Consider the following 103,768-nt stretch of genomic DNA (forward strand, 5'->3'; position numbering starts at 1 on the left):
GAAGGATAGAATAGGATTATCTCCTGTTATGTAGTCAAAATTGTCAAATCAATAGTTATCAAAAGCTTAAACTAATCATTTGAGGATCACGCCGTTTTTGTTCTGTCTTCTTCTTCTCCATTCAAAGTTTCTTCCATTATTCATGTGGGAAAGGCAATTATGTGTAAATGGAGAGGAAAGATTTCCAGAGATTCTTATCTCAGTCCATTCCAGTGGCTCGACCAGTAACTGATGGCGAAAACTAAAAAATCCATGGCTGCGAAATCGAAAAAAAAAAAAAAAAACCAGTTTTTTCGGATAGCTTGCTCATAGTGCCCCTGCCCATTATAAATTTTGGTCTTATTAATAAATTTGATTTCTCAAGGCATGAGATGTGGCTCTGTTATGCTCTGTTTATCGAGCCTAAAACAGAGGAGGATAACCATAGTCATGCCACGAACTTAAGATTGAGCTTTCCTGTAGAACATGGCCTATCAGTGACTGTAAAGTATAAGAACTCCCTAATTGAAGCTATATCTACTAAAATTATGGTCTTCTCCCACATTCAGTGAGTTGATGATTATGTGTGCAAAAACAACCCAACATGCATGCATGTTGCCACCAAAATGTTGCAGGACCACAACAAAAACGAGGACAATGAACAAACTTTGCTTTGTCACCACTTTACGTCTTTATCATCGTCCTTTTCTTTCTTTTGTCTGCTGAGCCACCTTTATTTTTTCCATTGAAAATCAGCCAAGGAGCGCCCAAGAAGAAAAAAGAAAAGATTAACACATTAATTTTTAGTTGGGCTCCCGATGACGATGGGGACGCCGACAAAATGCAGATGACAAGGTCGGAGAAAGCGCGAATGATATACTTGTGGGTGTGTTTGGGATTTAAGGTTAGATAACAAGAGAAGCTCATTCAGATACTCCCATTCACTTGTCACGTCCATTGGATTTCTTGCTTCAACCATTTCTTGCATTGAGCGCCGGAAATCAATGTAAGGATCCTGTGAGTACTTGGGCACTTTGACGCTTCCGGTGATGACTAATGTGTTGTCAGGATCTTCTTGCTTAGTGTCCGGGGATTCGAAAATGGAGTTGGAGCGGCCGGGGGAGGAGAAGAATAAGCGTTGGGAGACGAAGATGGTTGCAAAGTCCAGCGGCGAGTCTGTGTCGTCAGAGTCATCGGAGGAGGAGAAGAAGTCGACGGTGGAGAGAGTGAGGGATCTGGAGGCCCTGGGCATGGAGTCTGATGGGTGATGGACGGTTGTGATCATCTTGGTTTGGGGGTGGAGGAGGGGATTGGATGAGGGGTAGGCATTTGAGTTTGGAGAAGCAGAGGTGAAAGTTCTTCCAAAAGAGGTTTATTTTTTCAAACGTGGTTTGGTTGTTTTTCGATCTATGAGCTCTCTCTCTCTCTCACACACACACAGAGACAGCGCGTTACGCCATGAACAGAGACATGAGAGATTGACAGGCACTAGGGTTTAAAGGAGAGTACAGACAAGCGATTCTGGGCATCATACGCTAGCTGCCTACCTCCAAAGGAGGAGATTCAGTATGATCTTCTGCTTTCCGTCCACGTTCGTATTGAGGACACGCAGTATGTGCTGGAACTCCTCATTCGCCACCAGAGACATTTTGGACTTGCAGAGACGGAGCCTACGAAAGAGAGGATTCGGAGGCAGAAAGCGCAGCAGTGCGGGAGGTCTGAGGTTGAAGACAAAGCTTCTGATCCTTGGCAGTTGATGCTGTTAATACAGTGTCGTCTGGGAGTTTTGTCCTTTATGTGTATTTGAGCATTTTCTTAAGGGGCATAACAGGAAAAACGCCATTAAAAATCACGTGGAAGTCACGTGACTCCACTTCCGTCATCGATTTAGAACGGAGGGTGACGGAATACCCTACATTAAACGGTTTTGATAAATTCATATACTCGATTGAGCATTTTGCTACATTAGTACCCTTAAGTGAAAAAGCGCTATAGTCGAGTACCTTTTGTGAAGTTTCTCCTAATTTAAAAAAAATAAAAAATAGAAGATTCCTACTTAGAAATAGACTCACCCGAACCCATTTTAGTCCTGCTGTTTCTGTCATGTCTCTAAAACAAACTGTGTGTCCATATATATTCGTGTAATCATAGGTTGGTTTTTTATTTATTTTGTTTTGTGTGCATGTTTTGTCATTAATCTGATCGACTCAGATTGTGAAATTAATAAACAAGGAAACAATCAATCACGGACATAAGTAAGCACTTCTAATATGTAAAGAAGAAGTTGGTGTTGATGCTACTATAGCTGGCTGGTTGTTTTGTTTTTGCTGCTGAAATCCTAGTTGAGTATTCCTCTTAAAAAGTGCCATGGCAGAGAACAAATGCTGTATTAATGAAACTCTGAACAAAGGCCCTATTTTGACAAGGAAACTTAATACTACCTCAACTAGGAGACTTGAATCTATTTAAAGGGAGATTGTGTAGGCATTGAGCTGTTTTAAAGCCTTAAAACGGCTTAACATATCGCGTATTAAAGTCTTGGTTTTAGCAACTTTAGACTAAAATTAGAGCTGTTTTTTACTAAAACAGCTATAATTTGAGCCCTTTTAACAAAAACAGCTCAAACCGATTTGAGCCGCTTTAGTAAAAAGGGCTCAAATCGGTTGGAGTCGTTTTAGCAAAAACGGCTCAAACCGGCTTGAGCCGTTTCGGTAAAAACGGTTCAAACCGGTTTGAGCCATTTTGGACCAAAACGACTCTAACTAATTGGATCCGTTTTAAGGACCCTAAAATGACTCTATTTAAAAAAAAAAAAAAAAAAAAAAAAAAAAAAAAAAAAACCATTATTTTTTCTTTATAGCCGTTTTAAGGTCCTTAAAATGACTCTAAATAAAAAATTTTACAAAAAAATAAATAAATATTTTTTTTATGACTCTAAATAAAAAGAAATTAAATATATATAGATATAAGTCTATATGCCCAAACATAACTTTCGGACCAAATTAACGTTGCATGCGTCTCATAATCTAGAAGACCAAATGACCGTTTAACAAACCATTTCAATTTTATTTTATTTTTTTTAAAAAAAAAAAAAAAAAAAAGTGAAATTAAAAATATTTTTACTTTTTACATCACACTAATCACATTTTATTATTATTTAAACAAATAAATATATATTTTTTACTTTTCTTTTCAAAAAAATTTCAAATTTTTTCTACTTTATATCATATCAATCACCTTTTAATACTATTCAAACAAAAATTTAACTATAAAATCATTTATGGAACCAAACCAATATTATTATTCGTCCTTATGAACTATTCTATAATTTTATGATTTTCTTTTTCCTATTAAATACTGTGAAAGACATAACTTCAAATGTAAGAGTACTACAAGTCCTTGCTATCCTTTTCTATTAAATGTTGGACTACTAAGCTCTTACGGACCAGAAAATAGTATTTGCCTTCCTTTCCTCTGGTCAAAGATGCTCTACAGATGATTTGAAATTCGGATCTCTCCCTAGCCTATGGAAGGATATGATATCTCTTTTACGACATTTTTGGGTGTTGAAATTTTTGAAATTTAAATTTAATTATAATTTAGTGTGTAAATTTTAAGACAAATGAAGTTGAAAAAGATGTTTGAATAGTTTGATTTTCTGAGATAAAATTTTTTTAAAAAAAAAAAAAAAAAGAAAGATAAAATCTAATTTGTTTTTTAAAAACTCGAACATTGTAGCAAATAGCATCGAGATTCTTCTTATTACCAAACATACCTTTCACAATAGCCTCTTCATAATTTCTCTAAATTTAATTCTAACAATCTACTCTAAGAATTTTAGCTACTCATTTTTTTAAATCATATATTAAACGACGAACTCTCTAAACTCTCTAAATATTTCTATACTTTAAATAAATACTATTTTTTAATCATTCACAATAACTATTATGAATACCTAAATAAACAACCAACTGTCAATGCATTTCATTGACCAACCACATGACAAGACTAGCATTTTCAACTATTTCATTCAATGCATTGTTAGAGTATATTAGAAATTCAATAATCCAAATTACAATTGTAGATTGTGACCTAAATACAGTTGAAGACTATTACCTAATTGTAATTAAAGTCTATTTTTATTATCTGATTCCCTATAAATAAGAGCTTGGTATATTATAAACATTACTCAAAAAAAATAAGAACAAAATAGCATTATCCTGTTGACGTAGGTTATAGATTGAACACATAATTCTTTGTCTCTATTTTATTATTTCGCTTTATATTTCGCATTATATTATCTTTCATGATATCAGAGATATAGGCTAATACTAGTTTTAGATCCAGTGGATTTCAATTTATTTTTTTGCCGACTTTTGTAATTTATGGTGAAATCCGACCATCCCTTAGTGTTTTGCGGCGAGATTCTACCGTCCCTTGGTATTTGCGGTCAGATTAAACTGTCCCTTGGTGTTTTGTAGCAAGATCCGACTACCCCATGGTATTTTGCAACGAGATTCGACCGTCCCTTGGTGTTTTGCAGCAAGATCCAACTACCCCAGATGGTTTACAGCGAGATTTAACCGTTTGTTGCAATCTTACAACAAGTTTTCAAAAAAATAAAATAAAAATCATACTCAAGATCCACAAATTTCCACCTTGAGTTTTAGGGGATATTAAAGTATATCAAAAGTTCAAGAATCCAAGCTACAGTTGAAAACTATCACAGTTTAAAATTGTACAGTTGAAGACTGTGAACTAGCTACATTTGAAGTCTATTACGTAGTCACAGTTGAAGACTATTACTTAATTATAGTTGAAGTCTATTTGTAGTATCTAATTCTCTTATAAATAGAAGTCTATTATATTTTAAATATCACTCAACAAGATAAAAGCAAAATGTAACCATTTGGGCTTATTTTGTAGACATAAATCATGAACCAAACCACATAATTTTTGTGTCTCTATTTTATTATTTCGCTTTATATTCTGCATTATAATATCTATTGTGTGTTTCATTCAATAGATTTCATTTCATTGATCAACCACACGGCAATACCAGCCAAACGTAATGCAAAAATTTTTTAAAACATGTCAATCAATGCATTGAATGCAATGCATTTCAACCAGATTTCACTGCATTCAAATTTTCGAGCATTGAATGCATTTTAGCCGTTGCACAACATTTCAACCATTCCATACCTAATTAGAGGAGTGATTAGTGCATAACTGTTGTGCAACTTTCTAGATATATAGAGTGAGACTCAATTAAGAGCCCAAATTCTACTAAGCTTTCCACAATCGGTATATTTTAGCAGTTTTAAAACGTACGATTTTAAAAGCATAGTTAAGCATTTTGAAAAAATCTAGCTTGAAAAAATAATGAGTTAAACTACTTTTAAAAATCATGTTTTTTTAAAAAAAAAATGCACTCTCTTGTCTGTTGTGTGAAAATGTGAAAAAATTCACATTATCAAACCGGCATTTTTTTTTGCGATTTTACATGCGAAATCATGGTCAAACACACTCTTAATCAATTCTCATCCCTACATGATCACCTGAATTATGTAACAAAGCATGCATGATATTATGGGCTTAAATGGCATATATCAGACTACTTTTGTGCTTTGAACAGCTCTTGGTTGCTCTTGTGAGTGCCTATAGGTATGAAGGATCAAAGTTTAGGAATGATGCAGCAAAATCTGAGGCCGGGACACTTCCTAATGCCATCAAAAATGGCAAGCACATTGAAGACGATGAGGCAATAAGAATACTAACAACAAGAAGCAAGCCCCATCTCCAAGCAATATATAAGCACTACATGGAGATTTATGGCCAGAATTTAGATGAGGTACTAAATTCTTTTTGTTTTTGGTAACTAAATATCTCATTCAATGCTTGTCAACCATTTCTCTGTTTGAAATACACAACACAAAAGCAAACGTTTTTAATTCTAGAACTAATATCTCCTCCATGCATTTCAACCATTTTCTCATTGTCCGGTGGAGGCAAATAATTTTTTTAAGAAAAGTGATATTGTAACGCACGCATTTCGTTTTTCTACTTTCTATACTTTTATCTAACATTGATGTTGCCATGAACAGGTCGATGAGCATAGTTGTACAACACCCAAGAAACGAGCTATAGTAGTGCCAAGTTTGGCATCCATTGAGGAGATGAGAGAACCTGCCTCTGGAATTGACAAAGAAGACAAAACTTCAGAGAATAGATTGAAATGGACTCTCACAGAAAGCAAGATCCCGCATCTGAGAGTCTCACCTATGCTTGAGAGAACTCCTTTTGCAGATGTCAATTGATTTTTACTAGAAATGTACGTTAGTAATCAAAGTAATAGAAGCTATGCTTATTTGTATGTTAATCAAGCCTTTTCGTTTCAATCCAGAACCTGCTCATCAACTGATGAGTATGAGTCTGCATATCATGTCTAGAGCTATATATGGTTTGGATGATACAATTAGTTTCGTAATGGCATTAAATAATTCTTGAAAGAGCCCATATATCCTGTGATTTGAAGTCTTTTCTTTTTAGGATGAGCAACGTTTGTGCCACAATTTTGACAAATGGCGTCCTGTAAGTTTAACTAAGGGTAGGATTATGTGGTAATTTATATTTTATGTAAATATATATTTTTATCGTGAGAGGTGGGAATAGACAAACTAAGATCAAAAAAGTTTTTACTAAATTAGTTTTTGAAAACCGTCCGTAAAATAATAAATTACGACTGTTTCAACTAAACCGTCTGTAAATTTACAGACGGTCTTCTTTAAATAGTCTGAATTTTTTTTTTCCTGTTTTATTTCCAGACTGTTTAAGGAAAACCGTCTGGGAAAAATTGAAACCGCCTGAATTTTTTTTTTCCTCTGTTTTCTTATTTTATTTTTTTCCTGTTTTCTTATTTTTAAAAGAAAGAACTAGATCTATCTCCCTTCAAAAAAAAGATCTCTCTCGACCATATCTCTCTCCCTCTCTCTCGTTCTTCTTCTTCTCTCTCTGTCTGGCAACTAAGACGAGCTACGGGAACAGGACGACGGGATCTGGACACGAAGTCGGTGACGTCACTGAGGTCAGATCTAAAGCGGAAGGTTGGATCTCTGGTCGGATACAGAGAGAAATTCGGACGAAATATGTGGATTTCTGGCTGGTTCTCTCTTCCTCTTTCTTTCTCTCACCCCCTCCGGCCTCCTCGTCACCACTCTCTTCCAACCACCAGACAGATCTTTTTTTTTTTTGGTAAGTGAAATTCTTAGGTTTGAGATACATTTTGTGTTTGTTTTGGGTTTGGATTGTGATGAATCACGGCTAAAAGACGGGGATTTGAAAAATTTTGGGTTTGATTTGTGAAGGATTTTTTGACACCCGGGATATGTACCCAGTGACCGGATCTTCCGTTGATTTCCGGTGGAACCTGAGACCGAACCGATGTAACGTAACGAAGCTGCAACACCTTGGGGATGTATACAAAGATGATTTAGAATGAAAGCCACTTTGGGGATGTATACAATGACCTGTCAAACCCAAGAAGAACTGAAGAAGCCCGATTCTCCAATGGATTTCCAGTAGAACCAGAGCTGATTTTCGGTGGATATTTATGGTAGAAAGTAGAATCTATGACCCCTGGACAAAAAATAATAATAATAATAATAATTATTAAAAAAATAATTATTATTTTAAAAAAAAAAATAACAAATTCTGGATAGTTTAGCCCAAACCATCCAGAATTTGTTATGGACGGCTTGAGCCAAACTGTCTGGAATTCTAGACGGTTTGGCCCAAACCGTTTAGAATCCGAATTCTCGACCTATTCCAGAATAAACCGTTTGGACTTTGTTCCAGACGGTTTGAAAGCGTCCAAAATTCTTGAAATTTTTGTAGTGAAACCCCAACACCCAATACCCATACAGCCATATAAAACTGTCCTCTAACAGGAAGTTGGGGGGCGACAGAGATGTGAGTTTCTCATATGAAAGACCATTTGTATTCGATATATTCTGAAACTTCAGAGGCATCCTCCATTTTCCTAAATTTTGTGCCTAGTTTTGATACACTTCAATAGCAACAAGATATGTAACCCTGCTTTAACGTTTCATACATTTAGAGCAACGTGGTACTCAATTAAGGATAGCAGTTTGCCACTGACCTGGAAAGAGAGGGAGGGGGGGATGGAAGACATCTTTATGAAGTTTGAAACTTTAATCATCAATTTCTTTAACAAGTCTTGCCTATCCAGCCACACAGCCTACAAGTTTACAACCAAAACAATAAACTAAAAACATAACCAACGACAACACCAGGCACAGAACTGAAACGAACAGCGACAATAGCACCAACAACCAAGCTGGAAATCATAAAGAAAACACATAGAAATTACATAAGAATCATAAAGCATATCCAAGGTATTCTTAAGCTTAGCATATCCAACAGATTTGGCTAAAAAAGAAAGCAAATATTTGCTTTCCTGCATCTCCAAATCATTCTTAAAATGAATCTCCATAAAAATGCAATTCTAATACAATCACAGATACCAAACAGCATAATGCAATGTCTACAAAATACGACTAGGCCTTTAAGTGGCTACAAAATATGATAGGCCTTCAAGTGGCTTCAAACTATGATCCTATCTAGGGCACGTTAGAAAAGTGATATTTTGGCCCGTAAAAATATTCTTTTTGACTTTCAAGTATATTTTTTTTACGTCGGCGAATATATTCTTGCCCATCTTCATCCAAAATACTTGTGTCCATAAACATGAATTATTTTTCCTCTTTCTCTTCTTTCAACCGAATCGCTCTTTCTTGAAGGTGCAATTCCTCTTTCTTAAGAAGAAACATCTCTTTGTTCTGCTCACATACTTCTTCAAATATTTTAAATTTCTACTTCTTGTCTTCATTCTCCATAAACATGAATTATTTTTCCTCTTTCTTAAGAATTGTTCCACCCGGCATACCCAACTAGCTGGGTCTTCTGAGCCATCGTATCATGGAAAATCTAATTTGGCAACCTTTGGGAAGGTGGTGCTAGATTCAATCCGGTTGAGTCCTTTGCCCAGTCTGTTCTTAGATGAACTTGCATGGTGGGATGGGTCGTCTGCACGAGATTGTTGGAACTGGATTGACAAAACAACAGCTCATTGATGTGTTTGGTTAGTCAATCCTCCATAAAACCCAACGCACTCAACTCCTTCTCATGCGGTCTATACTTGGGTTCGACATGTCGAGACTTGGCTCTGATACCAAGTTGTTACGAGCTTGTGTTTGAAAGTAGGTAACGGGTTTAGTGAGAGGTAAAGCCACAGGATCAGTTTTAGCACGTAATATACTTTAGCACATAACATTGCATAACATAGTATAACATCTCAATAAGTGAATTTATCCTCCCACTTATCCCCAGGAGTTTGCTAAGTGCTACCCCACTTAACTGCAATGTTGCTAATAATTTATCCCTCTCATAAATTCGAACTGTCAAGTGATACCCCACTTAACCGCAAGATGCTAATAATTTATCCCTCTCATAGCTTCGAGGTGTTAGGCGCATAATTCTCATCTAACCGCTGGGCCTTGGCATGCATTCATACATAATTTTCATAGAATATTATCATTTTCGCAAATCACATTTTCCTTCCAAAACTCAATCCTATTCTTTTGAAAACACATTTTCATTTAATACATATGTAAAACATCTCAAAATATATTTATTCGTGTAATTAAAATAACAGGGTTCAAGAAAATATACATAACATGCTTTTGTAAAATAATGCTGGATCAGTAAGTTTGAACTTACTATTTAGGCTTATTCTCTTAGGATGACTTTTTGCGCCTTCATAAATTTTCTGCATTAACATTGTACCTCCATATTAGCCTATATTCTTTATTTCTCATTCCTAAGCCTTATTCTAAATCCTAAAAAATTTGGAAGCATAATGCCATGTTTACAATGTCATAAATCCAATTTGTGCATCATAACGACATATCTAAAATGTCTTAAAATTAATCGGGCATCACAACGACGCTATTGTAAAATACCTAAAAATATTTAGAAAGCATAACGCCCCATTTGTAATTTTAAAAGAATGATTAAATATAATATCCTTTCCAGATTTATTCAATCACACTTTCCCCAACAATTTAGGCATTATATCAACATAATTTTAAATTATAATAACTAGAATGGATATAAATTACGGATAAAAGAATTTATACCTAGCAATTCCACTGCTCCAAAATTTTCTCACTATTTTAAATATTTCTCTATTTTCTTTTTCCTTTTTTTTTTTCACTGTTGTCTGCTCGTAAGAGAGAGTGTGAGGAGTGAGTGTGAATTTTTATTTTTTTTTCATGCCGGACCGGGTATTTATAGGTAGAGTTTTGGGGATCCAGCTGATATTTTTTATAAAGATTTAAACATAATCCTCAGCACCAGACATAACTCTCATTTCCTCTCTTTGAAAAGTCCTCCAAACTTTGTTTAGATTTTGTTGGTACAATTTTCGGTATGGTGTGAATCTGCACGTTCCTTTGATATTCTTCACGCTTCTAAATAACTCTGCAAAACAACAAAACCTAGGGACCCTTCCGAGGGTCTCGCTCTGATGCCTAAATTAGCTTCTGTGAGAAAATAATGTTCTATGCATAAAATTGAATCTTTGTTTATACCTGGGGTATGGGCCTATTTATAAGCAAAGAAGTGGAGTCAAACCTGGATTAGGACTCCTGCTCCTTGTTGATCTAGAACTGCTGTCAGAATTCTAATTGGACTTTAATCCTTCTTAGACTTCTAATTTGATATCTTCTTAGACTTCTGATCTGATATCTTCTTAGACTTCTGATATGATCATTATTCTTATCTGTTTGGACCTTATTTGACTTTTGAATCTCCTCTTTGGATCGGGTTGAGTGGGATTTATCCCCAACAGTTACCCCCCAATTCCCTTATCTAAAGCTTGCTTGAATAATGGGAATTCCATGTCTAAGGAAACCCGATCTTTGTCTCCTTCTGAAAACCTGCTAACCTGCAAAACCTGGGGGTTAAATCTTACCCCCCATTACCTTCTTGTTTTTCCTTAGGGTTTTCTCCCTGTCTCTTGAAAAACCTGCAAAACCCGAGGGTTAAATCCGACCCCCCTGGCTCTCTTTATTTCTCTCTCTCGGCAAGGATTGATCCGAGAATGCTTTCTTCTTGCTCTCGGCTAGGACTGATCCGAGAGTTTTCTTCTCGTACTCGGCTAGGACTGATCCGAGAGTTTTCTTCCTGTATTCAGCTAGGACTGATCCAAGACTCTAGGCTAGGACTGATCCGAGAGTTTTCTTCTTGGACTCGGCTAGGACTGATCCGAGAGTTTTCTTCTTGGACTCAGCTAGGACTGATCCGAGACTCTCGGCTAGGACTGATCCGAGAGTTTTCTTCTTGCTCTCGGCTAGGACTGATCCGAGAGGCTCCTTCTCGGCTAGGACTGATCCGAGAAGTTTTTTTCTTGCTCTCGGCTAGGACTGATCCGAGAGGCTCCTTCTCGGCTAGGACTGATCTGAGAAGTTTCTTCTTGCTCTCGGCTAGGACTGATCCGAGAATTTTTTTCTTGCTCTCGGTTAGGACTGATTCGAGAGGCTCCTTCTCGGCTAGGACTGATCCGAGAAGTTTTTTCTTGCTCTCGGCTAGGACTGATCCGAGAGGCTTCTTCTCGGCTAGGACTGATCCGAGAAGTTTCTTCTTACTCTCGGCTAGGACTGATCCGAGAGGCTCCTTCTCGGCTAGGACTGATCCGAGAGGCTCCTTCTCGGCTAGGACTGATCCGAGAAGTTTTACCTACAAAATAAGCGACATCAACGGGTTCCCGGTCCCTAGACCGGGAACACTCCGATGCTTAAGTCAGCTTTATTCATTTATTCTGAAAATACTTATTCCCAAAATCTGGGGAATTTTCTGTCTAGTCTGAATTAAAAATAAAAGTCTAGTTCTTTGCAAATATAAATGCTAAAAAATAAAAGCAAGCCTGAAATTCCCGAGAGTCCTTTTTATGGGATCACGGGCAGATACTGTTGTTTCCTCGGCTCTCTATGCTGTGGGCTTCTGCTTCTTCGGTCCTCTCTTCTTTCTATGTCATCTCGGGGAGCATTCTCTTGATGCCTCTCGTCTAGCTGAGGACGGTCTCGGGGATAGTAATCCCGTGGCTGTTGATCTCGGGGCTGATAGTCCTGATGATTCCGAGGCCTGTTATTTCCTGGATGGTTCCGTCGCTCTCCCAAGAACCGAACTAGCTTGCCATTCTTTATGAATTCTTCTATTAACAACCTTAGGGTTACGCACCCCTCGGTGTAATGACCTGCTTGTTTATGGAAATCACAATACTTCCCTGCATTCCTATAAGGAGGATTACATGGTATCTTTTACAGTTCCCGAAACGCTGGATCTCTCTTGATCTCCATGAGGACTTCTGATATCTCGGCATTAAGAGGTGTAAAGTTGTAATCTTTGAACTTCTTTACCTGCCTCTGCTCTTCCCCATCAACTTTCCTGAATTCTTTCCTTTTCTTTTCTGGGGCTGTCTCTCGGGGTAGTCTAGAACTGGCCATAGACTTCAGCGTCTCTTCCTGATTAATGAATTCTTCTACCTTATCCATGAGGCCCTGCAAGGTACTCGGTTGCTTCCGGATCAACTTCTTCATCAAAGGCTCCTCGAGTGAAATTCCCTGATAAATGGCAGCAAAGATCATATCCTCGGTCGGATCTTCGACCGTAGCCTTCTCTTGGTTGAACCGAGCCATAAACTCCTTAAGACTCTCATTGCCCTGCTGGTGCAATGATAGCAAATATCCCGAAGGCTTCTTCCTTGTCCGGAAAGCCAAGAACTCCGTTAGAAATATCTTGGACAATTCCTTGAACTGATCAACAGAATTCGGGGGCAACTTCCTGAACCAGTCTCGGGCATTCCCCGAAAGAGTAAGAGGGAAGGCCCGACATGCTATTTCATCGGGTGTCCCGTGAAGGTCTAGATGAGCTTTGAAATTCTCTAGGTGATCCAAGGGATCTCTGTCTCCTGCATAACTTAGAATTTGGGGTGCCTTAAACTTATCGGGAAGCTGATAGTCTGCCACCCGTCTGGTGAAGGGTGAGTCTAAACCCATTAGGAGCTTGTCCACCATTACGGATCTGCTTTTGTCCTTTCTTTCCATTTCCATGTACGTGCACCTTCTCTCCAGCTCGACAATAACTCTACTCAGATCTCCTTGGCGGTCATCCTCCCTTCGAGGATTAATGTTGCTATTGTGATCTTCTTCCTCACGCTCATCCCTGTTCATCTCGGGATTGGGCTGTTCCGGCCTCCTTCGCAGCAACTCGGCATTCCGCTGTGTTAAGGATTCAATCTGGGCTTCCAACGCTGCTATGCGATCTTGATCTCCACCCCCCGGGGGAGGGTTCGGTGGAGGCTGCAAATTATTCTGAATAACTGGCTCCTGTGGGGCCACGGGCTGTCGATTGGTCTGGCTTCCGGAACTTGTGTTCATCACCATGCTGGATCTTTTTCTTTTATGAGGAACGAAAAATCGTTTCCCACAGACGGCGCCAAACTGTTGGTACAGTTTCCGATATGGTGCGAATCTGCACGTTCCTTTGATGTTCTTCACGCTTCTAAATAACTCTGCAAAACAACAAAACCTAGGGACCCTTCCGAGGGTCCCGCTCCGATGCCTAAATTAGCTTCTGTGAGAAAATAATGCTCTATGCATAAAATTGAGTCTTTGTTTATACCTGGGGTATGGGCCTATTTATAGGCAAAGAGGTGGAGTCAAACCTGGATTAGGACTCCTGCTCCTTGTTGATCTAGAACTTTTGTCAGAATTCTAATTGGACTTTAATCCTTCTTAGACTTCTAATTTGATATCTTCTTAGACTTCTGATCTGATATCTTCTTAGACTTCTGATATGATTATTATTCTTATCTGATCATTATTCTTATCTGTTTGGACCTTATTTGACTTTTGAATCTCCTCTTTGGATCGGGTTGAGTGAGATTTATCCCCAACAGATTTTGTCTTATTCTTGGACTTTTCTTCTTCTTCTTCTTTTCTTTTTGTCTTTTGAAACAAACTCCCCACTTCGTCAGATTCTTTTCTCTTCTCTTCTTTTGATTTTCTTTTCTTCTTTCTTTGAGTCACGTACAGGTCTTACCTTTCTCTTATGCTATTTTTTTTATTATTTTTTTAAAAAAGCTACTTACTTTCAACATATCTTAAAATTTTCTTCTTGTTTTATTTTTAAATTAATTTTACATACAAATTTCTCACAATTTTAATTAATATATTTTAAATCAAAGCATTTAAATCTTAAATGTTAAACTATCCATAATGTGTATCAATGCCTAGTTCAAAGTGTCCACTTTTAGTTCAAACTGATGAAATAAAATTAGATATCAAATATATTTTCAAAATATATTTAATTCTACTTAAAACTATTATTCATAATAAAGTATTATTAGTTCACCTAATAACTTCTTTGGGTGTTACAGAAGGTCTCTATAGCTATGATGAAGAACCTGCGAGAAGGGAAGAGAAGAATACTAAGAGACTACACGGATGTTAATCCGAGGAAAGAATCCATGAATTATATTCAATTTAATTCACATTCCCAAACATGTTTCTTCAATATGTTTTTTTTTGTTTTAACTTTTTTTTTTCACAGTATTAACAATCTTAAAAACATTAAAGAAGAATACGAAAAATTGCATATCCAAACGAGCTAAATAAATGCCTTCCATATATTACATTTTTATAGGATTTGATGCTACTGTTAATGAAGGGATACAACCTTGTGCCAAGTTGTTTCCCTTATGAAGAGTTGCATCTCCTCAAACTTGATAACCTTTACGGAAGTTTTTACCATTAAAGAGTGTACGAATATCCATCATATTCTTATTTAAGAAGTCAAAATACATTGTTTTCTAATACTTGCTAACCAAATTACACTATTCTCTAATATTGAGCTGCATCTCCTCAACATTTTTTGCTAATATTATTACACTTTCATCAATGCACTCTTCTACAGACTCTCCCCATGTAATGGTGTAGCAGAGGGATTTATCATGACCGTTGCTGTTTGCTTGGGAGGCACCGACAAGAAAGCTCTTAAAGCAGGCCTAATCTTCTCACTACTCTTAACGATAACCAGAAACAAAATTCGATACAAAACTACCATTCCCAACAAGATAGCAAGATCCACCCACTTAGAGTAACCCATTTCCATTCCCCACGTATCCCTCAAAATTTCTTCACCGGTAACTCTGCGTGGCCCTCCGGCGGGATTGCCCGGAAAGGTTAGCCCTTCAAACTCGTTCTTAAACATCCCTTGGTAGGCATACTTGTGGAAAGCAATGTGGTAGAATGGATATTTCCAAACTGGCTTGGGCATGTCCTGTGGCAATCGGAAGAATCCGCCGGCTAAAAGCATGAGCCCTTGAATCCCGGCACCCGTTATTATACCCATTAGAAAATTAGGCACGAGGCTTGCAACAATCATCATCAGGCTCTCCACCAGCATCATGCAAACAAACAGCACAGCAGCAAAGTATATGAAGTGTTCGGCTCCTTTGTGAAGTCCAGGAAGGTAATAAGCAATTGCTCCGGGAATCAATGAAATCAGTAACAAGTATGGAACAGCAGAAAATGTGTTGCCGATTACATATGTACTTGTCCCATAATGCCCATTTAATCTTTCTCGTCCAAATACCTGGATATTTGAGAGAATAGAAAACATTGGTAATAATTGATAATGATATGCGCTCAGAAAAATATGTACAAAATATAATGATATGATTAAATCAACTGCTCATAAGTGTGCATATATTGAGAATAAGATACTATCATAAAATTTTGGGAAACTTTACTTCTTTCCGAACTGTCGAGGGTCGTACAATCATAATCTCGTATATCAAAATTTACAATGTTAATTTTCCGTAATTCAGACTATTTTAATTTCACTTCTACCGTTAGAGGTTTACATTAAGTCAAACAGCTAACAAGTAAAATGTAAATTTGCCAAAAAAAGAAAACGACTTGGCCATGGGTTATCAAATGAGGTTTTTTTTTAAAAGAAAAAAAAAGAAAAAAAAAAGAAAAGATATTAAAAAAGGGGAGTGTTTTGGCATTCTGGCATCCTCGGTTAGAATTTAACAGAAAATTAACAAATGTGTAAATTTAAAAAGAACTGAAACTTAATAATTCAAGAATATAATCGCGAAACTCTTGACAGTTTGAAAGTAAGTGAAATTTCCCATAAATTTTTGGATAAAATCTATGTGCTTAAAATTGATTAATAGTTCAACGATGAGTAAAACACATCAAACCTTCATGTCCTCCACGAAAGAAGGGAATCCACCGATGGTCATGAAAGTTAGGAATGAAGCTACAAACATTAGCAGTGAACCTCTTGCCTGAAAAAAATCAAAATGTATAATGATTAATTTAGCTTTTTAAGTATTGATCCTAATCTGTATATACTGAATCCAGCCTCTATGCCACATGTGTACAAGTAGGGTCACAGTCTTTTACCCGACCCGTAAACATGGTACGAAGTCAACGGGTTAAGGTTGAGGAATCTAACCCATTTAATTAAATGAGTTGGGTTAGATTAGGGTTGATCCATATAATTTTATATCCATACCTCAATACGATGTAAACTCAACATGTGACATAAGGGTTAACAATTATTGATACTATACCCGTGAACCCAACACAAACCCGACATGAAATTAGTAGGTTACGGTTAACGAGTTTAATCCATTTAATTAAATGGGTAAAATTAGGGTTAATTTGTATAGTCTTATATCTATCTTTCGACACGATTCGAACCGACACTTAAACACGACTTGCTATCCAAATATATATTTTTGTCCTGGATAAGAAATATCTCACCTGAATTGATCCATAAGTAGAACCAAGATCGTAAAAGATGGTGGCGAGGCCAAAACCCAATCCGACATAGATAGCTAGGCGCAGCCAGTAGTAGCCTAGATCACGATACATGTTCACGAAAGACCTTCTTGTAAGAACCAGACACTGAGTTATAAAGCCTGCGTGCCTTCTCTTCTTCTTCTCCACTGCTCCACAATCCTGAAACAGAGATGTCAATTTCAGTCTTTAATTTCTTTTTATCTTTATCTGTGGAAAGAAATTAAGCTATAAAATGAATTCCCCTGCAGCTTAATTACATGTTCACATATTTCAGCTACTTGTCTTCCAACTTGTTGGTACGCCTCAGATGATTTATATGACTTTGTAAGAGTGACAATTGCTTCCTCTGTGGGTGTTCTTCCATCTACACCTTGCTCAAGATCCTGCAAGTAATTCAAATAAAAAAAGAAGAATTTCTTAGATTTCTAAGGAGATTGTTTTCTAGATATATCATATCAACATGCTACTTAACATATTTCCATACGAGATCAGAACTTCAATAAGACTGAAAATATTCTGAAATTTCCCTTACCTTATCAAAATCCTTGTTTATGGTCTTCAGGAAGTGATCAGATGGATTTTGGAGAGTCGGGCAGGGAAAGCCATTGGAAGCGAAAAACTACATTAAATTGAAACGGGGGAAAGTTTAGTTACATATTCCAACACCAAATGTTTATATACTTTGTACACATAAACATATATTGTTAGGAATTGAGCCGACAGGCTGACTGAACTGATCTGATAGGCCACAAATCAGTCCGAGGCCCGGTTCCATTGTGCCATGTGTAGCAGGAAATCAGGCCCAATAACAGTGAATTGTGCTCCAAGCCAGATAATCATCAACCCCACTATGCCGAATACAATCCTACTTTTGGGGCATTTGGATCCTCTTCAGTTCAAGTGAACTGGAGAGGATCCTTGTCTACTTGGGGATGTAGGATGCTTAAACTAATGCCATCGTGGGAAATAACCCCAGGAGTAGGGCGGAACACAACATGAAGGTCAATCAAGGTTAAGGGGACTTTTGGTTCAAAACTCAAAACTCATACTTAGTGCATTCATCTCTCTTTCAAGCAATACTGACTTAAACATCGGAATTATTCTCCGCGGGCATCTACCGGCAGGCTCTACTGCTTACGTTCTTTCTTTTCTACGGATGTAAATTGGTCAAGCATTTGGCACTAGAAAACTGTTGTTAACATATATATATATATAGCAGAGACACTTGCCTCATTGGCTAGAGAAGCAGGACCAAAATATACTGTTCTCCCAGACGACAAAAGGCAAAGATTGTGGAAAAGCTGGAAGACTTCACTGCTGGGCTGATGGATGGAAGCAATTATGGTCCTTCCAACTCCATCCATTTGATCCAGCCTTGCTATTCTGCTCATCACATAATATGATGCTGCGCTGTCGAGTCCGCTCGTTGGCTCGTCAAGGAAGAGAAGCTTGGGGCGTGTGAGGATCTCTATGCAGATGCTGACTCTTCTCTTTTGCCCACCACTGATGCCTTTGGCTCCCCACCCACCAATTCTTGTGTTCATGGCATCCTGCAACCCCATTTCTATTATTGTCGAATCGGCTCTCTCCTTCTTCTCCGACTTGGACATGGAGTCCGGCAGTTGGAGCTGAGCTGAGTAATGCACGGCTTCTCTCACCGTTAATGTTGTCATCAGAGTATCATCTTGTGTTACGTATGCCTATGACCACCATGGTGAAATTAAACTAATTAGCAAGGTTTTATTGTCAAGAAGAATTGATTTAGTGATATTTGCTACAATTCTTGAAGAAATATATTTGTTTCTTTATTTATTTAAAATATTAGAATATTAATCAAATAATTAAATCAACCATTTTATATAAGCTTAAGCTTTTGAGATAATTAATAATTTAACACATATGATATTAAAACTTAGGTTCTAAGAGTTTACCTCTATTTTAATTAAATATTTCACATGTTGGATCTCACTTATTAATGGATAATTTAATTAAATGATTAAATCCACTATTTTTTTATAAGAGTAAAGTTACTCTTCACACCCATTTTACACCGACTAACCTGATCTGATCATGTGTTTTAAGTAGTTTTCCTTTCTTTTTTTGACATGTTAAAGTTAATTAAAATAAACCACATCAACTGGTATGAGATGGTGTGAAAAATAACCTTACCTTTTCTATAAACTTAAGCTTTTTGAATAATTGATAATATAAATAAAAATAAAATAAAGATTTTCTTTTTCTTTTTCTCTTCTTTTTCCTTACCGATGTCCCAAAAGCCAGCGCCTGTTTATGGCCATTGATGAGAATTTCCCCTGACTGCCTTATGTTTGAGCCTAATCTCCCTGCAACATAAAATACAAGTTATATATATACATTTGTCCATAGATTTTTGTTGAATAATCTTTTTTTTTTTCTCAGAGCAATAAACATTCTAGAACAAAAACGACAATTTTACCTGCGAGAGCATCAAGGAGAGTAGACTTGCCACAACCAGAAGGACCCATTATGGCCAAGACCTCCCCTGGTCGTGCATAACCAGTCACACCCTCAAGTATTGATCTGCTGCCATTCTTTCCGTTTGAAACCGTCACCCACAAATCTTGCCATGTCAGGAAAACACCACCCTCCTCCGACATACTTCTAACGGCGCTTACTCCCCCGTCACCTGCAGGCACCGGATGAATATCAATGGTTTCCAGTTCTAAAGATGCTGAACGTGGAGTTTTTGGGTTCTGGTTTTGCCCATAACAACTGGTATTTGGTTGAAGAAGGGAAGCCATGGCCAATTTCTTTCAAGTCTGTTTGGAAAGAGCTGAGAAGAGCTCAGTACTTAAAGGCAATGGGCTTGTTTGGCAAGCCCTGGACCGTAACAGAGCAGTGTCAGTCGCTATTCACAATTTTTTCTTTTTTTCCCATTTTCTAATAACAATTAACATCAAAACATTCCTACATTTTTTATTTTTTATATCACATTATTAATTTTTTATTATTATTCAAATAAAAAAATTTATTATAATACAAATTTTTTTTTTTTTTTTATACAAACTTTTTTACTTTATTTCACATCATCACTCTTTATTAATTTTAAAATTAATAACTCCTACCTTATCATTTACATATATTTGCCAAACAAATCCAATACTCTTTATGCATGCTGCATGCAGCATGAATGCATGATGGTATAGCAAGCAGCATGATGGTACGTACAGAGAGCATTTATGAGCTTGTTTGTGTTTCAATTCAAATTAGACACGGCAATCAAGCGTAGTGTTTGATGCATTTCTACGGTCGGGATTCATTTTACGACGAACGTGTTTCTCGTGGAATAATACAACCCAAAACTAGCGAGGAATAGCCAGCAAAACTTCATCGTCCAATATTTGTCCCCACTGTAATTTCGGTTGACGAATCACCGAGCGTTAATTGATGTGCTCAGCTTTCAATCATATTCTGACACTTGGAGACACACAAATCCTTGTTTGTGATGTACGACAAATATTGATTTTCCATCACCCGGTATAATAAGAACCGAAAAATGTAAAATTAGTCCTAATGATTTATTTGATTTGTATTTAACTTTCCATGGTATCAAATGAGCTCAAAAAATCTTAAGGTATACTAAAAGAATCATTTACTTTTTACAGTTAAATTTCGTCTACTGACCTAACAGATTCTGTTAGTGTAATATGTTAGGGCCAATAAAATTGTGACATGTGTCTTATTTAAGTCATTAAATGAAATTTGACTGTAATGAGTAAATTATTTTTTTGGCATACCTAGAAGATCTTTGCGTTTATTTTGATACCACGTAGAGCTAATTGTAAATCAGTTAAACCATAAGAATAAATTTGGCATTTTTCCCTAATAAGATCCTCGACAAATTAACTTATAATAAAAGATTTACAACATATCTACGCTAAGCTCTTCATCCATGCATGCTAAACTTCTTTTACGGAAAATAAATTGGAATAAAAGCTAAATTAACGAACTTCATCTATTAGTCAGAAGATGATAGTTTATGTCCCTTGTGTAATTCAGTCGAAGAATCACACTAGCATTTGCTGTAAAATTAACAAAAATTAAACATCATAATATATACTATGTAGTAAAAAAATAATTTACACATATTTTCAGCCATGTCTATTATACCTTGCTTTTGATTTGAAGCAGAAACTCAACAACAGAAATTCTGAAGTAAATTTTAAAAAGAGAGAATATTTCTTTTAACTTATACCCAATAATGATTTAGTGCACATCTTGCAGGAAGCTCCGTCTTGCAGCCTCCTGCCCAATAATATAGGACATGAGCACGTAATAACAGGAATCCAAACAACAAGGAAGTCAAGGGACCCAAATCTTGAATCTTATATATATGTGTTGGTTTACTAGCTAGCATAAGTGGTTATCGGTTAACCTTTAACAATTGCAGACTTGCAGTGATAATAGGTATATAGTTAAGTTGATCTAACCCTAAGGGTTGGTTTAAGAGGTAAGAGCTTTTGTCTTGGTAACATTTTTATTAGGTCAAATGTTTGAATACTTTTGAGTGTAAATAATTTTTTAGGACACACGCTCAACAAGAAAGTTGAAGTCTTAACCGTTCCATGTGAAAAGAGTGTTTTACACGGATCTAGAATTTACCCGACAAGTAGGGTGACAAAGTAAGCCCTGCCTAAGAGGGACCCAAAAAAAAAATAATAAATAAATGTAGACATCCCAAAAATAATGACAGGAGGCTGAAATGCTTTTAAGATGGAATAAAAAAAAATCATGTTAGGAGTAAGATTTTGGCTCGATCAGGACCATAAAAAACTTTGCTATCATCGTACCTCGGACGTCCACGTGATTTTTGTCCTTGCTAGCTTTATTGGATTTTTTCCAAGCTTCCATGGCGAGGCGGCACCATAATATATATGTCAAAAGTGGTTTGAGTCCCAACTAATTATTTGTCAAGATCCATAATTTGTCCTGTGATTGACAAAACTTTGATTTTGTTTTTTTGTTTTTTTGTTTGTTTTTTATTGAGAGAAGGATCGGAAGTTTAGGGAGATGATGGGTACGTTTGTACGTATTTTGTGTTTGCGTTTGAGAGAGGATATTTTTTTAGAAATTTTAAAATAATCTTTTACATGCTATTTTAAGTTATTATCTAAACTTTAAAACTCAATTTTAAACTCGATCCTTAGATTTTGTGTTTTTTTTTTTTTTTTAATTCAAAACTGATTACGTGGTGATAATGAGATTAATGCCCTGGCCTGTATATAGTTTGCCACGTCACTTGCTCCATGTCTGTATGATGTATTAATTTTTTTTTTTTTATATTAAAAAAATTTATAAGAAGTTCATAAAAAAGTTGTTCAAAATCCTTGTAACCTAGGGGTTGTGAGATCACCTCCTCCGAGGTGACTAGAGATTTTGAAGATGGTTCTATCATCCTCTTATTTGGAGTGGTCCGAGCCACTCTTAGGACAATTTTAGACAATTTTTACTTTTCTTGTTGATAATTTCATATAATTTTCTTTATATATAATTAAAAATTACTTTTTAACTCGTGGCAAACTAATATCATTTACGTAATTTTTTTATACAATTAGATACAAATCTATGAATAGGAGATGTTGTGCGAGTATCTACAGGACCTAAATTGTTAATAGGCTCTCCAAGCATGTTGAAAATTCGTCCTAAAGTCACTCTAACGACTGGAACGCTTAGAGAAACTCCCGTGTCAATTACTTCAATTCCTCACAAGTCACATTAATTTGCCACATGTTAAAAAGTAATTTTTTACAAAAAGAGTGAATTAAAAAGCACAATAATTAAAAAAAAAAAAAAAAAAAGGAAGTTTTTTTTTTTTTTTTTTAATTTTATTTTTATAGATACTTGAAAACAGAATTACAAAACTAAAGCCTTGACATACCAAAGCTTAACAGAATGTAAAAACAAAATTAAAAAGACATATAATAAATAAGGTATCCAAACTAATGGAAAGGTAGATCCTTTCCACTAATTATTCAGATTGAAGGGATAGAGGGTGGATAGGTGTAAATACTGCCAACTGTGATCCTGGCTGTAACCCAATGTACTACATAATGAGTACATTCTCGCTGACCAAAAGTTATCAGCTGACATAGAGCCAATGGTATTATTGATCAAAGTTAATTTTAGATATGAAATGAATAATCTAAAATCTTGTGAAAATCTAGAGAGTTTGACCAATTTTTTTTTTTTTTTTTGGGGGGGGCGTAATGCATAATTAATGTTTTCATTATTAAAATAAAAAATTTAAAAAAAAAAAAAAAAAAAAATCCATAATGTTTGATAAATTTAAGGGTGGTTCACGGGTGAAACAAGACAATCTTAAAAGACTGGATAATGGGCCGGCTCTAGCTTTGTGAAGCACGTGTCGATGTTGCAATTCGCAGCCATGGATGAGTCGCAAATTACATCGTCTACATGCCCCTTAATTTCTCCGACACCATACATCACCTTGTCAAATTATGTGTTGGGAATACATTGATGATCAGATACATCCATGCATGTTGAATCTTAAAAGACTGGATAATGGGCCGGCTCTAGCTTTGTGAATCACGTGTCGATGTTGCAATTCATGGCCATGGATGAGTCGCAAGTTACATCGTCTACATGCCCCTTAATTTCTCCGACACCATACATCACCTCGTCAAATTATGTGAGGGAATACATTGATGATCAGATACATCCATGTTGCCATCAACCGCCCTAAACAATGCAAGAACACATCAAATCAACTAAGACTATTGTGTGTACGTGTTGATCCTGCAATGAGATAACCATTAGCCACCATCAAAATAATTTTCTCTTTTTTTATCAAAATCTAAGTTTAGCACAAATGACGTCATTGCTTTAGTCATCTTGCGACAACAACTTATTTCGTTATAAATGTTCTTGACAAATGTTGCACGCACTCTCACTTTTGTCATAAATTTTTAATTTTCTCCCCATCTTTTTATTTGGTTTTTGTATCATATATATTGATCTATCATTGGAGTTTGTAATGTATCGATTCCTTTCGCCCTTGAATAATAAAAATTATTGTTCATAAAAAAGTTCTTAAAAAAGACAATTAAATTAAACAAAAAGTAGGATTTTTTTTTTTTCTTCTGAATTTTAATTTTGTTTGCCTTCTTTTTTTCTTCAAAATTTTATGTGTATTTTAATCATTTTAGGGTAAAAGTGAGAAATTACAACTCCAATAATAAATCAATAAGATATATTAACCAAATTAAAAAGAACATTGCAATCTAGGTGGTAGATTGAGGGGACAAATGTTATTTTCTTTGGGGAAAAACATTTTCAAAATACGGCTCCTTTCAAGTCCAGTATATTAAAGGCAATTCCAACAACTTTGCAGAACTTCCCAACAAGAAATTAAATTTTAGACTTCTGACATTATTATTGACAGAGACTTTTCATCAAGTCATGACCACATAAATTGCGGTACCTTTTTGTTTTATTATTATTATCATTTTTAAAGAAGTAAGTTAATTGTAGCTAGTACTAGTTGAAAACAAAATGATACTACAATAGTGGGAAATATAAAAATATTTTAAGGGCGAATCAAATAACTTTTGTAATGCCCACTATAAAAGAATTGTGAATATAAATATTAATGAGAAATGCTTGGTTGTACACTCTCATCCCACTCCTATCCCACTCTTGTCTACATGGACCAATAATATTGTTAAAAAAATCAAGGTCCCACTACACTCTCTATACTATCTCTCATATTATTGGTCCACGTAAAAAAGAGTGGGATAGTGGTAAGATGAGAGTGTACACCCAAGTATTTCTCATAAAATTGAGAAATGCTTGGTTGTACACTCTCATCCCACTCCTATCCCACTCTTGTCTACATGGACCAATAATATTGTTAAAAAAATCAAGGTCCCACTACACTCTCTATACTATCTCTCATATTATTGGTCCACGTAAAAAAGAGTGGGATAGTGGTAAGATGAGAGTGTACACCCAAGTATTTCTCATAAAATTGAGAAATGCTTGGTTGTACACTCTCATCCCACTCCTATCCCACTCTTGTCTACATGGACCAATAATATTGTTAAAAAAATCAAGGTCCCACTACACTCTCTATACTATCTCTCATATTATTGGTCCACGTAAAAAAGAGTGGGATAGTGGTAAGATGAGAGTGTACACCCAAGTATTTCTCTATAAAATTATAGAATGTTTTATAGAAAAATGAAAAATGTTTTGTTTTGTAGTGTGTTTTTTTATTTGAATAGTAATAAAATATGATTGATGTGATATAAAAAGTGTAAAAAAGTTAGAATGTTTTTTATTTGATATTTTTGAGAGAAGTGAAAAAAAAAAATGGAGAGTTGGGAATGGTATGCCAAACAAGCCCTATCTCTCTCCATTACTTTGTAGCTTTCAAAGCTACATAAATTTTTACTTTATGTATAATAAATATATAAATAACAAAGCTTCTATCAAAGAAAAGGGAAACTCTGTTAGCAGAAAAATGAAAAATAAAGCACGCATCTCTCTTCATTTAATTAATCTCCACGTTTTGTCTGTAAAATGCATCTCATTTGTCTATGTTTTGATAAATTCAAATTATGCATGCCACCTACAGGCAATATGAGAAATAAAAGGGTAGGCTGCATTAAATGTTTGGCAACTAAAGAAGCCAAAGAAGATCAAACATAGGAAGAACAAATCTCAGCAAAAACATTCAAGAATTCTAAGCCCTCACACGACTAGAAGAGTAACCGTTACCTCTTCCTATATTGGGTACCATTTGTTTGGTTTTTTAGTGTTCTTTTTCAAAACACAACAAAAGTATTTCTTTTCTTTTTCTTTTTTTTCTTTTTTCTTTTTTCTTTCGTCCATTGCACAAACAAATAAAGAAAGTAAGAGAAAGGAATAGGAAGGAGTAGTGATTCTTTTAGCAAGGGAGAATACGTAGTAAATATACAAGGGATCATTTCAGGAGATTAAGTTAAAGCAGTAAGTATAAAACTTACTGACCCTGCACTTGATGTTTTATTGCATAAATTGTACAATATTTTTAATGCGATTATGAGCATGTATATTATATTTGGGAATATTATGATAAAGAGTAATGCTACCCATCATCCCCTTGTCCTCCTTTTGTCACCCCAAAATTGATGTGGCTCTTAAAATTACCATTGGATTTATGATAGATTACCATTGGATTTTGATCCAATGGCGATTTTAAAAGCCACATCAATTTTGGGGTGACAAAAGGAGGACAATGGGATAATGTGTAGCATTACTCTATGATAAATTATGTTGATATGATGTATTTCATGTGTTTAAAGAAAATTAATTTTTAAAGGAAAATGAGTTTTAAAGGAAAATGAGATATGATTATATGTGATGTATGAAAAGTTTGTAAATGATAGGTATCCAGCGATTAAGTATGATTATACACTTAGTACCCTAATGCTAGTAAGGGGAAATAAAAATGACTAGCCAACCCAGTTGCTAAGTGGGGTTATACACTTAGCACTTCGAATCTATAAGAGGGATAAATTGATAGTAACCCAACGGTTAAGTAGGGGGTGTACACTTAGGAAACTCCAGCGACCAAGTGGGAGTATACACTTAACTTACAGAAAGATGAAATGAAAAATGAATATTTAAATGTGTGAAATGTGATAAATAAACTTGTTTTAGTTGTTAATGCATTTATTATGTGAATCAAGCATGTGATATATATATATATATATATATATATATATATATATATATATATATATATATATATTGTTTTATGTTTTTTAATTATCGTTTTTCTTTAACTTGTTATAAATTGTTTTAATACTCCATGATATGAGATATAGGTCTGATAGGTATTAAATGCAAAGAAAAACATTTGGGATGTTTATTAAGTATGTATTAACAAAACTCTAGGCTTAATTTACAAAATGGTTATGAAATTTTAGAAAGTAAACATTTTTGTGAAAACCATACAAAGATAACTGTTTGGTAAATTTAATATAAAGATTTTCAAAGGAAAATGAGGGACTCATGATCACATCACACATCTATGGTCATGATATTTTAAACTTACTGAGTGATGGACTCACACATTTTCCATGTAAAATTGTGATAATTTTTCAGATACTGTTAAGGAAGAGATAAATGATGACCCTTATGCTTGTCTAGGATTTTGTTCATGAGGCTTGCAAGAGGCCTCTCACCTTTTGAAGGATTTACTCATGTTGAGTCAATATTTAAAATTATGACTGAGTGATGGACTCACACATTTTACATGTAAAATTGTGATAATTTTTCAGATACTGCTGAAAAAGAGATAAATGATGACTCTTATGCTTGTCTAGGATTTTGTTCATGAGGCTTGCAGGAGGCCTCTCACCTTTTGAATGACTAACTCATGTTGAGTCAATATTTAAAATTATGAGTAGAAATGTTGCGGCATTTTTTATTTTATGTAAAGATAATAGCAGTTTCATGTTATTGTAATAATATTATGTTCTACTTATAATATGTTACTTCAAATAGAAGCCCTAGTATCACTACAAAAAACTTGGTATTTAGCCACGTGGATGAGGGTCATCCGTTGCTAACTGCTAGCCACGTGCAGTTAGCCACGTGGGTCCCGCGTGATTTATCCGATTGTTGCTAAATGTCACTTAGCAACGTGGTATTTTTATACATGTAGTTACTTAGCCACATAAAGCCACGTGCCACTCACATGTGGCTAAATACATTTTATTTTTGAAGAAAAATTAGGCACTTTTAGCCACGTGGAACTAACCCACGTTGCTAACCACCACATTGTTTAAAAAAAAAAAAAAAAAAAAAATAGAAGAACAGAAATTAATTTATGTTCTTCTTCTTTCTTTCTTTTTTTCTTGCCAATATTTTCTTTCTAACCCTCGTCGGAAACTTCTTTTTTTCTTTTTTCCCTCACTGGAAACTTCTTCAAGGCTGGCGAAATCTTCCCCTTCCTTCCCCCATGAAATCCAATCCAAAAAAATCCCCCAAAAATCCTCCGTCGACCACATTACCAAAAAATCACCAACAAAACACCAAAAAATCACCAACAAAAACCAAAAATCACCACTTCGCCATTCCTGTTTTACCGGTGAAGATGCATGTTTACTGGAGACGTAGCGAAATGAAACTACTAAAAAAAAAAAAAAAACCAAAAAACCCAAAAAAAAAAAAAACACCGAAAAAACACCCCCTTGGCTTCACCGGTGTCGGGCCATGACCCTCCGGACTCCAGCACCGTCGTCGACCACGGCTCTCTCTCAGAATCGCTCTAACTCTATCAGTCTCCCTCTTCCATCTCCCTCTCTGTGTGAAAAAAAAAATGGAGAAAAAGGAAAGGCCTCCGTGAGAAAAAAAAAAAAAAAAAAAAAAAAAAAAAAAAAAAAAAAAAAAAATGAAGAAGGAAGAAAAATAGAATAGGAAAATGAAAAGAAAAGTTAAGGGGGGCAGGGGAAATGAAAAAAAAAAAATCTTGTGCTTGCAAGTTATTCTGATGCTGATTAGGCTGGTAATGCGGATGATAGAAAAAAGCACGTCGGGTGGCTGCTTTTATGTTGGCACCAATCTGGTAGAATGTCTGAGTAGGAAATAGTCCTCTATTTCTCTCTCCACTGCTGAAGCAGAATGCATAGCTGCTGCACTCAGTTGCTTTGGATGAAGCAACTTTTATCTGACTATGGTTTTGTGCAGGATACCATGACTGTTCATTGCGACAATACAAGTACTATCAATATTTCCATGAATCCAGTTCAGCACTCTCACATAGGGGTGATCAAATACCCGCAAACCTGCCCCAACCCGTATGCCCCGCCCCGCCCCTAAAATCTCGGGTTTTAGTTTTTTTTTTTGTAGGTACGAGTCCAAAAATGATATACCCGTGTGGGGTAGGGCGGGTTGCGGGTTGGAGTTTTTAAAACCTCAGGGACCCGCCTCGCCCCGCCCCGTCCCGTTTAAAACCTAAAAGGCTAAAAACCCTACCTAGCCCTTCATCATTTCTATTTTCTTCTTCTTCTTCTTCTTGCGTCGCCTACCCTTCTTCTTCTTCTTCCTTTTCTCCTTCACCCCCTCACCCCCTTCCCCCCTTCGTCTTCTTCCTTCCATTTCTAATGAAGACTGGAAGACACATTTTCTTCATCTTCCCAGAAAAAACCCTAAGTTCTTCATCTTCCATTTTCTTCACCTATGCCGCACAGCGCCACAGCCTCGATCAATCGTTCCCATCTTCACTGGCTCCGCCGGTCCTGTAGCCTGTGGGGAAGTCATGAACATGCAGTTTCAAGACCGGGAAGATTGCTTCAAGACCTTCGATTGTGGCTCCGTGATTGCATCCTCGTCCATAGGTTGGTGTTTCCCTCATTCTCTGGCCTCTGTTGCTATCATTTCTTTATGAATATGGCTTGAATCTAGGTATTGAATATGGGTATTGGATCTTTGCTAGCATTCTAGGTATTGATTTTGGCTTTGGTTTGATTTTTCTCATGTTTTGGCTTGCCTCGGGGATACCTGCACAACCGACAAACCCCGCATCCCCCGCCTTGCGACACCCACCCCCACCTCGCACGGATGTCACTGGTTTTATGCAGTTTACAAGGGTGAATTTGTGAACCCGCACTCCTGCGAGGCGGGGTCAAAAAAGGGGGATCCCCCCCCCCCCCCCCCCGCCCCGCCCCATGCTCAGCCCTACTCTCACACCAAGCACATAGACATCCAACATCACTTTATTCATGATCTAGTTGAGTCCCGAGTAGTATCTCTCTCCTTTGTAACCACTGATAGCCAATTGGTTGATATTCTTACCAAACCTCTTAATAGCGGCAGGTTTGAATCTCTTAGAAAAGCTATTGATGTTTGTGACATGTCTTCTCACATGCTAGGATTAAACTTTAGTGTGTTCTTCAGTCTTTTCCTCTAAAGCATGTCTTTTTGTTATTTTTATTTGTTTCTTGTTATTTTGATTTGGTACTTTTTAAAATATATATATATATAAAATAATAAATTAAAAAAAAAAAACAAAAACAAAAAAAAAAAGGGGGGGGGGGGGGGGGGGGGGGGGGGGGGGAGATGCAGTTTAGTCTTTGACAATTAATCAGATATCTCATGTCTTTTTAATTGATATCTCAGTCTTTGTGCTTCGATGAAATATTCTTACACATACTTGAGATGATCTAATTTGATATCTGCTTAGTTTTTTTGCTGTATCTGAAGCTTGATAGTTTATTCCTCTCATGCAATTGCTTTTTGTGCACTATCAAAAACTCCCTTAAGATAACTTTTTCTTTTTTTTTTAATTTCTCTGGTTTTTACTCTGAATATTCCTTTGAGAGATTTTTTTGTAAGATAGTCAAACTGACCAATTTGTTAGTTGAACCTAGATTCTAAAAATTCTAACATCCTCTCTAGGTTACAACACCAAGAATGAAAGCAATAAATCTCAGAAATATGGATAAAAAAAAAAAAAAAAAAAAAAAAAAAAAAAAAAAAAATCTACTGCTGAACATGCTCTAAAATTGTTCTTACACTTGTCCCTATAGAAAGAGTCAGTGATCAAATTACTGCGGAAATAGATGATCACTAACGGATTAAGTAAAAGAAAAGGTATTGTTACTTAGGGGAGTGTATTAGATGAGAGTGATTAGGCCCTAGTAAGATAAGGTTTGACTTTTGACTTATGAAACTCGATATTCTCTTATCAGAAAATTCAGTGGATTTAAACCTTATCAGTGTCCTTTTTGTCTTGTTGGAAAAGCACACGCATGGCATGAGTTGAGTAAATTTTCCAGTTTCATATTTCTACAGAAAACTTTCCTCATAAATTACTCAATTCTTATTTATATTTGTGGATATTTTTGAGTTGTTATTTGACTGTTTTTTCAATTTTAAATACATGCGTGTTTTGATTTTCTGCGTGATAGAATAACTCTGTTTATCTTTCTTGTTTTCTTTTCGGACAGATGTTGTAGAAAATTCTTTGGATGTTTATCATGTTTTCTGCGATTAATTTTTTTTTTTTTTTTTGGATTTTTGTGACTTTTATTTCTCTAGTTTAATTACTCTGTTTACCCTTTGTCCTTTCGTGACAAAAATGTGGAGTATTTCTATTTTTGGGCTATAATCGTTTTTGTCCCAAAATGACCAAATGTGGAGTTTGTTGATTTTTAATTATTGGCTAAATTTTGTTGACAAAAACATTAATATAATAGGGACTCCGTATTTAGAGAAGACATTCAGAACAATATTGCAAGAATATTGATCAAGAAAGGAAATGGCTAAACAATGGAACATTTGCAATATATTTCTCAAGAAATGAAGATTTTAAAGTCTTAGAAAAGTCGGTTTCCCTACAGCGTGTCCAGACGGCCAGGATCAGTGTTTAGACACAAGCCATAGAGAGTTCATGTTCCCAACATGTCCAGAGGGCCCAACGGATTCAAGCCACAGAGAGTTCATGTTCCTAACATGTTCGGACGGTCCAGCGGACGCAAGTCATAGAAAGTCTCTATCTGTAAAGATGTCCGAACGCAGAAGTCAAGACTGCGGACAGAGAAGATTTTCCGTGCAAATGTCCGGACGCTCTTCAGCAAATATTCACTTACGATGACCTGTCCGAACACACGATGACCTGTCTGGACTCCACCGCCTAAAAATCTGTTCCTGACTAGAATTAGGGTTTTCAAAACCTATTTAAAGGGACTTCTAGGCATTGTTTTGGCCAGTAAGAATTCTTGTAGAAAATTTCAATATGCTAAGAGAACATTATTTAGGAGTCTAAATTTATTTTCAACTGTCATGGTTGTGATAACTTTGATTGTCACTATAATTTTTGCTGCAGGCATCACTATATAGCCAGGTGGCAATGATCGAGTAATCGGAACTCATATCCTTTACATCATTTGGGAAACAAGTAATTCTTTGTCATTTGGCCCACTTTCTTTTTTGACTTCCTTCATTATTTTATTTTTTTAGTTTTTTTTATTTATTTATAATATTTCGTAAAATGGCCAAATCATAGTTGGTTCTCGAATTCAACTGAAGGGTGACAAGTAGGGATCTTATAAATGATGAGCCACACAAATGTGTCGTGTGTGTTTCGTTTGTGATTGATTTATCAATGATGTAAAACTTCTTTCCTATTTATGGAAGCACATTTTATGAACGAAATTTTTTTAATTCAGGTTATTAAATTGACATAGGTTGTTAGAACATGTACAAAATGTATTTAAGAATCACAAAATCCATTAAAAATGTATGTGAGAATCACGTGCTTTAAAAAAAAGTTATATATTAGTTTAATAGACTTGATTAATTGGATGTATTTTCTCTAATCCAATTTGTTTTTCATTTATTATTATTTTTTTACAAAAACCATTTTTTGACAAAGTACACCAAAAGTGCCATTTGTTATTGAGACAGATTAGAAAGTAAATTGATTTATCATTATAGTAATGTTTAAAATACTAAATATTCATATAATTCTCATGTTACTGTGCTGATATGATAGTACTTATCAGCCTTAATTTGTAAAAAAAAAAAAAAATCCAAATACCGATGTGTACGAGTACACAATAAAAGCTATAACCTCTTATAAGAAAAAATAAATACAATAACCACGAACTTAATTCTTGAAACATAAGTAAAATTAACAACTTATTTTATATCTTCTTGTTTCTGTCATCCTTATTGGACAGCCATGTTGCCTACGTGTCCAGTGTCATGTGTGTCCAATGCACATCTTATACCCCACACACATGTCATATAGATCGAAGTCATGCATGGTCATTTACCAGCCTATGGTTGTCCGTCACATCTATACGTGTATCCCCTCCATCATCTAAAGTACAGCTTGTATCCTACCCACAATGTTTGCTTCTTTTAACATGCTCATGTCACATCTATGCTAATTTTTTTATTTTTCTCAAAATCAAAGAAAGAGCAAATCCAAGGGTTCATCATCCACGATCATTTCTCGGAAAAGGAAGAAAATCCAAACTAAGATTTGCACTTAATCTATCAAGCTCTCTCACAGACGCATAGACACGTCCACTCAAACACATACATAGCGTCTAGCAACAACATACAAAATCCAATAGTATACCTGTGCTTAGTTAGAAATAGCATACGCCGCTATAAAATTATTTTTCATTAAATGGAAGTCAGTTTCATGAAGAAATGTTGAGCAGATCATCCCAAACACTCACTTCGCTTCGGATCTAAATCCTCTCCGGATGATGAAAACTGGATACAAGCCGGTTAACGGTTATAATGTTTTAAATGAAATCCAAGGCCTCAAAGTTGTCACGTATTAGGGTCTTGATTGCTGTTTTATAAGAGTGCACAACATTGGCACTTCCTCATTCACGTAAGGATAGAGTTTACACACTGAGTCTTACTCTCATGTGAGAAAAAAGAGTACTCATGTTGTTCACTTATTGTAAAAGTAACATTTTCCGAAACATTAATTTTAACGAAGTCTTATTGTCTTCCATCCCAGAGGAGAGAGACAAGTGAGACAGAAAAGAAAATGGCGAGTTAACAATGGCGGCGAACACAAAGGAGGAGACCACCGATAGACTTGATTTACATATTTGAAAATACAACAATCGAAATACCTACACATATAAAGTCAAAACTTCATATTATCAGCTCACTAGGTGATTTTGATTCCCGTCCTTATCTCCTTGGTTTTCGGCTTCTTGTACAGCATTATCCTCTCTTTCAAATGTGCTCTGTTGTGTTGTTTATGGGCTATTATCTGAATTGTAGCTTGAGTTGTGTTTTATCCAAAGTGTTGCCTGAACAAGTGACTTCAAAGTGTTGTCCCCCTCCCCCTCTTCCATCCCCATGTCTGCAAGAAGAGAAACTTGACTCTGATCCGACAATGACGGCGAAGGCGATGGAAGTGAAAAAAGAGTTGCAGGGATTAGGGAGGGAGTTCTTATCTTTTTATTTTGTAAGCCGACCAAAAAAAAAAAAAAAATTATGGGTTCTTCAATTTTTTTTTTTTATACTTTCGTAGTTTTTGGGTCGTTCTAATTCTCTACATTTCGGAGTCATTGTCTTGATTTTGTTTATTTTCTCCTTTACTTGATGGAGGATTTTTTTTTTTTTTTTTTTTTTAAGCCGACAATAATTTTTTTTCTAGGTTTTTCATTTTTTTTATTTTTTTTTTGAACTTTCGTAGTTCATGGGTCGTTCTAATTTTCTTCATTTCAAAATTTTTTGAACTTTCGCCAACTGAAAGGAACATGGTGAGGGAGGAAGGAGCAAGGTAAGGTAGAGAGGATCGAAGATTTTGAGGGAAGACATTTTTGAATGAGCAAGGTAGGAATGCCCGCACTAGGAGACGTTTTGGAAGTTTTGAGGAAAAAGATAACACTGTCAACGAGGGACAAGGAGACATTTTGGAAGTTATTTTTTTCTTTTTCTTTTTCTTTTTCTTTTTTAATATAATCAGTGGGCTAACGGCGTCAATCAATGGCCTCTTACCCATTAACTTTCTTTCAAATGACGTGGCTAATTATTAGCCTTCGATTGTTTCAAAAAGTATCCTAGCCGTGAACCGGCTTGTATCCGGTTGAAGCCAAATGGAGAGAATCCTTTTCCCTTCGGTTCACTGTTTGACACGTAACCCTTCATTTTTACGTTTTTTTTTTTTTATTGATTTCCAGTATTGACTGTTGGCTCTTCATTTAAAATTTCAACCGGTTGCAGAGACGGACGGAGGGGGGGGGGGGGGGGCGGTACGAGCCATGGCCCCCCCTCAATTTCTTGAAAGTAAAAAAAAATATAAGGTTAAAAAACCAAAAAAAATTCTAAAAAAGAGTATATTTTTAGCCTATTACTCTTCTCAGCAATATAAAAGAAATGAAAATGGTAAACAATGTTTGATTCCTGAGAAAATGAAGGAAAAAAAAAAACCTATCAGTCAGACACATGTATTAAGATACACGTGTCTGATCTGCCACGTGTATTAGTATACACGCGGCAATTTGCTCAGTTGGTCACTTTCAGATCCAACACGAGTCTCACACGTGGCCATGCACACGTGGCGAACAGTTTGCCACGTGTACAGTGTTCGCACACATGGCAAACTGTAAGTGGCCAAATGCGACTATTTTTGTAGTGACGCTTAATAGTGATTTTAAAAGTCACCTCATTTTTTTTATGGAAACTTGTATGACATTTATAATTACTTCGTCTTATCTATATAAAAATAATAATAATAATAATTACTCCTTCTTTAGAAAGTACATTTTATCAATAATTTATTGGTTACACACGTCTATTTGCAATAATGTGTTTTTCCTGATATTCGTGTATAATTTTATATTGATTTACTTAGAACATATAAAAAGTAAAATATTAAAATATTAAATGTACTATAATATATGGCCTTTAAAAATGTTACACACTCCCACTCTTATATTTTTAAGTGTACATTTTTACAATGTAGTAGTAAAAATTATCATTAGTGTACTCTTAAAAATGTGGGAATAAGAACGCGTGTAACATTTTTTCTTATTCAAAAATTCCAAATAAATATATCCCAAATAATATATATATATATATAGGGTGAGCCTCGTATTTAAGCAAGAAGTCCTTACTAAGGAGGGCTCTCTCTTACGGATTGGTGCCCAATAACTTTGGAAAGGAATAATGACTGGAATCCAATTATGTTGGTTTACTAGCATAAGTGGTTAGCGTTAAACAATTGTTGTGATAATTTGTAGCTGATCTGATCCTAGTCTAACCACCATTTTGTACGTAAGAAAAAGATGCAAAAATCACAAAAATATTGGCAGCAGGGTGAAGAGTGTTGTTTTGCCTTTCATAATTCTGTCAAGTCAAAAAATGACAATTAACATAAATGAGACTATCAACTAATTGTCTATAAAGAGTGGCATCTGGAAATAACTTATCATCGGTGGCTCGAAGCATGACATTCGTCTTTTGAGGACTATCAACAAATTTTACAATTTGTGCGGTAGTGAAGCTAAGTTTAAAAAACCAAATACGTACGCGAAGCCTGTTTCAACCCATCCAATGCACGATGGAGTTGGCAAAATTTGTATGGAGTATGAGTGTATCTAGGGGAGGCTTCATATAAACTTCTTCAATAAAATCACCATTGAAAAAGGATCTCAATTTTCACATTTATTTGAAAAAGATTCCAACAACGTACAAGCCACCGACGCAAACGTCTCCTCATAATCAATGTCATACTTCGTATATATTGAACTCATTAACCACAAAACGTGCCTTGAATCTCAAAACTAATGTAACGAGATTTCAAACCAAGCATCTCCTACTCCCCCTCTAGTAAAATTATGGCTTAGCCGGTCGTTTTTGAGATGAAAGTCGATTTTAGATTAATTATCAAATGAATAATTTTAAGGGTTAAATACATTTTCACCCTTTTGGTTTTCACAATTATATTTATTCTTTTTTTTATTTCACTTTTAATCACAGGTGGTACCTCGCTTATGCGCATGCATATACCCAAATAGTACTTCCATCAATTTGCTGACAAGAAAACTAACGGAATTCTACGTTAAACCAATCAAAACTTGACACGTGTCATATACTTTATTATAAAAATTAAAAATAAGAAATTAAATTTAAACATCAAGAAAAAAAAAATCTAAAAAAACAAAATACAAAAATTAAATGGGTGGCTGGAGCCATCTTTTTGGGCCAATGGGTGTGGCTGAAACCACCCCCAAAAGGCCAAAAAAAAAAAAAGGGGGTAGGGTTTGGTTTTTATTTTTTTTTCCTTTTTAAGTTTTTTAGTGATTTTTTATTTTATTTTTTTCTTGATTTTTACATTTAAGTTTTTTTTTTTTAATGAGATTAATGACAAGTGTCAACTTGGTTTGGTGTGGATATTCGTTATTTTTTTTTAACTATTTAGGTATATGTTCATTGTTCATAAACAAAGTACCATTTGTGACCGAAAGTTAAACTCAAAAAAAAAAAAAAAAAAAAAAAATTTGTTAAAATCTAAGAAGAAAAACATATTTAACCCTAATTTTAAAACCTTGTGAAAATCTAGAAAGTTGGACCAAAATATCACCTTTTTTTTTCTTTTTTATTATTTTTTGGCATGATGCATAATGTTTCATAAATCTAGGGACATGCGCTTCACCGGTTAGAATGAGACATATTACAAGATTCATTAAATATGGGGTCTTTGTGAATCACGTACTGATGTTGAAATTCATGGCGAAACGATGAGTATTGAGTAGTTTGGCTGACATCATACGTCAATTCGTACTATGCTTTGTTTGTTTTGGTGTAAAATGATTTTAACATTTTACGGTGTTTGGTAGGGATAAAAATAATGGTCAATAGAAATTATTTTTAGTTTGACCATAAAAGTTTCTTTAATTTTTGGTAAACGTTTTACGGTTCAAAACTGTAAATCGTTTTTCAAAATTAAACTTTTCGTCCTTACACGCATATTTGATATCCGATTGTCAGAATTAATCAATTATCGATCGTCGGAATCCAGCCGGCGCCAGAGTCCGGTAACATCCGATCGCCGGGATCCTGTCGGCGCCGAAATCCTGCGACATCCGGCCACCGTCGCCAGATGCTGGCGGATCAAATCCGGCCAAACTTGCTCGCTAGAATCCGGCAATGGCAACCGGATATTGCCGGATTCCAACGGCATTTGCCAAATTCTAATTTTCATATTTTATAATTTTTTTTGTGCGAAAGTCAAACGTCGAAAAATATTTTACAACGAAAATCATTTTACATCGATACAAACAAAACATTAATCATGCGTCAATTTTCATAAATGTAATGAAATAATGGTAACTGTATTCATTGAGAATCAATCAATAGCTGAGACAGCTAGCTGTCATAAATTCAATATGGGCTATAAATTTACTGAGTCATCCAATTTCTTACAACCACAAATACCTACATGTAGACAACCTCACTTACATATCTAACAGCAATTGATATCCACTAAAAAATAATGACAATAATATTTCCTCATCGTAAAACTTAACATGCCATGTGCATATACATCTAACAAAACAACAAAGATAAAAGGAATTTGATTCATACACAACACCATCACAACAACTTCTTACATGAGGGTGGACCCTAGTGTGTGGGGTCCACCCTCATGTGAAGGGTTGTTATGTCGGTGTTGTAAATTTAACATTTTTCAAGATAAAATCTCTCTCTCTCTCTCTATATATATATATATAGGGAAATGATCAAAACACTCACAATACACAACAATGACACAACACGAAGACACATTGGGGTGGGGTCTACACATTGGATCACACTCCAATGTACCTTGGTGTTGTATCATTGTTGTGCACAAAAAGTGCAAAGATCACTCCCCATATATATATATATATATATAAAGTAATTTTAAATACACAACTCCAATCTTACTCTCATACAATTATGTTGATGTGACGGTACCTTTAAGTCTTAAATTCTTTTTCTTTTCTAATAAAGGTTGATCCAATGGCTAATAGTTTTGATTTTCTTGTGTCAAATTTTGTTTATTCAAATAAATGTTAGTTTTCAAGCGTTGATGAAGTGTCTTTAAAAATTTAGGCACGGAGTGAGGTGTTGTTATAATTTTCGGAGGATGATTTCGTTTAATAACGAATGAGGTAAGTAGCTTAGTTGATGGAATTTTGAAAAATTGTTTTCAATTTTGTTAAATATCATTTTGAGAACCTTGTGCATGAATTTAAGTTCCTTTTGAATTAATTGTAGGGTATTTCTTTTACTCATTACTGAAATTTACATGCACTTGGTTAATAGATTTTTCTGTATTAAAGCTGTGAACATTTTGAAAATATATCCTTGGTCTTTGATAACTGATGTCTCCATGGCATAATTGATGTCTTCGTGGTATATTGATACCAATACGACCGGATAACTTTACTTATGACTCATGAAGTTTACTCTTTTTTAAAAAATTGTACTAAAACTTTATAACGTCACAATTTAAGGTATTTATTTTTTAGAATTTTCTGTTAAATCCTATCAAAATTTTCAAAATGGATCTTTTTTTGTTTTTTTAAAGGGAAAAAAAAAAATTGTTAAGATTTAGGTTAGAATTTAACAAAATTTGCAAAATACCCATACCTGAATCTTTGAAAAATTTTATAATTTTTTTTGAAAAAAAATAAGCACATGGGTATTTTAGAAAATTTGATAGGATTTAACGAAAAATTCTAACAGATAACTAAAATTGAAACTTTTTAAAAAATAGACACCTTAAATTAAGACGTTTTAAAATTTAGTTACCTTCTTTCAAAATGAAAGGAAGTTAAAAATTATGAAGGAAGTTATCCCCTTCATAACTGATGCCTTCATGTCATATGGAAGTCTTTGTGGCATGTTTGATGTGTTCGTGACATAACGGCTGTTTGTGGCATGTATAACTGGTGTCTTCGTGGCATGTATAACTGGTGTCTTCGTGGCATAAAGATGATTACCTTATCATGCATGTGACATTGGATAAATTCTTACAAAAAAAAACAAAATCAAGAAAAAGAAAGATGCAAAAGATTTCTTCTCTAAACAGGAAGAAAAGGAAATCAGTAAATAGTATGGAATAGAAATGTAGGTAGAATTAAATTTAGTTGGGGCTAAATTTATCACATGATTGACAGAAAAATTAGTACTTTGATTGATGTAATTAACTGACCAGCTAATTCTGGATGGAATAATGAAAGAGAAGTCGAAGATAACGGAAGAATTTCTCCGATCCTGCGTAATAGATCGCGTGTTGATGTTGAAATTCATGGCCAAAGGATGAGTTAGTTTGTCCATCATACGTCAATTTTCATAAATGTAATGAAATAATGGTAACTGTATTATTTTAGCTGTCATAAATTCAATATGGGCTATAAAATTTGCTGAGTCATCCAATTTCTTACAACCACAAATACATACTTGTAGTCAACTCACTTACATATCTAACAGCAATTGCAGATATCCACTAAAAAATAATCAACAGCAATAACTTGTAGAATAGTCGGGTGATGAAGCTCCTTAAAAAAAATAAAAATAAAAGGTCATTGGAGTCGGTTAGTTTCTCTTGGGAAGAGACATGCCGATGGTTAAGTTAGAATAATGTTATAAGAACTTATGACTTCTTTGATTTCTCTCAAAATTAATGTGTGATAGATCATTATTAGTTTTCATCCAATAGTAATTAATGTTGTTTATCTTTGATCTCTGCGGCTTAACAATTCTCAGGTATTAGGTGTACAACTGGTTACAGTTGTGGTTCTTTGGTCATAACCGCAACCTCAACTGGTATACCTGGTTATTTCTATTTTAATAATCGCAACCGGTAAACCAGTTGCAATTTTTACCAACCGTCAGTTATTCAATTACCAAATAACTTATTTTCATATATTTTTTAATCTAATATGCAACAACATGAGTGGATAATTAATTAAAGTAGACTAGTAAAAGTTTAACAAGATATTCACATGGGTACGCATGTATTGTTGCTTTATCAAGCTCTCAATACTCCTAGTACTAAAAGTTGCAAGCTTTCAAAGAGAAGATAATGCCTTACGGTTCCAATGATTTTTCTTTCTCTTTTTTTATTTATTTAATTTTTCCCCTTCGATCTGGAGTCCTAACGCATCCTTTCTCGAGTCTTTCTTTCTTCGTTCTTTGTTTCTAAAACGAAGCTTTGGTTGAGGATTTGATACGAGACGTTCTTTATTTCTAAAACGAAGCTTTGCTTGAGGAATTGATACGAGACGTTGAAACAGATGAAAGTCTCACAAGCATTTTCCTCTCACGGGCTCTCATTGTTTGAATTAGAATTAGGTTTAATATTATTTTTATTTAATTTTGTAATATATATATATATATATATATAATTATAAATAATAATAAAAACGGTTACCGCCGGTTACCCAGTTATTAACCCGTTTTTTAAAAAGCTATAATGGTAATCGCAACCGGGTACCCGGTTATTTGGTTATTCGGTTGTGGTTATTTTCGATTTTCCGATTTTTCCAGTTTGCGGTTATTTCCGATTAATAACGGCCACAGTTATACACCTCTATGACATGTATGGCTACTCTCTCTCTCTCTCACACATTCTTTGAAAACCTATTGGAACTAATCTGTTTCTCATTTTTGTAGTTTACTTTACATTTGATCCGCCCTTTAAATGTTTTCATTTCCTACTATTGTAATATCAACTTGTTTTCATATGGTACTGCAATTAAGTTACATCTTAAAAAAAAAAATTAAAAATCAAAAAATTAAATAATAAAAAAAAAACTAAACAAAACAAAACAAAAAGGCACAGCAATTAACTAATATTGTCAACAAAACTAATGATACTACAATAGTAGGGAATGAAAACATTTTTGTACTTCATAACATATGATAATGAAAAACAAAAGTTAAATCATAGCATGCTACATATGATATCAGTGGGAGCGTAAAACAATTACTTAACAAATTTTCTTATCAAATAATTTTTTTAAAACCAATTGAAGGGTCGACAAACCATGCTGGCCTTAACGTGCCTCCCCGCCACAGAATTGTTCCAAATGGTACAATTGCTTCAACTTCTATATCAATTTCCTGTTTTGCTTTGCGGTATTATATGCTTCTTTTTTTCGATGTAATCTGCTCAACATTATAGTCTAGATTTATTTGTCAATCATGTAATCATAGGCATTTCTAGCTAGTGGAAGATTCTGACTCAACATTTTGATGAATACTTCGAGTTGAAAATTCTAACTCAACATTCCTTCGCTTCACTGTTTGACACATAGTCCTCTTCTTCTTTTTTACTAATTCTTTTTTATTGAGCACTGGCTTTTCGTTTAAAATTTCAACCCGTTGGCTTTTCTCTTAAAACAAATTATCCGAACTCAAATGTTTCTCATCATTGTTGTTTTTTACCTTTGATATCTCTAGCTCAACAATTCTCAGATATGGCTACTCTCTCTCTCCCTTTTTCTTGCACATTCTTTGAAAACCTGATATGATCTATTACTCATTTTTGTAGTTTACTTTACATTTGATACGCCCTTAAAATGTTTTCATTTCCTACTATTGTAGTATAATTTTGTTTTCATCTAGTACTGCAATTAACTTCGTTTAAAAAAACAAAAAGGTACTGCAATTAACTAATGTTGTTAGCAAAACTACTACAATAGTAAGGAATGAAAACAATTTGTAGTTCATAACTTATGATAATGCAAAACAACAATTGAATGATAGCTGGCTACATATGATATCAAGTGTAGGATATATATTTATATCATTTCGCGTTTTGTTCAGATCTCAATTTTGATGAGCACTTGTTCTAATTTCAATGGGTGTGTAAATTAATTACTTAACAAATTTTTTTATCGAATAATTTGTTTTAAAACCAATTGTAGAGTGCACGAGCCCTACTAACAGAATGATTCCAAATGGTACAATTGCTTCATCTTCTATACCAATTTGCTGTTTTGTTCTACTGCATTATATACTTTTCTTTGATGTAATCCGCTCAACATTATGGTCTAAATTTGTCTGTCGGTCATGTAATTATAGGCATTTCTAGCTAGTGGAAGATTCTAACTCAACACTTTGATGAAGACTTCGAATTGAAGATTCTAACTCAACACTCACTTCGCTTCGCAGTTTGACACATGGCCCTTCTATTTTACTTTTTTTGGATTTCCAGCCAATTCTTTTTTATTGATTGTTGACTTTTCGTTTAAAATTTAACCCGTTGGCTATTCTCTTAAAACAAATTATCTGCTCTCAAATGTTTCTCATCGCTATTGTTTACCCCATGGTGGCCAAGTGGTGGCTCAGCCACCCCTTCTTTTTCTTTTTTTCAATCTTTTTTTTTTAAGTTTTTAATATTTTTTTTTAATTGATTTTTAAAGATTTTTTTTTATATACTATAACACGTGTCAATCTTCAGGGGTTGACATATGGTGGACCGTTTAGTTTTTTGACGAAAAAGTTAACTGAGGTACTAATTTAGTCTTTTTTCAAAATTGAAGAACCATCTATGATGCGAATTGAAACTCAGAGATTAAAAATAAAGTTTCTAAAACTCAAGGATCAGAAGTGTATTTAACCCTAAATTTTATTAATAAAACAAACATAACCCTATAAATTTTTTTTTAAAAAAAATGAAATAAAAAAAGTAAACGTATAAACCAAAAGTGGTCGAGCCACCCCTTGTCTAAATGAGGGTGGCTAATGGTTGAACCACCCCCGTAGCCTTGGAGTGGTTTTTTCTTCTTCTTTTTTTTAAATTTATTTTTAAGAAGCTTTAATTACTTAACCCTCTGAACTTCCATCACTTTTGCAATGTTCCCCCAAAATTTAAAAACTCTCAATTTAATTAGTATATCGAACTTTAAAAAAATTTCAATCTCACCCCTTCGTTAGGATTTTCTGCTAAATCCTAACGAAGGCTATGGAAATTCCTAAAATACTCTTATTTAAAAAATAAAAATTTAATTGTAATTTAAGGGTAATTTTGTAATTTTCTAAAGTTTACAAAAGTATAAGTCATTTATCCTTTGACCATCTGGTTTAACCACAAATCCTAATGGGAGTGGGTGAGATTACAAAACTTGAAAGTTTGATACACTAAATTGAGAGATTTTTAACTTTGGGAGAGGACATTTCAAAAGTAATAAAAGTTCATAGGGGTTAAGTGAAGTTTTCCCAAAAAAATTAAATCTTAGTTTTTTTTTTCTATAGAATTTTTATTTTTATTTTATTAATGGCATTTTCATCATTGGGGTGACAGTGTCCCAATTGAAAGTTTTGGAAAATATTATCAATGGAGAATAATTCCAAATGTCATATAAGTGTTCATCAAATGTTCATAAAAAAATGTGGTAGCTTTTAAAATCTCAATTTGATCAATCACACGCCTAATAGTGATTTTAAAAGTCACCTCATTTTTTTATGGAAACTTGTATGACATTTATAATTACTTTGTCTTATCAATATAAAAATAATAATAATAATTACTCCTTCTTTAGAAAGTACATTTTATCAATAATTCATTGGTTACACACGTCTATTTGCAATAATGTGTTTTTCCTGATATTCGTGTATAATTTTATATTGATTTACTTAGAACATATAAAAAGTAAAATATTAAAATATTAAATGTACTATAATATATGGCCTTTAAAAATGTTACACACTCTCACTCTTACATTTTTAAGTGTACATTTTTACAATGTAGTAGTAAAAATTATCATTAGTGTACTCTTAAAAATGTGGGAATAAGAACGCGTGTAACATTTTTTCTTATTCAAAAATCCCAAATAAATATATCCCAAATAATATATATATATATATATATATATATATATATATATATATATATATATATAGGGTGAGCCTCCTATTTAAGCAAGAAGTCCTTACTAAGGAGGGCTCTCTCTTACGGATTGGTACCCAATAACTTTGGAAAGGAATAATGACTGGAATCCAATTATGTTGGTTTACTAGCATAAGTGGTTAGCGTTAAACAATTGTTGTGATAATTTGTAGCTGATCTGATCCTAGTCTAACCACCATTTTGTACGTAAGAAAAAGATGCAAAAATCACAAAAATATTGGCAGCAGGGTGAAGAGTGTTGTTTTGCCTTTCATAATTCTGTCAAGTCAAAAAATGACAATTAACATAAATGAGACTATCAACTAATTGTCTATAAAGAGTGGCATCTGGAAATAACTTATCATCAGTGGCTCGAAGCATGACATTCGTCTTTTGAAGACTATCAACAAATTTTACAATTTGTGTGGTAGTGAAGCTAAGTTTAAAAAACCAAATACGCGAAGCCTGTTTCAACCCATCCAATGCACGATGGAGTTGGCAAAATTTGTATGGAGTATGAGTGTATCTAGGGGAGGCTTCATATAAACTTCTTCAATAAAATCACCATTGAAAAAGGATCTCAATTTTCACATTTATTTGAAAAAGATCCCAACAACGTACAAGCCGCCGACGCAAACGTCTCCTCATAATCAATGTCATACTTCGTATATATTGAACTCATTAACCACAAAACGTGCCTTGAATCTCAAAACTAATGTAACGAGATTTCAAACCAAGCATCTCCTACTCCCCCTCTAGTAAAATTATGGCTTAGCCGGTCGTTTTTGAGATGAAAGTCGATTTTAGATTAATTATCAAATGAATAATTTTAAGGGTTAAATACATTTTCACCCTTTTGGTTTTCACAATTATATTTATTCTTTTTTTTATTTCACTTTTAATCACAGGTGGTACCTCGCTTATGCGCATGCATATACCCAAATAGTACCTCCATCAATTTGCTGACAAGAAAACTAACGGAATTCTACGTTAAACCAATCAAAACTTGACACGTGTCATATACTTTATTATAAAAATTAAAAATAAGAAATTAAATTTAAACATCAAGAAAAAAAAAATCTAAAAAAACAAAATACAAAAATTAAATGGGTGGCTGGAGCCATCTTTTTGGGCCAATGGGTGTGGCTGAAACCACCCCCAAAAGGCCAAAAAAAAAAAAGGGGGGGGTAGGGTTTATTTTTATTTTTTTTTCCTTTTTAAGTTTTTTAGTGATTTTTTATTTTATTTTTTTCTTGATTTTTACATTTAAGTTTTTTTTTTTAATGAGATTAATGACAAGTGTCAACTTGGTTTGGTGTGGATATTCGTTATTTTTTTTTAACTATTTAGGTATATGTTCATTGTTCATAAACAAAGTACCATTTGTGACCGAAAGTAAACCTCTAAAAAAAAAAAAAAAAAAAAAAAAAAAAAAAAAAAAAATTGTTAAAATCTAAGAAGAAAAACATATTTAACCCTAATTTTAAAACCTTGTGAAAATCTAGAAAGTTGGACCAAAATATCACCTTTTTTTTCTTTTTTATTATTTTTTGGCATGATGCATAATGTTTCATAAATCTAGGGACATGCGCTTCACCGGTTAGAATGAGACATATTACAAGATTCATTAAATATGGGGTCTTTGTGAATCACGTACTGATGTTGAAATTCATGGCGAAACGATGAGTATTGAGTAGTTTGGCTGACATCGTACGTCAATTCGTACTATGTTTTGTTTGTTTTGGTGTAAAATAATTTTAACACTTTACGGTGTTTGGTAGGGATAAAAATAATGGTCAACAGAAATTATTTTTAGTTTGACCATAAAAGTTTATTTAATTTTTGGTAAACGATTTACGGTTCAAAACTGTAAATCGTTTTTCGAAATTAAACTTTTCGTCTTTACACGCATGTTTGATATCCGATTGTCAGAATTTATCAATTGTCGATCGTCGGAATCCAGCCGGCGCCAGAGTCCGGTAACATCCGATCGTCGGGATCCTGTCGGCGCCGAAATCCTGCGACATCCGGCCACCGTCGCCAGATGCTGGCGGATCAAATCCGGCCAAACTTGCTCGCTGGAATCAGGCAACGGCGACCGGATATTGCCGGATTCCAGTGGCATTTGCCAAATTCTAATTTTCGCATTTTATAATTTTTTTTGTGCGAAAGTCAAATGCCGAAAAATATTTTACAACGAAAATCATTTCACATCGATTCAAACAAAACATTAATCATACGTCAATTTTCATAAATGTAATGAAATAATGGTAACTGTATTCATTGAGAATCAATCAATAGCTGAGACAGCTAGCTGTCATAAATTCAATATGGGCTATAAATTTACTGAGTCATCCAATTTCTTACAACCACAAATACCTACATGTAGACAACCTCACTTACATATCTAACAGCAATTGATATCCACTAAAAAATAATTACAATAATAACTTGTAGAATAGTAGGTGATGAAGCTCCTTTAAGAAAAAAAAAAAAAAAAAAAAAAAAAAAAAAAAAAAAAAAAGAAGAAGAAAGAAAAGAAAAAAAGGAGGCCAATGGAGTCGGTTAGTTTCTCTGGGACAGAGACAAGACAAGCCGATGATTAAGTTAGAGTAATGTCATAAAGAAAAAATGTCTTTTTTTTATTTCTCTTAAAATTAATGTGAGACAGATTACTATTAATTTTAATCTAACAATAATTTTAAAGTCACATCAATTTTGAGATAACGTACTCAAAGAAAATATGAATCCTCCTTATATCATTATTCGATAAGTTATTCTTGTGTCTATTAGAGGGAAATCAAATGAAGAGTTTTTGAGAGCGAAAAATACCTGTGTTTACTGTTTGGGCAGAGTATCCCTTGCTTTTATTGTGAGTGGAATTGAACATAACCCATGAATTGAGTATTCGAGTTGGTAGGCCCAACGGGTCAACCAAGCCCAACAATATTGTCAAAATATTTCCTCATTGTAAAATGCAGGGACGGAGGGAGAACGGGGGCTGGCAGGGGCCATGGCCACCCTCCCCACAATTTCCTAAAAAAAAAAAAAAAAAATTATTAGGTAGAATTTTTTTTTTCTAAAAAATTAAAAAAAAAATAAGGTAAAAATAAAAATTTAGCTTATTTGGCCCCTACCAAAAAAAAAAATTAGACAATTGGCCCCTACCCATAAGAACTTCTGGCTCCGTCCCTGGTAAAACGTAACATGCCACATGCATGCACATCTAACAAAACTACAAAGACAAAATGCCTCTCTCTCTCTCTCTCTATATATATATATATATATAGGGAAATGATCAAAACACTTACAATGCACAACAATGACACAACACTAAGGCATATTGGGATGGGGTCTACACATTGGGTCCCACCCCAATGTGCCTTGGTGTTGTACCATTGTTGTGCACAAAGAGTGTAAAGATCATTCCCCATATATATATATATATATATATATATATATATATATATATATAAAAGTAATTTTAAATACACAACTCCAATCTTACTCTCATACAATTAGGTTAATGTGACGGTACCTATAAGTCTTAAATTTTTTTTCCTTTTCTAATAAAGGTTGATCCAATGGCTAATAGTTTTGATTTTCTTGTGTCAAATTTTGTTTATTCAAATAAATATTAGTTTTCAAGCGTTGATGAAGTGTCTTTAAAAATTTGGGCACGGAGTGAGGTGTTGTTATAATTTTCGGAGGATGATTTCGTTTAATAACGAATGAGGTAAGTAGCTTAGTTGATGGAATTTTGAAAAATTGTTTATAATTTTGTTAAATATCATTTTGAGAACCTTGTGCATGAATTTAAGTTCCTTTTGAATTAATTGTAGGGTATTTCTTTTACTCATTACTGAAATTTACATCCACTTGTTTAATTGATTGTTCTGTATTAAAGCTGTGAACATTTTGAAAATATATCCTTGGTCTTTGATAACTGATGTCTCCATGGCATAATTGATGTCTTCGTGGTATATTGATACCTTCATAACGAGAGAACTTCACTTATAACTCATGAATGTTTACTCCTTTTTAAAAAATGTACCTAAATTTTATAACGTCACAATTTAGAGTATCTATTTTTTAGAATTTTTGCAAAATACCCATGCCTGAATCTTTAAAAAATTTTATAAATTTTTTTTAAAAAAAATAAGCACAGGGGTATTTTGAAAAATTTGATAGGATTTAACAGAAAATTCTAACGGATGATTGAAATTTAAACTTTTTAAAAAATAAATACCCTAAATTAAAACGTTTTAAAATTTAACTACCTTCTTTCAAAATGAATAACAGTTCAAAAATTATAAGGGAAGTTATCCCTTTCATAACTGATGTCTTCATGTCATATCGAAGTCTTTGTGACATATTTGATGTCTTCGTGGCATGTATAACTGGTGTCTCCGTGGCATAAAGATGATCACATTATCATGTGACATTGGATAAATTCTTGCAAAAATATTTTTTTATGGGAATTCTGTCTGCTCACAATATTTTGGAATATAAAACATTATTTTGTTTTGAACTTTTAATTCCCATAACCAAATTATATATGCTACTTACTGGGCGTTAGCTCATCCTTACAGTTTTTAGATATTGGACATTTGGACCCACACTAAGCTCATGGAGTTGGGGGAATGTATTTAAGAGACGTAATTGGATTTATTGTATTTGACAATTACGGACTACTTTAATGAGAAATTGTATTTTATTATTAAGTTTTGTTGGGTTGTTTATTTAGCTCTAATTGAGGTTTACAAATGATTTGGTGGCATGAATAATTGATTCTTGGTTGAAATAGAGAGGAAGAATAAATTATTTCAAATAAGTGTAAAATCAAGTCTAAGTGTGGTGTGCTACTTCGGACATGCTATTACGAGTCATTCGCTTGTCGTCTTCATCCTAACGAATTTTCCATCCTTAAATACTGATAACTTACTAAATCGCAAACACCAAGGTGTTTAGCAAGGAAATGAAAATAACTGCGTAAGTCTAAGACTTGGTAAATAAATCATTACGAAACTAGTTATGTAATAAGCCTTAACTGACATAAATAATTATGGAATCATAAACATGAGTTTTCACAACTTGAGGTATATTGTCTCCGTTATTATGCCAAATAAAAATGGTTAGTTGAAGAGTTGTTGCGCATAATTTCAGTGACAAAATCCTAATTCTTGAGAATTGACTCAAGAATATTAGTTCTTAGTAAAAACTAAAGAACTCTTGTGTTTTGTTATTTTACAAGAGCTAAAGGAATATCTATTTATACGCTCTGAATACTAAAAGAGTGAAAGATATAAGCAATATGAAACAAGTTATAATAAAAGTTCTAGTTGACCTAGAACTCTCACTTTTTTCTTTTTTTCTTTTTTTTTTTTGACATGTTCACACAAGAAGGGGGAAGGGGGATTCGAACTAGTGACCTCCGCTTTATGAGGCGTGGTCCCCAGGCGATTGAGCTACTCCTTAGGGATTAGAGCTCTCACTTGATACATGATGCATAGGCCAGGGACTAATCCATGACCCATGCATCATTTGCTATCCCCTTGGGCTTAGGTTTTATCCCAAGCCCAATCTCCCCTCTTGTACCTCATGCACAATTTTCTCTCTACCCCATGTTTTAATAAATTAAAACAAGTAACCCAATAAATAAAAAGCATAATCTCGTTAAATTAAATTAACTTGATGAGGGACCTAAAAGAAAAAATAAAAACTAGCCAACACAACTCATCAAGTCACTATTTAATTGCAATTGCACTCTAGTTTATATTTTTTATTAAAATAATTAATCAATTTGACTCACTTAATGACTATTGATTCCTTCATGAAATATTTTGTAGCAAAATTAAGGCAAAGAATATTGCCACTTAATTCTCTACCTCTTCATCTTTGAGTCACTAATTTTATTGTTATTCTCGTACTTGTGAAAACCCTGTCACATATACATAGTATTTCAGTATCTCATACCAAAATGCCCAGGCAGTCTTTTAGGCAAAGATTTATTTATTTATTTTTTATCTTTTAGAGAACGTCAGTATCAAATTTTCACTCTTTTAAAAAGAAAGTATCTGAACTTCAAAATGTCTCAATTTGAGGTATTCATTTTTTGAAAAGCCTCAATTAGAAGTCTTCCATTAAGATTTATTCTATCAAAATTTCTAAAATACTTCTCATTTTTGTAAGGAAAAAAAATTATTAAGATTTATGTGTTGATTAGAATTTAATGAAATTTACAAAAATATTCATGCCTGAATTTTTGAAAATTTTTATAATTTTTTTTTTAAAAAAAAAAAAACGTATGAGTATTTTAAGAATTTTGATAAGATTTAACAAAAAATGTTAGTGAAAGACCCTTAATTGAGACTTTTCGAAAAATAAATATTTTAAATTGAGACGTTTTATAGTTCAAATACTTTCTTTAAAAAAAAAAAAAAAAGGGTAAAAATTAAATACCTTTAAATGAAGTTATACATCCAAATTTTTTTAACAAAATGTGTGGAATTATTTGATAACAATTCAAGAGGGACACTTAATTTACTCTTCTTCTTTTTGTCCTTCTAACGTGGTGAGTTTGTCTTGATGGGTTCCATCTGTAATCCTAGGTGGCGATACTTTACTGGGCAGGGATTCATTTGATAGATTACAGGGAGTAGTGGATGGGATTTTGTTGAGTGGGATTGGAGCTGCACCCTTTCGACTGTCCGCTCTTTTACCGTTAACTTCTCTTGTATTCCCAAAGACATCAGTCACGACCCCTTATCTTATCGCTGTTACACAGCAAAAGGAAGAGTACGAGACTCAGAAAGATGACCCTTTTCCAGGTGCTAGAGTGACCCTTCAAGGTACTTCTCTTTCTTGAAGCACAGCTTTCTTTTTAGTTCCATGTTTTGTATTTATATTTTTGTTTGAAATTGTCTATCTATGGAATGTTAAAGAGTACGTTATGATTGTCTGCTAAATGTAATCTTCCCAATCTATGTTCTTATGAAATGTTATTTCTGGGGAGAGCTATGTCTCTATCTATTGGAGTGTTGGAATCGTTCAGAAAAAAAAATGAAAGAAAGAAATGAGAGTGACCATGTAGCTATCACAAAAAAGGCTAATCACCTCAGCGCTATCACTCCAGAATGATAGCGCTCCAGTATGATTAGTCAAGTTGCAGTTTCTGTGCAATCACTTAGAAAGCTCAATCTCACCTGGTAAGAGCTTGATTGGAATTGCATTAATGAGCTTGCAAAGTGCTTTTAGTACGTAAAAAAGCTATGCCGGGAAAAAATTGGTCAATTTGGTAATGAGGCTCTTTTAAGCATTTTCTATAGACAAAACTTTATTTTCCAATGCAATTCCGAACAGGCTCTAAAAGGAACCTATTTAAGAATACTCATGAGTTTCTTTATAAATCATTCACTATATGTAAGGTACTCTTCTTCTCAATATGAGACTGCGGTGTCACGGAATCGACTTATTCAAATTTAAGTTGATCCACAACTAGGCTAGAGGCAGAATGCTTTGGGGAACCAAGAAGGATGGGGAGCCTGCAAGAAAATCGTGGTACTGTAGTTGAATTATTATTTTCATTTTTACACTTTTAGGCCAATTTATAGGCTGCATTATACTTAATAACTAAATAAATCATTCACTTTTTACACTTTTAGGCCAATTTATAGGCTGCATTATACTTAATAACTAAATAAATCATTCACAAACTGTTCTCAGCTCAATGAGCTCATTCAGTAAGATATAAGGACCTTTTAGGATAGAAAAGCTAAAAGGTTCAAACGTAAGAAAGTTTTTGACTGCTCATGATTGACCCTTAGAATGCATCCTACATCAATTACAAAAGCAGTTGGACTTTCTTTGTTATCTACATATCGATTAGATGGAATCTCGATCTGTGTCTGTTTACATTGATGACTGATCCAACGTTCTTTCGTATTATTTGGTTAATTTAAAGCAATCAAGTAATTATTCAAGATGCAGGCCCCATATAAAAAACCATGCTGTACATGATCATTGATCCTTGTTACTATTATTTCTTTTTGTTGTGGTGTTTTTCAACTGTTATTGTCTATGCTTATAGCTCAATAGCGATAAATGTCTCTCTCCTTGTTTCTAGATAATAATGATTCTCACAGATTACCAATGGCTGCCGCATTCTGCAACCTAAACCCAGGGTCTGGTCTGAAGAAACTAAATGAATACCACCTGTATCAGAGTTACATGACAAGGCAAGTTTCATTTCTTTCTTTCACTCTCAAAACACTTGGTAATTGTTCTCGTGAGACTGGGTTTCTGTGGTACTTGAATGGCTTCAAAACAGGATTAATGCTACAATGCAATTATTTTTATTTTTATTTTCTACCTTTTTACGACTAGAACAAGAAGACACCAATCATGAAGATAGTTCATTCTTATAATTCTCAATTCCAGCTTCAGATGCTGATATTTATCTAATGCCAACAAAGGACGAAAAATGATGATCTTTTCCTTTCTAAAGCTTTATTTTCATTTTAAGTGATACACACTTTACAAAAAGGAAATAATCATGCGTATTCTGGAAAGTCCGCAGGCACTACATAATCATGCATAATCACACTTTACTAAAGAAGGAAGTAAAAAATTACCTATTTGCAGCATTCACTGACATTGCTCATTTCTAGGTATTTTCTGGACTCCAAAAGATCATCATGTTTCTTCCACAATGGAAGAAAACTTTTCCAAAGCACTTACAGAAGACAATTAAAATTCAAAAAAGGGCACCAATCTCGACGAGTAATTTTGGATAGTAAAGCAGACTATTCTGGCACTACCAATGAAGAGGAAAAAGAAGATGCTGTTTCTAAGGCAACCTTGATATGGAGGGCAGCTAAATTACCAATATACTCTGTTGCTTTGGTTCCTCTCACAGTGAGTTTTTCTAACACTTTAAGCAGCATTCTAATCACTTAAGATTATAGTTGTTAGCATCATAAATAAGTTTTTGGTGAAGCGAATCTGTTAATTTTTATCTTACTCTTTAATTTAAATATAATTTCAAAGTCTCTGTGTGTGTACACTTACTAAATAATTTGTCAGCAACTAAATTTTCTTATGATAGCACTCAGTGTCTGCTTCGCTTATGGTGAATCCTGAATCAAGGTTTTGGCTGGCAAAAGGACAGTTCTAAAGTTGTTGAGAATTTAGGAAGAAGTCTGTTGGCTAGCAAAACGACAGTTCTGAGAGAGTACAATGGACTTTTCTTTTCTAGACATGTGAACAGTGATAACTTAAGGGCTGATTCAATCTTTTGTGCTAATTTGGTGTTACGTTTGCAGCCTTTATCCATCCACTCACTTTTTATTTGTCACAATTAACTTTGAATATGTTACTGTCAATTGGGATCAGAATCTCAATAATGCACTCATCTGTCAGTCTTTTTCCCTGAAGTTTAAATCATGTACACTTCGTTTGTGTCTTATACTCTCTTCATTTTATTATTCACAAACAGGTAGGCAGTGCAGCTGCTTATTTTCAGACAGGTGTCTGCTCAGCAAGGCGTTATTTTGTTCTCTTGGCTTCCTCAGCTCTTATTATCACATGGCTTAATTTAAGGTGAGTCATTTACTGTTTCAGGGAGTGATATGAGTATGAGTTGTGTCTGAGCAAGCTCAACTGTGAATCTGATACAGAGCTACAGCTTATCTAGTAGGCATTGAAATATGACGTTTCTTTTGTTTTTATTTTGTAAGGTTTTAATCATTCTCTTGTTGTGCTTGCTTACATTTATAGTACGAGGACACACATATGGAGTATATGATGTTTTTCCATTAATATTCATCTTTCCAAAACCCATTGTTCTTCAGTCTGATGTTGGTCTTACAGCTTCTTGCATTTAGCTGGGGTCCAATGGAGGTTATCCTCTCTTTTTTCTCCCTTAAAGTGAAATTTGTCTGTCTTTCGATTAAAAAAAAAAAAAAAAAACTGCAGTTATTGTTTATTGGGGTTTTTCCAGAATTTTTCAAACTTTAAATTTTACACTGTTTATCAAAAAAGCTCAGTGTTTGTTATTGGCAATGCTTTTGAAGATTTTTTTTTTTTTTCCCTGTCTGTAGTGTACATAGCCTGAAATAGACAGGAGCTGCTGTATACATGAAATTGGTACATTTTGGATTCTCAATGTGATAAATACGCACTCTCCGTTTAGGGTAGGAGAAAACCTCAATTTTACTATTAAATTCTTCTGCTTACAGAATGTAACCTAGCTTCCCCCTTTATAGGCGATTCTTATTTAGCTAAAGCCAAAATAGGGTTTATTAAGCTAGATAATAAAGGCAACAGGACAGAAATAAATAAAGCAAAACAACTAATTGGTCTTGTGCAGTCCCTTGGCTTGAGTGTCCACACTAACTTGCGCAGCTCATCACAATGTCTATATCCACTATACTTGACTTTCCTACTTCCAGCTGGTATTTTAGTGCTTAAGGAATGCCTCAAAACTGAAGTGGATCACCAGAGCAAATCTGGTCAATGTTTTTTCCCTGTTACCGCTGTTAAAATATTGATTAAGTGATTGAATTTACCTCTTCCTAAAAGTATTGATTAAGTGATTAAATTTACCTCTTCCTATCAGCTTAAGTGATAAAAAATTGATTAAATGATTAAATTTACTTTTTCCTATAAGTTTAAGCTTTTGAGACAAATAAGAATTTAACATAATATCAAAGCCAAAGGTCCTGAGTTCGAACCTTGACTTCGTCATTACCTCTCATTTCAATTAAATATTCCACGTGTTGTGCCTCACCTATTAAAATGAAGTTTGAGCCTACACGTGAGGGAGAGTGTTAAAATATTGATTAAGTAATTAAATTTACCTTCTTCCTATAAACTTAAGTTTTTGAGACAAATGGTAATTCAACAACCGTCGATCATGCCATCTCAGCTCCCTCTTAATATTGATGGATCAATCCACATTCAATTACCAGGAAGCTTCTGTAGGAGCATTTCATTAAGCCCTTATTTCCTCTGTTATCAGAAAGATTCCTAGAACAAAGGGTCTTCATTGTCATTTCCAATGCAGATTTCAGACTAACATCAGCTTCTATCTTCCAGGTTGTTTTCATAACAGATTTGCTTCTTTCAATAGTTCCTAATAATCCAGTATAAGCTGTAGGAGAGTCTTTAACTATTTTACATAATATTATGAGTCTTTTACTATTCTCAAGCCATAGCTCTCATTTAGCCACTTTGCAACTAATTGTCATGCCATTGGCAGGTTGACTTCCTATTTCCTGCAATACAAAGAAAGCACACGCCTTATACTCGACCTCTGGCACTATTTCCAAATCCTAGATCCCCTGATAAGAGGGATTAAGACTCCATATGCTCATGTTCCTGATCTTCATTTCATGCATATACTTCACCTACTAGAGCTATAGTCATTAAAGACCACAGATGCCATAATAGAGAAGCTACATCCAGTCTTCAAGCCTTATAAGGTCCTCTCCTTTATAGCACTGCATGTGCCCTTTCAAGCCACCAAACCAGCTTTTCTATGCATGTCTGGGCTATCTCATAACAGAGCTGTGCATTTGTGATACCAATTTGTTGTGAAGAAACCTAGATCCAGTCAGATTTCCAACTAAATTCAATGACACAACCTATAAGTAAATGAAAGCACACTAACATAGATGGTTTGACCATTGACATATGTCCACAAGCAAAACTGAGAGTGTATTTCAATAAGAAGAATCAATGAAGTTATAGTTTTTTGTTCCAGAAAAATCCTGGCCCTACATGCACCTATGTTAGTGGTCATTGCAAGAGAAGACGATCTGGTTGGACCCTATAATTTGGTTGATACCCATTAATGCATAGTCCATTACATGTGTAGAGTCATCTAATGGGTTTAAGTCAATATTCCAACAGAAATCCTTATATTCATAACTGTAATTTGTTGACTGCCTGCTACTAATTATCTTTGTGACAGATTTATGCTAACTGCTTTCCTCTGGCCTCTTCAGCAATGACGTTTATGATTATGATACTGGAGCAGATAAGAACAAAAAAGAATCTGTTGTAAACATAGTTGGCAGGTTAGTTCTATTCTTTTTCTTTTTCTTTTTAGGATGTTATGAATTTTTTTATTTTTAATTCATTTTTATTCATTCTATGTTTCAATGTAGAATAATAATTGGCTAATTACAGTATGTAATGCATTTGGGAAGCCGTACAGGAACCTTTATTGCTGCTTATCTATTTCTTGCACTCGGATTCATGGGGCTGACTTGGGCATCTGTGGAGGCTGGAAATATGCGTTCAATAATATTACTGGCATGTGCAATTATTTGTGGTTATATATATCAGGTATAGATATGCCTGTTGGAATTTTTTGAAGTAAAAGGAATGATTCTAAATCTTTGATGCAAGAACTAATATGAACAGTTATGTTTTGATGTAAAGTGTTTCTTTGAGTTTAGATTTTGAAGCTTGTTTCAAAATCTGCATTCTGCTTGTTTAATGCAGAATTGTAAAGAGGTATAGTTGTTGGTTTATAAAATTGATCTAATTCATCACAATTTATATATATATGCTACTTAGATGCACCTCTTATGTGAAAGGCTTCTCATGCTTTTTACTAAATTTTACTTAGCTTCTCATTTTAAAACCATTTAACCATTAAAACCTTTCGTCAAGCTCCTGGCTTTTGAAGTATTTATAAGAACTTGCTTCCCAATTGGGTAATAACTTTCAACCTAAAGATTGGAAAACCATGTTTTCTCATTGCTATCCTAGTGCCTTGGAATCTTACTAGAAAACAGGAACAAAGGTTTTTTCATATGTTTGATATTGTCTCTTGTTAAATCATCATTTGTCCCAAAGCGGAGATAGGGTTCGAATTCAGGATCTCTGCTCTGACCTAGAAGCTTCAGCTTATAGAAAGAGATTTTTTAATCATTTAATCAATACTTTACCATCTCTATTGCAGTGCCCACCATTTAGGTTAAGCTACCAAGGATTGGGAGAGCCCCTGTGCTTTGCAGCATTTGGCCCATTTGCTAGTACTGCTTTTTACCTAATGCAGGGGAGCACAAGGTTATTTGACCTATATTTTTACGGGGCCATAGCTTTAGATTTCAGTTTTGCATGGCTATAATATTGACTTCAGATGGTTTTGACAGTGAGATGAATTATCTGCCCTTAGGTGACACAATTCTTTCTGCATCAGTCCTTGTTGGCTTCACAACAGCCCTAATCCTTTTCTGTAGTCACTTTCATCAGGTATTTTACTTCTATAAGAACAAACTCTGCATTTCAGTTTCCTTGGTTGACTGTGTCAGCTGACATGAATTACATATCATTCAGGTGGAAGGAGACAGGGCTGTAGGAAAAATGTCCCCTCTGGTGAATAATCTTAACTGACCTTCAATTGTTAAAGACATTGAAGGAGAAACAAATAGCATAATATAATTTATCTGTATTTTCATTTTTGTATGCAGGTAAGGCTTGGCACCAAAGGAGGTTCAAGGGTAGTGAAGGTGGCTGTCATAGCACTTTACTTCTTTTTGTTTGCTTTTGGTCTAATCAAGGCCCTCCCTTTTACTTGCATTGTAAGTCCTTCAATTGGTGAAGTCTAGGATTTAACTTTGAAAAAATGGCACTTTCTTTCTTTTTGTTTCATCTTCCTTCAACTTTCTGCCTGGTTGATTACTCAATTTTAGACTGGATTCTCGTCGCTCATTTGCTCGATAATGGTTTATGCCAGATTCTCTGTGCTTTGACATTGCCCATGGGAAACGTGGTCGTTAGATATGTCGAAGATAACCACAAGGTCAGTGCTTTGACTTGTAAGATATATGCCTCAAATCTTAGGTTTCAAACGTCTCTATTTCTGATATAGCCATTACATATGATTTCACAATTGTGGCATGCCATGAGGAATACCCCCAAAGATGCAAATTTGCTAAAAAAAAAAAATGCAGTCAAAGTGATAGGGAAAAGCATATGGATGGTGAAATCAGAAAGCAGGAGGGAATGAATACCCTATTTTTTTGTCCTTTTATTTACTGACCTAAATTTGGATTTTAGCTTAGTTTTATTAAATTTACTCTTACAGGACAAACAAAAGATCTTCATGGCTAAGTACTACTGTGTGAGATTGCACGCATTATTTGGAGCTGCATTGGCTGCTGGACTGGTGGTGTCTAGAATGGTCACTAAAGGATATGTTCCAAGGCTTATCTTCTCTTGAGGCCTCGAGAACATGATAAACTAAAGTCCCATTGTGTTATGATAGGATTAGAATTTGTGTCGAATTAGAATTTTAGTTAATAAGGGTTATTAGTTATCAATTAGGATTAAGATTTGTTTATTTAAAATTAAGTTTATCATTAGTTGAGTATTATCTATCTTATCTTATCTTATTGTAAGTGTCTATTTAAAAACACGGAAAGTTAAAGAAATAATCAAGGACTTAAAATATCAAACGTTTACAGTTGTTATCGAGAGCCTCTGTTTCCTCGGACTACCCTAAAGTAGAGTAATGCTATTTGTCACCCTCATGTCTCTCTTATATTTCCTCAAAATTGATGTGACTCTTAAAATCACATTTAAATCAAAATCTAATAGTGTGATCTATCATAAATTCAACGGTGATTTCAAGAATCACATCAATTTTGAAAGAATACAAAGGGGACATGAGGTAACAAGTAGCATTACTCTCCTAAAGTAAGGTGGCTTAGGATTTATCGAATTATCCGGTCAAAATTTATCATTTTTGTTAATTTTCCATCCCAACATTATGAATGATGGGATATGAATGATTGTTGTCGGATGCAAGTCAGCACAGTTACCGTTTGGATTATAATATGCCTTGGTGAAGAACAACTTCCAACATGGCTCGTTGCTGATATGAGTTTCTTAAATGTTGAAGAAAAAAAATTTCCCTTATTGATTTAGTTGGGGAGGCGTGGCATTGATTAATAAAAATAAATTGACAGCTATGGAGTGCAATTAGAAAATTGAAAAGCCAGGGGTGTTAGTGCAACTGATCCAAATAACCGGGGGTATAAATACATTATCCCCTCTTTTGTAAGGGGGAAAAAAAAAGTAAAAGAATACAAGTACTCATTATACCTCCTTTACACAAAACCATTGGTAGGCTCCACCAAATAAATGTCAGTGTCCAGACTCCCTGGCGGGACTATTTCAGGTTGGAGGAGTGATTAATGCACAACTCATATTACACAACTATCTCACAATCCCAAAACACAATGGGTGGGACCACTATGTGCAAAGGTTGTAATTTTATTATCATTTCTCTTCAGGTTGAGATGTGTTATTTGCATATCATCTTAGTGTACATCAAATGTACACCAAGACACATTAGGTGTGAGACCCATGCATGTGAGTCTCACATATATGAGATCCATATGCATGAGTTCCACACCCAATGTGTCTTAATGTATCAAGAATATACAAGAATCCATCTTTCAAGTTAGTAATGTTTCTTGCACACTCTGTACACGTGTGTCCAGCAGGTTTTTTTTTTAAAAAAATAATAAAAATAAAAACTAACACGGTACAAAGTGTGTAAACAAAATGTGCAAGAAACATTACTCTTCAGGTTAATTGATTCTCGTTTAGTTGGAATGGTGATTTCGATGGGATGACAACTATTTCGATGGGATGACCAGTTGTTTTGTGGTGTTTTTTGCTTAGATGGCTGCTGGTTTGCTCGTCTTGTAGAGAAAGAGAAGGTAGGGTTAAAAAAACAATTAAAAAAAATAAAAAGTCGAATAGATAATTTGTTGAAATTTGTATCAAAAAACTAATAACTAAAATTTAAAAATTTATATTTTAAGTCGATAAAATAGTCACTACGGTTGGAGATGCTCAAAATTGTTTCTCTTATCGTGGTCAGTTGATATGAGAGGTCCCAGGCTTGCTTGTTTTTGTCGTCGTCAAATGTGTTTTTTATTCATAAATCTCAAGAATTTACGGGAGAAAAAAAAAATTGCTATAAAAATAAAGCTAAATAAATGTTTTTTATATTCTCAAATTAACAAAGACAAATAATTTCAACACTGTTCGAGTGTTATTTTCTGGGTGATTGTATGCACGATCTTTTGTCGTCGACCCAGCTGGCAAAACAGAACTCAATGAAGAATTACTGATATTTTCCTCACATTCTTGATTGAGTAATGATTCACTACCACCTAAATATACAACATTTCACCACCTTGTCTATGTGGCAAGGTGGTCCCCCACTTTAATTTATTTTTAAAAAATAAAAAAACTTAAAAAATAGTGGGAGACCACCTTGCCACATAGGCAAAGTGGTAAAAAGTTGTATATTTAAGTGGCATTGAATCATTATTCTTCTTGATAAATGCTTTCCAATGAAGTACCTGGCGGCCTCAACATCTATGAGTCACCTCCCACAGTCCGCCCAGTGTTAGGCAATGTACAAGTGCCCGTGTATCAGGTAATTGAGGAGACTGGAACAACCAATCTCGCTGTATTACACCAAACGAGCGACCATTCGAGCCAACTCTAGTAGGCCAAAAAATATAGCTCTTCTACAGGGGTGGACCTGCTTTAGCCCAAAGGCTGTAGGCTGGAACCCCCATTTTGCCACGAGAACAGCACCAACCAGAGAATGGCTAGGTTAGTGAAAATTGCAAAACTTTACGATTTCTTCCAGCAACAGATCCGGAGAGATTTTTGAGTTAATAGAGCAGTTTAATTCAAAACATTATTAATTAAATGTTTGTCATACTTAATTACCCAAAAATAAAAAGCTTCATATGAGATTAATATTTCAAGAGATTTGAATCATCAGACATCAGCCAAAACACATTCCATTTTCCAATTACAGGCTCTCCTTTTTCCCCTCGATCAAACATAACATGGATCAGGGCAGCAAAGGGTACACATTTTTGTGCAGCACCAATTGTTTTATTATACTAAACTCCAATAACCAAGAAAATTTCCAACGCGGTTAGGTACGCAATAGGGCATGGGTTCGACTCCCACAATGGGAATCTCCATGCTTGATTATTGTAAACCACATTGGTTCTAATTAATGCCTGATGGAGCTAGGTCAGGCTATAGCTCAATCAGACTTGAGAGAGCATCTGTGGTTCTCACCATCTAGGCCCCTCCTATGCGGCTCCTAGCGGGTAAATGCTACTATGATCACGCCCAAATAGAATAGTGACAATTGGTCTCTCTCACTGCCCTTTTTAAATAGGAAAAAAAAAAAAAAAAAAACTGCAACGGTAAAATCCCACCCATTCTCGTAACAAGTATTATTATAATTACGGATCGTATCAACAAGAACAAGAGCACAATTTCAACCAGATCAACATTTAGAAAATAACTGAAGACAAGTTTGAGGTGCAATTTGTGAATTTACAGGCTATAACTCTCCCTGAAAAATCTACTCAGTCGTTTGACATCCACAATTCACCGATAATTATAAAATTCTAAGATTTGTCTCCTAGAAATAGTCCCTGCTGAAATCAATCTCCCAATGATTTTGTCACTACCATGTATTTTGAATCTCAAATAATGAATGACCAGTCCCATGAGGAGAAATTGAGCGGAATAGCTATGAACTACGAAGGGAAAGCGCACCCCAAGTCCTCATCAAAAATATATTCATTGAATACCTACAAACGCCAAGAAAGATCGGATAGTAGAAGACCTCTGCATAACTACCCAATTTTTGGAAGGGCAAGTCCTAGCTTGGGACTAGGAGGGATGTCCCTCGCTTGCGCCCTATTTGAGACTAAGCAAGCTTCTTTTTACCTGTCCTACCTTTTCGCTAAGATAATGACTTTGCTTAACGAAAAGAACGACAAGCAACACTTAACCAAGAGATCGGCCCTGTCATCTTTCCTGCAATACTTTTTCAAACTGATATCCCCAGCTGTGATTACAACAGTGCTTGGCATCAATAAGGTCATCTTATCAATGAGACCTCAGATTTTCAAACTCAAATGCGTCAAAGATTCAGATGACTGCCAAAATCTTTATGCCCTTCAGATTTGAGAGCACCATAGTTCTCATAAACCATACACGCTAATGCAAGGAATAGCTCTATCAATGTGATCATCACATTAGGGATTTACCATCTTAATCAATCCAGTGTTCACAACTCACCGTATCATTGCAGCTCATCAACTCTATCGTTTGTTTCTTTAATTATTATTTTCAAGCTCCAATAAACATACCCATAATCCTGGGATCTCCACAAAACTATAAGTATATCATGAAGAGTGGAGAATACTAAACACAAAGCTGATACAGCTGGAATCAGTCAAAACTAGCTGAGCAGAACCATAGAAAATTTTCTGAAAGTATTTACTGGTTTCAGATCGATAGTCTTGGATAAATCAAGTTTTGTTTCTCCAAAAATTACTGCCCTTGTAGGCAATCAGAAATATGAAGTAGCTATCCAGGTGTTTATTCCTTTGAATCACCAAAAGACTAATTTCTTAAAAATTCATAAGCTACCAAAGTAATAGATAACTTATGTCAAAGTGCATGGGTTCTTTATAGTGAATTAGCTGAAAGTCCAGAAGCCGCAGCTCCCATTTGTGATTTGAAGCAAACTTCTTAGCAAATTTAATCACTAACCATTTGATCTCAGTACAATTCACAAGCTTTACCAGTCAATAACTCTTCTGCTATGGAAAGCCCTGTGCAATGCAAGCCCACCTAATATATAAAGTAAATCATCTTTCTTTGAGATTCCATCATTAATCCAGATGTGTGTAAATGGAATTAGAGCAAGAATGTAGAAACCCGGAGAAATTAAATGTACAGAAAACCCTTGGGGGACAACTCCCACAAAATCATTTTAGATACTCATCATCCCACTTCAATTGTTATACTAACTTAAGACCATAATTTGTTATCCATCACATAAAGCATTCCGTGAAGCTTAGAACTGGAGTTCCACAAAATATTCAAGACCATAAACAATATTGCTGTTTTATAACACTCTAATTTACCCACCTAGTTGGGCAATGCCAAACAGAAGAATCAGCAGCATGAGCTTCAATTTTGTACGTACACAAGTCCATAATCTCTCATTCTCTCCCTCTTCATTGTTAACAAAGAGCCAAAGACATTGTAGTTTTCAAATATCCTCTAAATAGCTTACCACTTCAGATCTCATCCTCAAAGCTTCCTATGTTAATACCAATTTCTTAGTAATTAACTTCGGAGTACAGATGATAAATTGGACAAGGCAAACATTTTCTCTGAAGGTCTTCAAGTAATGAAAAGCCTTGCTCTCAACACCAAAATCATTCTGGTAATGATGCAGTGAGTCTCCAAGATAACCACTAAATCAACCTCCAAAGGAGCACTCCAACTTGAGAGGCTAGTTTTTAGATGCAAAATGTGCTATTTGATACACATTCATTGAAGGTCCTTTTTATTCGGCTGAATAACATTCATACAAGGTCCTAAAATCACCACACGTAAACTCACCTTAATAATATGAGCCAGAACTTCTGCCACGTACGTAGTTGTCATCCAATTGACGGGTGGAGTACTCAGGTGGGTATGTACCTGCATCTAGCTGCAAACATAATTATGTTACACAAAGAAAAAATTTCTAAAGCTAGAAATTGAGGCAAAAAAATAAATTTCAAGAAAAATAAACCGTACATCTGATTGAGAAGGCATATAATCCCTAGACATATAGTCCCTTCCATATCTGGAATACACCCTTTCTGCATCTCTTCTACTAATCTCATCTGTTACAACTGAATCTATGAAACAATATCCAATATATAACTAGCAAGCAGAGGAAGAATCGTGTATATATATATATATATATGTGAGTTGTGTCTGTTTTGAAGTACCTCTTCTGTACCCAATGGTTGATGTTTTTGTGTCGTACAGTCCACGAGAATGCCCTGAAGATCTCCGACTACCATCATCATACACAAGACGAGACCCACGACCCAGCCTAACAAAATAGCTACAAAATCAGCCAAACAAATAGCAAAACTAATGATGAGGAGGAGGATGAGGATGGGAAAAATAGTAACACTTACTCTGTCCCAAAATGACAATCAGGTTTGAGAACATCAATAATTATGGAGACATAAGTTAATGTTTTGTAAATAAACTTAATTTTGTTTAACCAGAAAAAATATAAATTATAAAAGATTGGAAGTCACCAATGCCTTCTTGCACCAATCTTTTGCATTTGATGTATACAATGAGGGGCATTTTGGGGAAGTGATATAAATAATACCATTGACTTTTCAAATTTAACACTTACACTAGGGAACAAACTAAGATAGAAAGAGAGACTAGTTGCGGGACGGAGGGAATAATAACAATAACAGCAACAACGACAAAAGTAATACATGGTAGGTCAGAAAAGAAGAGAGGTAAAGCACCCAAGCAACAGACAACCTTGTAGAGTTACTTCCATAAGACTTATCACTGTAAACCAATTCAGAACTGCTTCCTCCATAATCAAAAGAAGCTCGTGATTGCCTAATTGAAGCTTCAGCATAACGAGGGTGAACTTCCTCCTAAAAACCAGGCTTAGACTTAATTAAGAAAAGATTAGGAAAAAACAGTAGCACATGTAAAGAGACTTTCAAAAAGATCACTGACAATTGTAGAATGGGACCGCTTTGAGCTGGGATTAGAACTGTAATCACTGGTATGACCATCACGATAGTTAGAGGATCGTTCCATGTATCTGCCATAGCCATAATCATCATAAGGAGGAGATGGTCTACGAGCATCAGCACGAGAAACTTTCCTTGGAGGACTTCCCAAGTACCCAGATCCATGTGAAGGGTAAGCATCTCTATAAGAGTGTCTATTGATAGGAACTCTCCCAAAATCAGATGGCTGGGTTAATAATTCATCTTCCAGGATGTAGTCCCTCTTTGAGCTGGTCTTTCCATAACCTTGAATTGTCCCAAAAGAGACAGGAATAAAGCAGCAGTAAAAAGGGGAAGGAAAATACAAGAATTGCTATGATCACAGACAGTAACATCATACCACTGGACCTGCTACCATACGATTTCTCTGGTGAAGAAAATTGCCGTCCACTCCTAACTCCATACAGTACTGCATCTCTGTCTCTTGAACCATATGATCGGTTAGGGCCACCATCAATCATGCCACAACTTCGAACGCTTCTCCCACCATGATCTATAGACCTGCTAGGATCAATGCGAGAACTACTAGAGCCCCAGGAATCCCTGCCACCCCGGCCACTGCCATATGCAACAACATAGCCTCCTCGAGCCTGTCTAGCTGACTTACCTCTCTGGCGTGGCCTAGACAATCTTGCCCGTACCTTTAACTGAAAAACATTGCAATTATCTTTGTGAACCTACAGTATGTGGAGTCTATGCCAGTGAATATGGATAAATGCCAATCCATTATTACTGGTACTAGATGAACAACTACAAGAGATTGTTAAAAAATTCAGAAGTAAAATAAAAACAAAAGATTTGAATGTAAAAGACTCACAGCAACAGCTACATAACTTTACTTTTTTTTTAATAAGTAATTCAATCTCATTAAAAAAGTGCAAAGGGGCACAATCCTAGTACACAGGAAATATACAAGACAACCCCCCCTATTAAGAAGAAAAATAACAAATGTCCAAAAAATCAGAAAAACTACATAACTGTGGTACCTCATCATCTTTTACCTTACTCTTTCTAAGCAGTTAAATTTATTTATGCTGTTTTTTTTTTAATCTTGAAATACTTTCCAGATAGCAGCCACGTGCCTTCACCACTAACATTAAGGAAGATCCCAACTTATCTAACATTTCAAAGCCCCCCCACCCAAAAACAAAAAACAAAACAAAACAAAAAAAACAACAAAAAAAAGCCCAATACTGAATTAACTTGACAACTCTGGTGGAGTTCAGTAGATTTCCTAATTATGCTTCATATGCTTAACTTGAAGAGATATTATAGAAGCAAGAATAAAAATCAAGTTTACATCTAGATATTTTCTCCTGTTCAGATACCCTCTACCTTTTATCGCTGGAAACTTAATAATGTTTCTTTATGATGTTAGAGAAAATATAAGCATATACATTTTCTACAACATGACTACAAAATATCATAATTGCCACAAGGATGCTTAGAGATCAAGCAACAAACATAAGATCAAAAAACAAACCGCGGCGTACCCTCCTATCTCCTTCACCAAGTTCAGCATTATTCACAGCATCAACACAAGCCATCGCAGCATTATGAGAGTCAAATGTTATAAAACCAAAATCAGTTCTTTTAGCAGCTGGCATATTCCGAGCAAGTTCCACCTTCTCGATCTTCCCAAACTTTTTAAGATGGTTCCTGACGCGATCCTCATCCCAAGCAGGAGGCAAACCATCAAGGAATACCGTCCTTACCTGGAAAAGGGAAAGACAAATTTGTTATAACCACTGCCAAAAAGCTTCAACACGATCATTAGTAACATTTCTAGTTTTAGATCATAACAACAAAAAGCTGTCATGTTATCATTTCTCATCTGAGAAAAGTAAGGTCATTAACAAGAGCATAAACTACATATAGATTACAATAAAGGTTGCCAAAAGATGGGACAAACTGCAATGCCACGGCATCATAGCGAATTCAGTGAGTACATGACTATTTTAAAATGGTATAGGAGTGAACTCAAATTTGTGAATCAAAACCAAACAACATATGAGTAGGGCTATAATCGAGCCGGGCCAAGCCGAGCCGAGCTGAGTTTGGCATGTTCAGACTCGGCTCATTAAATTTGTATATGAGCTCGAGCTCGGTTCTAGCTTCAGGCCATTCATTAGAGGTTGGCTCATTTTTTTCTCAAGGGGTTCAACCTCGGCTTAAACTCGGGAAGCATTTATCAAATAAGTGAGCTCCAGCTTCTTTGTTTTTTTTTTTTTTTTTTTTTTTTTTTTTTTTTTTGAGCACCCAAACAGAGAAAAAGACAGCAAGAGAGTGAAAGAACAAAAACAAAACACATTTGAAATCAACAAATCATGGTTCCTTTCACTAAAAGGAATTTTTCGTCTGTTTTCTAATAACCCAAACATAGAGCAAGACTGCAAGAGAGTAAAATAAAAGGAAAAATAGCACAAAATCGTGACTAAATGAGAAAAAGAAAGTGTTTTTCTTTTCCTTTCTCGATTTTCTCAGGATCCAAAACCTAGAGCAAGAGTAACAATCGATGCCTTGCACGAGTGCACCCATAAGTGGCCTTCATCATCCTCAAGATTTGGCTGCTAAATCTTGAGAGTAAGGATGAGGCTTCGTCAATTCAAGATTAAAGTGTACTATGTACATAAAGAATGAGAGAGGTTGAGAGAGAGCGTCAGAAAATGCAGAGAGTGAGAGGCAGAGATCAAATTACATTCAATGTGAGTGGTTGAGAGCATTAACTCTCCTACTATCGAGAATTCTCTAGAGACTAGAAGGCAAGAAGCCTTAAGCCATTTAACAGTTGGATCTTTAGCCATTCGATCTAAGCCATACAATCAATATGAGTGGAGTAGTTGAGACTTGAGAGTTTTTTTTTATGAATAGTTGAGACTTGAGAGTTGAGAGCATCAACTCTCCCGAGCGAGAATTATCTTGAACTAGAAGACTAGAAGTCTATAAGACTATAAGGTAGTAGCCAGGCTTTACAAAATTACGTGAAAAGCCATAAATATAACTGATAAACCATACAGTAGCTAGGCCTTTTAGACTTTATATATAATATAAAATTTATATCTATAAGAAAACCCATACATTTATATATATGAACGAGCCTACCGAGCCTGAGTCGAGCTTTCATGAGCCTAACCTGAGCCAAGCCGAGTTTTGGTATGTTTAGCTTGTTTAATAGACAAGCTTGAAAATATGCTCAAGCTCTGTTTGTTTAATAAACGAACCGATCCCGAGCCAAGCCCGGGCTTGTTCGTGTATAACATATGTATGAAACTTGAAGATAAATTTAGAAAATCTTACTATGTATTTAGAAGACTTCCAGAAAGGGTAGACGATAAAATGACAGCCACAAATAAGGAAAAGGTCCAACCCACACTAATCTATTCCAGATAACATGTTCAATATCACGCATGGGCATCAGGCACTGAGGCAAAATGCCAAGGAATATGTCAAGAGAGTAATGTATTAGTGAGGGAAAAAAAAAATTACTTTCACATATAATAAGACGATAAACCAAGAAGCAAGCAACACTATGGTAGATGCTCTCTTAATATCTATACGTGTCTCAAAATTTTTCAAATATAAATAATTAACATTAATTTCTGTAGAGGGTTTCTACAGCAATCAAAATTCAGAAATATATAAGAAGAATACAGTCTAAAAAACCTATTGAGATTCAGTTGTTATCTATGACTACACAGAAACCTAGTTTCTATTGTTTCCATGCACTGATGTGGGCACTAATGCACCAGTTGAATAAAGAACTTGCCTCCGAATCAACCTCCCTGTTTCAACAGACATGGCGGTTTCATGGTTATAGAAGAATTTGTTGGGAATCGGAGGAAGGACTCGATCTTCATACCGGAGGGAAGAGCCGGGAAAGGCTGGATAAGCTTTCGTGAGGAATTGCGCTTGGTTTCTGAGTATCTAAGAGCCGGGTCCAGAGCCAGGGAGGTTGATTCGGAGGTCCACGCGATTCAAAGAGGGAGGAGGAGTTATGCTGAGGTGTTGGCTAAGAATGCATCCTCGATGGAAGCACCTTTTGGAGAGATTACCGGCCCTGTAGCTAGAGTGCCGAGATGGGTTAGAGATCGCTCTGTGGGGTATAAGGGTGATCATTGCCCGGCGAAGAGTGATGTTTTTGGTCTGGCGAAAGAGCATCACGTTTTGGAGTCTCTTCCGGCGAAGCGGAGTTGTACTGAGGAGAAGAATTCCCTTGCATGGGCTCCTGAGTTTCGGCAACGTGTGCCCATGCAGACGGTTCCGAAGGTCATAGCGAGGAAAGGAACAGCGGCGGGTGAGATAGCTTCAGTTCCGGACACGGCTCCGACTCCGACAGTGGCTCAAGCTGGACCCTCTGTTGCGTTGGGAAGGTCGTCTGACACTAGGAAGGGTGTAGCCGAACCTACGTTTCTCCCTGCAGCACGCAACAGCCATTCTGGTGAAAGCTTCGATGTGGGTGCCCTCAGAGAGTCGTTAGAAAGGATGAAAAAGGAGATTGACTTTTGGCTGAAGGGATTGGCCTTGGTTGATGGTGGTGGTCTGGGTCGTGCAGCCTCTTCTAGGGCCCGGATGGTGGGTTTCAAAGTGGCTCGGCCCAAATCTAAACCTAAGCCCAAATCGAAAAATATTGCATTATCCAATTCAGCCAAGGCCTCCAAAGGAAAGGGTGTCTTGGAGTGTCCAGACCAGGTTATGGAGTGGAGGGCTAAGGTGGATCCAGTCTTCCCCCCCCCCCCCTTGGGCCCATGCGAGTTCGGTGCATATTCTTGGGGCTGGCTCGACTCCGGGCTTGGACGCCGGTAACCTGAGGTCTGGTGCCTCTTCCTCTTCGTGGGTTCCGGCTTTGGGTCATGTCGTCGCCTCCTCTTCTCTCAACGGCCAGCTTCGTTCGCCGGTGAGGGAGTCACCTGCGCTGGTTTCGGCAAGCACAGATCCAGCCACACGGGGGTATGATTCTCAGTTCAGTCCTCAGATCATAGTCGCCGACTGTCTGACTTCGAATCCAGCTCTGGGTGTAGATGAAGGGCAGCTCCAAGGACAATCCAGACTCTTGGATAGAACCTTCTCGCCCCTTTGTAGCTCTAAGGTGCAGGTGGAGGCAGAGGCGGTGCAGAGGGAGGAGCCGGGTCAGAAGAGGGAGGGGGAGCTGATAGTTGGGTCCGGTGCAGCAGGGGATAAGTTGTTTTCGGAGCAGGAGCAGTTGTTTTGTAGTGAGAGCCCTGTCTTGTGCTTAGAGGGTGGTCTAGTGAGGGTGAGAGACTCGGTAAATTCGCAGTTGAGGAGTGTGGGTATGCTGAGTGTGCCTCGGGAGTTGACAGGGGATGTGTTTGGGCATCAATCGGTGGATATGGAGATTGTTCCATGCTTTGGTAGTGCTGGAGGGAAAGGTTGTGAGTGGATGGGGGGGCCAGTGGAGGATTCAGTGTCCCCTGGTCTGCAGGTTGGACTGTTGGGTGAGGATTCAAGAAGCTTTACTCCCGGGGAAGTTGGTTTGGTGGAGTTCAAGGAGGGGGGAGGGGCTGTTGTTGTGGGTTCTCCTCTCAATGCCTACTCTCTAGACTTGGGTGGCTTGGGGTACTCGGACTGGGTGATGCAGAGTGCTAACGAGATTTATCCCATTGTTGGGATGACATTCGTGGGGCATAAATTGCAATTGTTAGCTTTTCTGACTTGTATAGAAGAGGAGAGAAAAGAGGAGCGTCGATTGGGTAAAGGACGCACGAAGGGTAAGAGGAAGATCAAGAATTTGGAGAGCTCTATTAACTATGATGCCAAAGGTTCCGGATTGAGTAGCGGTAAGAGGAGGGCAAGGGGACTAGTAGTAGTGCCATGAAGCCGAAGATTCTTTCTTGGAACGTAAGGGGGCTGAATAATAGGCGTAAACGCTTAAGGATTTGCAATTTGCTCAGAGATTGGAAGGTGGATCTTATTTGCCTCCAAGAAACAAAAGTTAAGGATCCTTCTAGGCAGTTTGTGCGTAGTCTTTGGGGGTGTAATTATGTGGATTGGTGTTGTTTGGATGCTAGTGGGGCATCAGGGGGTGTTCTTATTTTGTGGGATAAGAGGGTGGTGGAAAAAGTGGATGTGTGCGTGGGGAGGTTCACACTTGCAGTTTCTTTGAGGAATGTTGATGATCACTTTGAGTGGGGTTTTGTGGGAGTGTATGGTCCGAATTGCAGGGTTGATCGGAGGGGTCTTTGGGATGAGTTGGCGGGGATTATGAGTTGGTGGAGTTTGCCTTGGTGTATAGGGGGAGACTTCAATACTACTAGGTTCCCTAGCGAAAGATCTAGAGTTGGTAGTGTGACTGCCATGAGGGACTTTTGTGATTTCATCTCTGACCAGGGTCTTATGGATTTTCCGCTCGCTGGAGGTTCTTATACGTGGTCGATTTCCTGTGATCCTCCTGTTTGGTCCAGAATTGATCGTTTTCTTGTCTCTCCTGATTGGGAAGATAGGTTTCCTGAGGCGTCTCAGAAGAGGCTTCCCCGCCTGTTCTCTGACCACTTTCCTATTATCCTCGATTGTGCTCACTCTTCTGCAAGAAGTAGGCCGTTCAAGTTTGAAAATATGTGGCTCAAGGTGGATGGTTTTGTGGGGTTGGTGAAACATTGGTGGGACTCATTCTCCTTTCATGGCTCTCCTAGCTTTGTGCTTGCTTGTAAATTAAAGGCCCTCAAGTCTAATTTGAAAACGTGGAATGTAGAGGCCTTTGGTAATGTGGAGAGGAACAAGAGAAAGCTTCTTGAGGAGCTTCAGGCGATTGATATAGTGGAAGGTAGTAGGGCTTTGGTTAAGGGGGAAATTCAAAAGAAGCTGGAGGTTGTCAATGAGTTAGAGAGATGTTCTCTGTTGGAGGAGGTCTGCTGGAGGCAAAAGTCCAGGGTGACGTGGTTGAAAGAAGGAGATAATTGCACAAAATTATTCCATTCTATTGCCAACTCAAACAAAAGGAATAACTCTATTGATTCCTTGTTGATTGGAGATTCCATTTCTTCTAATCCGGCAGAGATAGGGGAGCATGTGGTTCAGTTCTATCAAGATCTCTTCTCTGAGAAGCATAGTTGGAGGCCTCAGTTGGATGATCTTTCCTTTGATGCCATCTTAGAGTCAGAAGCAAGGTGGTTGGAGAGAGCCTTTGAGGAGGAGGAAGTTAGAAAGGTTGTGTTTGCTTTTAATGGTGATAAAGCGCCGGGTCCGGATGGCTTCTCTATGGCTTTTTTCCAAGCTTGTTGGGAGGTGGTGCGCTTGGACATTATGGAGGTTTTTTCTGAGTTTCATGCTAGAGAAGTTTTTGAGAAGAGTTTGAATGCTTCTTTTATTTCTCTTATTCCTAAGACTCCAGGAGCTTTGTCTCTCAAAGATTTCCGGCCCATTAGCCTTGTAGGAGGTATCTACAAGATTATTGCTAAAGTCTTGGCCAACAGATTGAAGACGGTTATGGACAAGGTTATCTCCAAATCCCAGAGTGCTTTCATCAAAGGAAGGCAGATTCTTGATCCAATCCTTATTGCGAATGAATGCCTTGATAGTCGTATTATATCAAGGGAGCCGGGAGTCATTTGCAAAATGGATTTAGAAAAAGCTTATGATCACGTTAATTGGGATTTTCTGTTGTATATGTTGAGGAGATGCGGCTTTAGGGGTAAATGGTGTTCATGGATAGCTCGGTGCATTTCTTCTGCTAAGTTCTCGGTGCTTGTTAATGGCTCACCATACGGCTTTTTCAGCAGCTCTCGAGGCCTAAGGCAAGGAGATCCTTTGTCTCCCCTTTTGTTTGTGTTTGTTATGGAGGCGCTGAGTCGCATGATTACTGCGGCAGTGAGTGGGGGTGTGTTGGATGGTTTCAAAGTGGGTGATGCTTCTTTTTCCCATCTTTTGTTCGCTGATGACACATTGATTTTCTGTGATGCTAGCTCCTCAAAGATTCGGTCTTTGCGAGTTCTCTTGCTCTTATTTGAGGCTGTCTAGGGGCTTAAGGTTAATTTGGCCAAATCCAGCATTATTCCAGTGGGGAATGTCGATAATGTGGGTAGGTTAGCCGACATTTTAGAGTGTGAAGTTGCTTATTTGCCTGTGATGTATTTGGGTCTTCCATTGGGGGCTCCTTACAAGTCTACTCGTATTTGGGATGGAGTTATTGAGAAGGTTGAAAAACGGTTGGCTAGTTGGAAAAGGTTATACCTCTCTAAGGGAGGGAGAGTGACCCTTATCAAGAGTACGCTCTCTAACTTACCTACGTACTACATGTCTCTGTTCCCTATTCCGGTGAGTGTTGCTTCTCGCATTGAGAAGTTGCAACGAGATTTTCTTTGGGGTGGCATGGGTGAAGCTTTTAAATACCACTTGGTGAGTTGGGAGAAGGTTTGTACTCCAATTTCGAATGGGGGGCTTGGCATTAGGAAGTTGGTTCAGTTTAATCGCGCATTGCTAGGCAAATGGTTATGGCGATATGGCATGGATAGGGATGCTTGGTGGAGAGTCGCGGTGGACTCCAAGTATGGAAGTTTGTGGGGTGGGTGGTGCTCCCGAGAGGTTGCTGGGGCGTTTGGAGTAGGGTTGTGGAAGTTTATAAGGAAAGGTTGGGAGAAATTCTCCAAACTCCTTAGATTTGAGGTGGGGGAAGGGAGTAGGATCAGATTTTGGCATGACTTGTGGTGTAGAGATTCGATTCTGAAAGAAGTGTTCCCTGATCTCTTTGGCATTGCTCGGGTGAAGGATGCATCAGTGGCTGATAATTTGGAGAGTTTGGGCGGGTCCATTCAATGGAACGTGAGCTTTATTAGAGAGGCTCATGATTGGGAAGTCAATGTTTTTGCCTCTTTCTTCCAGATGCTGGGCTCCACCAAGGTGAATATGGAGAGGGCAGATTGTCTTAAATGGGTCCCATCCAAGAAAGGTGTGTTCAGGGTGAAATCATTTTTTGGTTCTATGATGTGTGCTGGAGGTACTCGGTTCCCATGGAAGTGTGTGTGGGGGTCTCAGGCTCCCCCGTGGGCAGCTTTCTTCACTTGGTCTGCAGCTCTATGCAGAATTTTGACCTTGGACAATCTTAGGAAGAGGAACTTAATTATTGTGGATAGATGTTGTCTTTGCAAGCGGGATGGGGAATCAGTGGACCATATTCTTCTGCATTGCGATCTGGCCTCAGCTCTATGGAACAACATTTTCTCACGCTTTGGGATTGCGTGGGTCATGCCTAGGAGTGTGCTTGACTTAGTTGCTTGTTGGTGGAAGTCTGGGAGATCTGGGAGCGCTACTTCTTGGAAGATGGTGCCTATTTGCCTTTTTTGGTGTATTTGGAGAGAAAGAAACCTTAGGTGTTTTGAGAATCTAGAAAGCTCCCTTGAGGAGGTGCTAGAGTTGTTTCTCCATACTTTGTATGTCTCGTCGATGGCTTATTTGTACCCTTTATCTATCAGCTTTGCTGAATTTCTTACTTCTTTTTCGCTTTCTAGTTAGGTGTTTCCTGTTGTATACTTCTAGTGTACGTAGGGGCGCCTTACGCTTTCAATAATACTATCATTAATTATCAAAAAAAAAAAAAAATCAAATAACACCACCTCTTCACATGCATCTCACCACTGATTATGACAATTGCCTTAGATATTTGGTGCATTTACCTTGTACTTTTTCTACTCCAAGAGCGCATGAAATCATTTTCCAACTCAATGGAAGGAAATATTACCACCAGCTCATTCAAAATTGTTTCTTCTGAGGTATTGGATTTGATACAAAAGACAAAATCAGGTCCAGTTTTGGCACAATGTCTGGTTTATGGAAACTCCTCAGAAATGCATGTTCCCAAAAGTGTGTAAGCATTGCATAAGAAAGTGATAATGGCAGATTATGTGGAAATGACAGTTGCAACTTCAGTGTCCAAAATTCCTTGCAGAGTCCAACAATGGAAGTTGAAGCAATTAGTTTCTTTTATGGATATGCATATGTTAGTAAAATCTGCATGGTTGGTGAGGGTAAGATGTTTACGGGTGTCATCCAAGAAGTGTCACATTGAGGAGATCTGAACTTTCTATATAAATAAGGGTGGATGAATTCTTCTTTCTCGTGGAGAAAAGCAGGCTCTATTTTTTTTCCCCTTATGATAAGGTAAAAACAAAACAAGGGGGAAACAGACCACCCCTTCTTAAAATTTCTTTTAATGAGAACATCTTAAATATTTAGAAAGATAAACTCGTAAATTTCGTTTTGATCTGGACATTGCAGAGGCGCGTACAAGCAATTCACGATGGCTTCCAGTTCCGATTCATTCTCTTCCCACGCGCTGGTTACGGTGGTCCGGGATGTAGTCCCTTTCAACGATTCGGCTGGCCTTGGTTGGTTTCTTGGCAGTAGTGAAGATCTTCATCTGTTCCGGTAGGTACTCTCGTGGGGGCTGTAACGGCGGTAGTCTTCTCTGGTTCGTGTAGTGCGCTTCAGGTGTTGTCGTAGGGCTCCGGCTTGCCTTCCTCCACTGAAGGCATGTGCAGTCGCGTGTGCTCTCGGTCTTGGATGGGACGTCGATGCTGCAGGTTGACAATGGAGGTTCTTTTGGGTATCCCTGGAGATAAAGAGTTTGTCAAATCTTTCAGGGAGGGGACGAAGGTTCTGATTGTGCATAAAGTTGGGAACAAAGATGGCCGGTTTTTAGAGGCGGAAGCTTATGGGATGGGCGGACGAAGAGGGTTTCTACTGATCCCTAAGGGTAGTGGAGAGTGGGAATGGCACAAATTTGTCGATGAGCTGAGAAAGACAAAAGATTTCCTTTTTGCTACGGTGGGGTATGGGTTTAGGTCTTCAGCTCCCCAAAGAATCTATCCCATCCTTGCCCTTCACGACATTCCGGCAGCATGATAAACCCTCTTCGGCTCCCCTCACCTTGAATCGCCACCTCCAAAAAACGATCGGCCATGTTACCTCCACTCTTGACGGTGACAACATTTGAAGCCTTTCGAATAGATCTCACAAATTCCTCGACTCTGATAAGCCTCAACACCTCTTCCACCATCTCAATTAGCCAAACCACACACCTCAGGCCCAAAGAGACAGCCTCGAGCATAGCTTTTCCTCTTTTCTTGTAGCCGGAGCTCCAACGTACCTATATCCATCGAGAAGGCAAAAGATTTCGCCTCTATGAAGAATCGATTATCCATAACCAAACTCAAACGGCCAACCCAGGAGAAACTTGCACCATCGCCAGAGAAGAAAACCACCCAGTCACAAAATCCACTAGCCAAAGCCCCTTCACGATCTAACTAGAGCGACCCAAAAGCACACCTTTGTTGCTCAACCTCTGACCCCACATAGCAACCGAGCTCCTGGATGATGAAACGCAGCAGACCCCTAGCTTGACACGCTTTCACACGACATCGCTAAGGCAGCGAGAGAAAGAGGAAAATGAGAGTTGAGAGAAGAGAGAAGGGAGAGTTTTTGGTTGCTAGAAAATTGTCCTCACAAGTATTTTCTCTCCTTGGGATTATGTGGATTAGGTCCCAATAGGGTGGCTAAATGTCAGCCATAATTATAGTAGTAATTTGGCTCATACGACAGCCCCATTATGCCTCATACGACAGTTCCATTGTGATGAGTGAGAATTTCGTGACGGGTTTGAAGCTTTTGTTCTTAAGATCATCCTTTGATTGGATATCTACAATTTGTTGCTTCACGTCTATGTCATTGATTGACTTCTTAGATCTTTTGAATTCTAGAAGCTAGTTTCTTACCCCATTTTTGGATCCTCTAGTTTTAAGTGGTTTTACCACTTTCTGGGCAAAAAGAATAATTTTGCCCCATTTGAGCCTGTTTAGTAAACCCCTTCAGCCAAACCAATTCTAACCAATTGTTTTCTTGCACGAAATCTCTCTCCTTTTCACTCTTGTCTTCTCACCCTCGCCTCCCTCTCCTTTTCGTACCCACACAATCTCCATCAATCCACTAGACATTGATCCACATCAAAATCAACAATCCACAGTCAATATAAGGACTTATTTGTTCTAATGTTTTGAAGTTGTCTCTGGTTTAAAGGTTAATCTGGCTCAATTTGTCTTGGTTCATGTGGGTAATGTGGATAATGTGGATGGGCTGGCTGGCATTTTGGGTTGTGGAGTTTCCTCTTTACCCTTGAAGTACCTTGGTCTTCCGTTGGAGGCCTGTTACAAGGCCAAGTCTATTTGGGATGGTGTTGTTGAAAAGATTGAGTGTCGGTTGGTTAGTTGGAAGCAGATATATCTGTCCAAGGGTGGTAGGGTTACCCTTATAAAAAGCACTCTTTCCAATATGACTAAATAGGATTATCATCAAGTGCCAGCATCTTTCACAATCTTAGGACGCAATAGTTATTAGCTTCACACTAAAAATTGTAGTTCTCATTGTTTAAGGCATTATGGCCACTCCAAATACCACAAATAACTCAACATGCAGTTGCACAATGCTCTAACTATTTGAGCTAATAAGTTAAATAAATTACCATTTGATTTTTATTTTTATTTTTTTTTGTAAGTAATCCAATTTAAAATAAAAAATAAAAAGTAGAGTAGCGCAATCCAAGTGCACGAAAAGTATGCAAGAAAAATACTCAATTAATAAAAAGAACACAAACCAACAATCCATCATCAGCACAAAGCATACACCAGAATTAAAACCATGCAACTCTGAATGTTTCACATACTATAAGCACAATAAAATATATGAGATCAGTATCTGAAATCTTCACACCAGAGTAACAAAGAACATAAGAATTACATGACGAGAAAAAAAAAAATACCGAAACAAGTTCATGGAGCCAAAAAGTAATCAATGCATGTCAATGTCCGAAATCACTGGTCCAAAATAACAATTCATCCAATATATTCGAATGAACATACACACGTGAACATGTAAACATACATATATTCTCACATACATTTATACGTTTAAAAGAAGAAGAAGCTCTGAATTGTGTTACTAACTCTAAGTGCCCACTTGTCCAAAATAACGATTAATCCAATATATTCGAAGGAACACACACACGAACATGTAAACATACATATATTCTCACATGCATTTATACATTTAAAAGAAGAAGAAGCTCCGAATGTGTTACTAACTCTTAGTGTCACAAGAACCAATAAACAAAAGATTAAGACAAGAAAGAAATACGTACATGTGCCATAATTTCATCATCTGGTTCAATGAATGTATCTGCAAATGCAACCCTTGCCGTTCGATCTGTACCAAACACAACATCCCTCTTTTGCAATCGCTTGCAGGCTTCCAAGGCTTCTGCCCTGCTTGAGAAATCTAAAAAAGCAAACCCTCGATTCATCCCCTCATTGTTCATATCCTCCACTAGTGTCAAGTCTTCATATTTATAAACTCCATAATGTGCGAGCTTTTCTTTCAGCTGAAATCAAAAAACAACCATCCAACATAAGCAAACTCAAAGAACCTGATTATTCAGTGAAAAGGTGTGACTTCAAAGCCACAAAGGCAGCAAGGACTTCGAACACCTACATCCTCCTTTACCCAGGTCTTGCATATGTTACCAACAAAGAGAGTGTCACTATCTTGACTTGGAGCTACCCCACATTGCTTCCCATTAACCTGACAGTTGAAATTTTAAAGTCATATGAGATCATCTTGTTGATAATTAATAAGCCTCCCATTTTTTAACTGTCCTTCATGACGTGCAATGCATGAGTTTTAATGCATCACGAACCAGCACGCCACAACAACAACAACAAAAAAGGATCATCTTAAGAGAGATTTTTTTTTTTCCTTTCAAAAACTGAAATATTGGCAAATAGTTGAGTTCTTAAAATATAACTGAAAGAGGAACTTCCTGGAACCATTAAAGAACCTGCTTTCCTTTTCAATCAATAACAATTACAGAAAATATTTTCGATAGTACCTCAAGTAGAATGAATAACAAGGAAAAATAAAAGAGAAAAGATGAATACCATTGGATGCTTCAGCTCATAAATAGCACGTCTAGCCTGCTCAACAGTCGCAAACCGCAAGAAAGCAAAGCCCTTGTTCTTATGAGTTACTGGGTTCTTCAAAAGTCTCACTTCAGTGATCACACCCACCTGACTAAAAACCTTTCTAAGATCTTCCTCAGTGGCATCCCGATCCAATCCCCCCACAAAGACCTCGAACTCCTTACGCTTCCTCCTCTCTTTAACCACATCATGATGCTCTTCCTCATATTCCTGTACTTCTTCTCCATGCTCATCTCCAACATACTCCTCAACCACCTCTTCCTCTTCCTCCACTTCCTCTTCTTCCTCCACATCAACTTCAATAATTTCTTCAATCATGTTGTCTCCCTCAATTCCCCCTACCCGATCTTCCTCATTCCCATCCATAATCTCTTCCATCACTAAACTTTCAACAGCATTCTCTTCTGCTTCAAACCGCCGATCTCCATCTTCAAGCTCCAATATTTCTGATCCCTTTTTCTCTGATGCAACAAGGTAATAATTCTCCTTTTGTCACAAATCAATTCCTTTTTTTCATTTATATAACAGAAGGTATAAAATAACAACTACAACCATATATGCGCTTCCAGCCAAGCCACGAAAACAAGGTTGGACATATACTTTTCCAAGAATCAAAATGTGCATGCCAGTCTCCAAAATATGTTAGGAACACTAGTACTTTAGATGTTAGCGCTTTGCATATGCTGATATAGACTCCACTCAATGGTTGCTAACCTTTTTTACAGGAAACTGTTGTAAGTAGTTAAGTCAACTAAGCACTAGGCACAATTGGGTAGAAATGTCAGACAATAAAGATGTAAAATTCAAACATTGTAAATCGATTTGTTTCTCTTAAATGTTCGAACAACCAACCGGAATATAAATAACGAGCATTGAATGAAAACTAGATTCTCAGGCGGGATACAAACTGAATTATCTACTTCTCTTTCCTCATTTCTTTGCAACCAAGCAGTATAAATTTCGCTAATTCCACCTTCAAAGAAAATACTCCACTGAAATTTGGACAAAGACCAATCCAGATTAAGCAAACTTCAACTGTTTGATCAGATAATGAAAACTCCAAAGCCAAAAATCCATACCTATTTTGCTCTACACCTTTTGTGCTCTAAGGTTTTCCAGAGTGAGAGTGGTACCTGTAGTAGGAGGGGCCGAGGGTTGGCGTGCTACGGCGTCGTTTGGGCGGATAGCTGGCTTCTTCTTGAGAGCAGTGGTGGTGGCCGTGGAAGGTCGCTTCACTGCTCGTGGAGGCATCTGTGGGTTTTGCAGTGACAAAACAAGCGATTTTTTGTTTTGGAAATGCAGTGAAACCGCACGCTTTTAGGGATGAACTGGTGGGTGAAAATTTTTAGAACCGCTGAGACAGGTCGCGGTTTTAGATATATCACCGACCTCGCCCGTTGGATGTTGGGACTTGGGTGTGGACTAGATTGCGTGAATCTGAAGGCGTTCAGTTTTCCTTTTTCTTGATTTGATGGGAAAAAAGCAAAGATACATAAAGCCCAACATAAAAAACGGGAACAAAAAGTCGTCTTTCAATTTTGCCATGTTAAAATTTTGAGATAAGGGCTTGTTTGGCAAAGACATGTATAGAATAAAACAGAGTAGTGAATTGTTAGTTTTGAAATTAGTTAAAAGTGATGATGTGATATAAAATAAAAAGAATTTGTATAAAAAAGTGAAAAAGTTTTATATTGTAGTGAATTTTTTTATTTGAATACTAATAAAAAAAAAATTATTGATGTGATATAAAAAGTGAAAAAAGTGGGAATGTTTTGATGTTGATTGGTGGTTGGAAAGTATAAAAAAATGAAGAAAAAAAAAATGCGTGAACAGTAACAGCACTATGCTGTTCTGTTCTATATTCTATCAAACAAGCCCAATTGTACCATTTATTCTTGAGATATGTCATAATTACAAATCACTTTCTATAGATTAAAAAGTTTATGAAAGGTCTTTGTGGTAAACTATAATTATAAATCCATCCCTGGAGTCAAATTCCGTTAAATATTCTGACAGATTCTATTAAATGTCACGTTAGCGCTACATCAAACCAATTAAATGGCAACATGTGTCCATTTTAATAAAAAATATAAATTTATTAAAAAAATAAATAAATAAACTAATTTAAAAAAAGGGAAAAGTACACATAACCCCCTCAAACTACTACTCAATTGTCAATATACCCCCTAAACTACCAATTGTGTCAATCTCCCCCTCTTAAACTACCAGAAAATGTCAATGTCCCTACCAATTGTGTCAATCTCCCCCTCTTAAACTACCAGAAAATGTCAATGTCCCATCTAAGACCAACATAAAGACAAAAATGACCCTAATTTTTTTTTAATAAGATAAAAATATCCTAATAAATTCAAAAAAATTAAAACTAAAACTAAAAAAAAAAAAAAAAAAAATTAATTTAATTTGTTTTTTAAAAAAAGTAAACAAAAAATAACTGAAATTTTTTTAAAAAAAAATAAAAACCAGTTTTATTAAATTAAAAAACGAAAAATAACAAATTTTTTTAAAGAAAAAAAACGAAAAAACAAAAAATAACTGAAATTTATTTATTTTTAAAAAAAATAAAACAAATGAAAAAAGAAACCAGTTTTTATTAAATTAAAAAACGAAAAAGAACATTTTTTTTTTAAAGAAAAAAAAATGAAAAAACAAAAAATAACTGAAATTTATTTATTTATTTTTAAAAAAATAAAAAAAAATGAAAAAAAAAAACAGTTTTTATTTAATTAAAAAAACGAAAAAGAACAATTTTTTTTTAGGGAAAACTTCAATTTACCCCCATAAAGTTGTCACCGATTTGCAATTCAACCACCAATGTTTCAATTTTGTTAATTGCACCCCATTAAGTTTCAAAAATTTTCAATCCACCCCATTCCGTCCAATTGAGCCGTCTGAAGAAATGGAGGTGGACCCACGTGAGTGGCACATGCGATTTTTTGTCCAAAGTTGACAAAAATACCCTTACTGAAACGACAGCGTTTTGCCAAAACACTACCGTTTTATTAAGGGCATTTTCGGTAAGTCAAGACAATTTCGTTAATTCAGACGGATCAATTGGACGGATTGGCTGAATTGAAAATTTTTAAAACTTTATGGGATGCAATTGACGAAATTGAAACATTGGTGGTTGAATTGCAAATCGATGACAACTTCATGGGGGTAAATTGAAGTTTTCCATTTTTTTTTTAAAAAAAAAAAGAAAAAAAAAACTGAAAATTATTATTTAAAAAAATAATAAAAAACAGTTTTTATTTTTTTATTTTTTTTTAGAATAATTTTTTGTTATTTTATATTTTTTTAATAATTTTTTTTAGTTTTTATTTTATTTTAATAATTTTATGAAGGGCATTTTTGTCATTAGGGGGACATTGACATTTTCTAGTAGTTTAAGGGGGGAGATTGACACAATTAGTAATTTGGGGGGTACATTGACAATGATGTGGTAGTTTGAGGGGGTTATGTGTACTTTTCCCTTAAAAAAAAAAAAAACAAAAAACCAAAGAAGTGGCCTGGCCACACCCAGCCAATAGGGGTGGCCGCACGCCACCCCCAGTGGCCGCCAAGGGTGGCCCGATGGCCACCCCGAGAGGTGGCTAAGGGTGGCGCGCGACCACCCCCAAAGGCCCGCCCCCCCCCCCTTTGGTTTTTTTCTTTTTTTTCTTTTTTTCTTTTTTTTTTGTATTTTAATTTTAATTTTTTAAAAAAATAGTTTATTTATTTATTTTTAATAAATTTATATTTTTTATTAAGATGGACACGCGTCGTCATCTTATTGGTTTGATGTGGCGTTGACGTAGCATTTAACAGAATCTGTCAAAAAATTTAACGGAATTTGGCTCTAGGGATCGATTTGTAATTATAATTTACCACAAAGACCTCCATGAACTTTTTAAACCATAAAGAGTGATTTGTAATTATGGCATACCCCAGTAACCAATGATGCAATTATCCCTAAAATTTTGAGTAAACCTGTGATAAGTAAACTGCATTTTGTAATCTCTTTCGGCACTTTTTTCCTCTTTCTTAATAAAAAATAATAATAAATAAATAAATAGTATATATAAACCCTTCAAACTACTGCAGCAATGTCAATATCTCTCAAACTACCAATTGTGTCAATCTTCTCCCTTAAACTACCGAAAAATGCCACTGTCCCCCTAATGACAAAAATACCCTTCATACAAATATTAATATTTAAAAAAAAACTAAAAACATTATTAAAAAAATCTAAAATAACAAAAAGTTATACCAAAAAAAAAATTAAAAATTAAAACAAAAATAAAAATTGGTTTTTCTTTTTTTTTTCGTTTGTTTTTAAAAAAACAAAAAATTAAAGCCCATCAGGGGTGGCTTGTGCCACTCCCAATTGCTCCGGGGGTGGTTGCACCACCCCCAGTGCCCTATGTGGCTGGCCGACCACCCCAATGGGTGGTCGACCAGCCACTGTGTAGAGGGTTGGGTTTCTTTTTTAAAAAAAAAATTGAAAGAAAATAAAAAATAAGAGTAGTTTTTTTTCTTCTAAAAATTGTAGTCAATTCCCATTGGAATAGTTATTTCTCTTATTTTTTAGAGGAATCGGTATTCTTCTTTGTAAGGGAATAATTAAGGAATAGACCCCTACCAAACAAAAAAATAACTATTCCATAGGAATAGTCATTCCATTCTAAGATTTTATTCCACGAACCAAATGAGGCCTCAATGAAATAAAGATAAAATGAAAGTATAATATGTACTCTATGCTTTGGTTCTAATTTCTAAGCATAAGATTTGATACAAATCAACTATAAGATGTAAAGGCGCCTCAACCATTACACAACAACTACCAATGACCTAGAAAAAATATTAGAACACATGAGAAAAATAAAAAAATAAAAAAGAAGCAAGAGAAGCTCACAACAAAACCCTAGTGGTTTTCCAACCGCACCTTTCATGGTGTTTAACCGCCTCCTTGTAAGTGCCTCTTGGGGAGGAGCTATGGCCTTCGTCCTCCTCCCCTTTCCTTTCTTTTATAGTTTTTGTGCTTTTTTCCTATGTAGAACAATCGAATGGTATTGTTTAAAATCCTAACGATTGATCGGTATGACATTGAGCATAATGATTGATCAGTGCTTTTAACGATCAATCGGTGGTAGTTTGCATGCAAATAAGAATTTTGTGTATTTCAGTATGGGCTCGTGGGAGTAAGCCTATTTAAGGGTCTTGGACGACCCTTAAGCCCCATTTTATTCCTCATTCAACCACCAAACCCTAGAGAGATAGAGAAAGAGTAGGAGAATGAAGAATTTCTTGGAGAGTTTGGGGTCTCTACCTTCAAGAGAGGTAAACTCTACACTCAAAGCTTGTTTATCTCCGTGTTTTATGCTTATTTAATTCTAGTTTAGTTTCTATTTAGTGTTTCTTTTTCGTGTGTGTGTGTGTTGGGGGGGTGTTGTTTTAAAGAGTCCTAAAGTGATTTTTAACAGTTTGATGATGATTTTATGATTATAAAGTTGGAGTCTTTGCACGAGTCCTTGCTTTATGCTTTTTATCTTATTGATTAAAGTGATAACTTATAGATCCTTGTGTTTTGGAGTTGTTTTAAGAGGAGCTTCCTGTTTTTAGAAGAAATGTTGGATTTTTTGTGAAATTTTTTTGAACTTTGGTGTTGAGGTCTAGGTTGTGCTTAGAATACCAAGAATAGTGTTGATGAGTGTGTTTGGGCCTTGGAACATGCTAGGTAGGTTAAAGGTATGACTTTTTTGGGTTTTTAGAGTTTCTGCCCAGTGACCGATCGAACTTCTCGAGCAACGATCAATCGCTGCCAGGAACAATCAAACGTTTCCCAGAAACGATTGATCAGATAGTTGGCAGAATGTATAAAATTCCAACTTTAGGGTTTTATGGTGTTTTAGACAAACATGTGACTAATAGTCTAACCTTTAGCTAGATGGCAGTCACAATCTGTGGCATTACTAGTGGTGTGAATCACCTGGGGTCGAACTTAATTGGGCTACTAGTGGTGGCTGGCTATTGTACTTCACTAGGGCATCAATGTTGTACCAAATGTCTCACGGGACGAGCAAACTTCACCATAAGAGGGTTAAAAGTTTGAATAAATTATATACAGGAATAGCTATCACTTGTTCACATGTGATGACTACATATATTATTATTATAATATATCATCATGATTTACTGCCTTGTTATTCTGACAAGAAGTCTATTGCATGTGATTTCTAAATCCTTTATAAACTTCCAAGTTCACCACTTGATGACATTTTTCCTGTATACTTTACTCACTAAGTCGTAAACTTACACTTTGATCTGTTTCCACATGTAAAACATTCTTGTTTTACATGTGGAAACAGATCAAAGTGTAAGTTTACGACTTAGTGTTTTACAACAGATTGCTCTATAGAGAATAAAACCTGGGGAGCCGGATAGGAAGTTGATGACTTTGGAGGGCCTTATCAAGCTGGTCTTTGAGGAGTTGGACCCTGGCTTGCCGGATTACATAAGATTTGAATATAAAAAAAAATTGAGTAATAAGTTCATGGGTTATTTGTAAGTGTTGTACAATGTGTTTTGTCGCATTGATTAGAGGACCCGAGTATCTGCTGGTATTTGCATTCTTGACTATTAGACTTGGTTTGTAATTTTTTAATATTTGACTTGATAGCCAATTTTTAACCGATGTACTTGATATTATATCTATGTTAAGTTATGTTATGAGGTTTTAGTTATTAGTATGGTATGTGATGTAGTGATGGCTATCTCATTGTATAGGTGACTCAGTCTTCCATTGTGAGCCATCTGGTGAGCCCTCTGGGTAGAACTAATAGACCCAATTAACTCTCGTATCATCTCGTGTCACATAATCTATTGTTCAAGTTCTTTTGAATTTTAGGGGATCTTATTGCAAGTTATTTATCTCATCCATATGTTTTGATACATCTTTGTTAATATGATTCTCATCATCTTAATCACTATAATCACTAATTTAACCTCTAGCATGCAAGATGTATGAATCAAAACTTTATGTTTTTTTTACAAGCATGTCACACTTGCAAATGTGCTAAAACCATGAGTCCTCTATCCACACTGAGGCTAGAGGGACTCATACCTTTTGCAACCCTCAGTTGTTGCCATCTCAAGTCAAGAACCATATAGTAATAATTGATGATTACAATTCTATACACAATCTTGCAACATAGGACTTAATATAGATGTTTAGGTCCTATCCATGCTCTTGCTATATGGTAACAACCTCCTTGCAACCCAAGCTTGCAAAAGGCATGAGGTATTTATTCAGATTGGAATCTACAACAATTATTTATCTCAATTGCTAGTAAATTGGACAAATAATGTGAGAGACCATATATGAGACTCACCTATTTGAATAGGTGACATGACATCCCAAAATTTATTTAAGCAGATGAGTCCCACCCAAATTACTAGCAATTCAAACGGGTAATTGTTGTGAATCCTTATCTCCTTTACTCACGCTCTTGCTTACATATAGAACCACCTCACTTATTTGATTATCTATTTATCTTATCCACCCTTTTATTCCAATTTATATTCTCTATCTAAAATCAATACCTTAGTATCTTTGCTCTGAGTGTCATTTATTATGTTTACTCTAACCTTAAAAATAGATCAATATCACTGTTGGACTCACTGGTGAAATTAAAAATGTTGTGATAGTTCTTATCATTATAACGAGCGGCAAATTATCTAAATAACAGATTTAGATAATCAAATCTAAATTTCCATGAATGAATGAAAACCATAGTTTATTATAAGCATCATAACAAAGCATAACATAACTTAAATATAGTCATCAAATATCATGGTCTAGGACCGATCGACATGTTAGATAGTAGGGGTGTAAACCCGGAGCCGGTTCCTGGTTATTGGCTAATAACCGGGAACCGGCTCCGAGGTCTCCGATTATTGAAAATCAATAACTAGATACGATAACTTAACTGGCTACCCGGTTAACCGGCTGTTACCCGGTTAACCCGAGTGTACCCGGTTATCCGAACCGGGTACTAAAAAAAGAAACGAAAAGGAAAAAAAAAAAAAAAAACAAAACCTCATCAAGAATTTTCCAAGCAACCAAACGAAAATCATAAAGAAAAAAATCTAATAAGATCAAATCAAACAACGTAGTATATGGAAGAAAGAATGAACAAAATGAAAGGAAGGAATACAAATCAAGAATCAGATGTTACAACCGCACCCAATAACAAAATTAACCAAAACCAGCTCCACGGAAGACATTCAAACCCATCTAGACAAGACATCACATGTGCTTGAATCTAACAAATCGAACAATAACCAGAAGGCAGATAAAAAAACCCAACCAACAGAAACAAACACAACCCATATTCTTTGTTTTTTTTTTCTTTTTTTTTTTGGTTAAAAAAAACACAACCCAGCTAGATTAACCAATCAGAGGTAGAAGAAGCATAGAGTGGAGACGAGAACGACGACTTCTACCACAAAGAGCATCTTGAAGACGAGACAACCCCATCTATGACGGTCGTCTAGAAATCCAACTGCTTCCATCTGAAAGCTGAGAACAACCTTCGCGGCCATTGCTCATTGCTCACCTTCTTCATAGACCACAACTTCTTCCCCATTACAAACAATCTCTGTGTGTGTGTGTGTGTGTGTGTGTGTTTAGGAAATTTGAGAGTGAGGTGAGGCGAAAAAAAAAAGAAAAAAAAAAAAAGAAGAGAAAACTAGAAGAGTAGAAAGATGATTCAAAAATAACCTAAGGCTATCTTGTTTGACTTGCCATGTGAATATCAAACGGCTGGCAGAGTCTTTGAAATTTACTATGTATGGTTTTTGAATATCACGTTGATGTAATAAGGCCAAGTCTTTGAAATTTGAAATGTCCAAATCTTTAAAAGATCAATTTGGTTCTACGTGGCAAAGGCTGACAAGTGGAGGTGGAGGCCCAGTAATTCAAGTCTCAAGAATAATATATATAAGCCCACTCAAGAATAATGTGTATATATATATATATATATACACTTAGAGCTGGTTACCTGGTTATATCTGGGTTTCTAAGAATTGAATAACCGGCTCCAGGTATCCAGTTACTCGGTTATAAATAACTGAGTACCAAACTGGTTTCCCGGTTTTTCAGTTACCTGGAGCCGGTTAGTGCCCGGTTACGGTTTCCCGTCTGGTTATAACTGGTTCAGAATTACACCCCTATTAGATAGATAAATAATACAACCTAAGTTAAATCCTCAAACTTCAAACATAATAAAATCCCAAACAAACATCAAATACCAAGGTCTTCTTTCATAGATTTAATAAGATAATCCATGTAGATACTCTTAATCACATCGCTACGCACATATGGTTCATCACTATCCCACAAGCGCTTCATCCACTCGAGATCAAACTACTCAAATATAATATTGACTATATCCTCTGCATGAACATATAGTTTCGTAGGGTTCTTCATCAAGTTAACTAACTATAAAACAACAAATGTTTTACGGGTGGAAAGATAAAGTGTAAGTCTTAGTTGTTTGATAAAAAGGTTTATAATTCACAAGCAGTAACATAACGTGAAGGTTCTCTATTGAGTGACAATAATATTATTACGATGCATTACAAATATGGTACATTATATTTAAAGTGGGAATGTCGTAGTTCAATTCCATATGGTTTATTGAAGCTCTATCTTAACCCATTATTGGTAAGATTGGCGCTGTCCCGAGAGACCTATAGTACAACATTGTGCCTCGATATTGCTGCATATCGTCATCGCTAGTGGCTCGACCAGATTTAAACTCCAAGTGGTCCACAACACTGTCATTGTGGCCACCAATCAAACATAATTGCTTCGGTTGCTTTAAAATCGTTGGATCTAATGCCAAACATAAACTTAAATCTCCTAACTATAGGGGAAAACCCGTAAAATAGCAGTCCATGGTATTCATTTGTACATGAAGCACCATGTCATATGATGAATTTAATTGTTTTTTCTTTTATATACATGCATTTACAAACTCTCGTATTATTACACTATGTATCACAAATTTTCACAAAAATATGGTTTACATCGTTCTAAAATATATTTCATGTGAGTTGTAAGCATGTACGTTTAATATATAAAATAATCATGCTATGAAAAAATTTAAAATAACAAGTATCTGTATGAGTTTACTCACTTGACTTGTAAGCTTCCTCCAAGTAACTTCTTTGAAAGTCTCAAACCTCTAAATTTGTGAAAAGGATCCATAAACAACCTATGGTCTCAAGCTAAACTGGTTCTAAACCCTAAACTGTTTCAAAATAGACTTACTGCCTAACATCGATCACTCAATAGAAAATATCAAATGTTTGGTTAAGAGTGTCGAATATTCAATACTTGGCAGAAACCACGATTTTAAAACCTAAGGTTATATCCAATCCTCAAACCAACACATCTAAGGTCTTATCACTATTCTAAACACGAGTATCGTCTTCATGCATATTGTAGCTCACCAACCCATAGCTATATCTAGCATAAATCCTTATCATACTCATGGGTTTACTTAAAAGCTCTTTAAACATAAAGTTATTCATTGAAACCCAACAAGATAGCAAGATCTAAAGTATAAACCACCATTGCAATATCCATTACCTAAGCTAGCATATTAATCTTAAATGTTCAAATCTACAGCTAAGAGGTTAAACCTACAAAAATATGGTCAACCAATATATAAACAATGATATCTCAATCTAACAATAGTAATAGAGTTGAGATTATACCAAATGATTATCTTTCCTTGAAGACAAATCCTCGAGAGAGCACATTCTCCCTTCAAAACCCACTATTTCACAATCATTAGTGTTTTCCTCAACTGAAAGGTGACGAAAATTGAGGCTAATGGAGTACAAAGGTATTTCAAACAGCCTATGCACGACAAGATAAGCTAAGGTAGCAAAATTAATTCTCTCAGGTTGTCTTAGAATGTTTGAAATTCAACTTTGAACGTTCACCATTGATAGTTTAGGATCCAACCTCAAACGTTCTCGCTTGAACATTCACTCTCCCACTTCAAACGTTCGACTCACACAGGAAGTTCTTGAAAAGTTCAAAATTTGCACTTCGTTCCATTTGAAATCAACCCTAACATTCTTGAGTTTTATTAAGGTACCCTTAACCCTAATTGGTAGTTTGAGGTGTTAAAAGGACCCAATTAATTATTGTCTCATCCCACTTCACATCATCCATTATGCAGGTTTTTTTGAATTTTAGGGGATTTTATTGCAAGTTATTTATCTCATCCCTATGTTTTGATATATCTTCGTTATATGATTCTCATAATCTCAATAACTGTAATCACTAATTTAATCTATAACATGCAAAATGTGTGAATTAAAGCTTTCAATATTTTCACAAGCATGTCGCATTTGCAAATGTGCTAAAACCATGAGTCCTCTACCCACCTTGAGGGTAGATGACTCATACTTTTTGCAACCCTCAGTTGTTGTCATTTCAAATCAGGAACCATATAGTAATAATTGATGATTACAATTCTACCCATACACTTGCAATAGAGGACTCAACATAGATGTTTAGGTCCTACCCACGCTCTTGCTATATGGTAACAACCTCATTGCAACCAGACTTGCAAATGGTACGCGTTTTTTATTCGAATAAGGATTCACAATAATTGTCTGTCCAACTACTTGTAATTTGGCCATATAATGTGAGAGATTATATATGTGACTCATCTGTCTAAGTAAGTGGCCGGACAACCCAAAATTTGTTTAGGTATATAGATCCCACCCAAATTACTAGCAATTGAGACATGTAATTGTTATAGATCCTTATTTCCTTTACTCACACTCTTTCTTACATATAGTAACAATTCTCCTATTTCTCTTATTCAACCCTTTATTCCAAATTACATTATCTATCTAAATTCACTACTTTAGTATCTTTGCTTTGAGTATCATTTATTATGTCTATTATAACCTTAAAAATATATCAATACCATTGTTGGACTCACAAGTAAAATAAAAAATGCTATGATAGTTATTATATCACTATAATTGTGCATTTTTAGCGTTGTTATGACATTCCTCAATATCAATATTATACCTATTGTTGTCTTACTTAATATAATTGTTCCACTCAAAAAAAGACTCATTCAATTAAATTGAAATCTTTGAAGTTAGCTCCTTCCACAATTAGAATATTTGACTCTTTATAGAAGACTATCTTTTCTATGTCCATATTTTTTTTTAATAGAGGTAACGATCAACTCTATATACACAGCTAATCACATGATTATATTATGTTAGTGCACATATAAACTTCAAACGCTTGAGTTGTTCTTTACCCATACCCTAAGTTAATCAAGAAATTCAAATCTCCATTTTGACGTTGTTTGCGCCTTATAAAATTCTTTTTTCAGTGACTTCGGATTATTATGGATTATGCCTAAACAAGTTGTTAATTTTCTTGCTGTTGGTGGATTGATGGTAGTAATTAGAGTGCCATTGTGTGAAAAATGGTGTATTCTTACCTCTTTATAATATGTTTAAAGAGAAATGAATGATATGAATTGTAAGGATCCTAAGAAGACGTTGAGGAGCTTATATCTTTTTTCTTTGATTCTCTTTATTTTGGACAATGGCTCTTGTATCTCATTTTATGCTTAATTTTTATGATATCTTTATTCTTTTTTAGAAAATGATAGATTTACATTACCACCACAACAACTGCACAACACCCCCTCACATGGAGGTGGAGCCCAGTGTGTGGAGTCCACTCCCATGTGAGGGAGTGTTGTGCAGTTGTTATGGTGGTGTTGTGTAGGAATCAAATCCCTTCTTTTTTTTCTCCTTATTAAGTGCTTTTATATAAATCTTGATTACTTATAAAAATAAAAATTAAAAAAAAAAATTATTTTATTTCTTTTAATCCAAACTATAGCCTAAAAAGTTAAAAACTATCGGTTGTAAAGTGGGCAACACTAAATTAAAAGCTTCACTGCAAGCACCTCGTACTATTTCTTCCGTCCTCTCATCGAGTCCAGTCCCGTTGTGCGTATCCGTGCCCTCGCTTCACTTCCCCTAGAGAAAATAACAAACAAACGCCGCGAGAAAACAGCCCTAGCTAGAGAGAGCCATGGCGGATGTGGGCGGAACCAGCGTGGTGCGGCCGAACGCGCGGCGAGTGAGCGCGCCGGAGGAGGCGCTGGAGTTCGAGACGTCGCGGGAGGTGGAGGTGGTGACCAGCTTCGACCAGATGGGCATCAAGGACGACCTGCTCCGCGGAATCTACAACTACGGCTTCGAGAAGCCCTCGGCGATCCAGCAGCGCGCCGTGGTGCCCATACTCCACGGCCGAGACGTTATAGCCCAGGCCCAGTCCGGCACGGGCAAGACCTCCATGATCGCCCTCACCGTTTGCCAGAAGGTCGATACTGCCACCAGAGAGTGCGTCCCTTCAAACCCCTAATCTTCTCTTAGAAACCCTATAGTCTCTCATTTCCACTCTTATTTTAGGGCATGCTTGTTTTATAAAAAATATTGTACTGGGATTTTTTTTTCTGGATTTAAATTTTATTAAGTTGTAGGGTTTGTTCTGGAATATTATGGTATGGTTCATGAGTCGACCTCTGAACCCTAATTTTCGAGGTGGGAAATTTTAGGAAAAAACCCTAGATTTTCTAATATTAAAAAAAATATTCATGTGGTTTCCTTTTAGGGGTTTGAGAGGGTATGGTGAATTGTTTTAGGGCTTGTTTCCAGTAAAATTATCTTAGTGGGAGATTTCCTTTCTTTTTATTCCCGGGATTAAAGTGAGTTTTTTGTCTGATTAAGTGTAGATGTTCTTCTCCAAAATTAGGGGCGTGGATTATGTTTTAGGGATTAAGCTTTGAAACCCTGAATCGGGAGGGGTAAGATTTTAGGAAAAGATAGTTTATTGTGTGTTATGTGTTCGTGTTCTGTTTGGTCGCTTATAACCTTGGTCTCCGTATGTTTCAACCAGAAGCTTTTTCAAAGAAAAGTAGGTAAAAAGATGAAAGTTTGGTTCGTAGACATATTTATTGTTTAAGTTAATTAAAGATCTTACTTAAGGCTATCTAGAGAATCCATTAGGGTGCATTTAGGCATCTTCTACTCGCTCCTATAAAAGATATTTGAAACAGAAATGAAATGGTGTCAATCTGTCGCCGAGTTGTTTGTCTTACTGATCCACAGTGAGTTTGTGTGAATGAATTGCAGAATCAGTGTGCCACTATACTAGCATTTAGCAGTCCATTTATAATAAACAGAACCTTAGGAGGAGACGATGAGGTAAATAACCCATGCAGTCAGGGAAATGCCTTAGGTCACTATGACATGATGTAGGTTGATTTGTTTACTTTGATACTTCTAGCTTTGGGCAAACCAGACTGTTTTAGCTTTGACATGTTTTTGTGCTATGATATCCACGCTATTATCATAGTTGGTGGGGTGTTAAGTATCGTCAGTTAGTTGTTATTGAAGTTTTTCTATAATATGCATTTCACTGGTTTTACTCGTCAAGTGATCATGTCATATGGCTTAATGAGATAATCTTTTAGTAATATCATTAATAACGCAAAGCGCAATGAAGTACACAGAGTATACAAGAACTGCATCTAAGAAGAAGAAGAAAACAAAACAAGGAAATCATTAAAACTAATCACTAAAGGTGCGAGGAACGAAGCCGTCCAAGAGTACAAAGAATGAAAGAAAAAGGAAATGAGCTCATCAATGGTTCTTTCTTTGTCCTCGAATTGTCTATCGTTGTGTTCCCTCCACAAGCACCACAAAAGGCAACAGGCAACAATGAGATAATCTTACTATTACTTGGTGGATTTTTCTAGGTGTTACCATATGTTTTGTAATGACCAACTCCTATAAACGTCTCAAAAAACTGATGATATGCTTGCCTTCTGTTTCATTCTCTGCTGGAGCTGCTTTATAATTGTATCATATTTTTTTCTTTTAAAAAAAAATTCTAAAACTTAAACAGAGTCCAGGCCTTGATCCTGTCACCAACAAGGGAATTGGCATCTCAGACAGAGAAGGTGATTTTGGCAATTGGTAATTATATAAATATTCAAGTACATGCATGCATCGGAGGTAAGAGTATGAGTGAAGATATCAGAAAGTTAGAACATGGAGTTCATGTGGTGTCCGGAACTCCAGGCAGAGTGTGTGACATGATCAAGAGGAGAACACTGCGTACGAGACATATCAAAATACTAGTTCTTGTGAGTTTATGACTTGTGACCCCCATCTTCACTCTTTTAGAATTTATTTTTTTGCTTTTAATATTTTTCCCGTAGAAGCTTGGTGGGGTTTAGGTTTAATTTTTATTGTTCTCCATCAGGATGAATCTGATGAGATGTTGAGCAGAGGGTTCAAGGATCAGATTTATGATCTGTACAGATATCTCCCACCAGAACTTCAGGTTCTCTCTCTCTCTCTCCAAACAAAAAAAAAAAATCAATTTTTTACCAAGCTAATTAAATGTTTGCTAAAAATGACCTGCATATTGCTTTGCTGGTATCATTGGTTGAACAGTTCAGTTTGTGTTAATATATGGATTGCTTTCTGTAATAAGCATCTATTTGTAGCTATTGTTAGTAACGGCAATGAAAAAGAACACAAGGTTTAATGGAATGCTGGAGAAAAAAAAAAGGTAGTCCACTTGGGACAAGTTGATTTGATCCTGGATCCTTTAATTTTCAGCACTTTATTTGTTAGTTGTGGTTTGATGTGAAATAGGTGTATCAAGCACTGGGGTTTAGGAGGATAAGAATTTTACTAGAAATTAAAGGATTTATGAGTTTAAATAAAAGTTTCCAGGTCTGATTTGCTGCAGACAGCAGATCATGTCGGCTTTTAAATTTGAAATAGAAGCAAAAGACGGAAAGTTAGCTTACACAATCACATCTAGGTTTACTTAGCAATCGCACATTAGTTTGAATTTGGTTGGGAACTTACTCAAAGCTACACCTAACGCCTTAATAACTTATCGTAATGAAAATCAGACTTATGGGCCACAACTATGCAAATTCCAGCAAAGGGTACTAAAAGACATAATAGTATGTTGCTGCCTGTTATAAATAGTATCTTGCTAGGTTCTGCAGACACATTGCATGTTGGTTCTGAAATTTGTTATCTGCATTGTAGGTTTGCTTGATTTCTGCTACCCTTCCCCATGAAATTTTGGAGATGACAAACAAGTTTATGACAGATCCTATACGGATACTTGTGAAACGTGATGAGTTGACTCTGGAGGTAAGTAATTGTTGTGTGATATCAGCTGCCTTTGAATGCGCATCTGGAATTTGGTTCAAGTTTTTCTTGTCTTGCGCAATTCCAGAGTTTGATAAAGGTTTTCCTTCTCATCTTTTTATGATGACAGGGAATCAAGCAATTTTTTGTTGCTGTTGAAAGGGAAGAGTGGAAGTTTGATACTCTATGTGATCTTTATGACACCCTTACGATCACCCAAGCTGTTATATTCTGCAACACAAAGCGAAAGGTAATAATGTTATTGATCAAATTTTGGATTCAAGGTATAAGAGTGGTATCTTGTAATTTTAGAACATAAAAAAACAAAAGCTCTCAAGGATCAGTTTTGTTAGGTTCCCAGTTTACCCTGTGATATTCTTGGACTTATATCCTTATTCAAGGAATTATGGCTTTATACAACTGCAACTGGCTAACATGAATAGTACCTAGTTCATATCTGATTCTGGGCTATCTTATAATTCATGTGTATGAGACTGATTGTCTTATATTCCATTTTTAAAAGAACAAACAGAGACAAAGGAAAGTTTTAGTTTTTAATAAAATCTTCTTACAAAAAAAAACAAAGGAAAGTTTTAGTCTTGTTTGTTTTTTTGCCAGTCTGAGAGTAAGATGTTCTCTAAACATCAATAGGGAGTAAAATAATCCTCTTTCCCCTTTGCTTAGTGAGTAAATTGCACTTGTGGGTATTTAGATTTCGTTCTTTTTTGCTGCTGTTGTTTTTATTGTTGCTTATGGCTTTTATATATGGCTGATGGATATATTCTCAATTGTTGGAACAGGTGGATTGGCTAACTGAAAAGATGCGTACCAATAACTTCACTGTTTCATCAATGCATGGAGACATGCCTCAAAGGGAGAGAGATGCAATTATGGCAGAGTTTCGGGCCGGTCAAACCCGAGTACTGATAACGACAGATGTTTGGGCCCGAGGGCTTGATGTTCAACAGGCAAGTTTTTTTTAGCTCTTTTTTAATTCATGATGTTTTAATATTCTGCAATAAGCTAAGTTTTTTTACATTTAAATGCCTCATCTGAAGTTGTTACTATTGAAAATACCATTGATTTGGATCTAATGAGGTAGAAAATGACTAATTGTGGCCCAATTGGACCAAGTTGAAACACTTGCTGGTTTGCATTAGAGTGGCTGGTAACTTCTAGTACGAGTACATTAAAGTATGGGACTTCTTGGTACAGTGACCAATGAACTCTAGTCCTTTTGGTATTTGGGGCATATAACTTGCTGCATGCTTGTGGTACAAAACTGAGGTGTGTTTCTTGTTGCCATGTGTTAATGTGTGCAGGCACTTGAATGAAAAATATATAGGAAGGGTTTTGAAAAATAATCCTTTAAGCAGAGCCCATAAATCTTAGATTCTGAATTTTGTCCTCTGTAGACAAAGATTATGATTCTTTGTTGGTGGTCTACCCGTTAAGTTATCTATTTCACGCACGGATGATCACATGCCCTTTGCATTTGAGCTTCCACAGCTGTGGTATATATTCACTTGTAGATTAAATTTCTATTGTTGTCTTGATATGTGTGGAAGAATGCCATCTGGTGTTTGTACTTTTCTGTTCATATTATCTTCATTTTTCTCCTGTCAGGTTTCCCTGGTGATCAATTATGACCTTCCAAACAATCGTGAGCTTTACATTCATCGGATTGGTCGTTCTGGTCGTTTTGGAAGAAAGGTATTTTTTCCATTATGTATTCTGGATACGGTTAGATATTGGCCTGCTGCCTGGCCGCCTTCTGTGCAAGATGTTTATAATTTTTCTCTGGGAAAGATTATCTTTTTGCAATTTAATGTAAGCTGATGCTTGTTAATGTTGTTCTTTTTTGTAAAATGTGGCAAATTTTCTCAGAACGAGATGAAGTCTATTATAGAAATTTTTCTAAAGAAAAATTCAAATAATCAACAAAGTATTCTAAGGAAGGGAACACTGTCAAAACCAGTAGACCACTCATACAATTTTTAGCTTAAGAGTAGACGAGGCATTAAACACTGAATGCCTCTTAACCTGTCAGTGCCAAGTACTATTATGCTTGATTTTGTTTTCAGAAGCTATATTTAGCATTATGATTGTCTCGTATTTCTCTTGTTTTCATTCCCGCAACTCTTATTCATGCCTTTCTGACTAATTTTGTAGCTAATGTTCCTGTTTTCCTTGCCTTTTTCACTGTATCCATCCCTCAGCTAGTTGATCTGGAAAACTGTCATTGAACTGGCTTTTTGATGTTTGCAGGGTGTTGCAATAAACTTTGTGAAAAGTGACGACATTAAAATCCTAAGAGACATAGAGCAGTACTACAGTACTCAGATTGACGAGATGCCAATGAATGTTGCTGATCTGATATAAAGACTTTTGCTGGCCATCATGTTTGTTGATGCATAAGAGTTGCAGTTGACATAACTTTGTTTGCGATGGTTTGTACACACTAGTTAGTGGATGGTGAAATGACACTCGAGGGTGGTTGTGTCAAGATTACATAGAGAGTTGCTTCGGCATTATTTCCGTTAAAAGATTTATTTGATTGAGATTTTCTGCACTTGTGCTTAGCTTGTATGGGTGATAACATCAGATTTTTAATTGAAGTAATTTGCTAGGCTTTTTGTGATAACAAGAGATATTTTGGATTGGTACTCGATCGCGACAATTGAACCACCATGTTGCTGTTGGATTAGTGTACTCTCTCTCTCTCTCTCTCTCTCTCTCTCTCTCTCATCAAAATAAAATCTTGACCGAGCAATGGAGAAAGAGAGGAAGGTCATCTATGTCATTTTGGTTACAATTGACCTCCACGTGTTCCTTAAGATGATTCTTTTACACCTCCTTAGAGCATTCTTAGATTTTCTAGTGCTCTCTCCAAATTTTAGTTGAACAATCTACTCTTGTTATGATATCTTTCACTTTTAATAAACTTTATATACCAAACTCTTCAAATATTTTTCTATTTCAATTAAATAATTAATTTTTTATTGGTTTTAACCGATCACTCCTACTAAATGAGGAGAGAGGAAAAGTGAAGTGAAATGAGAGAAAAAAGATAAAATATTCAATAGTTCATGAAATTTGTGAGTTAAATTTAGAGTGAAATTTTGACAAGAGACAAAATAGAAAAATTATAAAGCGTTTGTTAAAGTACAATTTTATGAGTTTTTTCAAATTTTGGTGAAATTTTTGAAATGGATAACTTATTAGGAATGTTTTATTTTTTATCTAAAAAAAAAAAAATCCCAAAACATGTTGGGTGTAGGAGAGATATAAAAGAGTCCTCTCTTTTCTTAGAGAGCACTAATAGCAGCTATTCTAAATTTAATTTTTTATTTAAATATAAAGAAACTTTCTAAAAAGATTCTTCTAGTATTTATTTAAAAGAATATTTAATGATATATGAAAATGATATTTAAATAATATATAGAAAGGATAATAGATATTATTAAGTTCATTTGAGTAAAGAATCAAAAAAATCTTGAAAGAAACTGTGGCTAGGATTATGACATAACGACCAAATATTCATCATACTTAATCTTTGACTGGCTTAGAAAAGAAGGAAGAAATAATAATCATTGACTAAACTCTGTAATTGTTTAGAGTAATGCTAGAAAGAAGATTAAAGTTTTTATTGTATTCTCTCAAATATCATGTGATTTTTAAAATAATCGTTAAATCAAAATTCAATAATAATCATCTCAAATTCAATTTAATGATAATTTTAAAAGCCACGTGACATATGGGAGGACACAAAAAATTATAGTCATCCCTTCTCATTACTCAATTGTTTAACCTGCATTTGAAGGTCTTTTCATGGCTTCACAATCTCTTACATATATTTTACCCATCTTCTTACGATATGTAGCTTCATATATCCAATGATAAATTTGTCAAAAATGTGCAAAAAAAAAAAAAAAAAAAAAAAAAAATGATTACTAAGATATCTCAAATCCAATATAACCTTATTAAGTAAATATTATACGTATCGGACTTGGCTGATGAGCTCATTAGGCTTTGTTTAATAATACATTTTTTTTTTTTTTAAAAAAAAAAAAGGCAAAAATATTAAGAAACCTCTTTTTTAACCTGAAACGTTTCGCTTTTCGAACCTCTTCCCCGGTGAAAGAAAACGTAAAAACTTATATATATCCATTTGGAGGCATCTTTTCATGGCTTCATCACAAGCTGTCACAATATTAGACATTGGATCACAACAATCACAGTCCACAGTACTCCACACTCGTATATATCCAAAACCCGAATCCAACTGATTTGCTCATTCCCCGCTTCACGGAGTCCGTAGAGCTCCTCCCGAATATTCCCCAATCTGCCCCGGCCAGATGGCGATCCCCTCACCCCGCGAGATAAACGTGTACATGGCGAAGGTGGCCGAGCAGGCGGAGCGCTACGATGATATGGCCGACTTCCTGGAGAAACTCGTACTGGAGAACAACAAAGTGAGGGAGCTGAGCGTGGAGGAGCGCAACCTGCTATCCGTGGCCTACAAGAACAAAGTCGGCGCCCGCCGCTCGTCCTGGCGGATGTTGCAGAAGGAGCTCGGCCGCGACAACGCCGACCAAGTCGCACTCGTCCGCGAGTACCGTGCCAAGATCGAGTCCGAGCTCTCCTCCATATGCGGCGGCGTTCTCCGCCTGCTCGACTCCCATCTCCTCCCCTCCGCCTACTCCGCCGAGTCCAAGGTCTTCTATCTCAAGATGAAGGGCGATTACTACCGGTACTTGGCCGAGTTCAAATCCGGCACCGACGGCAAAGAAGACGCCGAGAACACCCTCTCCGCCTACAAATCTGCTCAGGTTCGATCCAGTACTCTCTCTTTTTTCTGCGATATGATTGAACTTCTTCTGTGCTTGTGTTAATGGTTTTGTTTGCAGGAAATTGCCATCTCTGAGCTGGCTCCAACTCATCCTATCCGGCTAGGACTGGCTCTGAACTTCTCTGTCTTTTACTACGAAATTCTAAACTCTCCTGATCGGGCTTGTAGCCTTGCCAAACAGGTAAAGGAAATCCTACTTTGAAAGTTTAGGCTATCTTAATACATATTCTTTGATTTCTTTTCGAGTAATACTATTTAGTCTTCTTCTTTCTTCTTCTTCTTCTTCTTCTTTTTTTATTTTTATTTATTTATTTATTATTATTATTATTTTTTTTATGTCATCCTGTTTTATGATCTTTTATGCTATAATTAGGCTTTTGACGAAGCCATTACTGACCTGGACACGCTGGGAGAGGATTCATACAAGGATAGCACTTTGATAATGCAGCTTCTTCGTGATAATCTCACTTTGTGGACTTCGGATATGCAGGTTTGATCCCGATCGACCCACGATTTCTGTTTTGATCTGCCTTGCATACATTCTTTCTGTAGTAAATTGTTTACTGATAATATGGTGGAATGAATGTATGTATATAGGATGAAGGAACGGATGAGACCAAAGAAGCACCGAGTGAGCAGCAGCAGTGAAGATGAAGTACTTCGCTTCTCCACTGTTTGTTTCTGATTGGAGAAGTTGTTTGCTTGCTCCCACTATCCATTCCATTATGAGGTTTTAGGAGTTGATGCCCTGATTTATGAATCTTTAGAGGCAATACTAGATTTGTTTAGTTTCCTTTTTTGTTGTGGAGTGTATATATTTTTGTGTGTTATTTTCAGAATTTGAATCTCTAGTTTTAATTGCTTGCTTGCTTGCAAAATAACCATATTTCTCCTGGTCACCTAGAAGCGAAATGGTTTTATCTCCACTATATTTGTTGTCTTGAGTTTCTATGGTTGGTTGACAAAATCTTGTTTTGTTTTTAATAATACAATATTGGTTGGTAAAATAAGTAGCAAATTGTAGGTGAATGGTTGTTTGGTGTTTGTGGAAGAAATTGTGCTTCTTTGGTAGATGCCTGTTAGCAGAGGAAGTATAGATTATCTGTTTTGAGCTTGTACCTTAAGGTAGACCGTTCTAAAGGGCACCCAGAAAAGAGAGAGTAAGGCTAGGGCTGTATTTGAGTCGAGTTGAGCTTGGGGCTGCCGGATTCGGTTTGAATACATAGAATATGAGCTCGAGCCGAATTTTGAGGGATTGTTTGAATTCGGCTTGTTAAGAGCCTAGCCGAGCCTCCAATCGAGCTCGAGCTCGATTGGAGTTTTATAATAATTTTTAATTAAAAAAAATATATATTAAAATTCAGTACAATTTTAACTTTGATCTATATTTTATATTCTAAATGGGACATTTGTGGTATTACATATCTTATGTTTACTATGTTAATATTTATACACTGTAATTATAGAATCTTATATTTATATAACTTATATGTATATATACACATGAGCGAGCTAATGATTTGAGTCGAACAAGTCGAGTCGAACTTATACAAGCCGAGCTCACGAGCTTTGTCTGAGCCGAGTTTATATGAGTATGTCTCATTTAATATATGAATAGATTATTGTGTTCACGTACATGTAATTTATTTGTTGAATCGAGACTGAATCGAATTTAAGTGAATTGAGTCGAACTGAGTTTACAAGATAATAGTCATAAAATTAAAATAATAAGATTTTTGTTTTTAAAAAAAAAGAAGTAGGGGACGTGTCTTAAAAAGGAGAGGGGATTTTTGGGGTATTGATACTTTATTTAGTTAGTTAGTTAGTTAGTTTGTAAGATTAGTTAGGTTTTAGTTAAGGGTGAATAATCGGTTAGTTTAAAGGTTAAATTAGTTAGTTTAGTTAGTAGTGAATGGTTGTTAGTTAGGTTAGAGTAGTTAGTTAAGTTAGGAGGATTTTAGTTTTGTTAGTTAGTGGAGGATGAGAGGGTGGGTGATGGGGGGTGGCAAACATAATTACTCCCAGCAACTCACAGATAGAGAAGAAGAGAGGACCGTCGAAGAAGATTATAAGGATAATATTACTTGTTCATCATTTTTCTCTTCTTTCTTGGTTTAATTTATAATAGTAATTTTTTGTTGGGAAGATTATTATCTGATTCTTGGGATTTATAGTAGAGGGATTGTATTTTATAAGCTGCATCTATTATCTTTGTAATATGTACTAGAGAAATTTATTTCTTTTTAAGAAGTAGATTTACCCCATTTGCTATAAAATAAAATAAAAAATATGGGAGCCTAGTAACTTGGCTGTATTTTATAATTCCCATGTTAACATATCTTGTTTTTCCATTTTCTTTCTCAAAATAGCTAATTGGCCTATTATTTTGTTGGTACCTTTCTTGTAATTTGTTTAGTTTTCAGGATCACTTTTTAATATTTTTTTTTGAAGTCCCGACTTAGTGAGTAGTCACGCGTGAAACACACAAGTATGAACCCATTCTTTATAAGAAGTGCGAATATCAAATTTCATGCATCAAGTTGTTGTTGTTGTTTTATTTTTATTTTTTAATTTTTTTTTGATAAGTCATGCATCAAGTTGTAACTCTCATCCATATTGCTTATTTGTATCCTTAACCATCTTATAGTGAAGTTTGCATGTCCCATAGGACGTCTGTTACAATTCTAGTGCCCTAAGCATTGTACATAGTCAGCCATCCGTTAGTTAATCGATGGGTCCATTACTTCGGGTGACACTCAACCAGTGACCTAACCTCGTAGATGATTATGTTGGTCACAATAACATTCAGATCCAGATTTCAAATTATCAACTCATCAAATGGTCGGATCAAGTCTATATAAGTTGGTATGCGTTTGCCACAAAGTTTCTTTACAGCATTTTCATTTCCTTGGTGATCATGTCATACAAATTATTGTTTCCATTTTCCATGCATTTAAAATAGCAGTGAGGGAGACACACAATCATTCATTTCTTAAATCATTCCACTTTTCTCAAAATTTCAAGGCTCACAACATTGAATCATAAAGCATTTCATGGTAGTGCAAAAATGCACATTTCATATCAAAATAGACATGCTAAAAAATTATTGTTTTAGGGTTTTATGTGAGTTTACTCACATTGATTGTAAAAGTCCTGTACAAAACCTTCCTCAAAAGCCTCAACCCCTTCGTCTGCAAGATATCATATCATTAATTGGGTCTGTAAATCGTAAACCCTAGTATAACACCTAAAATTTCTAGATTTTTTGTATTTATACTAGGTACCAGTAGAACGAACCTCAAACAGTGTTCGAACAGTCAACATTGTTAGAATGATTTTGATCGTTGTATGAATGGTTCCGTTCTAGCAGCTCGCACAATGTTAGAACAATACACTGTTCATCGTCTCAAACCTCTAAAAAATCTCTCTTTCTTTTTTTAAGATTGTTAAGGGCTTAAAAACGAGACATTTTTATAATATAGCCCAAAGCTTGCTGTTAGGGAAATTATCCACTCAGAAAGGTTGTGGGCTACCAGGTCCATGACCAGCCCACAATTAAAGCTCTAAATGATATTAGTTCAAGCCATCAG

The 103,768-nt window shown here is 35.8% G+C and overlaps 5 protein-coding genes and 1 pseudogene across 7 annotated transcripts; 3 read left to right on the forward strand and 3 right to left on the reverse strand.

Annotated features, from left to right (window-relative positions):
* Positions 1-663: 663 nt before the first annotated feature.
* On the reverse strand, positions 664-2,084 carry LOC133881175 (transcription repressor OFP12-like; annotated as a pseudogene).
* A 12,794-nt stretch (positions 2,085-14,878) lies between these two features.
* LOC133882933 (ABC transporter G family member 1-like) lies at positions 14,879-19,767 on the reverse strand. The gene is made up of 8 exons (XM_062322173.1): positions 19,393-19,767; positions 19,200-19,279; positions 18,167-18,637; positions 17,470-17,556; positions 17,195-17,320; positions 16,899-17,096; positions 16,331-16,417; positions 14,879-15,714 (listed from the first exon to the last, which is right to left on the reverse strand). The coding sequence occupies exons 1-8, from the start codon at positions 19,715-19,717 to the stop codon at positions 15,028-15,030; spliced, it is 2,061 nt and encodes a 686-aa protein (XP_062178157.1). The 5' UTR covers positions 19,718-19,767; the 3' UTR covers positions 14,879-15,027.
* Positions 19,768-51,077: 31,310 nt separating this feature from the next.
* Positions 51,078-58,748, forward strand: LOC133881404 (2-carboxy-1,4-naphthoquinone phytyltransferase, chloroplastic). Its single transcript, XM_062320322.1, has 12 exons — positions 51,078-51,206; positions 52,500-52,592; positions 53,025-53,271; positions 53,852-53,955; positions 56,364-56,435; positions 56,568-56,706; positions 57,329-57,435; positions 57,522-57,621; positions 57,706-57,744; positions 57,840-57,950; positions 58,106-58,171; positions 58,457-58,748. Exons 2-12 carry the CDS (start codon positions 52,507-52,509, stop codon positions 58,589-58,591), a joined length of 1,206 nt encoding a protein of 401 aa, XP_062176306.1. The 5' UTR covers positions 51,078-51,206; positions 52,500-52,506; the 3' UTR covers positions 58,592-58,748.
* Positions 58,749-63,167: 4,419 nt separating this feature from the next.
* On the reverse strand, positions 63,168-80,458 carry LOC133881741 (uncharacterized). Of its 2 annotated transcripts, none has more exons than XM_062320761.1 (11): positions 80,158-80,458; positions 78,983-79,485; positions 78,537-78,626; positions 78,187-78,426; positions 66,542-66,763; positions 65,389-65,695; positions 64,993-65,294; positions 64,786-64,907; positions 64,224-64,330; positions 64,027-64,130; positions 63,168-63,937 (listed from the first exon to the last, which is right to left on the reverse strand). In XM_062320761.1, the coding sequence occupies exons 1-11, from the start codon at positions 80,273-80,275 to the stop codon at positions 63,848-63,850; spliced, it is 2,205 nt and encodes a 734-aa protein (XP_062176745.1). In that variant the 5' UTR covers positions 80,276-80,458; the 3' UTR covers positions 63,168-63,847. The 2 variants fall into 2 exon arrangements, with proteins under 2 accessions (XP_062176745.1, XP_062176746.1); XM_062320762.1 differs by having other exon boundaries at positions 64,027-64,115; positions 80,158-80,457.
* Positions 80,459-92,030: 11,572 nt separating this feature from the next.
* On the forward strand, positions 92,031-97,973 carry LOC133882128 (eukaryotic initiation factor 4A-3). Of its 2 annotated transcripts, XM_062321236.1 has the most exons (8): positions 92,041-92,488; positions 94,056-94,296; positions 94,416-94,496; positions 95,222-95,329; positions 95,457-95,576; positions 96,127-96,294; positions 96,953-97,039; positions 97,595-97,973. In XM_062321236.1, the coding sequence occupies exons 1-8, from the start codon at positions 92,178-92,180 to the stop codon at positions 97,706-97,708; spliced, it is 1,230 nt and encodes a 409-aa protein (XP_062177220.1). In that variant the 5' UTR covers positions 92,041-92,177; the 3' UTR covers positions 97,709-97,973. The 2 variants fall into 2 exon arrangements, with proteins under 2 accessions (XP_062177222.1, XP_062177220.1); XM_062321238.1 differs by lacking the exons at positions 96,127-96,294; positions 96,953-97,039; positions 97,595-97,973 and having other exon boundaries at positions 92,031-92,488; positions 95,222-95,388; positions 95,457-95,580.
* Positions 97,974-99,528: 1,555 nt separating this feature from the next.
* LOC133882129 (14-3-3-like protein 16R) lies at positions 99,529-101,111 on the forward strand. Its single transcript, XM_062321239.1, has 4 exons — positions 99,529-100,158; positions 100,237-100,359; positions 100,552-100,668; positions 100,776-101,111. Exons 1-4 carry the CDS (start codon positions 99,685-99,687, stop codon positions 100,824-100,826), a joined length of 765 nt encoding a protein of 254 aa, XP_062177223.1. The 5' UTR covers positions 99,529-99,684; the 3' UTR covers positions 100,827-101,111.
* Positions 101,112-103,768: the final 2,657 nt, after the last annotated feature.

Source organism: Alnus glutinosa, chromosome 11, assembly GCF_958979055.1.
Source record: "Alnus glutinosa chromosome 11, dhAlnGlut1.1, whole genome shotgun sequence".
NCBI lineage: Eukaryota > Viridiplantae > Streptophyta > Magnoliopsida > Fagales > Betulaceae > Alnus > Alnus glutinosa.

Bases quoted from the DNA above. Each gene is read 5' to 3' on its own strand.
- LOC133881404 (XM_062320322.1), top strand. From the start codon at position 52,507: ATGGCTGCCGCATTCTGCAACCTAAACCCAGGGTCTGGTCTGAAGAAA. The intron at 56,436-56,567 runs GTTAGTTCTATT...GCATTTGGGAAG, and splicing joins GTTGTAAACATAGTTGGCAG to CCGTACAGGAACCTTTATTG. The intron at 57,436-57,521 runs GTTATTTGACCT...TGGTTTTGACAG, and splicing joins CTAATGCAGGGGAGCACAAG to TGAGATGAATTATCTGCCCT.
- LOC133882933 (XM_062322173.1), bottom strand. From the start codon at position 19,717: ATGGCTTCCCTTCTTCAACCAAATACCAGTTGTTATGGGCAAAACCAG. The intron at 17,321-17,469 runs GTAAGGGAAATT...AATTACTTGCAG, and splicing joins TAAACAAGGATTTTGATAAG to GATCTTGAGCAAGGTGTAGA. The intron at 15,715-16,330 runs GTTTGATGTGTT...TCAAATATCCAG, and splicing joins CTTTCGTGGAGGACATGAAG to GTATTTGGACGAGAAAGATT.
- LOC133882129 (XM_062321239.1), top strand. From the start codon at position 99,685: ATGGCGATCCCCTCACCCCGCGAGATAAACGTGTACATGGCGAAGGTG. The intron at 100,159-100,236 runs GTTCGATCCAGT...TTTTGTTTGCAG, and splicing joins CCGCCTACAAATCTGCTCAG to GAAATTGCCATCTCTGAGCT. The intron at 100,360-100,551 runs GTAAAGGAAATC...TGCTATAATTAG, and splicing joins CTTGTAGCCTTGCCAAACAG to GCTTTTGACGAAGCCATTAC.
- LOC133882128 (XM_062321236.1), top strand. From the start codon at position 92,178: ATGGCGGATGTGGGCGGAACCAGCGTGGTGCGGCCGAACGCGCGGCGA. The intron at 92,489-94,055 runs GTGCGTCCCTTC...AAACTTAAACAG, and splicing joins GTCGATACTGCCACCAGAGA to AGTCCAGGCCTTGATCCTGT. The intron at 96,295-96,952 runs GCAAGTTTTTTT...TTCTCCTGTCAG, and splicing joins GAGGGCTTGATGTTCAACAG to GTTTCCCTGGTGATCAATTA.
- LOC133881741 (XM_062320761.1), bottom strand. From the start codon at position 80,275: ATGCCTCCACGAGCAGTGAAGCGACCTTCCACGGCCACCACCACTGCT. The intron at 78,627-78,982 runs GTATTCATCTTT...TTCAACTGTCAG, and splicing joins ATGAGCTGAAGCATCCAATG to GTTAATGGGAAGCAATGTGG. The intron at 78,427-78,536 runs GTAGGTGTTCGA...TTTTGATTTCAG, and splicing joins AGACCTGGGTAAAGGAGGAT to CTGAAAGAAAAGCTCGCACA.